At 34.7% G+C, this 122782-nt stretch overlaps 3 protein-coding genes, 1 long non-coding RNA gene and 1 other non-coding gene across 5 annotated transcripts; 3 read left to right on the top strand and 2 right to left on the bottom strand.

Moving 5' to 3' along the window:
- The first annotated feature begins 1438 nt into the window (after nt 1-1438).
- Nucleotides 1439-67478, top strand: LOC128673018 (uncharacterized). The gene is made up of 3 exons (XR_008405032.1): nt 1439-1554; nt 65844-65917; nt 66347-67478. It is a non-coding gene; the product is annotated as an uncharacterized LOC128673018 (long non-coding RNA).
- LOC128672975 (transcription factor SOX-14-like) lies at nt 16653-31863 on the bottom strand. The gene is made up of 3 exons (XM_053750530.2): nt 31405-31863; nt 18056-18356; nt 16653-17644 (listed from the first exon to the last, which is right to left on the bottom strand). The coding sequence occupies exons 1-3, from the start codon at nt 31605-31607 to the stop codon at nt 17477-17479; spliced, it is 672 nt and encodes a 223-aa protein (XP_053606505.1). The 5' UTR covers nt 31608-31863; the 3' UTR covers nt 16653-17476.
- Nucleotides 44855-46624, top strand: LOC128672982 (transcription factor sox-3-like). Its single transcript, XM_053750541.1, has one exon. It carries the CDS (start codon nt 45017-45019, stop codon nt 45680-45682), a length of 666 nt encoding a protein of 221 aa, XP_053606516.1. The 5' UTR covers nt 44855-45016; the 3' UTR covers nt 45683-46624.
- Nucleotides 51777-51849, bottom strand: TRNAK-CUU (transfer RNA lysine (anticodon CUU)). Its single transcript has one exon. It is a non-coding gene; the product is annotated as a tRNA-Lys (tRNA).
- An 8138-nt stretch (nt 67479-75616) lies between the features above and the next one.
- Nucleotides 75617-77128, top strand: LOC128672969 (SOX domain-containing protein dichaete-like). The gene has a single exon (XM_053750517.1). It carries the CDS (start codon nt 75754-75756, stop codon nt 76489-76491), a length of 738 nt encoding a protein of 245 aa, XP_053606492.1. The 5' UTR covers nt 75617-75753; the 3' UTR covers nt 76492-77128.
- The last annotated feature ends 45654 nt before the right edge of the window (nt 77129-122782 follow it).

Genomic DNA, 122782 nt, shown 5'->3' with positions numbered 1-122782 from the left:
GCAGTTGCAAAGAAAATGCAATCACCACCCGGTATATTCGCCGATGCAAATCCCTATTTCCGAGTCAGTGTGCCCCGCTATTCCTTACGCTAATAAAACGTGCACCAAACGGAGACGCTGTTTCGCCCGCTGATGAACGCCAAATGATGTTATGACAGCGCACGCCGCCATTTAACGCCTATTTGGTTCCAATTTCAAATCTTCCGCGCTCCCCTGCGGTTCCGGCCAGTACGAAAGCGGTAAAATAATACCGTTTTGTTTTTAAACTGGAACGTATTGATCATATTTTTTAAATTTTCAAATTCCACGCGAAAACGTTTTAATTAAAAATCCTATCTAAGTTTCATCAATGTTTTTCGCATAAACCGATCACGTAACTCTCAGCCAAATGAAATTTGGATAGACTGAGGTTTCTGAATAGACGACGAATAGGAATAAAAATGGTTAACTGTATGCGGAAAAAGAAAATGGAAGAAATCAATATGCCCGAAACAGAGCGGGGTAAGCCCTCACAGAGACGCAATGATAAAAAAATATTTTCATTGATACTTGCAAAATGGAAAATACATTTTCGCTTGTAAGTACGGTACTTATTTGTAATCCATATATTTTCATTAATACCTTTTCATTTAGGTTGATATAAATTCATAATTAAAATAAAACTTAGTTATAATTATGTCAAGATCGTAGTTGAATAAGGCCAGTTATTGGGTATTGTATATACAACTAATATAAAAAAAAATACCTTAAGGAAATACTTATAATATCTTCGAAAATACTTATAAATAAAACTCCAACTTTCATCCTATTTATGTAAACCGGATATAAGCAGCTCATTAATTATATTCTTAATGAGACCAATAATTACCTATATAACTAATAATTATATTATTTGAAACAATAGATTAGTTTATAATGTAATATTAAATATTTTTGTGAATGTTTATAATTAAATGTTCTCCTTAGAATAGGGTCACCCATATCATCCCGTGAATGTCGTGCGAGGCGACTATAGGACACATAGCCTAGGTAGCTGACAGGTAACAATAGCATTCCTAAGGTGAGTTGACGTCAGTCCGGTTATAAATTTTAAAGTTATTTTTTACTACGGCAAAATAAATTATTCCGTGTTTTTTACGCTGACACCGGGCTTTGCGGCGCCACAGTTACGAATGAAACCATGAGAAGACTAAAGAGAGAGGATAGAGAGGGAGATAAAATTTCCTTTTTTAAACAGAACAAGGAAACATTGTTTCTAAGCTTGTCTATCCTCGGCTCTATGCCACTCGAATATCCGTTCTGCCATTTTGGCGCGCGCCGGCCGGAAACTCGGGATATCCAGTTTATTCCCGTTTCGCGCCTTTCTGCCGCCATGACACTTTTCAATATTTTACTCTTATTTACCGCTATTATTTATGTCGCGTCGAGCATTCTTCGCGGGGAAACAGACCGTCTATATTGTCCTTTTTGTTAGTTTTAGATTGCGTTTTATTATTTGTTGTGTGTTTGGGACGATATATTTTTGGTTGTGTTTTTCGTGTTTTAACTTTGATAGTGTGTTCATTTTGTATGGTTTTATACGGGCCCACTTATTTAGAAGAAAGATAGGTACTTAATTAACTATCTGTTTGTGTTGTGTAATTCATTATGACAAATGGAGCCATAACACAAGAAAAGGAGAATAATTTATGATTCTTCAATTTCTAAACTGTACACATATTGTTCGAAAGTCTGAATTAGACCGAATGAAAAAATGGTAAGGTTAACATTTTTTGGACCAAATATACTATTTTTGAATTCATAACAGGCCGGAGTCATATCATCCACGCGAATAAGGTCATGGACATCGGGCAGTATAACATTTTACTTGTAATTTATAATTTTCCATTATTTCTGAGTTAATAACGATCATATAGACATCCATTCAAATATGTGTCAGTTTAAAAAAAGAAATAAATTGTGCTTAGACTCGTATCAAAACAAGATAACGTTTAAAAATAACATGACAATGGAAGCCGATACAGCTGCATTGTGTTCAGACGTTCAGCCCACAAAGAACTCATAAACATACTCTAATCGGATGAGTGTACAAAATTCTGCGGATAGCCTGTTGTGTTGCTCGATCGGTGTGAGCTTACTGGATGTGATATTAAAATGAAAATCGATGAAAAATTGAAGTTAGAGCTACGCCCCCATTGCTCAGTCGTTTTGACTTCTATCGACAGACAGACAACGCAGAAATTGTACGATTTACGTCAACGTACATGATGTTGTGTTAAGAAATCATCGGAATAATTATAGACTCTGTTTACAGTCTTCTAAAACGGCATCACTCAGTAAAAGTATTGTATGTATGGCACCTAAAATTTATAACAAAATTCCACAACAAGTTAAAGATCAGAATTTAAATTAATTTAAAAAGCACCTCAGGTCCTTTCTGATTGATAAATGTTATTATAATTTGAACAATTTTTTTTATGACAGACTCAGATAAAAATTTAGTTAATTTAGTTACTTTTATCTATTCGATTTTGTGTCGTGGGATGACAGCATGCTCTCCATTTAAATTTGCATACCCGTGGACGGTGAAACATGTAGGATTAAGGTTTTCTTTTAACACCACATTGTAAAAAAATGTAAACTCATGTTTTTGCAACTAAATAAGTTTGTCTTTGTTGTATGTCAGTGTCAAAACCTATTTAAAACAACGGAGTCGTGACGTGCTACGTCGTGCCTCTTACTTTCTTAACAAAAATGTCGTTTTATTTAGTCGGATATAGGTACAGTAGGTATAATATAACTTTTTTTTGCTAACCCTTGTTGTCCCACTGCTGGGCAAAGGACTCCCCCGCGCCCATCCAATCATCTCTGTCTTGCGCAAACTCCGACCAGTATAACTTATTTGTATATATTTACTGTGACTACTAAGGATACCGAAAACCTTGCGAATAGGAGAGGAAAGAGTGGAAAAAAGGACCCTGGGCTTCGAAGCAAAATGGCTGGTGATAACCTGCGCTTAACAGCTGAGAAAGAAAAAAGGGATAACACTCAGATAAGAGATAGAGTATGCTTATACTGACATAAATAAATAATTCGTTTTCTTTAACATAAATTTATAGTTTTACTAGCAGCTTGCCCCGGCTACGCACGGGTGCAGTCTTATATGCATGTTATATACTTATAAATCTATTAAAAGATCCGCATCAGAATCCCTTGTCTAGTATTCAAAAATATAAGCATATATAGGGACAGAGAGCGGGAAGCGACTTTGTTTTATACTACATAATTATTTATTTTGCATAAATTAAGTTAAGATAATCGGTGTACGATATTTTTTATTAAAATATTTTCAAATATTGAAACTGTCAAGCCTCTTCCATTGTGCGCATGATCATCCGAGCACGCAACAGTAGGTTTGCACAAAGTAACCGAGCGCTCAAAAGAGAACTCAATAAAAAGGCAGTCCCTATACATGCTTTGTGAATCGCGGCGTTCATCTAAGATTATAATGCGGCTTCAAAGTCACATTTTTGTATGGGCTTTCTAACTACATTTGAATTATAAGTAGAATTATTATGAGAATCTTTATATAAATATAGGGACATACTGAAAACATTTATGAAATGAAATGGCATGCATAATACTTAAAATAGTTTGTATCAGATTGGGAAAACGAGATGAGCTATCTTCATGTGAGCTAATAGGGTAGTTGACATGATCAGATAAATGTAAAAAATATGTCTAATCTCGATAAAATAGATATAAGGACGATAATTCATAGATTGTAACAAAGCTGCTGGATCATGACACGAAGATTTAAAGTTAGTTGGAAAGTCCATTTCCAAAAAGTACGAAATTATAACAACCGGCGCAGTCATCATAGAATACATTTTGTAACAACTTTTAAGGAAACATCGTTCGAATGAACATGGCTTTCATTGCGAACATTTTTGAGCAAGTTGTGACGTTTAAATGAAGTGTGTGTTTAAATGAATATTTAAATTAAAAAAAAAATAAAAAAAAAAAAAGAGTTGTGACGTTACTTCTACATGGCATGTCATTTAGTATGGAGGGTTTGGACTAGTCCAAAAATGTGTAATTTTATTTTTGACATATTTTACAAAAATATGTCAAAAATAAAATTATCATTATCATAGTATTTTTTTCACTGGTGTTTCTATTAATATTATTATGAAGGTGATCGAAACAAAAAAAAAATGACAAAATTAACATTTTTTTCTTTTATACAAAAACAGCTCGGATTTACCTAAGATTCCAGCTTGAGCCTTTTAAATATAAATAATTTTACTGCGTACGATATAGTGGTTGTATAATCTTATTCAGACTAAGCCGATTCTGCCTGGCCCAAGTTTAAATCCGTAAGACCATATCAACAGTAACATAACAAAACAGCATTGCTAATTACACAAACCAAACAATTACCAACATAAGAATACAAACAGCGCAGAAGGGACAAAGGCGCGTAGTAGTAGCCAGTAACTCGATCACGTCCGCGGCTAAATAAAGGCTGATCGAATTACGACGTTTTGCGCCCCGCCATTATGCGAAGAATCGGCACAAACGAACCATTGTCGCCGACACTAGCTCCCATTGTCTGTGTTATCGCGACACTCGGTTTTTGCCGGCACTCGTTCCGTTTTACAATGATTTGGAGTGCAGAAGGGTTAGTAGGCAGTAACAGACAGAATAATGTATTCATTCTAAAATTCATAAATGTATAATTTTTTACTATTAATACCCGCCATAGAAATTTCACCTTATTAAAATAATAATAGTTCCTGGAGATAAATAAAAGTTTTCTTCAATATTATCATAGAATAAAAATTTATACAGAAACTACTTACCGTCTTTTGCGACCTCTTTTATAATTAATTGTATGTTATTCATATCTATAGGTTAATTAATATCTCAATTTTCACTCTCGTTGATTCTCTATGTGTATTTACTTGCCAAAATTTCGCAATCATAATTGATTGATTTAATAATAATAAACTAACATTTTCCTTTGACGCTTTGTTCTGTTTATCACTGACTGAAAAGGTCGAATTAATGACACAAAGAAGAACATATAACCTAAACTGTGCAAGCAGCTTCACAGAGGCACAACCATTATAGGCAACGAAGTCTCACCCATCAATATTGTTTACGGCCGACCTCGCGCCCTCGGCTTTATCGCGATATTTGCTCAGTTTTTATTTTCACTATACACACCTAGACAAACATGACAATGCCACCGCCTTGATAACTAATTTCTACACCACAAGGTTTAAAATTGCCTGTTTCTCATTGAAGAATACAAGAAAATGGTCGTTTTGGGACGGAAATAAGCTTCTTTGTGTGACACTATCGTATCGCGTCGTCACCCGCTTCCTTCGACTCGAGATTATATTGAGGAGAGCAAATAAAACTTATCGATGTATCAGTTCGGTTATTATTTCAGTTTGTTTTGTGCTTTTTGTACTGGTTCAGTGACCTCTGATATTGTTAGAGGTTATGTCGGTTTTTATGTGGGAATTTGTCAATAATTCTATCGAATTTCCTGTGCGTGCTTAATAGTGGAAAGACATATTTATTGTCTTGCCGTATTCGTAACAGAATGATGTAATATAAGTATATATAAACGCGAAAAACACTCACTCATCTCGAAATCTCGAAAACAACTAAACCAATAAAGACGAAAGTTGCAAGTTTTACTTCTAGATTCTTTTTTTTATTAGAAGGAAATTAAAAACTAGATCAAAATTGGTCGTGTGGTTTGGCTGCTATGTAACCACGGACAGACATCACAAATACACAGAAACATTAAACTTATAACTTCTGTCGTATTATACATATGTTCTTTCTTCTTCTATGGGAGTTTCGAGATATTTTTTATCTGTGATTTCACTAAACACTTCCTTTAGAAAATTCATTTATGAAATGTTTATTCATTTTTTCATTTAATTCTAATTAGCGAGATTGAGCAATTCACGCATTTTCGCATTTATAACATTATATTCTATTTTATACCTATCTATATGATAAATAGATACAGGATATATATGCTTGAAGACTATGCACCGCTAAGCATTTTGATCAGAGTTTTCTTTGCTATTTTCCCGAGCAAAAATTAGGAACAAAGGCTAACAAAGAGGCGGGGTGTCATGGCGGCGACATAATGGCAATTTTTCGTATACAGCGGGTGAATGCGAGATGCCAGTAAACGGGCCGAGGCGCGCAAATTTGACGGCTTTGTGTCGCGCGACTGTCGCGCGTGACTTGCATGTGATAACGGGGTGACAATTCTGGAGATCATTGGGATTTTTATTAAATTTTACTTCGCAGTCAGCGCAATAAAATAACCTTAAAATTAGATTTTACAACCGGCTTGAGTGACGTCAACCTAACAGCTGTCAAAGCTTTTGCGTTTCTGTCACCTCCTACGACATTCACGACGAGGAGTGGTTCTTTTCTGTGGTCTCACACGCAACACTCAATTCATTTGTTCAGAAGTTAGACCCAATCACTTTTTCACACGTCTTTATTACGCTGTGCTAATGAAGAGCTATCGTAAAACGGGTGTCGATGTCCATCGCGTCACGTAATAGACACCCGATTTCAATCACAGCGATTTCTGTAGTCACTTTGTCGTATTTGTTTGTAGCCCCGAGCGCCAAATCAAAGGGTTGGGTTCGATTCCCTGTTATTCCTATACGCGATGTGATAGAAATATTAAGATCGATCTATTCAGAGCGAGTGTAGACTTTGACCGTTTTTGAATATTTGGTTTTGACCAAAAACTAAAAATGAGTGGTGTTAGAAGTAAATACACAAGTCATATTGAAGTATACAATGTAATTTTTTAACACTGCACACATTTCATGAGCAGAATTAGATAATGAAATTTTGTTGGTTTCCAAAGAAATCATTTAGGCATGTTAAAAAAATAAAAACATTTCTTAAGCTCCATTACAAATGAACTGATCAGTAAACCGAACTTAATCCATATTAAGTTCGGTTTACTGATTGAAATTTCCATAAATTTGAATTGTTGTGTTCTGTTTTCATTTTAAATTATGTATTTAATGTACTGAGCATGTGCATATTAAATAATTGTGCAATATTTAAAAGAATTACCCTGTATTATGTGTCTATTTTGTATTATTAGCTATAATCTAACTAATTTAGGTACTAATTTTCTTTTTATGTAGCTCTTAGGTTCCACTGCTGGGCAAAAGCCTCCCCTCTTTGTTTCCAACCAACTTCTATTCCTCGCCAGTTGTTGCCAATCCTTATCGAAGGCCGACAGTTCGTCAGACCATCGCACCTTTGGCTTGCCTTGCGATCTTTTCCCATCAGTCGGGACGCAGGTATTCACTCTTGTGGTCCATCTTGCCGACGCCATGCGGCTCACATGACCCGCCCAATTCCAGTTCAGTTTCGCAGACTTTCTACCGACATCAGTTATTTGCGTGATGGAGCGTAAGGTAGTATTTCAGACGAGATTCGTCCTCTTTATACCTAACAAGCTACGCTCCGGCTCTTTAGCAAACTTGCAGCTTTTGTTTTTTGGTCAGGGACCAAGTTTGAGCGCCATAGGTTAGGATAGGCAAGATACATCTGTACTAATTATATACTACCTTAATCAATTCAGCTATTTGCAAATTCATTCGAGTGGTAATTATATAGCTACTAACTAAATTAGTTTAACCATTTAAAAATTTTAAGCTCTGCTATTTACTTTCGTGTGAATTTCGATATAAATGTTCTAATTATGCAATTTGATTCCTATGTGTTATAAGTACTCAGTTTAAATTCTATCCTTGAACCGATAGAATATTTTATCTATTTTTCATGGAAAAATGTCTCTCAAAATAAGTTAAGAAAAACTGAAAAAGAAAATCAAATCATAGATTGTTATTAAACAGGGTTATTAACGTTGAGTAAAGGAATTTATTCACATCCATCTGTTCGTATTTGCCTGATACAGTATATATTTAGTTTGAATGAGTTTCATACATCCTCACACGCTTACATTTGCATTATAATCCTATTATTTGGATTAATAAAGGAGTTATTTTTTAACATATTGACAATCTCCATTTATGAAAATCGGTAAAAAAGACACGAACTCAATATTCAAAGTAAATTGGCGGCACAATCGGCAATGTTCGGGTAAGCGCGGCAAATTGCACGATCGCCGACAAATGACGGTCATTGTGTCTGCCTGTCTGCTGCATCACAATGGTTAGGCTACTTGTGCAGCTTGCATCGCTAGTAATCTATTTTAGGTCTTTGTTTCCTATATACACGGATTCGGTATAGATATTAAGATGTTGTATGAATTATATAATTTATGTATAGATTTTACAAGTTCAAAAGATTTTCTTATCAGCTATATAGCTTGGCTAACGTGTAATAAAACTCTGGTTTGTAGGCGATGCAACAAAAAGTTGGCCAGAAGCGAAGCCAGAATTTTTATTTCTGTTAAATTTTTCGTCCATTCATCATCGTCCTCACTGACAGCCTTCTCTGTCCTGCTGCTGGAAATAGGCCTCTCTTAATGAACGCCATCCTTCTTTATATCTGTATGTATCACGTAAATAATGGAAATTGTAGAAGACATATATACTCGTAATATAAAATTATATTATATATCGTCTTCGTCGATATATAATATAATTTCAAGTCATTCGAGGATGTGTGCCAATGGTGTGACAAGTGAGGATGCCGAAGACATCGAACTCTGGATTCCGACGCTTAATGGCTGAGGAAGAAACCAGGAAAACGCTCAGAGTACAGGGAGATTAATTAGGAGCGAGATTAAATACCCCGCGAGCAAAATGGCAAACGCTAGGTGTCTATATATTTTTTTCACAATTTCATGCGATTGTAAAACGATGGCAAATATAAAAATGTGTATAATACACCGTAATCTGTCCGTCTGTCTGTGACCGCGAGCGATTGCAATTAGGCGGGCCGCGGCCGTAACGGAGACTAACTGAGTTTCGGAGTGGTCGCTTCTTTTTTTAACTTTTTATTTTTCCAATCTCGTCTGTGGGCAAAAGCGATTCGCAAATGTTATGAAATGAAGACTGTATTTGTATTTGTCGAAGAATTCGTAAATTCCTGTTGGGAATTGTCAAAACTTTAAAAATGAATGATCTATTTTAAATTATATAGCAAGACAAAACAAAAATAACCCAATGCTTCTACTGAGAACTTTGTTACTACAAAACAGGTACGCGGCTCAACTGATGGAAAGTGGTCACCGCAGCCTCTAATTACAGGCCTCATATTCGTCAACATTAGTCACACGCGCAACGACTAATTTGTGGCGATGGATCATAAAATTAAACAATGTGAACGTGTAATTAAACTTACTTAGCACCGTCGTAGCAAGATCGTAGCCTTCTCATTCATAGTATATAGTATAAAAGTTTTATGTACGAGTGAAAGGACAAAATTCACATGGACGAAGCTGAAGACAAAAAATAAAAAAATTAAAAAAAAATATCCTTGTTGTAAAGTGACTTAAAAGTAGACGTAGAAATCTATAAATAATGATTTAAATAAATTAAATATATTAGGACAAATCACACAGATTGAGCTAGCCCCAAAGTAAGCTCTAGACTTGTGTTATGGGTGTTACTAAATCAAAGTTGCTATATTTTATAACATATATAGATAGACATCCAAGATTCGGGCCAATCAGAAAAATATCATTTTCCATCATGACCCTACCGGGGATCGAACCCGGGAGCTATCGGTTCAGAGGCAAGCACATTACCACTGCGCCACCGAGGTCGTCAAATTTATTTGTATTAAAACATTGTACAGATAAGCCAATGGATATAGATGTCAAATAGCACCAGATCTACGCATTTATGGATAAGCAATAACTCTTGCCACCTCTGCAATTAGTAGCTAAAGCGTGTTTGTTTGGGGGCAATGGGGGAACCACGCTACGCACGATTTACTGGGACTTTCAAAATAATAGTAACTAGTTGTTCGCCGCGAACTTAGACCTCGCGAACACAATAAATTTTTGGTGAGTTTTTACAAAATTGTGAATATTTAAAAATGACTTAACCGATTTTGATGCCCCACGAAATCAAAAATTATATTGACAGATCCTACATACCTTTTAAATTTCATCAAAATCAGACCAACGGATCGAAAGTTATCGCGTTACAAACACACATACATACAAAAAATTCAATAGGCTGATAAACTATTTGGAGTCAAAAAATATTCTAGCAAAAAATCAGTTTGGTTTTAGGAGGGGTATTAGTACAGAAGATGCAGTCAATTCATTACTCGAAACGATTGTTGAGGCATTGGATGGTAAACACCGATGTATTGGTATGTTCTTGGATCTATCCAAAGCCTTTGACACCGTTTCGATTCCCTTGCTTGTAACAAAATTAGAAAGCGTTGGTATTCGCGGTCTTCCCCTCTCAATTTTCGAGGACTACCTACAAAATCGCACTCAATGTGTAAAGATAGATGGGGTGGTCAGTGATGAGCGAAAACTTGTATTTGGTGTCCCGCAGGGATCTATTCTTGGCCCAACCTTGTTTCTCATATACATAAATGATCTATGTAAGCTTCACATCCCTCATTGCCAGATTTTCGTTTACGCAGACGACACTGCTATGATCGTTAAAGCTCCAAATTGGCCGACAGCTTTTGAGCGTGCTGAAAAATCATTATCCCAGATCATGTCTTGGCTAGACTCAAACTTACTAACCCTAAATTCAACCAAAACAAATTATATAACCTTTGCGATAAACTCGTCCACTTTGCCTCCAGAAAACGAATACAGTATCAAAGCGCATACTTGTGGGGATAATTTCTCAAACTGTACCTGTCTGCCTTTAACTAGATCGTGTACTGTTAGGTATTTGGGGGTTCAAATCGATAATTTCTTAACATGGAAACAGCATATTAAAGCTTTAATCCCAAAAATAAGAAAACTCATATACATTTTTAAAAACCTAAATAAATGCGCAGACCTGGATACACTAAAGCTAGTTTATAATGCACTTTGTAAGTCCTTATTAGCATACTGTATTACTGCATGGGGTGGTGCAGCCAAGACCACGATTATGCCGTTGGAAAGAGCTCAAAGAGCCGTTCTTAAGGTTATGACAAGAAAACCTTATCGGTATTCCTCTACAAAACTTTATGCCGATACATCAGTGCTAACAGTAAGACAGATCTATATTATGATGACCCTTCAAAGGAAACACACACAAATGCCATATGACCCGACTATATATGAGCGGAGACGCAGATCGGATCTCGTGTGCGCTACCCCCATCCACAGAACAGTTTTTGCATCTCGGCACTTTAAAGTGTTTGGATGCTGCATATATAATAAAGTTAATAAGATATTAAATATATATCCCAATTCTAAAAGAATAATTAAAGAGAAAATTAAACAATGGTTATTAACACTAGATTATACCAAAACAGAAGACCTTATCTAACTTATGAGCTATTTCAAAAATAAACTTCAAAAATAAATATAAATAAATATACATATACAATACATGCATGCGAATATATTGAGTTGTAAATGGGCACTTGTGACATATTCTTTTATTTTCCTTTTAATGACGGTAGAGAGCATATATTTATGTAGAAATAAGATTTTTATTTTTATTTTCTAAAATACAAAATATGGTGTCAACAGACTAATTTCTACAAATTCCCAAAATACAGAAAATTTCTAGTTTGGGAATTACTGAATCAAACATATCTGTATTCTTTTCAATTGTTTCTTTAATAAGCCACTTCCGTAAGCCCCTCATGACGCCTCACGTGAATTGTAATCACAGGTTAGTTCCTAGCTCAATCGCGGGTTGCTGATTTGTGGAGCATGCGGATTTGGCGCTGTTTACATTAACCATGTACTTTAGCGTAAGTAGTTTAAGAAAAAACTATCAATAAATTTATTTATTTATTTTTTTTTTTAAATGTTGTTTTGTAGAGATAAGATGAGATCAATGACAACAATGAGATTTTAACTTATGGTTAGTAATACAAATCAAACATACAACCTAAATGGAATATCCACCAGTCACAGTTGTATAGTCCCATGGGAGACTGCATTATAGTGTGTGATGTTTTATTCCCAATGTGTTTATGGTTTAATAAAAATAAATGCTGATATTGAATGTAATTTTTGTTGATTATTCATTTTCACTACGTGGTTTCGAATGTTTGTAGTTATATATTTGTTAATGATAATAGTGAGACTTATCTATTTGTCGTCAAATTGTTTTTATTATATCCAGGATTGAAGCATTAATTCATCTTAATAAGCTTAAGTTTTTACGCCCGTTTATTGAACATTAAAATTGCTTTAAGATTTTTAGACCCATGTTACTTAGTAATCAAAAGTTAAATAGATATTATTTAAACAATCCATTTATAAAAGAAATCTGATACATAATGTATTAAAAAAAAATCGAACGTGAAACTGACAGAACTAATTTCTGAATAAATGATTTGATTTTAAAATTTTAGAGATGAATAGATTTATGTTCGCAATGTCCGCTCTCGTCTTGCAGCGTGGTGACTCCACAGGCTCCTGTCGCGGGGGTCTGTCTCGCGGTCTGTGCGCTTGATCTCGTTATCGACACCGATTCTACATAAACTGTGATTATTGTTTTTTTATTGTTCGCAATATATTTTTTTTATGACGTGATAGCCGAACGGGCACTTTTTATTTTATAATCAATAGGATTTATTACTATGCCTTTTAACGATAATTTTCTTTGAATATACTTAAGTGACAAATGATTTTTTTCACTATTCCTTTTTTTAGATTCTCTCTTTTTTTAGATCTAAATGTTATATTTGGTTTTAAATTCACAATAATGTAATTATTGTGATAAAAAAAAGCAATGGTCCTATAAACTTGGTGCCATAATAAAAATGCTCAGATTATGCAAATTTAAACTTCAAAACGTATTTGTTCGCGTAAAAAATTTACCATTACATTTAGAAGATTTGGCTATGATTGTAAAACCGGCTTGCTGCTTGACGTGAAAATATAGTTTTGGAAATTTTTGTCTGTCTGTTGTCTGTCTGTCTGTCTGAACGCGCATCACTCGAAATCGACTGGACCGATTTACTTGAAATTTGGTATGTAGGTACCTTATATACCGGGTTAACATCTTAGATACATTTCATCCTGGTAAATGGTCAGGTTCCCGTAGTATAATTAAAAAACGAATTATGATATGAATCAAAAATTCCTCGGAATCCCGGGTTAATATCTTATAGACATTTTATCCCGGAAAATGAGGAGGGTCCTGTAGGAAAATTAAAATTATTTAACCAGATTTACTTTAAAATTTTGTACTTTACTGACTTTTAACAAAAATTAATTTAATTAAAAAAGTAAGTGTGCAAATTTCAGCTTCCCGCCCAGTAGTTTCGGGGGTAAGTGGGCGGGAAGCTGAAATTTGCACACTTACTTTTTGTAGTAATAACAGTAATAGTAAATACAAAAAATATTTATGTTTGTGAATGTATGTTTATATATGTATGTTTTTATCACAATAATGTAATTACTGTGATAAAAAAGCAATGGTCCTATAAACTTGGTGCCATAATAAAAAATGCTCAGATTATGCAAATTGAAACTTCAAAACGTATTTGTTCGCGTAAAAAAATTACCATTAAATTTTAAAGATTTGGCTATGATTGTAAAACCGGCTTGCTGCTTGGCGTGAACCCTCTTTGGCGTTGAATGTTATTGTCGCCTATTAGCTGTTAAGGCTGAATTCCCCAGTTATCTCATTGATTGGTCCTATTCTAGGGCGGGACCACACGCCACAAAACATATATTTTCAACCATCCAGCCTAATCCCGAAGACATCTGCGCCTCAATGTTTTTTAGATAATTGATCGCCCCAACCCCCATGTGTTTAAAGAATAACACTCGAATGACTTCTCGAGAGCTCTTCATGCGATCGAACACATGTCTCACTTGGTTTTAATCTACTATGGATTAATAACTGTAGGGGTGTGAATTCAATTTTTGAGATATAAATATGCACCTAAAGTACTGCACGGATAAAACTTACTGAACTGATTTTCATGCAGTTATCACCAATAGATCAAAGACCCAAGCAATCTGATAATAATTTCCATTTTGAGCTGACCGGGAATCGAACCCGGGATTACACTAGGTAGCAGAGATACGTTTATTTTGTTTCTTTAACTTTATTTCGTTATTGTTTTATAGGCAGACCTTGAATGAAGACTTCTTTTTTTCATCCAGTCTATTGATTTTGTCCATTGATTTTATCAATCAACTAGTTTTTGCCCGCGGCTTCGTCTGCGTGAATTTCATAGCAAAATCTCAGTCAGTAATTTTATCGCGTCGTCGCGTAAGACTGGTAAACATATATGATTCAAATTCACAAACATAAATATTTTATTTACTAGTACTGTTATTACTACAAAAAGTAAGTGTGCAAATTTCAGCTTCCCGCCCGCTATATATATATATATATATATATATATATATATATATATATATATATATTGAAATTTGCACACTTACTTTTTTCATTAAATTAATTTTGTTCAAAGTCAGTAAAGTACAACATTTTAAAGTAAATCTGCTTAAATAATTTTAATTTTCCTACAGGACCCTCCTCATTTTCCGGGATAAAATGTCTATAAGATATTAACCCGGGATTCCGAGGAATTTTTGATTCATATCATAATTAGTTTTTTAATTATACTACGGGAACCTGACCATTTACCGGGATGAAATGTATCTAAGATGTTAACCCGGTATATAAGGTACCTACATACCAAATTTCAAGTAAATCGGACAGACAGACAGACAAAAATTTCCAAAACTATATTTTCTTCATCTATATCAGTAACTAAGTATATTCCATGAAGAATTTTTAAATAATATCCAATGTACAAATTTGGCCTTTCTTCAATTTTATTATACGCATTGATTATTTTTTGCTTAATTACTGTGACAATTAATTACTTTTTTCAAGATGGAACCTTTTAGGAAATAGTATTATTGCACCAAAACCGGCTATCAATATTATAGACACTCTGGACAACTACCGATACTATTGGTTATTCACAAACCAATGAAAGTCTATCGAAACTTTATCGATAGTTGACTATCGAGCGGAGACACTAGTAATAATTATTTTACGTTATAAATTAAACAATGACGTATGGTTATTGCCTTTATTTTCATTTATATTTCAACTGAAACCAGAATACAAAAGTATAAAAACGTAATAACTACTACACACACATTTAATTGTGAGCATGTGTGAGTGTCTAAATTAATAACAACAAATGAAAGGAACTATAATAACAAGAAAACCAATTTTAGAGTGCAATTAACCAGTCAACTTTGACATTAACTTCAAACTGAGCAAAATAAAACCGCAAAATACACCGGTTAAATATAACGTCAATGTTGACTGGTGCATCCTTACTCTTAGACATTTAATATTAACCATTTTCTAGCGTATTTCAATATTATATGTATTTAAACTTTTCTTACCCAAAGTAAATTTATATTCGGAAATTTCTCAAAAACGTTTTATATACCGTTACGACATATTTAAAAACCTTAATTTTTTATGTGAAATTACTTAAAAATAATAAACAATAACATAGTAATTGTCATACAGAGGCCCTCAAATGCACAAAGAACCGTGCGCGTTCATTAGTGAAGCATAGTTTACGTAAATTAAAATTAACAAAAACTGTAACCAATACAATAACAAATTACAATGTAACATAATAATTCAACAGTTAAATAACGTTTGAACACTACTTCAGGCATAATTAAACCCTAGTAGTTTTTATTTAATATAATTGTATTATAATGCGAAGTTAAGTAATATCAAATTATCCCTAAAAAAAAGTTGCAAGCTAATTTGGCAGAAATATGTGTTTCTTTTTTCATTCTTTCAATGTCAAATATTGTGAAGTGACATAGGATGTTGACATAGAATAATGGGCTAAAAGTAAAAAATAAATTCAAAAGTTTTATTTTTAGTTTATGTTTCTTTCTGTAAATTATAATAGCTTCATTTATTATTATTATTATACTAATGAAACTAAATGTATTATACGATATGGCACATTTATATTAACTTAATAATAGTTATATAACTAAAATATAAAATCAAAAAGTAATTAAAGAGCAAACGAAGATTATAACAGTTTCATTACTAACGATACTGTATTTAAATTTAGCCATTTACAATATCACATCTTAATTAGTGAAAATTTTTATCTATATTGATGTCGTTAATTATTTCACCGAATTAGCTATATACAATTAACAAAAAAAGTTAATATAGTAATTACTGAGTAGACAAAAAATGGAAGCAGTGTTTACAAGAATGTTAAAAAACAATTTAAAAGTTGCAACGAAAATGAAATGGCATTGAATTGGCTACTTTCCATTACATTGTTCATCACAACATATTATATGATACATTATATAATTTTATAATGACCTAAAACTTGATATCTCGTAAAATATTTAATTATTTGGTTATTACTTTTGTTATTATTAAATTATATATTAAATTATATATATTAAATACATATATGAATTTTATTTTATACACAGTCAAGTAGCCAATTCTGATATTTAATTCTCTGCCATCGCAATTATCTCGTTTCACAAAAAAATCTTACATATGTAATTAATTTGAGAGAAATTTATTAAATGTAAAAAAAAATATTTTTCATCAAACGTCTATTTTCGCCTTGCATTATCATCCAAACCAAACGTGTAAAAAAAATTAAGATCTAAAGGCTACACACACTACACAAATTATTGCGTGTAAAATATTATATAATAATATTAGTTACTAATCCATAAGTCAGTCAAACTGTTCTACTATTTATACACAATTGACTTTAATTTTTCTAACTAATCAACTAAATATACATACAACATTACTTCTAATCCCTATGATATGTTAACTATTCGAGGTGGTACCCCACTATACATTGCACAGAATAACATATGAGAGAGAATATTTCCATACTACTACCCGACCCAATTCATACAAAGCTCCAAGACTTTGTAAAACCACCATACGATGAGCGATAAAAGGTATTGGCACATGTAATGTATTGGCGAATATGTGTGGTTTCTTCATATCCCGTCAAGAGATGAGGAAATACCAACATTATCATCATGTACTGATTAATACTGAAGTGATTACCATCATAGTCGCATCCTCTTGGCTAAGGTTCACCACCAATAGCTGTGGCTCTCTTGACTAGGGCCTTTGGCAGTCGATCTTGCCCCTGCTGCATTATATATCTCGTATAATACAATTCAGACTTACACACTATCAGGCGAGCTGTCCCTCTCATGGACTGAAGTCGAAGGTCGCTCCCAGTGGTTCGCCCAGGGCCGGGCGGGGAGCGGGACTGGCCTTCATATGACGTGCTGCGGCGGTTCCTCATCACTCTTCATCAGGACGTAGGCTACAGGACGTTTGACGTCTGCGGGAGGGGGGGACGGCGTGCGGCGAGGGGGGCAGCCGCATGGTGATAAAGCGCTGTTGTATAACGCGCTGCTGTAGAGGGCGCCACCGTAGAGAGCCTGTGAGGAAGACGTTCAACTAGAGTCTGCATTGGAAAAGAAATGCTGAGGCACTATGTCACAGATATATATATATGGTTTGACGTTGTCACGGAGAACAAGCGTGCAATAAACTAGGATATAGGATATAGGATTAGGATATCAAAGCATAAGGATGTCTAAGATCGAGCGAGAAGAAAAAGTAGGTAATGCCACTTTAAATCCAAGTGAAATTCGATTAAAGTCTAATTAGTCGCAAATGTCTCTCTTTCATCTTCTGGCAGTGCTTTTACGACCGACTGCCTAGGCCGACTGCCAAAGCTGCCAAAGCTGTAATCCTTAGTCATTCAACCTGATACATCTCTCAGTGGAGTGTACTTTACCTGTCCTAGTGGTCCTATTTTATATAAAATGAAATATAAATATACACACCTGTAAATGCGCCAACTCCGCTGCTAACTTCCCATCATCTGAGGGTATCTTCGCAAACGGGTAGAAGGGGTACGGAAGCGGGGGGAATAGGGCCCTGGTCAGCTCTGGTTTATCCTGCAGTAGGTGATGTGGCATTGGTAGCTGAGGCACGGGATGCGGCACTGAGGGCGCCACTAGTCTTGGAACTGGCGCCATGAGACCGGTGATGCCGAAACCGAATTTGGGTTCCTTCTTGACCAACGCTTTGGGTTTCCTCCTGGGCCGGTACTTGTAGTCCGGATGCTCTTTCATATGAAGGGCTCTGTGGAAGATGGGCGAACCTTTAATATAAAGACAAAGTTTGCTTCTTTTTGGATTTAAGGTTACATAAAAAATTTAAATAAATATATTGGGATAAATCACACAGATTGAGCTAGTCCCAAAGTAAGTTCGGGATTTGTGTTATGGGATATTAACTCAACTAATTTATATATTTTATAACAAAAACATATATAGATAAACATCCAAGACCCGGGTTAATCAGAAAAAGATCTTTTTCCATCTTGACCCGACCGGGGATCGAACCACGATCACTCGGTTCAGAGGCACTTTACCAATGCGCCACCGAGGTCGTCAATTAATTTATTAAAGTTTAATAGCATGGATTCTATAAACGATTTGTTGGAGTGGTTTTTCATGATTTTAACGCAATTTTAGGAATAGGTTTTTGATAAGCATGACAATTATTTAGAACACAATTATAGTATTTTTATATACATTGGAAAACTAGTATTGACGTACGCAGGCCGCAGTGAATACTAGGTATTTTATTTCCTTTTTTATTTGTTTCATTATATATGTACTTATGTGAAGGCTCAGTGTTAAGATAGTGAGTCGTGCTTGCGGTCTATGTAGCGCTCTACTATGATGACCTATGCTTAGTAGAAGATTTTTATGACCACTGGTTAGAAGTATTATAAGCTATGTCTGTTGGAGATAGATGTCGCGAACTGATAAAACTAACCTCGAATTTAATTAAATTTAATAAATCCGAGGTTAGTTTTATCTGTTACACTTGTTGTAGCAGTTACACTTGATCACGCTTTCTAGAAATTGATAGAAAGCGTGATCAAGTGTAACTTTAACTACTGTACATATTGAAAGATATGCGAACATTTCTGATAGGATAGTTAAATAATTCATATTAATAATGAAACAAAACAATTAAACGCCACATGAAAACGAAATCTCGAAATTACGGTCTCAACAATGTATGAGTATAGTGCCAAAATGTCACAATGAAACGCCGCTGCGCGCAATAATATTATTATTTATGCAATAAAGCGTGCGATTGTTGCAAACGCCCGACCATCCTTAAAACAACAATGTCGATTCAACAATGCACGGATTATTACATTGTCCTGTCACAATCGACAGTCACACGTCGCCCCATCACTATCTGATACACGCCGCCAATTGAAACTCAACTCTACGGTTATAAAAATAAAATTGATTTTTCACTGGCGGTGTTGGTGGGTTATGACGAATAGTGCTGTGGCTGCATTCGTCACTGTGTCCGATTATGCTAGCTTTGTGACAGAATAGCGATTGTCAGCGAGACTACAGTAATTATTCGGACCAAGCCATATAGTTCGGTTGAGGTTTTGTGCGACTGTTTGTTGAATGCGCGTAACATGATTAGTTTTATTGTTGAGTAGGATACTTTTTTAAAGTATTTATGAATCCAATCCTTTAAAATTTGTAGACACTATGGACTACTATCTCTCTATATTTTCACTTACATATAAATAAATAAATATATTAGGACAAATCACACTGATTGAGCTAGCCCCAAAGTAAGTTCGAGACTTGTGTTATGGGATATTAACTCAACGATACTATATTTTATAACAAATACATATATAGATAAACATCCAAGACCCGGGCCAATCAGAAAAAGATCATTTTCCATCATGACCAAATAGTTGAAATATGGAATAAGGGTTGCCTTCTGCAATATTTCCACAAAATCAACGGATTGAAAACTAGACGCTTTTTCGACTATTGTCTATAATTCCTCATATCTTTGTAAAGAACAACAGACTTAGAGCATACAAGAAAGTCCCGCGGCAATATGTAGAACTATCACAAACAGATTGGCCACGTTTTTGTTGTCAGCGACAGTGATAGTGCCGCGTCTGCGTGACTTTTGTAGTGCTGATACTTATGTCGGCAATACACTATCGCTGTACATTAATAGTTCTCCAAACTTTGGCGGATACGGTATACATTGCTGGTTTTTCATTGCGGTAAATAAAATCTGTAATAAAAACTACGTAATATTCATTCATTCGTATTGGCGCGGCGGCGCGCTGCGTCTGTCTAAGTTCGACAGCGTGAAGCCGGGGCAAATGTGTACACATATCTATATATCAGATATGTTATTCTTTTTACATAAAGAGATAAAACGACAAATTTTAAACGAAAAGTATAAAGTTTCTACAAAATACGCGTAAAAATGTGTTCCATTCATGTTCAATAAACCTATTCATTATCAAATCGATCGCCCCCATTGAATTCCCAAAAAACTCATAAAAAAAACCAGGGGTCGTTGACCGGGCACTATCGATCCTTTCATTACTTAGTACGTACTACTCGACAAATAAAAATGATAACCCCAAGGAAAATACCGTAGAAAAAACGTATCTACGTTTTTTTTTATCACGTTTTTGGCGTATTTTCTTTAGACTTAATCGGATTCGGTAAACACAGATATGATACGATTCTCGATATGAACGACCAGTCTATTCCGATAGATATTGAAATTGTGTGTCAATAGTGATATTGCTACGGTATTTATTGATATTATGTATTGGTAACAACTTTATTATGCAGTCCCATAAATATATGCCACTTTCGCATTTATAATATAGCCTAATTGGCATTGAGATAAAATCTACCGAGGCTCGGTTGAGGCTAAAAGCGCTCAAATTTTTAATATATGTACATCCCGAAATTTACATAACAGTATAAACAAATGTGGCAGACGAAGGAAGCCTTGGAGTGATACAAAGCAGGATTTGGCAATATTGGGCACCATTACCCAGTAGTGGGATGGAATATGGATGGATGGAATGTATATACAAGGTTACTGGTATCTAACGCATAACCTTTCAAAGGTGCATAAGGTAGACTTTTGTTCTACGACTTTTGTCTAAACGTTTGTAAATACAAAAAAAAATCCTATTTTCAGTTTTAATATCGTTAACTCTATGTTCGATTCCACTACATAACGCTACTGTACTGTCTCGTGTCGCTTGGCTATTACACAGAGTTAAGATAAGTAGAATCGCTAATTAGATTGTATTTTTTATATGAAAAAAAAACTATGCATCACGAAAAGCCATAGAATAAAAGTTGCTTGTTTTGATGTACCCAAGTAGTCTTTAGGAAGTTTTGCGTTCACTGGTTCTGGCTGCGCGCTGGTCTTCGCTCCCGTGAGAATTTCGAGATAAAAAGTACCCTATGTGTTATTCCAGGTTATATACCCGTGTATCAAATTTTATAACAATCCGTCCAGTAGATTTTGTGTGAAAGACTAACAAACATAATATTAGTAGGATATAGGAGAAATATAATTTGAAAGATTTGATTACATACGTGCAAATATTAAACTATCAAACAATAAACGTGCAAACTATCAAACAGGCTCTGACAATCAGTTATTGATATTTTAAATTTATCGTAAGAACGGCAAGTTATGAAAAAAATTTAGGGTTTGAGTAAAAAAATATATTTCCCGGCCTTCAAAGTAATGTAATTGGCTAAATTACATTTCCAAAATCTAAAGACATCGTTCTGAAATGATAATGATTTGTAGCCTTCATAACCTATACGTTTGCATACTTCCATATGCATATTTCTATACTAGTATTATAAATTCATTCATCATGCATTCTGTCTGTGTTTTTGCCTGTCATGCTTTCACGGCTAAACCACGCAAGAAGACAACATCAGTCTAATTACTGAATCAACTTTGAACTTTGAACAAATGATGAGTATTATGAATGAACAAATATATACAAACATCACAAAAAGATCACCAAACGCAACCGCCTGATTCGCGCAAAATCGTCGCAGATTTAGTGACAAATCAATTTAATCTAGAGAATGGTAGCATTAAAGACAATTATCTGTTATTCCTAGTTATACCTTCATTGTTGGGGAGCGTTATCGCCCACAGCCAGTGCTATAAAAATAAGCTTATGCCTCCAGTCTAGCTTGTGGAAAAGACGATAGATATTAATGAAGATGATGATACCACCTTTTTGAATTTTGTTCAATGCTAGTTGTTTGCCGTGACCTTAGACCTCTCGAACACAATACATTTTTACAAAATTGTGATTATTTCAAAAACGACTTAACCTATTTTGTTGCCCCACGAACTTAAAAATAATATTGACAGATCCTACGTACCTTTTAAATGTCATCAAAATAAGACCAAAGGTTCGAAAGTTATCGCGTTACAAACATACTAAAAATGTATTTTCACCCCAAGTTGATTCGTAGATCTCGCTCGTTTCGCACGGTCGGGCATTTATATAAAAACAAATTGCCCTTTATAATAACAAAAAAAAAAACTGCGACAACGACAATACTTTCAAAGATATGACAAAAATAAAATCACACATTTTTGGACTCGTCCAAACGCTCCATAGTAAATGATGCTTTGATGTGACGTCACGATTGAGTAATAACTTAGTGACAAAAGCTATGTGTGTTCGACAACTACCTTAAATATTGCGTTTATGCGATGACTTCACAAAAGTTGTTACAAAATTTTAGTTTTTTTTCGATGGTCGAGTTTATTTTATTTTTTTTTTTCAAATGGACTTTCGAACCAACTTTAAGTGTTCGTATAATGATCCAGCTGCATTGATACAGTCTATTGTCATCACAATAATCTTAAATATAATAATATATACCTATCTACGAGTATTTTATCTAGAGCATACATATTTTTTACAATTTTCTGGTCTTGTCATATAGATAGGTAACTTCTTAAATATTTGTTCGTATAACATTGTTGCTCATAACAATATACAAAAAAAAGTAGAGAAATTAAACAGATTTTCTTTTATGTTTTCATAAAAACATATGCAGATAGAAACATATTTTCAATAATTATCATCCGCTCTGTATACATCCGTAGTAAGAATTAATTCGGAAGGGTTGAAACATAATGGGTGAATTTATAACATCGTGCAGTTCACACGTCCACTCGTATTTGTTACTTCTTATTACAGATAATTGGGGGGGAACAAATAGCTAGTCGATTTTGGAGATTTAAGGGTACAGATAGATATGCATATGGGTAGGGTAAATTTAGGTCATTGAAGTGTAATTGATTATACTTTTGTATTACTTAACCTTTAGGTGACGTGTCCCACTGCTGGGCAAAGGTCTCTTTACAGTAAAAGGTATGTCTGCCAAATAAAGCCCACTTTTGTCGGCTTTTTTTTGTGTCTGAATATGCATATACGTAAATATGTTACTTAATTTTAAACAATACAACAGCGATACAACGGGGCAACGCTGCCAATATACTGGGCACGTTGTCTCCCTGTGGCGCGTTGGAAGATTATTTTTATTTATAAAACAGCATTTTTGTATTTGTGTTTTTTAAAGTTTGAATGAAATAAATTTTAAGGCCAGTTACTATCCCTTTATATATGTATATATTGTCTAAATTAAACGATTATTATTATCATTAATATTACACACTTCTTTCACCGAACTCAGACGACGCTGCTCGAACATTGCGTTGTTGGTATGCTTTTATTTACCACAATAAAAACCCAGTAATGTATGTTGAAGCCGCCAAAGTTCTGCGAACTGTTTAGCCTCGTAGTCCATGGCATTATCGGGTAATAAATCCCGCCATGTACTCCTTGGTCTGCCTCTACCATCTGTGGCTGAAAGTTACTAATTTTATCTACTCACTAGATGTTGCCCCAGGCTTCGCTCCTGCGGGAATTTTGAGATAAAATATAGCCTATAGCAATCTTGGATAATGTACGTTTCTAATGGTGGAAGAATTTTCGAAATCGGTTCGGTAGTTTCGGAGATTACTCGCCTCACACATACAAACTGACAAATGTTTTATAATAATAGTATAGATAATACTACTACTAATATATTACTTGATTATCTAAGCCACATAATGCGAAACAACAAATATGAGCTACTTCAACTTATCACACAAGGCAAGATCCAAGGGAGGCCTGGTCTAAGAAGAATTTCGTGGCCGAGAAACCTAAACCAATGGTACAACACAAGTACGCGATCATTGTTCCGAGTAGCCGTTTCAAAGAAACAGATCGCAATGATGATTGCCTATCTTCAATGAAAATGGCACTGAAAGAAGAAGAAGAATATATTACTTGATAATTCTAATTCAAAGTGTGAAAATATGAAAAAAAAACGACCTATATTATAGCTATATATAGTCTGATATTTCTCCATCGTAAGCCACCTCAATACGTATATACGAAAACACAAAATTTAGGCGATTTGTAAAACGCGCGTTATTAATAAGTATAGGATTTAGTTATTAATTAAATTTAAAATGTCAAAGGTATTCTAATAAAATACCAGCGAATTTAAAAATATATTGAATATATTAAACCCTCTAAAGTACGGGAAAACAACAGAAAAAAAAAAACCAATTTTAATTTATTTTCGATCACTAGGTATCTGATGATTCCATTGAAATGCACTATCAGGTAACAATGCAGTGGTCTGTGTATTTTTATTTTTGCTTGTTTGCACAACGATAACTATGCTTTGATAAATGTTAACTGAAGTAGTTACTATCTTGTGACATACACAAATATTTTTTATTCAATATTTTCGGTGTAAGATTCTTTTTATCAGAGTTGCGGAAAATAATTAATATTACAGGTGAAGCCGCGGGCAACAGCCGTTTTGCTACCCTCACGTAGATTTCATAGGCATTCGTTATCTTATTTCTAGAGTAATGAAACGGCCAAGCCACACGTTTTAACTAGGATGTAGAATATGTGAAGTAATAAGCTTCGATGGTATGGTCACGTTATGAGAAGGGTGGAAAATAATATTGTAAGAAAGGTTATGGATGTGAAATTGAATGGGAAAAGAAGTAGGGGCAGGACGAAGAAGAGGTGGATTGAGTGCGTCAGGCAGGATACGGCTAAAAAGGAAGTAACAGATCGGTTAACATCAGACAGGGAGAAGTGGAGGAGACTGACATGCTGTACCGACCCCACATAAAGTGGGATAAGGGTAGGCTGATGATGTGAAGTTAGGTCTGGTCAAGTTAGGGCGCATATATCAATAATCTTGGCTCTACATGAGATGTCACCACTTTTTCATACATTTTGACTAAAGTGTGGAGTTTGTGAAGCAAACTAGACTCGTCTTGGCAACATTTTTACATGTTTTCGGTGGGATACTACTTATTTTAAAACTACGCAACAGATTTCGATGAGGGTTTTTTCAATAGAGTGTTACAAGACGAAGGTTTACATGTATATAACATGAACCATAAGTGGGTGCCAATTAACTATTTATTAAAACTGGTTGTTCGCCACGAACTTAGATCTCGCGAACACTTTTGTGTTTCGCAAATATGATGAGTTTCAACAAAATTGTGAATGTTTCAAAAACGGCTCAACCGATTTTGTTTCCGCACAAACTTAAAAATTATACTGGCATATCCTATATACATTTTAAATTTCATCAAAATCGGGTCAACGGTTCAAAAGTTATCGCGTTACAAACAAACATACAAAAAATGTATTTTTGCCCCAAATAGAATTGTAGACCTGAATCGCTTCGCTCGCTCGGTCACCAAATAATCAATCTCAAAACATTTAACTATTCTTTGTTACCGTCTATTGTCTATCTCCGTTGATAACATCAGCGAAGACATCGAATCCCATCAAATATTATTTTCTATGTTTGTCCCCTCACTATCGGTCACAATGGTCGAAAAGGCGCGCCTATATTTGTTCACTTTTTTATCTTGTTTGGTTTCGATCGTTCTATATCGCTGGATAGGACATTGTCCAGGGGTGATGATGGCTCTGTGTGTGGCCAGTAACATTTTGTATAACTACAGTAAGACATCATGACTTGAAGCTCATTTAAAAAGAACACAGATAAAGTATAACATCACTGCAAGATTTACGAATCTCGAAGGCCAAGTTCAAATGTATGACAGGTTTATTAGTGGAAATGAGGGTACCATCTTCCTGCCGACAATAAAATCATGTTTGTTTCTTTCTTACAAAATAAACTTTGGTAGACAAAATATTACGTCTAAAACTAATTATTTGTAATCTAAGCTTGACGACCTCGGTGGCGCAGTGGTAAAGTACTTGCCTCTGAACCGAGAGGTCCCGGGTTCGATCCCCGGTCGGGTCATGATGGAAAATGATCTTTTTCTGATTGGCCCGGGTCTTGGATGTTAATCTATATATGTATTTGTTATAATAAAATATAGTTGAGTTAGTATGCCATAACACAAGTCTCAAACTTACTTACTTTTATTAGAACAACAAACAGTTACATTATATATACAGATAAATAAGAATTTAAACAAGAAGATTTACTAATAACATAGCCCATAACCTTATTCACAGAATTACAATACAATTAAGGGCTGTTACTACATTATGACATTAATTACTTAAAAACTAAAAACAAAAAAAGAATAGTTTTTTAAGAACTCGATTTTTAAATTTAGAAGCACTACATGCTTATCAACATCCTCAAAGTCCACATTGTAAGTTTCCATCATACGGAGAAGATTAATATGTTATATACATAGTACAAATATTTGCTCATACAGAGAATCGAACTCGTCCAAACAGTTGATAGATGTATGAATTGACCATATATTATTATGAACTCGTGTAGATACTATAAATAGATATATAAAACGTTTATTTGTATAAAGTACACGACATATTTGAACTAAAAGAGCCGCGTAAGTGTATCTTTTCAATATGGCATATTCACTTGCACCATTGCTTTGGTGTAAACTCAACATTTAAGTTACAAATGAACAAAACCGAATTTATCGCCAGGTTTATGTATTTTATTAAACTCACAATTGCATAATTGCTAGTCCAGTTTTGCATCTGACTGTACATCGAAGCAAGATTCCTAAACAGATAAGAGTTTATCAAACTGATGGTGTAGTTTGAGAATTAATCTATGAATTAATAATTTTTCAATAAAATTTTGCAGAGTACTTTTGAAGTTGTTATTTTTATTATTTTTTTATTTATATTTTTGGATTAATCTGGGAATAACCCAAATCAAATAGTTTACTGTCGTTTCCAAAGCACAAATTATTTTTCCAACATCGGTGTGACGGCTCATTGTGATAGTGGAGGTAATCACTACTAAATCACCACTAATCTTAACTAATATCTAATCTTTAAGAAAGTTTGCACACACATTAAAAGGACGTAGGTAGGGTATCATCCTGGAAAATGTCACCTACTGCTCTCGTGGGAAATTCATGTGATCTAGTTTTATATAGATGGTGAATTCAGAAAAATTTGCAAATAAATCATGAGCAAAATTGAGTTGCCGTGAAAGGTGAACGATAGTATAAGACAGTACAATACACTGTGTATTAAGTGATAAGCTCGTATATTCTGTCCACATAATACGGCACAAGTTTATGGGTGCTCAGGAACGTTTTAACCGCTTTCGGTAAACGCGGGGTGTGTTGTTTCTCCCACTAATATTGTAAAGACGAAAGTTTGTATGTTTCTTACTTCATTATGCTCAAACAGTTAAGCCAATTTTTATGATAATTGGTATTGAGGTAGTCAATACCTTGGACAGATAGGTTATTATTCCGAAAGTAAGCGATTCTTGTAGGATTTGGTCAAAAAATCATTAGTCAATGGCGCTTTGCAAACAAGATACTGTGCATAATATATAAAAAAAAACTAGGTTTTTTTTATAATACTTAATTACAAAGTCTAAATAATTACAACGAATTTTGGGTTTTAGGGTGTTCACACACTCATAGGGATTTCATCTAATTAGCGTGTGCGCGAGGTTGTTAGCCTCGGTCCAAATCCAAGGGATGAAGCCCTATTCTAAGAGGCGGAACTACACGCCATATTGATGGTACATTTAACTATTTATCCGAATTACATATTTTATTACAATTTACAAAAATATCATGAATATTCACAAAAGTCAAAGCTTTTTCATATATATATATATATATATATATATATATATATATATATATATATATATAATTTCTTAAAAGCTACAAACTACTGGCATTTCGGAACTATCACTGCTGAAAAGAAATGCCGAAAGAAACACATCAACTTCATACTATAACAAAAACAAAGGAATGTTTGCCACCTTTACACACACAGGAACAAAAAAATCTTATCAAACCCCAAATAAAACTAAAAAGGGCGACTTTAATAAGCACAATTAGTAGATAACAGACATCCGTCTTTTTTTTTGTTTGGATGATAAGATTTTGAAAAAGTTCATCATTCTCCCAAGAGACTGTTCAAATAGTGATAACGGGTGTAGATTTAACAGATTTCATTAAATAACGCACAGTGGGAAATGGGTTTATAATTTTGATTATGGAGTAAGAAACGTTGAATCAGGCCTTGTACGCACGAGCGTTAAAAAAACACTCGACTTGCTTTCAAAATTGGCATAAGTAACTCTCTCAATACTCAATATTTTTTTTGCATACTATAAAGTTGACATGGTGTTATAAATTATATAAAAAAGCACATATTTCACATATTTAAGGACCGTGGCGGGCACAACAACATGAATAGACGAGAGGAGGTCGCACTCAAAATAAATGTTTGTAAGTAAATTGTAAATTACGGACTCAATTCAATTTGAATTCATAGATCAATCGGTTTAAAAAATACTATTTATATTATTACTATTCTCTCTGTCTCTTTCATCTGAACGTGTTTCCGGTTGTAGAATTGTGTTGAAAACCAAAACTCAACCTGCCATATAACGTCTTCTTCAAAATACTCTAATAAAAACTCTATAAAAAATTGCGCATCGGGTTCAAAAGCAGAGGCTTTTGAACCCGATGCGCAATGTTCTTCTATTGCAAAACATGTATAACGCGTTTCGGGATTGGATACGGGATCGATAAGGTAAACTGAATTGAAGATAAAGAGCTTGATTAAGAAATTTATTGATACACTGGAGTTGTATATGAATTGAATAGCAGAGACCAGAGATAATGTTTTGTATATCGTGGCGCTGTCGTCGCTTGTCATTAGTATTTAGGCGCTAATTAGAGGTGTTCTAGAGAAATTAAGATATTCGGAATAAGACTAAAAGATACAACATTATGAAGTAAATAAGAAAACTACAGACGACTGTGTGGGCCCTATCCCTTTGCCTTTCCACATGGATAAACGAAACTCAAAGAAAAATCACTATGCGCGTTTAAAGCGCTCGTGCGATTGAGGGCTTAATTAATGTTCAAAACGAAGATAAAGTAAGTAAATAACCAATTTTTTGTGTCTTTTGTTATTACAACGTACTATGTAACTAGTAAAATATTTTATTTTTTATACGAATTGAACTAATTGAACTACGATTGAACTAACAACACATTTTTTTATATATTAGGACAAATCACACAGATTGATCCAGCCCCAAAGTAAGTTCGAGACTTGTATTACGGGATACTAACTCAACGATACTATATTTTATAACAAATACATATATAGATAAACATTCAAGATCCGGGCCAATCAGAAAAAGATTATTTTACATCAAGACCCGACCGGGGATCGAACCCGTGACCTCTCGGTTCAGTGGCAAGAACCACTTGGAGCAATCCACCGAGGTCGTCAAACCATTGAAAACATTGAAACCCCAGTAGATATCTAAGACCCTTGAAACAATTTAAATATTATTATTTAACCCCCGACGACAATGGGATTAGATAAAACAATACGAAAAAGCAGATTGTTTTTAAACACACTAATATTTACAACAATACTGTAAAAATTTGGTATGTGTGTTGTATTTTTGTTTTCTTGGCACGATAAACAGAAAAAAAATTGAATTCAAAGTCTTAACTAAACTTCTTGTTGTTTAGTATCACTGTGTATAATTACCAAATGGATATCTCAAGTTTTGAATTGACCATGCAGTCACACAGAGTCATCTTGTTTAACGATAGTAAAGGTCGTTGATTCAGTACTAAAACAAGCTGTTAATTAGTTAAAGACATAAATGAGCCTTTAGACAATGATAATATTTATAATGATTAATAAATTAAAATTACGTTAAGTAAAAAGACGTTACTAATTCAATTAAAAAATAATAAATCTGGAATTAAAGAAGCATCATTCGACCTAAAATATATAGTATGTATGTCACCGAAAATATACAACAAAATTCCAAATCAATATAAAAGCTTAAACTTAAATCTATCTAAAAACCACCTCAAGTCTTTATTAACTGATAAATGTTATTATACTTTAAATGATTTCTTTAATGATAGACTCGGATAGAATTTAGTGCTAGTATACATTATAATTCTTTTTTTGTTTTGTTATTTGTAGTGGATAGCATGCTCCTCTCTATTTATTTATATTTGCATACATATATTCGGTAAAACGTGTAGGTTTAATTCATTTTAACATCAATTTGTATATTTGTACTCATGTTTTTCGCAAATAAATTCTTTCTTTTTGTATATGAGACGGATAGTACACTCAAACAATCACAAAATATAAACTATCTTGTGAGTTATCGGTTACATTCATGGGTAAAAAAAAGTTCAATATTCGGGTATGGTGTTTAAATGGAAGTTAACCATCATTGAGAATGTTGGTGTTGCCTATCAGCTGTTTTAATATTCACGGGAGGATATGGAGATGCCGTAGTAATATTTGGTGCGATGTAATCACTTGGTAGGTAATACGTAATTATGGTGGAACAATACCCGGCATAATAACTATGTACAATAATAGAAATACTTATAATATGCTAGGAATATAGACTCGAACAGTTATGAATTTGAAATGTTGTATTTTCATACGGTTTCAGGACAAGTACATTATTTGTATATAAAATAAAAACATGTTTTATATTTAATTACTTATTGTTTACAGAAAATAATCGATTGTGCTTATCAAATTGAGTCGGTACCTACGTAAGCTATTTGCGTACGTATATTTATTTTTATTTTAAAATGTTTTTAGAGATGACTCGGAATATTCTGATTCTGAACTATTTATAAGTTTTTCGTTAATAAAAACAAAATGTTTACATAAACTAACCTTAATCTTTTAGCTTCATCAATGAATGGCCTTTTCTCCATCTCTGTCAGCAACTTCCACTCAGCTCCCAGTCGCTTCGAGATCTCAGAATTATGCATCTTTGGGTTATCTTGTGCCATCTTCCGGCGTTGCCCTCTGGACCAAACCATAAACGCATTCATAGGCCTCTTGATGTGTTCATTTGGCTGTTTGCCCAACGACATCTTCGCTTTTAATTCGAATTCCAATTTTAAAAAAAACAAAAACTACTTTTTAAACACACAACTATTCTGTTCCATTTTTAAATATGCCAACTTTTTAAATATCTTCAAATTCAGAATCAAGAGTTCGTTAATTTAAAAATATTGTATAAAGCATTCGAATCCCGTATTCAAATTTCGATTGTAAATAAAAATAATATCGTAACAGTGAATAAATTCCCGCGCTCGTGAAAAGCTTACGAAAGCTCAATGCGGCGCTTTTCTTGCCTGTTTCATGTTTAACGGAGACCCGTGCCGTGTGCCCCCTATCTGTGTCCCCCCTCTAGGACGGCCGGCCAATAAGGGGGAGCCGTGGGCGGCCGCTACCCTCTGATTGGCTGAGAAGTCGTTTGTCTCGCGGCCGGCAACAGGTCGCGCTGTCTTCTTGTTTGCATGTCTATTAGGGAGATTAAATTTCTTTTAAAACCGCAATCTTTTCTGTAAAAAAGTACGCTCTCGTCCCTAATCGCGCGGAGATTCAATTCGCCCGGACGACGCTTGTGTAAATGTCAATTAGGCGAGAGATCCTGATTTTTGTTATTTGTTTGTTTATTTACCTGTCTTTAAATTAAAGTAAGAAAATATATTTTTTTTATAGAATGATTGACTGACTTGATGAAAATACACGAAATTTATTTAATAACAGATTGTAGTCAAATATAAAATCAAGAAAAAAATAGCGTTTCAAAGACAAACAGACAGATAGCGGGAAGCAACTTTATTTTATACTACGATATACTACCATATATTATATTTTTATATTATATTTTTAGTATCTATATTATTTAAAAAATATAGAAATTTTTTCATTCGATTGTTTTGATAGTTATACCACACACTACTAAAAAAAATGGACGCAAATTATTTGTAGTAAGTACATCTAACGTATTTATTCAAGTGTTTGTTTAATTAAACTCCACCATTTAAGTTATACTGAAGAGTTGTAGAAAATAACTAACTATCCCATATGCCAAATACTACATGACACATATTCAGGAGATATTAATTTGTTTTGAATCGGTAGATTGAGAGGGAGCAACGGGAAGACGTTTACATGAGAGAGACAATTGATAGGTGTACTTTCTAACAAATATATCGCTTCTAATATGTTATGACGACCTATGTGGCCTAATGGTCATCATGACGGACTGCCACCTTGGGGGTCCCGGGTTCGATCCTCGGTCAGGTCAACATGGAAAATTATTTTTTTCAGATTGACCTGGTTCTTGGATGTTTATCTATTTACTTACATGTCATAAAATATAGTATCGTTGAGTTAGTATCCCATAACACAAGTCTCGAACTTATTTAGGGGCTAACTGTGTGATTTGTCCATATTTATATATTCAATTCAAAATTCAAAATTCTTTATTCAATTTAGGATGAATATACATCACTTATTGACGTCAAAAAAATACTTAAACTAAGTCAAACTTCACCGCAGCCTTTTATTAACAAATATAGGTGTTATATATCGATGAGAGGAAATTATTATTTATCAATGAGAGGAAATGCCTATATTGTAGTTGAGCTTCGCGATGGCTGACCCATGTGTCGACTCGTCATGGGTCTTAATTTATAACTTCATGGGAGTAGGTCTCCAATCTTACATCTGTTTATCACAAATCAATACTTGTTGACAGTTGATAGTAAAACTAATTGTTGTCCTTGTTAAAATTTGAAAAATGGCAATGACAGCGCAGACGCAGCGGTCGAAACGCACGGAGAAACGCCCAGACACTCGATTTATTTAATTGAAGTCTGTAAAGTTTTAGATGGTGAATTTCACGAGTGTTTGAACGCGGCGTGTAGCGTTTCATTAGTGTCGGACATTTCTTTGTGAATAAAGAAACATTTTATAAAATTAACATTGTACCAGTACTTTACTATTATTTATAAAATACGATAATTAAATTGATTACTGTGTATGATACAATTTCATATACACTAAAGATAGACCACGGTGGTGTTGACCACCCTGAAAGGGTTTACATTGAAATTTTACAAAATATTTAATCGATGACACTAGATGATACTAGAGAATTCCTGGCAATATTTTCATTATTAATTCAAAAAGTAATGTTGTTTTGGTGTAGTTTCTACTTCTCCTTCCAAATTCCATTTAAATTGGGTCGACGCATAAAGTTTTTTCCTTCTACAACAGTCTGTTTCCTGTCATGTCTTCACTTTTAAGTCTTTATTCACTCACTCATTCTCTTCATTTGAGACCTTCTACTAATAAATAAATAAATAATAAATATATTAGGACAAATCACACAGATTGAGCTAGCCCCAAAGTAAGTTCGAGACTTGTGTTATGGGATACTAAATCAACGATACTATATTTTATAACAAGTACATATATAGATAAACATCCAAGACCCGGGTCAATCAGAAAAAGATCATTTTCCATCATGACCCGACTGGGGATCGAACCCCTCTCGGTTCAGTGGCAAGAACTTTACCAATGCGCCACCGAGGTCGTCTACTCTACACATAACTCACAAAAAATATAATTTCAGACAGTCAAAGATAAACATTTTCATCTAGTGTGCGAGCAGCCTTATCGGCAACCACACGCGGTCGTATTTGCATGAGCTAAACAATCCACGTGAATACACAACTAATGGACCCATTGAGTGACGGACAAGGGGCCCAGATGTGGCCAGCGATGTTAGCCCAACTAATTTACTATATTGAAAACTAAGACTTGCGTGATTAACAAGGTTAATTCAGTTTTTTTACAAGTTATTCAGTTTTCAAGAAAGAAGGGAATCGTCTGACCATTGAAGTGGACTCCGACGCTCAATGGGTAAGGAAGAAACAGGGAAAGTCGCTTAGATGACAGTGAGAGAGATTCAGTATTCAAAGAACGATCAATCTACCTCGACGAATAATTTGACGACTTCGGTGGCGCAGTGGTGTGTGTAAAGTGCTTGCCTCTGAACCGAGAGGTCCCGAGTTCGATCCCCGGTCGGGTTAAGATGGAGAATAATCTTTTTCTGATTGGCTCGGATCATGAATGTTTATCTATATATGTATTTGTTATAAAATATAGTATCGTTGACTTGTATCCTATAACACAAGTCTCGAACTTACTTTGGGGCTAGCTCAATCTGTGTGATTTGTCTTAATATATTTATTTATTTAACCTATAGGCCATAAAATTTGGTCTAAAATACAATATTTTTATATCGTCTAAAAAAAAAACTATACATACCACACGTATACATAGGTTTAATGATTTATTTTTAGTTTCAGTTCCTTGTATGAGGATCACATCTTAATATAAAGTCTCTTTAATTTTTTTGTGTGAAAATTGCAAAGCGGTTCATAAAATCCTAACTAACAATACAAATACGAAAGTTTGTTTGTTACATCTTCACGCTCTATTTACTGAACCAATGTTCATGAAATTTTGCATACATGTAGTTTGATGTATGGAGAAGGACATACATTTTATAGCAAAAAAAAAATAATTGTATGTGTGGGAAATTTATGCGGGAAAAGCTAGTACCTATATAACTTAAAACTATTAGTTTCAGGTGACTGTGACACACTAATAGAGAGACAAACAGTATTTACTTTATACAGTTTTGAGACACTTAATAAAACTTTTTTTGCAGTATTTTTGTATACGTTTGTACAGTTTTTTGTTTGAACTATGTATATTTTAATCGGTAGTCCTGCACAATTTGTCTTCGACCCGACAGTTAAATGGTAGCGAGCGCTAAATTGATACAGAGCTGCTTGCGATGTCGTGTTTACTAGATGTGCATTTTTATTTATCAGAATACAATTTTGTTCACTAAATTTTTTTGAATTTAATACTATATATTTTTTTAAATCACCTCAATCATTGTTTACTCTAGTGGTCGGACACAGAAAACTTTATAATTTACTTTCATCGTCTTTTTTTAACCTGTGTCCACAATTGAATTAATGATCGATTGATTGATTGATTGCAGCACAATTTTGAAAATGCGTTCTATACACACTTTCTGGACGACATCAGATCGGTTCTCTCTCTCTCTATATATATATCTATCTCATGTCTCATGTCAATCTCTTTGATATGCGTTTGTTTTTTGATTTACTATTTTCACCGAAATCAGCCGCATTTCGGCACATACTTTTACCCCGAAAATCTCATGAAATCGAAGCCCCGGTTCGCAGCTAGTATCGTTATATACAGAGGATGTTAGGGAGGATATTTAAGTATGCCAATGGACTGACAAAATGTAAAGACCCTAAGCTCCGACTAAACAGAGAGAGAGAGAGAGAGAGAGAGAGATAGATTAAATACGATTTATGCCATTTCCAGTCGATATGCTTCTGTACTGTACATAGAACAATCCCCGTGGCCACAATATCGCGTTATGTCCCGTTTTGCCGCATCGCCGCCTCGCCCGCGGCCGTTTGCGCTGATGTCCTAGGTGAGCGATGCGCAACGGGACGCGACGCGTCACTGTGCACTAGTGATTACGGTTACGTCATAGAACCGAGTAAATACATACATTTGATGTTCGTCGCATTTCCTTGCCGCTTTGCACATGGCAAATATATCGTTGTAGTGTAGGTTTTTTCGCGATGTTTTCCTTTATCGGAAGTAGTGATCTAGAAAAAATACATGTATAGGATTCAAACCTTGGAACATACGTTTAAATAATAATTTAAATTTCAGGTAACCTTTATTATATTTGCACACCTGCCGAAGTGGTTTACTTTGTCGCAAATCAACGTATCTGTAAATATAGACTGTCTATTCTTCCATTCTACGATCATTGATGCCTTTACTACTGGACTACCACCGTTTTATACGTAAACTAGTGGCACATCCCAGCTTCGCTCGGGTAAAAACATAATAAATGATACTCCTGTACCTTCCTTAGGAATCTAACCAATGGTGAAAACCGCATGAAAATCCAGGCAGTAGTTTTAGAGTTTATCGCGAACAAATAGACAGTTGTTGTTTTATAATATGTAAGGATACATACATACGTTTGACGTTCTATAATCTAACATTTAACGTCGCCGTCATTGCGTGCCACCTGCGCAATAATCAATAAATTTTTATATTTGTTTTAACACCTATATTTGTTTTAAAAACTTATGTTAAATAAGATATATTTGGACAAATCACGCAGGTGAGCTCGCCCCAAAGTAAGTTCTAGACTTGTGTTATGGGATACTAACTCAACGATAATATATTTATTATAACATATAAATATATAGACAATCATCAAAGACCCGGGCCAATCAGGAAAATATAATATTCCATCATGACCCGGCCGGAGATCGAACCCGGGACCTCTCAGTTCAGAGGCAAGCGCTTTACCACTGTGCCACCGAGGTCGTCAAATGTCATTAGTCGAAATAAAATGATTTTGTGATGAGTATTATTGTATGTTAGCCACTTAACGCGCAGAGTCGCACTGCCCCGCGTCGCGCGACGCCGGCCACTTTGCCCGAGGCCGTCTGCACCCAACTTAATAGCTGTTTTAATGTGTTCTATACTGTTATGTGCCGTTGAATATTCCCTAAATTATATTTTCTGCTGAATATTTACTTATATTTTTATGCTGGTCTGCGGGAGCGAAGAAAAAACAAATGTTTTGTCGGCAGAAGCGAGTAGACGATGAAAAAAATTTTGGGTGTAATGTTATATGTAGCGTCACGTCTACGCCGTAGCAGTAGTTGTGGCGCTACGAAATCTCGTAGAGTCTCGTAGCCCGCGTGTTGTAACACGTCACGTGGTTCTTTCAAACTTTAATGTGTTTGAAATCTATAGTAATAAAGATTATTAGAACTGGAAGCGATGGTGGTCCAGTGATTCTGTTTATGATCGAAACGTCCCAGTTTCGAATCCAGACATAAGTTTGTATATTAACCCTTGTGCGCTAAGCTAGTCCTGAGAGAAAGGAAGAGAGAAAAAAAATATTTGCCAAAAATATGAGTGCAAATATACAAATTGGTCTTAAATTGAATTAAACCTAGCGACACGACTACGCCGTAGCAGTAGTCGTAGCGCTACGAAATCTCGTAGAGTCTCGTAGCCCGGGTGTAGTAACACGTCACGTGGTTCTTTGATATGAGTGCAAATATACAAATTGGTCTTAAATTGAATTAAACCTACATCTTTTACCGAATATAGGTATGCAAATATAAATATAATGAATACGCTGTCCACAACAAATAACAAACAAGTAATTAATGCTCTAAATTCTATCTGAGTCTATTATTAAATAAATCATTTAAAGTACAATAAGAGGTCAAGAAAAGGACCCCCGTGGATGTCGTACGAGGCGACTAAGGGATAACAAGCCCTGAAAGCTGATGGCAACAAGCATTTCAAAAGTGGCTAGACGTCATACAGCGGCGTTAAATAACTGCCTAGTTTTTATAATTTAAAGGTTCATTTTTGCGGCTTCGGAGCGTCTCAGCCGATAATTCCACCGGCCATCATCATATCAAGTGTGTTACTGCTAACACTGGTGTCAGATTCTATTCAAGTCGCCTATAGGCATGTGACATGTCTTTTACGACTACCCACCGCCATCTAGCGGCAGTTAGTTGCATATACACTAGTGAACTAAACTGTCAACCAGACGACCTCGGTGGCGCAGTGGTAAAGTTCTTGCCACTGAACCGAGAGGTCCCGGGTTCGATCCCCGGTCGGGTCATGATGGAAAATAATCTTTTTCTGATTGGCCCGGGTCCTGGATGTTTATCTATATATGTATTTGTTATAAAATATAGTATCGTTGAGTTAGTATCCCATAACACAAGTCTCGAACTTACTTTGGGGCTAGCTCGATCTGTGCGATTCGTCCTAATATATTTATTTATTATTTATTTCATGAATTATTCTTTAGAGCTATAAGCTAGTAAAGGCATTGTTTATTGGAAGTCAAAAGTAGACAAACAATAACATCAAATGAATCCAGTGAGCGTCACGTCTTTCATTACAATGAGGAGATCACGTCGCACAGACAAACAGATAAACAAAAATACCGCCTTTTATAGAGACGAGGGTAATGTTATTCTTCATGCCGAGTAGAATTCCTTTTTGTATTCACTGACACAAATAAATATACACAACATAGCTATCTAACTATTAGTGATTTTGTAATGTAATCAAAATGAATTATGTAACCGCCGTCTGATAATTATGGCTCTAACATAAGCTATAGTTAGTGTTTAAATAGCTTAAAAAATTGAACAAATTACTGATCTGTTTTGTATTAGCGGGAACCCATAATTGGCTACACAATTTATATTTAAGTGACCATTTTGTAAACACAGCTCCTAAATACATAAATAAATAAATTCATTACAAATATAACACAAAAAACTTACTTGAACACATACATAAATAACCGAACGTAATATTTTAATCACTTGTCTTATTATAAAAAGTAATTGAACTAATATTGTAGTGGTAGTGGAAGCGGTGGTGGTGTAATCGTTAAGACGCCCATCTGTGGATCGAAAGGTCCCAGGTTCAAATCCTACTCGTGCCGCATGAGTTTGTATACCAATCTGACTCATGTATAGTAGTTTTCATCGACCACCACTTGCTTCCGATGAAGGAAAACATCGTGAGGAAACCTGCACACTGTTCGATTCTTATTAACTTGTGTGTGAAATAGAGAGGGCAATGGCAAACCACTCCATTAATAATGCCAAGAAAGTTGTTGTGTAATAACCACGTAATAACCACGACCCTCAGCCATGAGGAACACGACTATGGAGAACACTGTATTGTCCACACTCATATGAAAATATAGATGGAATGTGAGTATATTGTCCACGTCTTCCATAAACATACAGGGAGTGACAAACAAACAAAATAGCAACGGGACTGATATAAAGGCGAATGTTATTCCCGCTCCGTATAATAGAATGCTCTCGTGCTGGGGAAACAGGGGGAAACAGGTTCGGGATTTATCCCGGGATATTAGTCATCAATCTGTATTTATAAAAGAAGACACTGACTGACTGACTTATGAATTATGACTTAACGAACAGCCCAAACCGCTGAGTCTAGAAACATGCAATTTAGCACATAGGTTCCTTATGTAGTCTAGGGCTGCACTATGAAAGGAATTTTCAAAATTCATCCTCTAAAGGTGTAAAAAGGGGGTTCAAAGTTTGTATGGGGAAACCAGATTAGTTAAAGAGTCTAAATATTTCACTGAGGGGAAAATCACGCGGGCGAAGCCGCGGGCGTAAGCTAATAAGAAATAAGACTTAAGAAAGTGACATATATTCATGTAATTTTACTTATTTCATGCCGACTCCACACTGTTGTCGACAGTTTGCCAAACATTGCCGGATTCGATATACATTGCTGGTTTCTCATTGCGGTAAATAAAAGCACTCATACTATGAACGCAATGTTCACGCGTTCGCGTCGGTTGGCATGTATAAGTCTGTCTTAAGATCAGTCTGTGGTCCACAATCCCACTCACAATATCCCTTCGCATCTCTTTTATGTGTCTATTGATACGATATTTTTATTTCCTACGGCTCAATACAGAAGTCGGCGACGCTTTGTGAGCATTCTAAGCTTTTCTTGACTCACACATGCATGTGTGTATATCATGCACAAATACATTATTAGAAACACTAGTTTGATATTGAATGATAGATTTTCAATTTTCAACAATTCCTTCAAACACGATGGGAAAATCAAAATACTATTCATACATTTTCAATTCGTATGCTTGATGCAACAGCCTTCAGTTGACTGACGTTTCGTATGTATTGCCGTCATACTAATATGCAGACTTAATATAAATGCAAGCTAACTAAAATGGCTCGAAGTACTTAGGTTATTTTTTAAAATAGACACAGATCTGCTTATTTTTTAAATGACACTGGCAGTCTATTAGTCCATTAATAATATACTAAGTTCATTCTAATAATCATGGCCTTGTAATATTAAATTAAATTAGCCAAGTGCGATTCCTTAACTTTATCTATAAAAACAAGAAAAATATTACGTTTGTTGTGAGAGGCCCCTTAAATATCTATTTTTAATCCCCGACGAAAAAAGAGGGGTGTTATAAGTTTAAGGTGTCTGTCTGTGTATCTGTCTGTGGCATCGTAGCTCCCAAAGGGATGAACTTTTTCAACTTATTTTCGAATGTTATAAATGGGTCAGATTTTATTTTATCTTGGTACATTAATGAGATGTAGATTACAGAAAGACAGTCCCAGGAGCCGATTTACCCTTTGGGTACGGAACCCTAAAAACTAGGTATTTCTTGGCACGGACGTCGCTGCAGTAAATAAATCTATATAAACATAAATATATGCACGCCGCTCCGATTGCGACACATAAAACTGTGGCTTAAACGCGCAATAACAATAAGTTAAAACTTAAACCCTCTTTAACAGTGACGACTTAATGTCACCCATTATGTCCTAAAATGACGTAGGGTGTCACAATCTTTGTTTATACATTTTTACTTAATACACCAGAATGTGTAATTTTCAAATATTTTTTTTTAAATAGCTTAAATAAAACAGTGGGTAATTTATTAGACACGATGCCTGTCAAAAAGTACACGTTAAGTAAAAATGTCGAATTTTAATTATCGAGTAAAAAAGTATCGGTATCGAATGGAAAACTACTCGATATCACTAAGTATCGATATTTTTTTCGTGGTCCTAGCCATAATGGCTTTTCAGAAAAATCTACTGATGCCTTGTAAAGCGCAGGTGAAGAGGCAGCACAACAAACTACTTGTATAGATTTTTTATGTACAAGAGTAACTATTTGTTTGCAGTTTGTTTGGTGAAATTTTACAATTCAATTTTGAAATAGATGTCTTCAACCGAATTATATATACGTTTAGTTTCGATGACAATGCATTGTTATAACCTGATGGTACGCCTAGGATCAGCTTACAATGATAGAACTCCTCAACGGTTTACTGCATGGACACATTTTTGACTGTTACGCGTTGAATGAAGCGAAGTCTCTCTGATGCCATTAAAAGTTTGTGTAAAAATTATTTTTTTGTAAAAATCTTATTGACTTGATCGATTAATCGTATCGTTGCGTATAAACCGCACTTCCCCGCCCGCCTCACGACTCCTCCTGGCTTTTTGTATTTTCCATTATAGCTTTATAGCGTCTTATTTTCATAAATATGGCAGCTTAAAGCTCCCTCCTTGTCTGAGCGTGATTTACAAAGTGGCCCGTGTCTACAAATGATAACATTTGTATGGAGTTTACACCACTGCGGGCGAAATGGAGTGTTGTGTTATTGACAGTTCATATCAAACTTAATTCTTCTTATATAACTATTGACTTTAAAAAATATGTATATTAGAGGATATATATATATATATATTTCATCTGAGCGTTAAGAGCAAGATTAATTTTTACTACTTTTTTCTTCTTCAAATCGCAAAATCTTCACAATACTGGACGAAAATACATCCTGAATCTGAATACAAACTATATAAGTAATTACGACTTGGCTTACATTTGTATGATTAAATTACAGTAATCAATTAGATTACTGTAAAATTCAATAAGGTTAAATAATTATAATTATGAAGCATGTAGACGAATGATGTATATTCCAGCAAACGTGACTTTGATGGATGGAAGCAGCATCGCATAGGTACGGCCAACGGCCTGTATTCGGTTCGTCCGTTTCAGCCTCCGAGCTGGCTGGGTGCGTTGCATATGTTCATGTTCATGTTATAGAGTAATTAGATTGTTTGTATAAAAATATTTAGATTACACATTAATTCATGTCATTGTGATGATACCAATATAATAACTGTGTATGTTGTTAGTGCTTGTATCCAATTGGTTCCTAGCATATTTTTTTCGTCTTGTTAATCTATGGTTCCTAGAAATTATCGGCTCGGATAGGTTCCTACGCGAATGAATGTTCATTGCATAATTTATATGAGAGCTTTTATTTACCGTAAGCAAAAATCTGAAATGTGGTTTTCACGGACATTTTGGCAAACTGCGGATTTTGAAGCCAGCATAAAATGTACAACTACCGCCATCTAGCTAAGAAATAGTGTACTAATACACAGCGCCATCTAACGCACTTTGACGGAACTACAACTCGGAGCTAAAGTGGTCATGGTTGCTCACACCCGGCACGTGACTTGTCGCTTCTAAAGAAAGGTTTGTTTGAAATTGTTTCTGTAGTTTTATAGATGGCGTTAAATAAATATTTTTAATGCTATCTCTCCACACTGTCGTCGAACTCAGGCAAATGCCAACGCGAATGGACGAACATTGCTTAGTGAGTATGAGTGTTATGATATAATGAAAAACCAGCAATGTATACCGAATCCGTCGCAAAAACAAAAATCTTTCAGTTTTGGCGATTCGGCTGTGACTTTACTTATTACCCATGAAGCTGAATTGATTCTCATTTTCTTTGACATCTAGTCCACAACTATAATCACTGTATAATTTAACCTTACTAAGATTATACTTTGGAGATAAATAAAGATTATTTAGATTTTTGTTTTTTGATGAGTTAAAAAAAAATTTAAATAAGAAAGATTGCAGAAGGAAAGAATATTCGAAAACGGTATAATTTCAATAATAAACTTAACTGAAACAATAGCGGCCTTGTCTACAATGTTTACCCCTCCGAAGGTAGACAGAGATACAGAATCTGCAAAACAGAAAACTATGTGAAATATAAACTCATTTCTATTTAAATACAATTACATATACTACGCCTAACGAATAAATAACCAGATCTTTCCAAACACGTTCAATCCTTACATAAATGTAATCTAATTTTAAGGATATTTGTGAGAGTAATGTATATACTATATAAAACACTTCCGTCACTCAGTGACTGACTGACAGACAACGTACAGCCGAAACTATCGGGTTCCCTGGGGAGTGTAGGATAGCACTAAGAAGGGATTTCCTGAAATTCCCACGGCAAACGGATTTTTACTCACATACGAAGTTGTGGGCAAAAGCTTGTGAATAATAACATGAATAATTATTGTTACACTTAACTGGATGGCAATCAAGTACTTTGGATTTACCTTAATCAATAGTTGCAATCCATTCAAGGTATCAGCCCATCCCATCACATTCTGTGGTCTATGCCTAAACAGAGCTATTGTAGTCTATTGCCAAGGATTAAACCACTCCTGCTATTGGATCTTCATTCAATACTTGGTTATGACGCTGGTTCCATGTTAATCAAAAATCGAATGAATGGTTAAGTATATGGTTGATTGTATCTATGTACTTTTAACAGTTATTTTATATATGTGAAAAAAAACAAATAATAATACTAGGTACGACAAAGTGTTATTTATACATAAGTCCAATTTATACATGAACAATTATTTACTTGCCGAAAAGTTTGCCTAATGTAAAGCAATATTTAATGTACATAATCAAAGTATAGTTAGTTTTATTCACAATTCCTCTATTAAATATTTACATCGACCTGATTTTAATACATTTATGACCCCAAGTCAAAGGCACAAGAGCATTAAATAAATAAATATATTAGGACAAATCACACAGATTGAGCGAGCCCCAAAGTAAGTTCGAGACTTGTGTTATGGGATACTAACTCAACGATACTATATTTTATAACAAATACATATATATAGATAAACATCCAAGACCCGGGCCAATCAGAAAAAGATCATTTTCCATCGTGACCCGAGCGGGGATCGAACCCGGGACATCTCGGTTCAAAGGCAAGCACTTTACCACTGCGCCACCGAGGTCGTCATTCTATTAATAGTATCTTATTTGTTTATATTTTTCTAAGCATAGAATTAGAGAACCTAGGTTTATATCCACAGTATTTGTAATCCATATACAAACTAATATTGTAAAGGTTTTGTCTATCACGCTTTCACGTTAAATTTGGAATTGATATATTTAATGAGATAGAGACCAAACATAGGCTACCGCGGGTAGAGCTGGAAGCATTAGCTAGTCTAGTAATAACTGATTTATTTGCTGACGGTACATTTTATTTGCCGACCATACCAATTCATCTTTTAATAGATCGCACAGGCGCGCCGCACACAAAACATACAGCAGTATCATTTGACAATTTGAGAGCAATCAGTGCATTGTCGCCGCTCTTTATTCGACGGCAAATAATACAGGGAAATTGTCCTCCCAATTGTAACCAGCCCATTGTTGACCTAATGACAGCATTCAGATTTAGTTGGCTGCAAAACTGACAGTGCGCGCTGGTCCTCCTTCAGCTGTAGTCGACAACGCAGCTGGAAAACAAACCAAAATTGACAACATCAATAATTATGATTCTGTAAATAATTGTGCTTGTAAACCTGTAAATACTACATTGAAGTAAGAATGTAAAGGAGTTATGGCATTTCTAGAAACGACTCAAGTGAAACCGCTTCAAAAACTGACAAGACACTCAAATCCGTATCACATAAAGCGACCAATGAACGCGTTCATGGTATGGTCGAGGTTACAGAGGAAGAAGATATCAATGATGAACCCGAAGCTCCACAACTCGGAGATATCGAAGCGGCTAGGACTGGAGTGGAAGAGTTTGGACGAAGCAGAGAAAAGACCATTCATTGACGAAGCAAAACGGTTAAGAATAAAACACATGCAAGACTACCCAGACTATAAATACCGTCCGCGGAGGAAGAACCGATTAGACACACCATTCACAAATCCTGCAATTTACACAACAAGGGAAACTTTCGTCGAAGTCGAGCCAAGAGCAGAGCAGAATTACCAAATCCCGTTAAGCTATTCTGAGCCATATGTATATAATAATATGATTAGTTATTCAGTGCCGTCAATACCTCAAGCCACGTATGTTCCTACCTCGTTAAGGCCGAAGGAAGAAGCTATGCCAAGCCTTGACTTGAGGCCTCTGCCTTCAATTGAAAGTATATCACCGAGGCCTTTTGCAGTTGTCAATCAACAAATGATGGTGAAAGCTTATCAAGACCTTCATTACGTGCCTGGTGATGTTCCAAGGATCTCCTATCATTATCCTTTTGGAGTACAATAACATACTAAAAGAATAGGTTATTTAGTTATCCAGCTAACCTATTATTGTTATAATTACAGTGTATGACCTCAAGTATGATCAAATCATTTGAGGTTATAACATTATATTAAGCTCAGTCATAGCAATTTACATAACAATTTGGTAGTATAATACAAGTGTAAATAAATAAAACTGAAATCGTATTTTAATCGAAATATAACTAGCAAGACCTGTGAGTATAAGTCCATTTTCTTCTACCTATAAGGTGACCTTTGTAAGGTGAGTTTTTGAACTCCTACTGATATAAAAGAAGCTGCTAAATGAGGAATAGAAAATGCGATAAAAGTAGTTTACGAATAAATTACCAAATATATGAAATGCGGTGTTATACAGGTATTAAAACTCCATCTTTCACCTAAAGGAACTCATATCTAAATAGTACCGAAATGGTTGAACCTTTTTCAGATGACATAAAAAATATTTTCCATCCGTTTTAGAACAGTTCGGATAACGAAACGACGAAATTACGTCGGAAGTTGAGAAATAATGTAATGTCGATGACTGTACACTTCCAGAATGTACACTCGGCAGCAGATTGATGATGCTTGTCACGAAATGTAATTGATTTGGATGTTTGCCCAAAGGGTGCTTAGGGGACAATATTTTTGGGGATGACTATATTATCTCCAATCTCGATTGTAATAACCTGATTGTCATCTTGAGTGTTTTTTTGTAATTTAAAATTGGAGATAACTAATTTGGTCATGGCAGAAGGGATTAATCTTAGTGCTAGATTAATGGAGACAGTGCGATTGAGAAAGCAAGCGAGAAAACGCTCAGGTGAGACAGAGAGAGTGACCAATTTCTATGGTAATAAATAAATCAATGTGTAATGACAATTAAAATGCAAATATTAATGTAATTATTAGGGAATCCAAAAATACAATTAAATTGTTTTATACTATATAATTATTTTATATAAGTTCGCCGCGAACTTAGACCGATCGCAAAATTATAGATATTTCAAAAACGGCTTAACGGATTTTGTTGCCACACGAACTTAACAATTCCATTGACAGGATCTGTTAATAGATATACCTTTTAAATTTCATCAAAATCAGACCAACAACGGTACAAAAGTTTTTTTTTGCCCCAAGTAGAATTGTTGACCTGGATCGCTTCGCTCGCTCGCTCATTATAGAGAGCGTGTTCCTATTGCTCAGTCGTGCTCCGTTGCCACGACGCAGCACGTTGTAGCTCCGTTGTTTTCTATAGAATTTGACACTGACATAAGTTGACGTACCTACGTCGAAACTTCACACAGCTGTCGACGGATGTCACTATGACGGATCTTTTATCTATCGGATAAGTATAAAAAAAGGAAACATACCGCAAAATGTTTGACTCATATGTATTAGTCATACACGAGTATATATTTCAGGGGTTAATTAACCAGATTAACTAACGTTTAAAACACAACGTTAATATTTAATTAACGAAACAGGCGATTACATAAATATGGGATTTAATTATTCGAATGCTTCAAAACAAGTAATTGCCGAAATTCGATTTCGCATAATCGAAAATTGACGAATGTTCGAGATGTAATTTCTAAGCTAAGGGTGGGTTGCACCAGTCAACTTTGAAGTTAATTTTAACCTGCACTCACCATCCTATACTCTTTTCGAAATTCGAGATTCAGCGGCAGGGACGCGCTGGTTAAAGTTAACATCAAAGTTGACTGGTACAACTGCGGCTATGTGTCGATTTTAATTAACTTTATATTGTCGAGAAAAACAGTCTTCAATGTGTATTATTCAGCAAATTATATGAATTACTAAGGTTTTCGTTGTTTGGTTAATGGTAAGCAGGTGCTATAACATTTTCATGGAATGGAAGAATTCACGACGACGAATCCATACTAGTAATAAAAATGTGAATGTGTGTTTATTTGTCAACCTTTTCTTTCACGTTGACGCAAGAGGCAAAGCAAATGTTTGATTTGATGTATTCTATCTGAAGAATCTCACAATTATAAAAAGAACCATTAAAGAAAGAATACCTATTATATTAATCAACTTTTGTCACAAGAAAAACAATTCATATTTTTGTACCTAGATGGTACCTATTTGGACAAAAACTCCAACATATTGCTAATAATAGAAACAATTATGGTAAGCCCTTCTGGCGTGATAAGGGCCAACACTGTTTTATGAGTTTCTTTCGGCATTTCTACTCATCAGCGGTTGTTCCGAAATGCCAGTAGTTTGTACCTTTTTGAGAAATCACTATGTAATATAAAATTTGTCGTGAAAAAGTAACTGCAGAAAATTGACTTTCCCATAAAATTTGATCTCTAATCAATCAACCTATGTGAATATGTTGAATAATATATATATATATATATATATATATATATATATATATATATATATATATATATATATATATAATTTAGAATGAGTTCAGGCTGAAAATTGTTAAGAATAGTTACTTCTGTGTATTCAGTAATAATTTGTATGATTTTATCAATTTTTATTATACCTTGTCCGGTCATAACATGCATCAACTAAAGTGCTTAGTTTATGTTGTAGGCAAGTACATTAACCTTATAAGTCCTTTAAGAATAGGAGTGGATTAATTGGATATTTCGAATATTACGTCGGCAAACAGTTTGCCAAATTTTGCAGTTTTGACTTAGATTGATGGTTTTTCCTTGTGATAAATAAAACCTCTCATACGAACCGCGCAATGTTTAGTGCATTCGCGACAGCATCCGTCTGATTTGGACGATAGTGTGTAACAATTATATAAATGTAATTCTACATCCACACGTTTCAAGATGAAAGATCAACCGTGTAAATATTAGGGGGCGCATAAGTCTTCACTTCTGAATGGGGGGGTAATTAAAGAAACCTCGCTCAGTTACAAATTAACATTTATTTAAACAAACAACCCTTTATAGAACATTCAACATTGTTTGGTTACGAGCGATTTCTAATCAAACGGTTTGCTAGTACTAGATTTTTTCTTATATTTTTCAATAATAAATTAGATTTTTTTTTTTGTTCTAGTCTATGGAGAAAAATGACGCAGCGCTTATAGATTTACCATAGACACACATAGGGTCACGCAAAAAAGAAATAGGACTTAACGTAAGTACTATGGGTCCTTGTCTTCTCCTATATGCAATTACTGCAACATTGCAGATCAAACTTTACATCATTTGTTTTACGAATGTTCCAATTTCTGTTTGCAAACAATTGTGTTAGTCGACCGCCTAACACAAATTTATAATTCTTCTGAAGCAAATCCCGCGCTCGCTTCAGGAACTCTTATCCAATCCTGCATATTTTAAACCTTTATATGAATTTGTAACAAATACTTAAAAGTATTTGTTACAATTGAATATTTGTTTGGACTAAAAAAAATATTTATATTTTTGGTTATGTTTTATTTGGATTTATTACTAAAGATTAGGCCTATTAGGCCTCAATCTTTGATGTACACTACAGACTTGGCTTATGCCTTCTTCTTCAGTGGATATTAGCCACTCTTATTTATATATAAATATTCAATACAAAAGACTTGGCTGTATGGGCTAGTACCCTTTGCCTCCTCAATAAAACGAGGGAATAAACCAAAAAAAAAAAAGTACTATGGGTCCGGCTTTGTGCGTCTGCATACCTTTTTATTTTTCTGATCATTTAATTGTTGGTGTCACGAAGAATTGTGACGATTATATTGAGACGTTCATGAAGGATTCGAATCCACAGACTTTTACAGTCGAATTGTCCACCAGCATGGTAAAATAAAGACTCATTTCCACTTCCCATTTTCCAAAGGAGTGCATTGTTCAGAAGACTCGTTCAGGCTGCATTCACCTCAAACATGCAGGAGTTCTACACAATAATGAAATGTTTCAGCAAGTTCAAGCTAAACTAAACCTTATCCCTCTTGGAATAAAACTGTACTGAAGTTTCAACAGTTCCAGATGCAATCCTGTCGAATAATGTATGCATGTATTATCTCAAAGCTTCGTTACACTTGGTGCCTTCACTTTAAAAAATGGTTATATCAAATTTCGTATTTCAAGTCAATTTAGACCATATACCAATACACTTAAGAAACATAACTGTAAAAGATTTACTATTCATAGGTCGTTTAAAATCTGTAGTGATGCATAAAAGTGTCTAAAGGACAGCAAACTTGTGAAATTCTCTCGCAACAATCGAAAAGAACATTTAACGCCAAGGATTAAGTGTTAGAGTGACTGTATGTGGCCGTTGTTACACCGAAACGTCATAATCGTCACAGACGTCTTTCACACCGCACGAAGAATGAATGATGGATGAATCGCACTAGTATCCAGCTTTTTCCACCTATGGAGAAACAACCTTATCACATATTATCAACAAAGAGTTTGCTGAGCAATATTTGACCTTATCCCGGAGCAATACAGTTGAAAATAATGTTAAGTAACGGCAAAGGTTTGGATTGCAGAGGCGATATATCTGTGTATTTATTCGAGTCGTAAATGGACCAAAAGTTATATTATGAATGTAGGACGACGTTGAAGTTAGAAATATCCTACAAGATCTTCTCAAAGTTAATTTTAAAATATTTTTTTTTGCTCAGTTACTATTGTATCTTATAGACTAGCTGATGCCCGCGACTTCGTTCTCGTGGCCGAACAATTTTTGGTAAGGAGTCAAAATTTAATTTTACAGACAAAGCGTAGCCTATATATACAGAAGATGCCCATCAGACTGAAAAACCATATTTCGTATAGTTTAGCTCGACCATTATGACTCTTCTTCAGGTGTTCCAGATCTTCGATTTTTATGCATCAATAGGAACTCATCAGGCTGAACCACTTTTGTATGTGTGTCTACTTTAGTCTGCCTATAGATTGCTAAAGAGTATTATTTCTGTCATGTATGCGACAAATAAAGGCTGCATTTATATATAACAAAAAATATCTCATATTGAGATATTTTTATCTCATCTAGATATGCACATCTTTGTGCGTCACGTTGACATTTGGGCGTCACATCCAACCGTTTCACCATTACTCCATTCATACAACAAATTTTCAGTCTCGAATGTTAACATTTATCCGGAAACTCTCTGAATGTTACGAAAAGTATTCGCTTTGAACATATTTTGTTTGAATCTCTGGATAGTTGAAAAATAACGATGCACTTTTGTTGAACCATGTACATAAAATGTCCATATTTATTTTTGTTGATCTATGGATTTTTCTGTCGAAGAGTTGAAGCCTCAGAACAATAATCTGGTAAAGCCAAAGCTTGTATTGTTTTAAAATGATAGTCTTTTTTTTTATTTCTCCTTTTTGACAGAGCCACTATTACGGCTAAAGAAGCTGTTTGATGGTTTTTCTTATGACTTTGTTAGCACGTGCTGGCAGCATTTTTTACATTTAAAAAAATTTCATTGTCATCTGGGTAGACATTATTTTCTCCGTTCTGTGACATATCTCTTTCAATATTTCTTCGAAGGTGACTTCGATGAGGAAATATAGAATTCCAATCAGAAATATTTTTTTGATCCTATCGAAATGCACTTGATAGCTTGGAACGTATTTGTATTTGTTGGTTTTCCAAAATTAACCTGTTTGAGATGAAGATACATGTATCTTTCAATAAGATTCTTTATAAAATATAATGAATTCAAAAACTTAAGTGCTCATATTTGTTATACGAAATATGGATCATTTAATGTTGCTTCCGCCCTATTTATTTTATTTACCACTTATCCCCTCTCTTCCCTCTCATCCCCTCACAAATTACCATGAAACACCCATTACCGTCAATATGTCCCAAGCTTTCGCGAACAACGTTCCGGATACACGCAATAAATATAAATAAATATAAACACATCCCCTAATGCTTCGTAATAGGAGCAAATGAATTGTGAAGAAAATATGGGTGAATAAAATAATTTAATATTTTTGTCATGATTGAAATGATGTTATGTAAAAAAAACGTGCATGAGGAATTCCGATTTGAAAAACAAAAGAACAAATTCTACTAATAAATTAGAACTAAAACGACAATGACGACCATGGAGCTGACAATAATAAAAAATTGTTCGCCCAACGTGGGGCTCGAACCCACGACCCTGAGATTAAGAGTCTCATGCTCTACCGACTGAGCTAGCCGGGCACGTTCCAAATATCTGAAATTATCGATTCAATGCCACCACTATTATCAGATGTTTACACTGTTTTCAAATGGACTTTATTTATAGAACTACTCGCGTTTTTCTGGAGACAAAGTTCCAAAGCCATTGACATATATTTTTTTTAATTTATCACATTATTAAGCACTTTTTTTACATGCCACAGTGTTTCAAGAATTCTATTTTGTAGATATAATATTGGTTATATTTTATAGCAATGTATATATAATTGCCTTTTTATATTATTTGTTATGTTTATAAAATTTGTAATTTACAAATCTAACCAGGCATTCTATAATTATTGTAATATTTAATTGATTTTAATTTAATTTTAAATTCTGTAATAGTAATATAATTGTAACTCTTTATTAGGGATAAATAAAAGCCTTTTTGTTTATATTTATTATATTTCAAAATTTACAAATATTGTCTATAATATTTTTCCCAATAATTTCTAGTTTTTCTTCTTAACAATAGAAATTTATTAAAAACAAGAAAACAATCGGCTAAGCACAATTTTTAGGGACCCAAATCAGATAGGGCTCGACGCCTCCGAGTACACACAAACGGAATTAAATTAAAGAGCAGATGTTCAAACAAGCAAACAAACAGGGAATTATAAATCTAACACCACTCCATTAACGATTTAGATTATTATTGGTTGTTGGCTGTTGTTTTGTCTATTGTCTGATAATGTTTTTTTTTCCTTTTTTAAATTGTCTTCTTCATAGTCGTATTCCTCATGGGACAGGGTCGTGGTTATTACGTGAAATGAAACACACACAACAACTTTATTGGCATTATTAATGGAGTGGTTTACCAATGCCTTCTCCATTTCACACACAAGTTAATAATCAACCAGTGTGCAGGTTTCCTCACGATGTTTTCCTTCACCGGAAGCAAGTGGTGGACGATGAAAACTACTATACATGAGTCAGATTGGTATACAAACTCATGTGGCACGAGTAGGATTCGATCCACAGGCGGGCGTCTTGACCATTACACCACCACCGCTTCTGATGTTTTCAATTGCATTTGTCTATTAATAAACATAAAATAGAAACTCCAGAGATCGTAACTAGAAAATAAATAATTTCAATAATATGCTTTTCTAAATCTGATCTTCAAAAAAATAATGGTTAGTTAGGCTATTTTTTATTTATATATTATTATTAAATAATATCTACAATTGACATGGAAAACTAAACATAAGTACATATGTACCATAATTTTTTCAAGCTAAGGCTGAGAAGACACGATAGCTGCTACTTTTGGCCAACGCTTTTCCTACTATTGTTAAAAATGCGAAAGTTTGTGAGTATATATGTTTGTTACTCTTTCACGCAAAATCTACTGGACCAATTGTTATGAAATTTGGTACACGGGTAGAATATAACCTGGAATAACACATAGGGTACTTTTTATCCCGAAAATCCTACGGGAGCAAGCCCCGGGGCGCGGCTAGTCAACCATAATTATACTTAATGTATGTTTTTCACGCAAGAAAGCAGAAAATTACTTAAGTTATTTGGCATAAAAATATACTTTCGGTCGTTTAGTGGATTTACTGATGTTTTGTGACAGTTTATGGCAAACAACCACTAAAGATGATTGCGGACAAATATTTTTTGTGATCTCTTTATGAGATTTTGAGGAAAGTTTTTCAAGTTATTATTCCGCTTTATAGGTTTCTTGATAGTAAATAATGGTTGGAATAAATTTTAAGTCTTTGTATCATTCTGATTTGTGACGAATAATATCCCATAATGAAGTTACTTACGCCTAAAGAATATGTCACAGGGAAAACTCCATTCTAGTGTTCTTTAAACTTTCACACTTTGTACAAATAACTAACTACATAAATGGTACTGACTGGACTTAAAATGAACCTTTTTTATTTCTGGCTCTTCTTGGGTCCAGACCCAAGCCAGCTTCGACCACGGTGACTACAAGGTCTTTGAAACGTAAGCAACATTAAATATCAAGTTTATCTGTTAGACTTATTAAAAAAAAACTCCGACTTTCAATATACATTTGGCTGAAACTTTTGAACGGCTGAACCATTAAAAAAAAACCCCGACTTTCAATATACATTTCGCTTCAACTTGAACGGCTGAACCGGCTTTGATCGAACATATCTAAGAGCTACCGCGTAAAATATTTGGTATCAAATAAAAAAAATCTCCATTCAAATCGGTTCACCCGTTGATGAGCTACCATGCCACGTACACAGACATACTTAATATTATACATTTAAACATCATATTAAACATCATTTAATTTAGATTATGACGTGAAAAAGTGCCTGTGAAGGCTTAATTTCTGAATAAATGATTTGATTTGATTTGATTTGATATATCAGCCCCTCTTTTCGCGTCGGCGGTTAAAAAAAAGTCCCTTTAATATAATTTATGTAGCTATGAACTCCATCCTAGTTAACCATATGATTGAAGTAAGTGAAAAACAATTTATTTAACACACTTTCATACATTAAATTTCTAGTTAATGGGTTTAACGGCTGGTTAATGAAAAGCTCAATTTTTATCGCGAATATATCTCACAAGGGGGGGGGTCTCACTTCAAAATATATTTTTAAATTCTAGCAAGCAAACTGAATGCGGCCCACCAAATGGAAAGTGGTTGTTGCCGGTTCTTAATGAATCTTTTCATAGAACTTTTTCCTTTGAAGGCCCTTTCTGGATCTCATAGTCAAAACTTAAAACGGTTCTGCGCACCAATTCCAATGGCACCGATTCTATTGTTCCGTGATTTACAGTCAATATATTTCAGGTGCACACTTCGGGCCAAATAGTCTATGTGAAGAATTAAAATACAATAAAAATCTTATAAATCATCTAAAATTTTCATTACAAACAATTGATGTCTGTCAATTTTACTTAAGTCGCTTTTAGGTGCCATTCGAATTGGTGCGCAAAATGGCACATAGTAAGATAAATACTAAGAATAAAAATAATCCGCATATATGAATGCGCAGCGGAACACATTAGTTCGAGGAAATAGCGGCGTAGACACATTACATTCAGTATTGTGTGTGAGGAAAAATGATATCATAACATTCTTTTATGACCATTACTGGGCTTACCCGCCCTTTGGTTGGCATAGATTAAGTATTGAACGCAGAAGCTACTTCGAGTCTGAGGTCGATTCTGCCTATAAGCTTTATATGCCACGGGAGATGTCATGTCTTTCAAATGTCTTATTGCTGAAATTGTAAGAAACAATAATGGTACCCCCTCTTGGCATGACAGGGACCAACACTGTTCAAATGAGTTTCTTTCGGCATTTCTTCTCGGCAGTGGTCGTTCCGAAATGCCAGTAGTTTGTAGCTTGTGAGTAATAGCTATTTAATATAAAATTGACGTGAAGAAGTGTATGTGAAGGTCTAATTTCTGAATAAATGATTTGAATTTGAATTTGACACCGGTGTCAGATTATATTCAAGTCGCCTGAAGACAATGTGGCTTAAATTTTACGAAATTTTCTATATTAGTATTATCTGATTATTATACCAAAATATTGCATTTGATGCTTAATTCAGTAAATAAATATCGCTGTGCAAAAATAATATAGGTATTAAAGATTTTATCAGTAAAATTTAATTCCTAAATAAAAGAAATATTTTTATTTAGGGACAAAATCTTACAAGCTTATTGAAGCGGTGGTTGTGTGATGGTTAAGACTCCCGCCTGTGGATCGAAAGGTCTCAGGTTCGTATTCCACTCGTGCCATATCAGTTGGTATACCAATCTGGTTCATATATAGTAGTTTTCATAAACCACCACTTGCTTCCGGTGGAGAAGAAGGGTGGAGGAAACCTGCACACTGGTTGACTGGAGTTTAGTTTCCTAGTGTGTATGCGATTACCTGCTACTGTATGGAGGTACTCGTAAGTGGTTGTAAAAGTCTGTTAGCACTCGAAATGATGATGATGATTGAAGCCAGTGCATTGGTTCCATATAAGATATAAAGTACATCTTTTAAGACTTTTTCAAAATCAATAAAATCTTTGTATCGTCCATATATTAACATTTTACATTTGTATATATTGACAACACTCGCCATGACTAAACATTATAAACACATTTACAGCCAACATTGCATTGATGGTATCTTCTCTAACATTGCGAGAATAATAATAATAATAACTTTATTTCACAATAACTTAGCCTAGGTACAAATATATGTTTACTTCTGCATTATACATTGGCTAGATGGGATGCTGACCTTTGGCCACTACTCTCCGTACTAGTATCATACTGTACGAATGCCATGGTACCTACAAGTAACTTAAAAAACTGTACATCTTAGGCAGTTTCGCCTGGTCCTTCTTCGAAAACATAATCTTTACCCGTCCGCCCTCCAGGAGACAAATCGCCCGGCTGGTCATTTGTCAAAAAACCTGCATCCGCCCTCTGAAAGCGGTCATTGTCGGACCGACAACCCCGTCTGTCTTCCAACGTTCCTTATCACCAAGCAATAGAGTTCAAAGTCCTGTACCTTCCACACAAAACGAAAAGAATAATGCTGAATAAACACAATACGGTCTTTTCCAAAGTCGTGTCGGTTAAAAATGCGTCCGGGTGTGTCTATGTCCCATTTAGCCTGTGTTTGGCTTTAGGGTATTTTCAGGTCATAACTTAATATTGTCATTTTTTTTTAACATTTAAAATGACATGGAACCTGCAGGTATTTCGTTGTACGGAGTACAGTCTGCCACAGAGAAATCTGACCCCCTAAGAGTGGTGTTCAAATCGCGGGGGGGTCAGATTTCTCTGTTGCAGTCTGTAACTACTAATTCCATGGGAAATGTATCTTAGAGTTTACTACTCTTTCTCCCTCTCTCTCTCTATATTTGTTGACAAGACACATCTAGTTACGCTAGCTTTTTCTTCTATTTGCCAGATGTAACTATGTCTTGGTTTTCCTTCAACCTTTACTTCTTTGTATGTATAATATTATATGAAAAGAAAGCAACGTGTCATACTTATCATTTGTCCTAACATTTTCCCCCTTTTATTGTCAACACTAGTTTAAATCAATAAATACATATATACTGACAAATCACACAGATTGAGTTAGCCCCAAAGTAAGTTAGAAACTTGTGTTATGGGACACTAACTCATCTATACTATATTTTATAATATGTACATATATAGATTATATATCCAAGACCCAGATCAATCTGAAAAAGATCATTTTCCATGTTGACCTGACCGGGGATTGAACCCGGGACCTCCAGTGTAGCAGTCCGGCGTGACGACGATTTGGTCACGGAGCTCGTCATAAGACAGTTCAATATTTTATTTTACATATAGTTTAGTTAATAATTTATATTACTATCAGTAACATAGTGTTTAGTTTAACCGCCTCGCAATAAACTTAACTAACCCCCATATCTACCCTTTATGCCCGTTCTCAAGCTAAAAGCTTCATCATAATAAACTGTTGAAAGCTCATTGGGCTTGCGACGAGACAAAGTTACTGAAGCTACTTACTTCAATTACTTTGTTTCGAATCACTTCTGTTTTGATGTAGTCATGTTCGAGTGCATTGGGCAAGTTTGTTGCTAATAATCGTTTTTATTAATAAAAACCACTCTTGCTCCCGTTATGGATGTCGTATAATGCGATTGAGGGGCACATAGCTTTAGCTGTGGGCAATAATAGCATCATCAATGAGGGTTGACAACAAGGCAGGTTGTGAAACGAAAGCATAGTCGATATACCTATGCCCAAACTGTTAAAAAAATATAACTTTTCTTCAGGTGTTCCAGATCTTCGATTTTAGTAACTGAACAGAAAATGCTCATCAGACTGAACAACTTTTGTTTTTTCCTACAGTTTAGCTTGTCCATCATGGTTCTCCATCAGGTGTTCCAGTTTTCAAAATCATTTATACCCTATAGTATGTGGCCCAGGCTTAATTGCTATATGCTAAATATAACAAAAAAGTTTCATTTGAATCCGTCCAGTAGTTCCGGAGATTAGCGTGTACAAACAGATAAACAGACATACAGACAGACTGTTTTTTTTTCTTCAAATTCTTACTCTATTACTATGACTCTATAGCCTAATTTTGTTTTTATGTAAATATATTCAATGTAGAGATTTTTTTCTACTGTTTTATTATGTGTATTGAAAACATTTATCAGTTAATAATTTCTCCATGATTTGTTTCATTAACAATCTCGGTGCAAATTCACGTCACGTGCACTATACACTGTATTATCTCTCAATGTCTGAAATGGATTCGAAACTGCTATAAAGAGCCGCAAGTGTCGCATTGAGACTATTTGATTATTTGCATTCACAGCTAAATTATGGATATTGTCCGTCCGACGAATAAATCTTACAACGACTTAATCAAATTAAACGAAGTTGTTGAGTTTTCGATTGGGGTTCAAATTCTGGTGGAGAAGACGTGGAATATTTTGCATTCGATTAAGAACCTATAGGTATACGTAGGTATAGGTATTAACATTAGATTCAGATACCTAATAAAAAAAAATAATAGAATTACTTTTTTCGACAAGTTTAACCCAAACATTTTTGTCGTCTCTCCATTTAAAAATGGAATCTAATTACGCAGATAAAAACGATTGCTAAGATACATTTAACAGGCGCTATCGGTTTTTGTCATGATGAAAATAAAATATTTTCATTCTCCTTATCGTTCGCTATTATATTAACATTCTGTAAAAAAAAGGTATTTCATTAATTGGTCTTTATTGCATTATTTTTGAAAAGGGTACCTATGTTTACTTTTCATATTTGAAACTACAACACTTAAATTCAGCCAATCTTAATGCCTCCCTATAGTTATTGCGAGAACACAATTTTAACTAGTATAATAAAAATAAGTTAGCAAGCATTTACCGAACTATTAGCGAAATATCAGAAAATTCTCCATAATTGGTACTTATTGGCGTCGCCAGAGAGCGCCCTCGGCTTCCGGCCTAAAATGGCCACAAGTTGACCGGATTAGGGGACCGCGAATACAGAAACTGCGCATTTGGTCACAGTTCATAAACACGAGATGAATTGTGCTCTTTATGAAAAGTAGTTAGGTATAAGTCATTGTGTGACAATTTTCAATAATTTTATTGGAAATACAACTTTTATTTTATTTATTTATTCCAATTATGATATTTTTAATAATGATGTAAATTCGTTCTCCTAATTTTTAATATATGTATAAGACCCATATTTGTTAATTGACGTCCTTGGAGAAAAGGCTGCGGTGAAGTTTATTGCGCCGCTTCTTCTTCACCTGCGCTTTGGAAGCCGGCAGTAGACTTAGTTTAAGTAATTTTTTTTGACGTCAATAAGTGATGTATATCATCCTAAATTGAATAAAGAATTTTGAATTTGAATTTGCCTCTTATTTAGAAAAACCTTTTATGCGAACGGTGATCCAGTTTTGATTTTGTCTCTGCCTTTGTCACGAGAAATATTGAACAAGTTACATGTATCCGGTGTGCGCGTCGCTGCTGTTGAATAAATGTAAAAAGAAAAATATTCATTTTATTTTCATCTTAAAACGACCTTTTCTTTTTAAATTTCCGATTTTGTTTGCCGGTTTATGCTCAACCGAAACTACTGAATATTGATTTTTAAACGAAACTGAAGTTTCGGTTTCATGGTTTCCGAAATTAAATAATAATTTGTACCTTTTTATAAAGAAACAAAAAAATATTATACAAGAAACTACCATAAATGGGCCGAAATTTTCGGCCAAATTATCGCCCGAATCGGAAATTGTGAACGAAAATTTTAAGGCTGAATCTGGCCGTAAACGAAATCAAATATTAATTATCAAACGGATCGGACATTAATTGATGTACTATGGACCTGATCCGACTATTAATTAATAAGTATATATATTTTCCTTTCATCAGCACTTGATCACAATCATAATATGTTTCAGTATACCTTTTACTTTATTGTGTACTTACATGTTATATTTCTGATAAAAAAATATACATAAATTTATATTTAAAAAATGGCTTACCATTTTTTAAATATAAATTTATGTATAATTTTTGCATAATAGGGACCAACACTGTTTGAATGAGTTTCTTTCGGCATTTCTTCTCAGCAGTGGTCGTGTCCGAAATGCTAGTAGTTTGTAGCTTTGGTAAACATCATTTAATTTAGAATATGACGTGAAAAAGTGCCTGTGAAGGCCTAATTTCTGAATAAATGATTTGATTTTGATTTTGACTATTGACACTTTATTACCCGATAAAAATACACTCCCAGAGAAATAAAATAGAATTAGCTATAGGACAAAAATGACAAAGCGAATGTTTCGACGTCAACCAGCACAATCTCATTATCGAATTATATTAAAAACGTTGACGTGGAAAGCCGTCAATGAAACGCATTCGAGTTGACCACGAGTTTGTTTCATTTTTTATTTTATTAAAAACACTTTATTGTTGACTAACTGTTGCACACAGCCCCGCCCGTAATAGCTTATGTTTTACATCGAGTTAATTATTATATATAGCAAATTTCATTAAAATCAGTCATAAGCGGTTTAGAAATGAAAGCGTACAGACAGACAGAGAGCATGAGAATGGAACTGTCGATACTATATCCTAAAAAAAAGATTGTACCCAAGAGAACGTTTATTGAAAAAATAAATTAAAATACAAAATTTCTCGAAAATGGATAACTTTTGGACAACAATGTGTTTCTTTATATAGGGGTAAAATAAATTCCTAACTGTCGATACTATATCCTAAAAAAAAGATTGTACCCAAGAGAACGTTTATTGGAAAAATAAATTAAAATACAAAATTTCTCGAAAATGGATAACTTTTGGACAACAATGTGTTTCTTTATATATATCTTTATATAAAATAAATTCCTAATAATAGTACCTACAAACTACTGCGAGCATATGGCATCTTATTATTAGTAACCCTATATAAAGAAACACATTATTATTTTAAACGTAAATATGATTTAATTGAACAGTACAGACAAGCGTGGTGCCCCTACAAATGAGACAGGCTGGTCGTCCACTGACGTTGACGGCAGATAAGCGAATGAAATATATCTCTCTGAAATATATCTGCGGCGGCGGTAAAAGTGTTGTTTTTGACGCTACTGTCTGTTGTTGTTCGACTGTTGTCGCGTTAATCAATTGTAATTCTGTCTACGTTTGTGTCAATACAATAATTTCAAAGCGTTTCATTGCTTCACTAGGAAACGCAGCTGGTAAAATATCGTTTAACAAACTCAAAGTATAAAAGTCTAAACAATTTCTTAACCGCCATTCGAATCTCGAGAATGTATTGAACATTGAAATGTTATGAAATTAATATCGCTATGAAGTTATTAAAAGTCAGATTTCGGTCTCACAGTTCCCCTAATAACGCACGGTTCCACACTACACGAGTGCTTCTCAATATCTAACCACTCGAAACAACCCGACAAGTCTTAATGAAAGAACCTTTTTGAAAAAATACTGGCCGCGATAGAGAAAACAATCGGCGTTCGGAATTTAAAAAGAGAAAACAAAAAAATGGCGCGATTACATCTTCAAGTGTGGAGTGGCCGCAGTTCTCATGGGGTGATGTTTTGGTACTAACGCTAGGGGGAGCCAAGGTGGGTGACTGTGCAATGAAGTTTGAAGGTAATGAAATAAATGATGTATTGTTTATATGGATGATTATTAAGTGAATTGCCATTTAACTATTTAATCGATACTGCATGTTCTTAATAAATTATCATTATAATACATCATTAAGTTTAATTAAAAAGTTGAGGAGCTCATGATTTTTTTTATACTTTCCAAATAATGTGAAGGAAGTTTTCATAAATATGAATATTTGAAATGTCTAAAAGTCAAATTCAAATTCAAAATACTTTATTCAATTTAGGATGATATACATCACTTATTGACGTCAAAAAATTACTTAAACTTAGTCTACTGCCGGCATTCAAAGCGCAAGTGAAGAAGAGCGGCGAAACAAACTTCACCGCAGCCTTTTCGCAAGGACGTCAATTAACAAATTTAAGTGACTATTAGTCTAAGGTTTTAAATATTTTTAGCTAATTTATTTCATTTGGAATTTTCTGTACACTTTATCTACGAATACTGAAATATTTTTGTCCCCACAACGCATTTTTGAATGACATTAAAAAAATATTATTAAAAAATCCTGCTTTTTTATATACTACTCTCCTTTTCTTTTATAATGTGCAGTTTGACAGTATCCCACATTATTATCACCCCAAAAACTCACGCAGCGAGCGGGTCTCACGCCAAGTCCGCGAATTAGTGCTCAATTTGGCGGATGATTCGATTTGCACCCCACGTCTTTGTCAGTTGACCGTGCACCGCCGTGCGTCTTGAGATGGCCACTTATAGAGTTCCAAGTTTGAAAAATTAAAAATATAGGTAGGTTTTTGATTTTTTTTTCTACCGAGTTGAAAGCAAGAATCGTGCCAGTTTCTAAGCATTTTTAGCCTAATACAAAATGGTTGTTTTTCGGGAATTTCACCAATAGATACCATTTGATTGACTGTTAGAATACATTCATTCATTTGAAGTTTTCGATTTTTGTTTATCATAAAATAACTTTTAACAAGCGATGATATTTAGTTCCAATACTTTTTATGTATTTCAAAAAGCTAAAGTCGTTGCATCCGACGGCTACGAAGTGTAGCAGGAGCTACGAGAAGTGACTACGAAAATGTATAAATAATCGCAAGGTAAGTTTATGTTAGTATAGGCTAGGCTTTTTTATGCTACTGCTGAGCGAACTTCCACTACATATAGTACCAATATTCTCTCTAAATTAACGTATAAATTAATATATTATAACTGCCATATTTCAATAAATTGATAGGTGATCTGACTGAACTGTGATAATATAATCGCCGTCACTACATTACAAATATTGGCAAAATTACTAAATTCCCGCCACCACTCGATTCGGATAATAATCGTAATATCGATTACACTCAACGCACTCGAGTCGAGAGCCGAGTCGATTATTCTCGCCGACCCTATGAGAACACATTGTTTTGATGCTATTGTCGATTTAAATCTGATAACGGGACTTGGCGTTGGTTCACATGAGAGCAGTCATTGATACGTCGTTATTTCTTGTGAGATGTACAGAGCCTTGGTCAGCCTAGGCTTGTGTTATAACCACGGACCATTTTCAGTATTATTAAATGGTAAACATGGATATTTTAAGGATTTAGACAATATTATTTTTATAAAAAAGTAGAAATAAGAATATATTCGTGTATATAAACTAGGGGATATATTTTTTGGTCCGAAATATATTTTTTACTAATAACTAGATGTTGCCCCAGGCTTCGCTCCTGTGGGAATTTTGAGATAAAATATAGCCTATAGCAATTTTGGATAATATACCTTTCTAATGGTGAAAGAATTTTTGAAATCGGTTCGGTAATTTCGGAGATTACCCGCCCAAAATAAATACCTTCCCTCTTTATAATAATACTTTTCTAAATAATAGGTTACTATTGTATGAGTAAAAGTTACGATTTAATGAGTCATTAATTTGTTTATGCGATTAAAATAAGCAGTAAGACATAGTACCTACTTATTCGCATGGCAGAAAGTCACTTGTTTTTCTGACATTTTTGGAAGAATATACTTTTCTATGGAAGACAAAGGTCTTTGCCCAGCTGTAAAATACATAAACAAGCTTAATACAAATAAAAACAAAATCCTTAACTAAAGTTTACTTCTGCCGTAGATGGAGAAACAATTCGCCTCGCATGTGAACCTACCCTTAGTTTTTATATGTTTTTTGTTCGTAATTTGTCTTTATTGAGCTTACTGTTTGCTACTGTATGTCGGTTGTTTTACTTCGCCATAATGTAGTCCTGTTTCATAAGTGCTCAGTTTGAGAACCTGTGTGTGTGTGTGACAAATTGTTTTTATTTGTGTTTATAAAAATGTTTGAATAAACACGCCTTGAAGATAATATTATCTTAAAGTATTGAAGTCTACAATTAGCTTTTGATCTCGCGTTTTCTTCTCGCTCATAAGTTATTAATAATAATATTAATAGACGTTTATTTCAGACCATAGATCCATATGTGTTAGTAACAAAAATATCCTTATATACTAGTGTTAGTAAAATACATAATAAAATAAGAATTAAATTAAATGCCAGCCAGCTGGAGCAGCTGCAAACAGTGTACGAAATAACTGCATGCAGCCTTATCCAGCGAGCTAGCATCGGCGAGTCCCACCGATCTGCCAACGCGCACAGAATACTGTTGGGACTGTCGCGCATGCGCCTGAGGTGAGAGGCGCATCGCTTCCTCATGATGGCCGCGAACCCATCAACATGAGCCTCAGCAAACATGGCCGAGGCGCTGCAGTAGCGCGGCAGTACCATTAATGCCCGAAACGCGTTATTATATTGTACTCGAAGATCGCTGTATAACCCCTGCGCATAGTCAACCCACAGACTGCAGGTGTAAAACGATTGGCGGTAAGCTCTAAAAACTTCTTATTAATTTCGATATCTACGGACCGGTCTGGTAGCGGTACGTGCGTCCAAATTTTTTGTACACAGCTACTCTTTGGTTGTGTCTGGTGCGTTCTACGAATTAAGAAAAAAAACTGTCATTATGGTAAGTAGCTTTTCGTGCGTCCAGTATTATAATGAAATTTCAATTAAATTGCGAAAAGAATTGAAAATATAGGTACCTGTCATGTCTCATTAAATCGTAACCTTTACTCATACAATAGTAACCTATAATTTAGAAAAGTCATAGTAAACATTCACAAAAATCTAATTAGTAACGTTCGGCTGTGGCGTTAGTGATTTGCTTTTGTTTGTTGTCACATTGGGAGATGTCCTTTATGTGGGAGAGCAAAAAAAAAAAGTAATTCCTTGCTATAGACTAAATAAAATAAATATTTTTTTTTAGTTTATGGATAACCATAGTAATTGTTTGCGGTGAATAAAAATTATAATCATTGTTTGATTCCTTTTGTAACCAGCACAATTTATGTCGTCCAAGAATGCTGCAAAATTTTCGCACTATTCTCTGGAATATTACATAAACATTTTTATATTTTATTCTTATTATTATTTAATAAAATAAGTCGTTAGTAGTTTTTAAAGAGTAGCTTATGTTTGAACTTGAATCTTTAACTACATACATACCAAATTTCATCAAAATTGGTCCAGCTGTTTATAAGTATGGATAATGCTGATAAGTATGGATTTTTCTTACTTTAAACATTGTATTACATAAGTATATGTTACACATAAATTTACATCTAACACTACTGTTGAAAACGAAGGGAAATCAATGACGAACTAATAAGCAGTATTCTCACACTCCTTCCCGCCCACAAACGTTTAGTTAACGTGTAATTTGGTTTTGTGAAAACCGGCAATTTGTTCTCTTTGTTTGTAGCTGTGGCTTTGATTTGTAAGCGACGTGTGCTCCTTGTGGGGCTGTTGAGTAGACTCTAGATTAACACTACTTCTATACTATTATTATAAAGAGGTAAGCATTTGTGAGTTTGTATATTTGAGGCGGGTAATCTAAGAAACTACCGAAACGATTTCAAAAATTAAGGTACATTATCCAAGATTGCTCTAGCTAGGGGTCAGCAACAGCGCCCTGAAGGCGATAGCCGATAGTGGGGATTGTCCTCTAATTGGCCATTTAATAAAAAATACCAAATCCTTAGTACCTAGAATATAGGTACTAATATAATTAGTTTTTAAGATAACTAACACAATGGATTCATATTGTCCGAAAATAAACATTTTTATATTTATAGGCTATATTTTACATCAAAATTTCCACGGGGGAAGCCCCGGGCAAAATCTAGTAAATAATTATTAAAGATTGAGATGGTATGAAACAATGCCCTCCGTCTCTGCCTGTTTCTAAATGTATTTCTTTTAAACCACGCATTTGGTTTTGTTCAGGACTGACAGACACCGTAAAGAGGAAGGCCTAGGACGAGATGGACGGACGACATCAAAAAGTTCGACAAAGAATGGTAAGATAACACAAATGATAGGAATGCGTGGAGGACCTTTTGCCCAGCAGTGGGACTCAAACAGCTAATAAAAAGATAAAAGGTTTTTGATGCTGTTTTCATTGTTATTTAGACAATTTATACCCGAAGGTTTGTAGAAGTGCGAAGTCAGATTCGCTAGTTAAATATAAATAATATACAATCTTGGACTCATCTCATCTCCTGACGTTTCGGGTCGGGTTACGACGTGGTCCCCGATCGAGTGACCATAACTTTAGCTTTGGTATCTGATAGGCAACATTAGTATTCCTAAAGAGGGTTGACATCAGGCAGATGGATAAAAACATAAAACTACAGGCAAATAAAAACACAAAACTACAGACAAAATCACAGCCAAATCTTTAAATTATTTTTGTTCGCTATTATTTAGTTCTGACAATTATGTTGCAGGATCGAATCACAGGATCAAGAGAGGGGTAACCGCGATTAGCGCGCTTATTGCTGTATGTTGTGTTGGATTGGCATTTGTTTATTGACGTAAACACGTTATGCGGCTTATTTATCAGGGAAATTGTTTCGATCAATTTCTAAAACGTAACCATTACGTTTAAACGTGTGTTGTTTGTATTTGATTAATATTCAATTTTATAAAATTTACTCATTTCCATAAATTCACGGTTACACACAACTTGGAATGGTGGCTCACATGGTGGCACAATTTTTAATTTCTAAATTAACACGGGAGCGATACCTTGGACGCAACTAGGAATAAATAGATGGCACAGTCAACAGTACATGATCTTACCCAAATTCATTGCAAACTCGTCGCTATTACCGCGCCACAGAGGTTCATGCAGGGTAACCTGATGTGCTGTTGACCGTATAATGAATTAACAACGAATATTCCTCTTCAACTGTATTCCTCATTATTGCACTTCTTTAAAACGTTACAAATATATGCCAAAATAGGCAAATACAAGTAGATACACAGAAACATTTATATTCTAACACCTAGCTTAGATTTGCGGTTAGCGTATGCACGGTGACTGGGCATCCGTCAGCCGATATCTATCCGGCGAAAATCAGAAATAACCGGTGCAGAAGCCGGTCGGAACTAGTTTGCGCTAGACATATCCGGTTAGTGGACACGCGGCCCGACGTGTCGTGCGGTTTGTGCTCGAAACGCTGAAGCGAAAGGTTTCTGGCTCTGGTTAGAAATTAAACAGATATCTTTACTTAGGAAATTCATAAATGGAAAACTACAAAAAAAAATATCATAATCATTAACACTGAGCTAATATGATAGTGGCGCTAGTGTGCGCTTCATACACTCTTAAGATAACCTTAAAACTTAAAATTAAAGAAAACTTTAAAACAAAGGACCCTATAGTTGTCAAATTGTTTTTATTATCTTCTGGATTTGATGGTCAGGGATACGTTCATACTGAGAAATGAATTTAGATTTCTTACGCTATGAAATTGGAAGATTTATATGAAAAATGTAATATTTGTAGTCGTTACGGATTATAAGCCAAGCGACATTATGACAAATATATAAGATTTGTTTGTGTTTCTTACATGCTGTAAAATATATGCTATATCAACCTCTAGAGTATTTTGTTTGACTGAGTGATTGATTTGACCTGATTTGATTAAGTTTGATTATATTTAACAAAAACGTAATCAAACTTATTAATTAAACATTACATTAAAATAATAAAATAATTAATAAAATATGTAATAATTTTGAAAAAATATAGTCAAAATTAATACAATAATTGAGTAAATATGTTATAAGTTTGATGATATTTAAAAAATATATATTTTCATTAAAAAATTAATCAAATCTATTTAAAGTTTCGATTTATTCAAATAAAGTTTGATTATATTAAGATAAATAAAGTAATCAAATAATTAATCAAATATGTAATACGTTTTATTACATTAAAAAAAATATAATCAAACTTATTACATGTTTGAATAATTATATAATGAATGAATTAATTATTTGAATATAAACAAAACTATTAAACTTAATCAAAACTTGATGATTACAGTTTTGATTGATTACAGTTTCATCGTTGTTGTTATTGAATGTCAGTTTAAATAATAATCAAATACAAGAGGTATATTTCTTTTCCAATATTGAGATCCCGGATGATTCTCACTAGTTCCATCGGAAAATAGTTCCATGGAACTAGTGAGAATTTCTTTTCACAGTAGTTCCATTGACTTTGAAGCGTCAATGGAACTACTGAGAAAAAAAATTGTCACTAGTTCCATGGAACTATTTTCGGATGGAACTAGTGAGAAAGATTCGAGATCCCTCTTCCGCCAGCCAGTTTCATCCTAATGAGTAAATCTAAACACTACAAATAGGCGCTACACCGGAAAGGCTGAGGGAGATTGACTTGCATGTGCGCTATGCTAGACTAGACAGTGGAGATAATTACACAGTCTGTTAATCGTCTATACTTATTAATTGAAGCGGTGGTGGTGTAATGGTTAAAACGCCTGTGGATCGAAAGGTCCCAGGTTCGAATCCTACTCGTGCCACATGAGTTTGTATAGCAATCTGACTCATGTATAGTAGTTTTCATCGACCACCGCTTGCTTCCGGTGAAGGAAAACATCATGAGGAAATCTGCACACTGGTGCTTGTGTGTGAAATGGAGAAGGCATTGACAAACCACTCCATTAATAATGCCGAGAAAGCTGTTGTGTGTGCTTCGTTCCACGTAATGAGAACGATCCTCAGCCATGAGGAATGACTACGAAGACTATGAAGTTATTTAATCAGCAAACCAATATGTAACCGTTGTATGTTTATGTGTAACTAGCTTTTGCCCGCGGCTTCGCCCGCGTGAATTTCCTACGGAAACATTTATTTTTCCGTCATAAAAGACCTCAATATGGCCTCTATAATAAGACCCCTCTACATACTTCAAACTACATGTGTGCACAATTTCAAGATGATAAAGCGTAAAGAGTTAAGAAACAAACTTATTTTCGCATTTATAATATTAGTTAGGATATAATATAGATAGTAAAGTTATAATTTTGTCCAGGGTATCTTAATCAGCAACCGGTGATATGACTTATCTCTATGACGAGACAGGCAGGACTTATTAGATTAGTAAATGAAGAATATATCATCAAAACAACTCACTGTTTTTCACATAGAAGACTGTTTCTTCATAGTTATTACAAGAATGCTAGATACAAGAATAGCTTAGTAGGTATTTTGATGTTAAATAAGTTTCTCTTCTCTAGTAGTAATCTAGTAATTTTTGTAATTTATTTTCAAGAGAAATCGCGTGTGACCCAAAATATTTCAATTATGAAAAATAATCCAGCAATAGTAATTATACATATCAGTGGTTCAGGCACAAAACGTGGATCTCCTGAGGCGTACACTAATTGTCTAAGTGCATAATGAACTTGTTTGTGACAACCCTAGAAGACGACTACCAATTCTCGCACTGCCAAAGAAATTTGTACTTTATTTATTTTGTGATACATTTCAGTTTTGAACATTACTAATTATGTGACACGTGTCATTGGAGTTTGAGATTTGTGTATATAGTTTTAAGGTGTGTTTTGGTTTGTGTTGTAATACTTTTGTGTGGCAAAGGATGTAACATTGCTAAAGTTGTCACCCTCCTATTTCAGTCAGCGCACTTGTCATTGTGCTGTTGGTTAATTAGAAAGTTGGTAGCATCAAAAATGGCGAACTTGTGCGAAAACTTTGCTAGTTACACGTGTGTAATTTTAATTATTTATTTTAATAAAGTGCTACCAAAATAATATTTTCTTATTCTAATCTAAATATCTGAAGGGCGAAGACGGAAGTGACATACGACCTGCCCCCTCATCATTAATAATCTCATATGGATCACAGTTCATTCCAGATTGTTTTTTCATCAGAGCATTTAATCAGAAATTAGACCTTTTCCATCCTTTAACAAAATATTTCTCTTCTAATTTAAATTTGATATTCAATATAAGTTCCAAAAATACCTGCCCCCCTTTTCACAACTACAGCTTTACCAAATAACAAAACAGAAAAAATATAACGGGAACCCAATGTTTGCTTTTTATTACGCTTTACTAAGAAAAGTACGGCACAGCACGAGGGGCGAAATGGTCAGGCGGCACGACAACGCCATTTTGTACGTAATTAGGTAATCATTAAATCTTTATTTTACTTCGAAGAATAAATTTGGCACTGGCCGACTACCCAAACAACAACCGTTGATTATGTATTCCAAATTTAAAAATGACATTCGAATTTTACACTCTGTTCCATTGGATTCTAAATTCAAATTTAGACAAGAGTTGTTCTTAAACGGTTTTGTTTTTTTTTTAAATCATTCGAAATTCCAAATGTTTGAACTGGAATGGACAAAAGGTATTACAATTGTTTTGTCTTGTAACGGTTATCCAAATAACTTTATTGCGGTTATGAAGACGCTTTGTCTGTCTGTCGGTCTGTTTGTGCCCGGCGTTTAGTACGGTTTATTTGTCCGTCTGTGACATTCGTTTGTTTTGTCACGGTCGTCAGAAATATTAGCGATGTCTATGAAAGTATTGTGTATTTTAGGGAGACAGTTTACAATGATTTACAAACCACTATAACGAGCATGTTTTGTCATAATGATGGACCTATTAAGAAATTCTTGATAAGTTTACCCTCAGTAACAAAAAAAAAACTTTCGTAAAGTTCTCCCATCAGACTGACTAACCGTAGATAATATAGACAGAAAACAGGACGAAGTAAAATCAAAAATAAACTTAACATGTTTGCCCGCGCTACGTATAAATATCCAGAATTTTCAGCGTGTGTTGACCATTATTTAAGAAGGTCGTCAAAAATCTCTTTAAATTGATCAATAGGTATACCTATTGATCAATTTAAAGAGTAAACCCACCAAACCCACCTTAAATTAAAATATGTCTCAACTAGCTGATGCCTGCGACTTCGTTCGCATGGCCGAACAATTTTTATGAGGAGTCAAAATTATTAGAGAAATTTAATTGTAAAGACAAATGCAACGATACCTTTTATATACAGAAGATGCTAATCACACTGAAAAAGTATATTTTCTATAGTTTAGCTGAAGATCTTCGATTTTTATACTTCAACAGAAAATGCTCGTCAGACTAAACAATTTTCCAAACCGACCTCAAATTAAAATATATCTTAATTAAAACTCGCTCGTTAATTTTTAAAAACTACGAAATCCCATTTCAGACAATGCGTGCATTATCTCGATTGCCCTGCGCAGCTCAGTCAATGCGCAATAATGCGCAGCTCATTCTGTGCACATTATCATCGGCGCCCATTAACGAGAGGCATTCTTGCTGAAAAATAATAGATCCTACGCGCATGTGGCAGGAAGGGCGAGTTGTACATACATTCAGATCGTGTTTAGTTAACTAAAAGTCAAAGGGCTGTAGAATCACAGCGGTATTTTGTTTTATTTGTTGATTGATTTTTAACCGGACTCTGGGTATCAGAGCATTGCCGTTCAGGATCTAATGGTGGACAGAGACACAGAGAAATTGTGGAACTTGTCAATAATATCAAGTATCGTCAACATTAATTAATTTGGATCAAAGATTTATTTCTCTCAGAAAAAAAAACACACACACAGTAATATTTGCTAAGAAACATTAATAAACCTTAGTTCAACGAAATTTATTTCAACTGGGCTTTAAAAACAGACCATAATGGTGTGTCGAGTGAGTGTCGAGTGTCATGGGAAATTTAAGTAAATTAAAATAGGAAGATGGAGCGAATAGGCATTAAGCCTATACATTGAGGCTGGGGCGTTATTGTCACCGTAGGGATCTAAGGGTATTCTGTGGAAAACTAACTAGCTAGACTATCTCTGTCCTCTTTTAACACCCACGGGGAGAAAGAGATGTATTCCAGGTCATATTATGACGAATGACTGCAGGCGTCGCTTTTGTTGCGGTGTTGGGGTTTATAAGTAATTAGGTGTGAGAGTTCTTTATATATTTTAGATATATATATATATATATACAGCTTAATTAATTAGAGAGCTGTGTTTCGCTATGTCGCTGGAGGCTGGGGTTTATAAGGATGCTAGTTATCCTAATGAGGAGCTACGATATTATTTATTATAGCTAGTATTTAAGACTAGATTTTGCTCTCCGCTACGCACGCGTTTGTTACGTGTGTCCGCACATAACTTATTTTTGCCAATATCTCTAAGCAACGTATCGCGATGAAACCTATACCAAATTTTGAGTTGAATCTGACCGCATGGACTCTCATCCATCTATATACATACAGTAGTCTGTACATATTACAGAGAAATAATTATGGGGCACTTTATGGGCTAATAGAGGCCTTTAACAATCTTTTTTAAATCTTTCTGTCTTTGTATGTTTGCTCGCGCATCACGCAAAAACAACCGGATGAAAATTGATGCGGTTTTTATAGTTGTATAGCGGAAGGTCTATCTTAAAATCTGGTATAGGTTTCATCGCGATACGTTGCTTAGAACCCGATATATTGACAAAACTAATTTATGAGCGCACGCACATAATAAACACGGACGAAGTCGCGGACAAAAGATAATATATATATTACAGGCGCGCGTCTATTTTCAATTTTTGTTTATAACATAACTTCTTTAATATTCCCTATTGTGAAATATTAATACTTTATTGATCTTTTATATTTCCATAAAATCTTTTATAACTCTAATGGTCGAATAAGGAAGAAAACAATTGCTATAATGGCTTCCTTTGGCGGCAAATTTGGCTGTTTGGTGCGCTAAATCTCTTAACGGTAAGCTGTTTAGTGTAAATGGATACAAAACAATGGGATCTAAACAACTAGTAGAACAATGGAACGTAACATTTTTTTTTGGAAAAAATAACTTGAAAGATAAATTACAATAAATTGAACGTTAAAGTATTTTGAGACCTTTTTATTATAAACTAGTCGCTCGTCTCGACTTCGCTTCTATGCTTAGTACGTACTGTTTAATGTTTTATATAAGTAGATGGCGATCATACAGATATGTATAAAAAATATATTATTACAATAGGGATGCATATTATGTACATTGGAAAAAATAGTCACCCAACTTTATCATTACATAGGTACTATCTCCATAGTATAAAGCAAAGTCGCTCCCGCTGTCTGTCCCTATGTATAGGCTTTGATATTAAATTCCGGCTCTACACTATCGGCAAACAGGGGGCTTACCATCTCTTAACGCGGTCTACTTTGCGACCTAACTGATCTGCATCGCAAATTCGTATCATCAAATATTATGCGATACATTTTAGTTTCCTAAATAGAACTGAGTTGCGTTGGAATCGTAAAAGTTTTTCATATGGCTGCAGTTCGCTGAACTTTGCAGTTTCGACGTACATTGCTTGTTTTCCCGTGCAGTAAATAAAAAGCTATCCTACAAACTACGCAATACTCGTATATTCGCGTCGGCATGTGTCCGAGTTCGGCGATAGTGCGCAGCCGGCATAAAACTAAGGAACGAATTTAGATACGGTTTTTAAATAGATAGAATGATTTGAGAGGACAGTATATACGAATATAAATCAAATCAAATCATTTTTATTTGCTTAAATAGTGTAGGTAATACAATATCCACTTAATGGTTTAGAACAAGCCTATTCAGCCGTTGTCAACACCATGCAAATGTTAATAATGGCATATTTAAAAAACTATAAAATGACATCAGATTAAATTAAGACAAAATGTCACTTCCAATCTACATGTATGTTAATTAATGTCATTGCAATCCAAAATATCTTTGATTGTGTAAAAACATTTATCAAGAAGCCATTTGTTTAATTGTCATTTATAACACGCATAATATTGCACACGTGCGAAGCCGGGGCGGGTCGCTAGTACCTAATAGTGTAAATTGATTATACTCGTAGAAAACTTTACGCAATGTAGCCATAGATGGCGCCACGTGTCCCAAAGCTCAAAAGCTCTGTTACACAAACTCGTGTACTAGTAGCTTTGCAATACCAAGAAACATGAGCTTTATGTTGTTTGTAAGTTGTAACTGTGAAGTATAAAGCTCTGTGAGTGAGCAAAAGCGCGGTGCAAAGCTTAGAAACAGGTTTCTAAGAAATGAAGCGAATGGGTTTATAGAAATAAAGTTTGTCATTACATACTTGTGTATTTATTACGAATTTGGCGAAGACATTTCTATAAACTGATATAAAGTGTGACGCGATTATTAAAAAGGACCTAAAATAATTAAAATATTTTATTTTATTGTTTTTAGTCTTAATTTAACAATTGTTAGTAGTCTATTAACTTGTTTTTTTGAAGGAAAACAGATTTCAAGATTTGAATGATTACTAATTCTGGTAAAAAATTAATAAAGTTCACTTGTCTCTCTTTCCACCCAAAGGTTGCATTAGCGATAGCCTTTGCACTCATTATGTTTGAATATCTTGTTGTAACTCATAACTAACTCCTTTGTGAATGGTGCAATACAGAGTTTATCTATCTATCTATCTATGTAAAGTAAAAATGCCGGCAATGCACCGGTGACACGTATCAGGTTGCAGGTGTCCATGGACTGCGGTGTTTGCTTACCATCAGGCGATCTGCATACTCGTTTGCCCACTATATTATAAAAGAAGTAAAATTTTAAAAACATAATTTATTTTAGAGCTCGTATAATTTCTGTTTTGTAATAGTTTATATTATAGTTTCTTTCTCAAATAATAATAATAATAATAATTCTTGTATTTGTTATTAAAAATATATCTATATTCGTTTTGGTTGTTTAATAGTCAGGTAAACGTATTTTATACTTACTTAGGCTTTTGTATTAAATAGTAAAAAATAATTAGGATTTAAAATCAAATTTCGAAAATAAATAAAAGGGTACGAGTTCACGTTGTCGCAAAAAATAATTTAAAAGAATTTTTCACAAGTTAAAATAAGTTAATAAGGGTTAATGTTCGTTCGTTACTAAATTTTACTCCCTAGTTTTACTTATGAAGAAATCAATATACATACTTAGTAAAAAACAAAGTCGCTTCCCGCTGTCTGTCCCAATGTGTGCTTAGATCTTTAAAACTACGCAACGGATTTTGATGCGAAATTTACTGATTGAAGAGAAAGGTTCAGTTATATCATTTATTATAGTACTCGCGCGAAGCCGGGATATGGGCCGCTAGTATTACATAAACCATATATTTTAATAGAATCTTATTCATTAAAATATTGATTAGGTATGAAAATAATAGATATGTAAAAGATTTAATACTAAACCTATTTTATATAAAACATAATTATTTTATTTAGCCGTTAGAAATAATTATACTCGTTATATAAATATTTTTCAAACAAAAATGACGACATTTTCTAATATACCGTCTTTTACACACCCACGTCTATACATTAAAGTTAAAGAACATTAAAAAATGTAAGGAGACGAGATTTAAGGCGTTATGTTACCATTACAAGAGTTACATCATCACGACATGCCTCCAAAACAGCTGGACGTTCCGCGCCACGACACCGGTGCTATTTCGGCGAAAGAGACAGTTGTATGCAAGCTTTTGAGGGTTAGACAAGAACGGGGAGAGTGGGTAAGGAGGGGCGCAGGCTTTACACGCCCGGCCCCCATTGGTGACAGGCACGCCGCCTTCGAGACCGCGCCCCGCGCTTCGACACTCGCTCGGACACCAAACTGAACCGTCAGTCTATCGCTCGCCTTCGACGCGACACAATCGCCTCTTCGTCTGTGCTCATTAACGCATTGTGCCATACATCATAGAGCTAATGCTCTATTAGAACTTTTGACAGTTTATTTTATTCATTCACCATGTCTACTTTGAGTCATCATCCTTATGCGTTCTCCATGCACCCGGGCATGTTGCCGGAGTACCCGAGCGCGCCGCAGCCGCTGCCGGCGTCTTCGCCGCAATCAGAGGGCCACATCAAGAGGCCGATGAACGCCTTCATGGTCTGGTCGAGACTCCAGCGCCGCCAGATAGCGAAGGACAATCCGAAGATGCATAATTCCGAGATCTCCAAAAGGTTGGGAGCTGAATGGAAGTTGTTATCAGAAATGCAGAAAAGACCGTTCATTGATGAGGCGAAACGCCTGCGAGCGTTGCACATGAAGGAGCACCCTGACTACAAGTACAGGCCGCGCAGGAAGCCGAAGCCGCCGACGCCCGGCGGCGCCCCAGGAGCTGGCGCGTTCCCGAGTTTCCCGCTGCCTTACTTCGCCGGCCCGGCTCCAACCGTTGGACATTTGGATGCGCTATCATACCCCGCAGTGCCACCATATTTCCCGCATCAGTTGGACCACCTACAGTTCTCGAAATTGATGGCGCCGTCGGAAAAGTTGCCGACGGTGTCGTCCTCCGCTGCCGCCGTCGTGTCATCGTTCTACTCGTCACTGTACACTTCGCCGGCGGCACCACCCAAACCCTTTTCATCGCCTCTGTTCCCACCATACGGAGCAGCGCCCTCGTCGCCAGTGTCTCCAGTGACCCCCACACAACACAGCCCTCACGACGACCAGCTCAGGCGGCCGGTCTCCGTCATATATTGAAGACCAACGTGCCTGCCTTAGAAGACCACAGTCCTCTGAGGTTCGGCAGACGGATATAAGTGTAAATTTGTGACTTTAAAATATTACAGACATTATTTATTGATCTTAGAGTTATAGAAGCTGTAAAGAACGAGTGTCTCATATCAGTGTAAATATTGAGAGGTTAGGCCTTAGTGGCGAGCGCTTGAGTTGACTGTGATTTTGTTTTTGATGCATCTTTAATTTTAAGGTAAAGTAGCGCCGGTTAGCTAAGTGAAGTGAGATTGGTACCAAAAAGAGATTATTTTCTAACTGTATAGATTTCTCTACGATTAGCTCAGTAGTTTAAATAATTGTACTTAATTAATGTGGTTTCAGATTTGTTTTCTTATCATAATCTTGTCTGTTGAGTTTGTTGTTTAGTACCGGGGTCCCTGTGGGTACCTATCACTACTTTTGCATTGCTATGTATTTTATTTATTGATCCTGGTGTAGAAGTACTTATCGGTACATTAGTTGTCTAAATTGTAAGTTGTTAGTGCATCCCAGTGTACATATTAGCGATTAATTACAAATCGATGTCAGTACCAACGATGTATTATAGTAATGGAGATTTGTTAATGCCATAAAAATAAACTCTAAATTGTTTTTATTTTAATATTTCGTTTTCTTTTGCGTTTTATTCCACTTTTAATTTCAAAGTTTTTTTTAAGACAGCAGATAAACTTCGAAGTTCCCAATAAAATGAACACGAACAAAGTTATGATACCTAAAAGTGTTTTTTAAATTAATTTTGTGGACCGATTTTTTGCATATTTACTTCAAATAATTTGGTATGAAAAATATAGGCATAGTTACTTCAGTTATTTCAAATAATTTGGTATGAAAAATATAGTGTCTGGAAATAATTGTTTGTCTATACCTTTTGTAGGAATACCATGGATAACAAAATGCTGATGGTTTTGGTGAAAGTGAAAGTTTTTTTTGTTTTTAATTACGAAAAATATAATCAATTAAATATCTACAAAAGTCATGGACAATTGAAAATAATTTAAAATCCATATAATATTTTTGTAATACCGATTATTAAAATAGTAGGCTTACCACCTTATTATTTAAATTTTGTGTAATTTAACACAAAAAGTAATTGAACATAAAATAAAAATGTCATAATAAAAATATATAGGTACAACTACATGGACGTGAATACATTGAATTTTCTTCACAGATAATATTCTACATACAAAAGTTTAACTGCTTAGATTTATATGTGTATGGAGCGCAGCACTTGTGTGGAATTAAACTGAACTTGGATTAACTAAATACTATATTTTTAAATTCACCTTTTCAACGGAATAGAAATAAATTGGGATTATGGAACACGGACAATAGGAATATTACAACAAGTCTTACGAAAAAGTGGGATGTAGTGAGAAAAACAAAAGAGTGTTCATTAAGATATTAAGCGCTGCTTCGACTTCACCAGCGATTTAGACATACAAATATAGGCAATACATAATCACAATTACATGTAATGTAATCACAATTACATAATTGTGATTACATGAGATATCACATCAGTATGTATTGCAAAGTTGAAAATAAAGAACAAAATCAACCCAAATAAACTACTTGAAAAATTAACAAATGTTACACTTTTGCCAAGGGGGATGCGTGAGTTAGCTCTCCCGACGATAGATGGCGCTAGTAGTATTACCTCCTAGTAGGTAACTTAACTCCGTTTACTTCTAGTTGATATTTTTTTTAGTATTATTAAGAAAGAGGAATGTAATTAGCAAAAAAAATAGAATGATTATAAAATAAATAAATAAATATATTACAAATCACACAGATTGAGCTAGCCCCAAAGTAAGTTCGAGACTTGAGTTATGGGATACTAACTCAACGATACTATATTTTATAATAAATACATATATAGATAAACATCCAAGACCCGGGCCAATCAGAAAAAGATCATTTTTCCATCATGACCCGACCGGGGATCGAACCCGGGACCTCTCGGTTCAGTGGCAAGAATCTTACCACTGCGCCACCGAGGTCGTCGAATTATGTTAGACACAACAGGAGATAGGTACCTAGTTGAGGAAGAGAAAGATTAGGTATACACCGATTACAATGAAAATGGGATTTGGTACGGGACATGAAGGAGAACAATTTTATCAATTCTAACAACCAACCAATAAAAACAATGTTCGTAAATGTTTTTTTTTTTTCATAATAACTATATTTTTACATAACAATCTACATTTGAAGTGGAACCTTAAAAATCTGAAACTCACCCTTCGTTTCCTACCGTGACAACCCTAGATTAGACGGCGACCCACCCTCGGCCGTTGAGAAAACACCATTTTCAATTTAATAATTACGAGACTCTTTGGGGCGTTTTTAGATGGCCATTGTTTTATTTCATTCCGCCCTTTGCTTTTAGGTTTGAGGCCACGAAGGCCGCGATCAATTTTATTATTTAGTACTAGCGGTCTGTATCGGTTTTGTTCGTCGGGTAAAGCATAATAAATTGTACAACCTAAATCTTCGTCTATCTATTGGTGAAAACCACGTGAAAATCTGAAGAAGAGTTTTTGAGTTTATCGCGAACAGACAGATAGACGGAGGCGGCAAAGGACTTTGTTTTATAATATGTATGTGTAAGGATAAGGTCATGAATTACGGCGATTGCCGATCTTATTGTACTTATGAAATTGCAATTTAGATATAATATATCTCGTCTTTCTACCTTACGGGGTAGACATAGGCTAATGCAACGTAACTGTTTTTAATTTATTAATATTGAATTCCACCTGAACGTGACTGCAATGGAGCTACTTTGTACAAATGAAAAATTTATGAATATAAAAGTATAAAACATAAAGTAAAATGATAATTGATTAAGGAAATAATAATTTTTTGAATTGTTTCTTTTAAAATATGTATAATTAATATAATGATTTATCAACGGCTGTATATTCGATGTAAATATAATTATCTAGATTTTTTTTTAAACAGGAACTGCTGAAGCTGTTTCTATGGCTCCGTTCCGAAAGGAATTGAATGACTTCTGAATTAATCATTAGTTCGGTAGGTCATTGTTCCAGTAGCTATCCATAAAGGATTTCTGTGTCATTGTTCGATTTATGAAGCGGATTTATCTGTTGGAGAGTAAATCATTTTGACGACTCTGTGTAATTTATATATCTACTAATTATATAAGACAAGTCTGTGTATCTAAATTAATAATTTTCGAAATATTTTTGAAATGTGCTATTCTTCGCTTTATAAGTTATTCATTTTTTATATTACTTTTTACTTAATTTATACTTGTATATTCGCGGGTTGCACCAGCATACTTTGACTTTAATCTGCGCAGAATACCACAAAGGTACGTCATCTTATTAAAACGACGGCACCGGCGCGTATAAGTTAAAGTTAACGACAAAACTGACTGGTGCATCCCAGTCTCAGAATTTACGTTTTTTAAGTTTCTTCTGTCAAAAACTTGTTGACAGAATATCAAAATTTTAAATCTTAAATCTTCTCTCTTGTTTTTATTATTGGGTTTTAGTTTTTTACGGAGCTTTAATAGGAAGTGATTTGAATTTTTTGGTTAGATTGGACAGAAAATATTTAACTATTAGATAATAAAATAAAAGTTAGCTAACATATTTAAAAACATAATAAGACAAGAACACATGAATTATGGTAAATTTATACTTATGTGAAGTCAGCTATTGTTTGTATGGAACAGTATGGAGATATTCAAATTTTGTTGATGCTGAAATTTGAAAATCTCAATACTGTTCCATGCAAGCGATACCGTTTTGATAGGTCACATCGCGTCACGTACAATTTACATTTAACCTTAAAGTACCTAAATACAATGCTGGGATGCGTTGCGCATGAAATAGTTCATTTTATGATAAAATTTTCGATATATTTTCAGATGCATTAGTTAATTTTTCATTGAGCAAACATCACAATAGTGTAATAATGTAAATAACCTTAGACAAACAATATATGGAGGCCGTGGAGCCGACAAAGCAATATCTAAAGTCTTTTGATACACCACAAAAAGCTACCCGTTCTTGCTTGCTTATCTAAGTATTTAACTAACAGTCGACTTTAATTAATCTTGACACCACCATTGTCCGTTATTGAAGTATCATTTATCACTTTCAAAGTTCGAACTATCGAACCAAGAAATTTCAAATCACGATCCCCGTATAATCACCTTTATTGGGTGTTTTAGTGCGATGGCAACACTGGACAAAGAATTTGTGTCGCTGGTTTTAGATGTTTGTTCATAGATTATTATAATACTTTCAGTATGTTGTATTGGAGTTGAAACGAGTTTTGCATATTTATTATAATTTACTTATTAATATATACCTTTTGCCTGCGGCTTCATCCGCATTGGATTTCCACAAGAACGGTACTTTTTTCAAAATAAAAGATTTACTATGTTTTTTCTGTATCTGTCAAAAAGAAGATTTGATCACTAGGAAAAACGTTAAGAGCTAAGAAACAAATAAACATACATTCGCTAGATTTGGATTAGATAAAATTTTCAGCGTTAAGTATAATATTTGTTTTTGTATTTGTGACTTATAATTGGATTTCAAACCGATAAAGTTATTTTAATTAAACAACTGACAGTCCTAGATCACCGTGACGATAATTTCAATAAATGCTGTAATTATAGAGATGGTGACCTTTTAAAGATATCTTAAAAGTTATTAACTAAATATTAGAGAATCTATCTACTATTCTTATTTCCGAACCCTCTTTAACCTAAACATGTAATATGTCTAATTTGACATTCTAAAAATCATAGGGACGTATGTAATAATAACCCGGGTTTGAGATTCAATTATTTGCCAATCCGTTACCTGTACGTCCCTGACTCGATTGCCTCCCGTCTGGCCGTCCGGAATCGAACCCCGGCCCGCACAATGAAATACATCTAAATAAATAACACGGACTTCGCATTGTGACGCCGGCTCCATACAAAATATATTTTCTCGACAATACACGTATTGGAAATAGGAAAAATGGGGCACACTCGATTCGGGAGAAAATGCTTCAGTGTACTGGCAACACTCGGACTTAATACGAGCGTTCCGAATTTAAATATTTGAATATATGGTGGGTGCTAGTTGAAATGTATTTTTGGCGCCCAATTATATTGAAAATGTTTTCGGAGAATTACCTACCTACTTGGCTTTAGAACACAATACATTTTTAAATTGTGAGAAATATTGTTATGTAATACTGTTTTATATAATATTTACTGATAAAAAATTATACATAAATTTATATATAAAAAATGGTAAGCCCTTCTGGCATAATAGGGACCAACACTGTTTGAATGAATTTCTTTCGGCATTTCTTCTCATCAGTGGTCGTTCCGAAATGCTAGTAGTTTGTAGCTTTGGTAAACATCATTTAATTTAGATTATGACGTGAAAAAGTGCCTGTGAAGGCCTAATTTCTGAATAAATGATTTGATTTTGATTTTGATTTACTTATTTATGTCTTACTTGAGATGTTTGACATCCTAATTCAAAGTTTTAGGTAATCAAGCTTATAATAAATTGTCTTTGGCATTAACTTGTTATTTTTTCCATGTCTTTCAAAATCTTACCTTACAAAAAAAAATCGCGTGCGGAAGTTAAGTTTTTTGTTATAATCGCATCATTTACGTAATACTCTTATACCCCTTATATTTCTAGAAAAATCTATATTACATTTTTCTCGAAAATATTTATTCGAAACCGGTGTTTTTCAATGAAAGGATTTGTTCTTCCTTATGCAAATTCACGAAAAATACGCATTGAAATGTGTACAAATAAGGCAGTCGTTATTGTGTGCCGTCTTATTTCGAGACGTATGGTAGAATCATCGATTTTTGTGACACAAAAGTAGAATTTAATCAAAAACACCTTTTCATGGGGTTATTTTCTTGATGGTAGTTGAGTTTGTTCGATTTTATATACGGAACAACTAGGCGTGAGTTAGCTTCTGTTTTCTTTTAAGTGTTTTTAAATTCTGTATAAATAATTTGCTCAATTGTGCACAAAAAAAAAACGCAAAACTACATTACGTACTTACAAATAGTAGTGCGCCGAATCGTATTATCATATCTCAGTGCAGAAATAGCAATCATTGTGCTATTTATAATAATAAAACCTTCATGAACAGATTGGCCACTCCTACTGCAATGAAATTTGAATCATCTTCCTTCGGATCAGCGTTGAATTTTCTATCTTTATCATCAAAATTTGCAAATATACCATAATTGCGAATATCATATTTATCAAAAACGTTATTAGGTTCGTTTCAGTTTGCAACATCTTTTTTCGGGTGCTGACCTCAGAACAATGTATGAATATATTAATTTGTAGTGTGGACCATTGTGATACAGTTTCTATTATTGTAGTCGACATAATTGTTAAAGTTACGGTGACAGTTACACGCCGGGTTAATGGTTCTATATGGTGTTCGAAATGTTTCTATAGTTATTTGTCCTATTGTTGTAGTGTTTTAGGATGAAAGCTGTTATTCTGCTTCGGATTGAGAGAGTTTCGGTCATTTAATGAACTTTGGACTGACCCTTGGAGGAGTATTTTAGGTACCGTTAATTAATTTGGTTATTGTTAGCTGAATTGTACTGACTGATACTACCATTGTTTTGGATTTAGACTTTATCAATAGCTCAAAGGCAGATTTAGTTGTTTCTATATTTCACATAGATCTTAGATGTAATAAAAGATTAATTAAGATTAAGTAAAATCTTATGAATTTACATATAAATATGTAAAAAATTAAAATGATTGATCAGATGACAATACCATGAGAAAACGAAGGAACTACATTCAATCCATGAGCACATTATTGTCACAAACACAATACCGTTCCTGATGACACCATAAACTGAACGCCATTCATCATATTGTATCCTCAAAATTAATATTCAAATACGATCATTAGCGGCAGAATGATAACCGCTATAAATCCAACAATAAAAAGTACCACACGTATGTCTGTTTTATTGTCGTGTCGCGCAAAAAGCACACGTGTCGCAATCGGACTAAACACCGTGTCTTGCGCAATTTATCTTTTCAACAATCATTTTTACAGCGTTTCCCTGCATCCACCCTCGTGTGATTAATGATGGATGGATTCCTGAATAATTACCAAGACTTTTAATATTCAAGTGATTTCCAACGTTATGTAACAGTTGAAAATCGTATTTAACACGTTAGGAATACAGTTGATAATATATTGTAGTCTTCAGATGACCCTTCAGGAATGGGTGATTTCTAAAAAGTTTTAAACACCATAGTTTGTATTAAAGGAATTGAGATGTAACTGTATATAATTTAGAGTCTAAATTTGATTGTGGTTAAAAAGAATAAGCAACAAAAGCGAAAATACCATTGAATGCAAATCTGTACTCGAGTTTTAAGGGTAGTGTGCGTTATTAATTTGTTATAATTGTCCCCTCTCATATTTGGTCGCATGTGGCATTTTTATTGCGAATTAGTTGCGATCATTAATTTTGTTTTTCTTTTCAACGGTTCGAAAGTTAATGTGTTTCTAGTGGTTGTATTGTGGTTAAAAAAAAGTAATTACAAAGATTTTTATGATTGCTTGTTCAGCTTTCAATGCGTATCGCTTACAATACAGGCTATTATGGGTTGTTTGATCGGAACCGTTTGCTGCACACAACTCGATTTTAACTTTTGTTATTTGAAAACATATTCACTTTCAATTTATATTGGTCAATATTTCTTTAAATTTATTTAATGATGTTCATTAAGCACTTCAATTTTGAGATATATACGAGTGTACACAACTAACATTAGGCCTTATATCATAGGAGGTCTCTTAATCGAGGTAATATTGAATTATGAACTCATTTCTCATTTATACACCGATTTGGTTGATTCTCCTATACTTTCTTTTACTTGTAATGAAGAGCACGAATGTAGGGATTTGACACATGTGAATGCAATATATCTCTCTCTTTCATCTTAGCGTTTTCTCAGTTACTTCAGCGTCTGTCGGCCAGAATTCGCTTTCATTTTCTTCACTACTTCGCTGGTCGTCGGCATCTCTAGCATTTGAAACAATATCACACTTACAAGTCATATAGTTGAATGGTGGTAGCTCAACGGTGGAATGGTTCAAGATTAGAATGGCTGTATGTTTATATATTTCTTCTATATCTTTTTATTTTAATATTTTATTTTTTTGTCTATTTATTTAATACTGTTATAAGTTTTGTGCGCCCTCTAAGTTTACTTGTCTCTCTTTCCATCCAAAGGTTGGCCGGAAGAAATTGCATTAGCAAAGGCGGACTGCCTTTGCACTCATTATGTATGAATATCTTGTTGTAACTTTTAACTCCTTTGTGAATGGTGCAATAAAGAGTTTATCTATCTATCTATCTATCATTCCACTATTTAAATCTGGCGAGGAAACAAAACATATTTTAATCGAGACAGCTTAGTTGGTAAACTCGTTGTTATAGGCTGTTCCACGCTCTGCCATTGTGGCATCACCCTCTACAAATAAAATCATTTGCATACACTCGCCGCGACCCTTGCATGTCACTTTCCATATTTAAATTGTGTTTATTTGGCAAATTGTATTTGGCACGGTTTAAAACCGATGTGAATGGTATAATGGTCCGAATGGTTTATTGTGCCGATGGTTAATAAATTAAATAAGGTTCGTTTTGAGTTTTATAAGCCACGATTGACTGATTACTGGCTGTAACTTTTGTCGTTGTTTCTAAAACTGTAAGTCTATTTTCGTCTTTGTCCAAATTGTTGTTTTTGTGTTGTGTACAATCACAGATATTAGAACATTGCATGTGCATTAGTTGTTCATGTTACTGGATTATTACTGGAGCTAATATCTGTGTATTTAATGAATTTTGTTGAAAATAGCCAACACCCGAAGACGATGTCAGCTCTCCTAGTGCTTATTTAATGTTTCCTGGTGGGTTATTGTTTTATCTGAATTAGCTGCTTTCGGATCTCTGTTAGTCGTTTCTCCTTCATCGTGTAACGGTAGTTAGAAGTCAACCAGATCCTCACTTTCCTTCCAGCGTGAAAAGTTCTCTTCGTTCTCGTGAAAAGTTGGTGTAAACCGAGTACCATATTTATCGTTTCGCATCCCAATTTTATTATTAAATGGGGTCATAGCATGATGTGATTTCCTTCCACAATTGAGTATGGTTGGACATTTATTAAATTAAAATAATTAAATGAAAGCATTCAGGCGGAATAACGTCATATCTAACTCATTAATTATGACCTAAACTAAAAGATGCAACTGCCCCTTTAAATCAATGTGGCATAAACGTCCCGATGATTTTTTTATTATATAACACAGTTATACCGACAAAGCTAGTACACTGGTACGAAACACCATTGAAATTTCAAGTGTCTCCCATACTGTGATCAAACAGGACGTGCCTGTTGTTCCTGACCTGTATCATTCACAATTACTGAATCCCATTATTATATTATTAAAAAGATATATCATATATATTCAAAAGCATTTGTATCCATTCGTGCGCGAAAACTTAGGAACTTACCGGTTTTTCGAGTGGATAACTATTTTACACGATTCGTGAAAACTGATTATGTACGTAAAATTGAGCGATATAAGATTTAGATTTGCTTGGCTAAATTTGGGATAACAAAGGGAGGTTTTTGTTGAGTTTTCAAGTAGTCACATCCGTTTTGGCTCGACACTGTTTTGCGGGTTCAGGATATTCTCTGAAAGGTTGGTCTAAATTATATTTTTGGTGACAATAGCCGAGGACTAATGAATTGTGGCGTGTGGTTCCGCCCTAGAATAGGACCGCTCGATATCCTCCAGTGGATGTCATACGATGCAACTAAGGGACACACAGCCTAGGCAGCTGATAGGCAACAATATAATTCCCAAGGAGGGTTGACGTCAGGCAGACGGTCGGTTGTAAAATCACAGCCAAATCTTCGAAATTTTAAGGTATTATTTTTAAACTGACCCTGGGCTTCGAGGCTTCACAACCCCGAACACTACCGGGAACATGCAGAGTTGAGAGAGTGGGAGAGCCAATACTGAATTAATAAAATACTGAAAAATGATGAATTATATGATATAGGTGGTACATATATAAATTTGTTAAATAAATTAAGTATCATCAATTATTTTGCTGAAGGTTTTTGTTGTTGTCGCTTAACAGTTACTTATTTTTGTCATTGTCATTATGACTTAATTAATATATATATATAAAAGAAGACACTGAATGACTGACAGACATATCAACGCACAGCCCAAACCACTGGGTCTAGAAACATCAAATTTAGCACGTAGGTTCCTTATGTGGTCTAGGTGTGCACTAAGAAAGGATTTTTCCAAATTCATCCTCTTAAGGGGGTAAAAAGGGGGTTCAATGTTTGTATGGGGAAACCAGATTATTTAAAGAGTCTAATTATTTTACTGAAGGGAAAAGCACGCGGGCGTAGCCGCGGGCAAAACGTAGTGATAAATAATGCGATATATTTCAGGTTCCTAAATTGTTGTGTGTTGTATTTACGCTACGTTTGAATTGTTTTTTAACATTTGATAGGCTTAAGACAGTACAGTCAACAGCACATCATCCTGCATTAACATCTATGGCGCGGTAATAGCGGCGAGTTTGCAATGAATTTGTGTAGCTTGATGTGCTGTTGACTGTATTCGGAAATTATGAAAACTATGCATTGCACGGCGTCTAAAATCTCTCGTCACTCCGTTAAACGTTGAACCCCGTCGATCGTAATCGCATCCTAACAATCTCAACTATGCATTAAACGGTCCTACCCTGGAGACTGGACGCGTGACTGGACGCTTTATCTGTCTTGTAAGGGCGATTGCACACTTGATACTACCGGATAACCCAAGACAAAATGTTCAGCAAAGAACTTAGAGTGTGGTCACTCCCAAGAATAGGTCCACTTAAAAAAAAACATTACTGTTATGGGGTTGATAAATAAACATTTAGGAACAAATCACACAGAATGAGTAAGCCCCTAAGTAAGTTCGAAACTTGTGTTATGAGATCTAACTCAACGATACTATATTCTATAACATTTATAGATAAACATCCAAGACTCAGATCAATCTGAAAAAGATCATTTTCCATGTTGACCTGACCGGGGATCGAACCCGGGACCTCCAGTGTAGCAGTCCGGCGTGGTGACCATTAGGCCACGGAGGTCGTCGAACTCCTGGCGCGGATGACACATGTGGCGACCTAGGAAACATAGCCTTAACAACTGATAGGTAACAATAGTATTCCCAAGGAAGGTTGTCAGGCAGTCCGTTGTAAAATTGTTAAAAATTTAATGGTAATCTTTTTACGCGATCGCTGGGCTTTGGAGCGTCACAGCTCCGAAAGAATATGTTAGTCAAAGACGCTTGCCTTACAGTAATTGCAAGGAAGTGTGACATCTGATTATATCACCTTTTTAAATTAGTCGAAACAAATAGCATGCGTTTTTCCATATTTTTAAGAAATCACTTTCATGCTCATGCCCAATAAAACTTATATATATCTACACTATTATTATAAAGAAGTAAGCGTTTCTGAATTTGTGACTTTGCGAGTTTGTATGTTTGAGGCGGGTATTCTCCGAAACTACTGAACCGATTTCAAAAATTATTCCACCATTAGAAAGGTACATTATCCAAGATTGCTATAGGCTATATTTCATCTCAAAATTAATACAGGGGCGAAGCCCCGGGCAACATCTAGTCAGGCTTTATTAAAACAGTTCATTCATTAATAATTCGTACGTGCTAGACCTACAAATAGTAAACGTGTAGCTTCTAGAACCTTCGTAGTTCAAAGCAAAGTTAAAATGATAGCGTCTAAACTCAAAACTCCATATAATCGTAAAGTGTGTAGTATCCCTAAATCGCTATGCAAAAAGGGTCACGGACAAGATTGATTGTCTAAGTACATTTTGAATACAAGGTGAAAGCTTTTGGGAATAGATTTATATTGAACACTGGTCAATGCATTCTGACTATTGTGTCTATATGATTTGCAAAGTTGAAACTTGGAGCGTTTAGTTTCACTATCATGCTACAATCATCTGTTAGCTGAATGGATTTGCATGAACCTTTTCCGTTAAAATCGTAGAATCCTATTTTTTGTTGCATATATTTTTTTAAAAATTGGATGGTCTTTCTGAAGGAATGTAACAAACAAATTAAGCACATTAGTATCAAGTAAAGTTTTTTTGTTTTGTTTATAACCAAACACGCGGTAGAAGAGAGGTGTTTTAGAAGATTTGGTGATGGATAGTGGAGACATACGTAGCGCCGCTACGGGCATAAAAGGGTTGCGTACCATTCTTCCCAACACTACACTTTCCACTGGGCCTATTTTATTTATTGATGAAGAGTTAATATTAAAATGCTAAGAGCGTTTCAGTGTATTTAAATGTTTTTTACACATGTGCAATCATGACATTATCAAATATTTTTATAAATTCTATTAATTTGATAAATTACTAATCTTTTGTTTTGTTTGTTTATACTACCAGGCAGCAAATAGACATACGAATTAATATAAAACATTTTACACATTAGTATTATTAATTAGTATTAAAAATAACTGTTTTGCATATTATTAAGACAAAGGCAAATTGACCACAAACAGACATACAAATAAACATAGAAGATTAAAAATTTACACTTTTGTTTGACTTAAAATATTCTTACGTTATTGAAAATAACTGTTTAGTACTTAATTATCGAGGCAAAGGAAAAGAAGAATCCGACCAGAACAGCGTCTACTAAAAAAAAACCATTCAATTTTCTCTCTCTTCTAAATATGTAGTACGTTATATACAGTGATGACGGAATTATTGGTTCCATCGTCATCATATATTTAAACTAGACTGAGACAAAACATTACATAAAATTATAAATTACTCTTCTTGTGGCCAGATTACAGCCGTGCATATTACAAAATCCTACTCAAACTTATTATTGTACCCAAAAATATTGTGTCCTTTGTGTAAAACGAGAATGAGTACAAATGAGACGCACACGATTGAAAAATCCACAAATATTGTTCAAAACCGTTTACAGCGGATGTTATATAGATGTTGACAATGAATTTCGTGTCAACTCTGTTAGCAGACTAATTACTAAAGAAAAATCTTGACAATGTTAATTATCACATTAATATCACGATTATAATCTTTAATGAAACGGAATAAGGTTAGTATTCTGAAAGCCAGGATCTTAAAGTTGTCGCGAAATGTGATAATAAAAGTTGTATATATGTGATAATTTGTAAATGTCAAAAATACGATCATTACAAATACTGTTGTTAACGAAGTTACGCAAGTGTCGCCGTGTGGATTGTTAACTTAATTTGTGAGTATTATACTGTTGAGAATTATTGGCATATTACTGCACGAATGCTTTTAAATGAGCCCTTATTTCTCATCGAGTTTTAAAGAATTTCTTGCAGAATTGCTTGTAAGTTTCTTGTTTGTTACGAAAATGAGAATTATATTATTTGTGGAACATCCTATTTGATAAAAAATAAATAAAATGAATTAGTATTGTTTTTATGTGTGACATTATCCCGTTTATTTTCTAAGACGGGACGTAAATGTGTTACAAGTTAATAATAAAATGTGATTTATCTAATTGCGGACCCATTGCGGATTGGCGGGTTTTAAAATTGCAGTAGTATACAACTGGGACCAGCGGCTCAACATACCTTCCGTAGCACGGACGAGCTTAAAATAATACATTTTGATCACCCATCGACTGACGGCCCGTTGTGAGACTATCACAGGCTGAGCGCGCTAATCACTCTTCATTACGCCTATTAATTGCTGAATTGACAAGTAGCGCACCTTTCTATATTATTCCGAATTGCCCCTAAGAATAGGGATATAAGTTTAATTAAATATTATATTTGTGGCGACAACTACTACCCACATGCACAACGGCGCAGATGTAAAAAAAAGCCGACCAAACGCAACTAATAACAAGCTACACAAGTGATCCAGGACACTACGGACAGATGGCACGACGGTCGACTTACTATGGACAGCTAACAAGCCTAGACCGCGCAGACAGTGCGTTTTCGATTGGAAGCATAAATACAACCTCCGACATGACACCGTCGGAGCCGTGCGGTTCCCCAGGCGCAACACCTAGCCTGGCGGGAAGATCTTCCCTGCGGTGGCGGTCGAGCAATAATCACCTAGCTCCCCCTACATATTATATATATTTATAATTAGCGCAATATTTTCCTCAAATACACCAACAAATATTGATTGTCGTTTGCCGTCACACATTACATGCTTCTAGCAAGGTAGCAAAATTTTACCGAAGATTGTTAAAAACCACGAAACGCAAATGAATTGCAATTCGTATTTGTGGTTTTGGGGTGTGGTTTAATTTAGCAGTGGCCACAGATTAAACTAATAATGTTTAATTAATCAAAAAATAATTATATAATACATGGAAATACTAAAATTCTGACCACCTAACGTGTGGAACGTGACCGGTATAAAAACCTACCACTCTACGTCTGTTAAAACGTTTTTTTATATCCAATGTATGCTAAATGAACTTCAAAACAGACAGATAGCAGATACGATATGATGCTATCATATATATCTGCTATGTTGAGTTTAAATCTAATAGCGATCACAGTAATACCCGCTTTAACTTGAAAATTGGACCACCAGTCACTTCGTGTCGATTAAGCCTTTGCTTCTCATCCTTCGATTTGCTGTGTCCACAGCGATGGGGTTTGCGACAAAGCATACACTGCGACAATGTCATTTAGCGTTGATATACTAACGCGATTGTCATTTTTTTGTATTTTTGTCAAACTTATAGTGTAGCATGAAACGGCTTCTCTGCTTTGTGTTCTTTATCAGCATTTTAATTACAAACTTCTCGATTTTATTATACTATCGTACTCTAGAATACCTCTTTATATCCTACAGTAGATTTCGTACGAGGCGACTAAGGGATAAGAAACCTTGAAAACTGATAAGCAAAAACATCACATGCTTTGCCAGGTCTGTTCAATTTTCACGATATCTATTCTATGTCGAGCAGTGTATAATCTTGTAGTCGGTGATGATTATGAAAGAAATAGAAAATGCTGTATCAAAATATTCTTCTTGTTCTTCCATACATAAATTCTTTATTGGGGTTAACCCTCATTGTACAGGCATTAGTACTTCTGTCAGTGTGACCAAGGCTTAATTAACCCTTAGGCTGCAGCCCGGGGTGTGAGGATCATTGTGGTGCTAAAATCGTACCATCGCAAGCATTATTGGTTCCATCATCATTTTATTTATCGCACTACATATTTAAACTAGACTGAGACAAAACATTATACAAAATGTCTAGGCCCCGAACGCAATCGAGAACACGCGATACGAGAGAGAGAGAGAGAGAGAGATGTTTGAACGTCAACATATTTAGAATTTGCCACAATCAGTGTTCAGAACGTGGTATGCTTACAGAATTTTCTCGTCATTCTCATTTCTAAAAAAAAAGTTTAATTTCCTTCAGCCCCAGTCTTTCCATTGTGCAATCCAGAGATGTTTAGACTCAAATAATAAGTTTCTATTTAAAGTAGACGGGCCATTGACGGGGCACAATGGGAGGACAACTGGCGTTGACAACAATAGGGGGTGCGTGGGGGTCGAATCGAGCCCCGATGTAATTTTGGTGTTATATCGTGTATGACTGGTCAGAAAATCAATTGATCTGTGGTACATTATGATTAAAATACCAAAATACATTTGTATTCGTCGTGTTAACAAAATATAGTGTCAATAGTAAATATATACTTATTTCGAAATTCAATAAACGCGATTTTAAGGTATAAATATTTTAAAGAGGGTGAAAAATGCTTTAATATAATCAATATACTTTATTATAAATCATTTGTTACCATTACTATAACTACTGTAATATTAACCCTTTTTAAATAAATCTATAGATTTATTTTATACAATTATTTTATAAAATACAATTGTATACAATTAGACTATAAAACCCTTCGAATAATTAAATAATTTACTGTATAAAGGTCGTTAGTCGATAAATTCATACAAACAATCTATAAGCAGTGTGTGTGTATGGCTTAAAAATTTAGTTCATAAACTCTATAAAATAATGTATAAAAAACCTTTATAATGAATATTACCGATACTCCATAACTTCCTTAAACCAAAAATAAAACCAAAATGACGTGCTCCTCTTTTGTTCCCATCAATCAATGATTGACAGACGGACAATGGAATACTCCTTGCTGTAGCCCTTATCATAATATCCACATTTATCTTGATATCAATCCGAAAGGTCCTACAAATGTCTGACATAATGACAGAGTTCTAAGTACAGTAAACCGGCGCGCCGATGGAACCGTGTCGCTGTGAATTGATTTTGTCTTTACGCAAGTGGCAGTTTCAAGAAAATGACTATCATTATTGTGGAGTGTAGGGAAAGACTTCTAATATATTAGATTAGTTATAAGTATTAGAGACATAACATTTGAAAATTGTGAAATATTCTGTGTAATAATATTATAGGTAAAAGGTTGTAACGCCACGCATTATGACCTCTTTAGTCATATCGCGTGCGCGCTGGCATGATTTTTATTTTTCTCAGTCTAAATTCAAAATTTTAAATTATTGTTCCACTTGATATTTTGAAATCACATTTTGACTCATTCATTACCATAACGATATCGGCACGTACCACACGTACGCTGTAATAATAAAATATATAAATAAAATATCTTAAATTATTTATAGACCCTTGAAGGGTCTGTATTTTATTTATTAATTATATTATTATATAACTGTCTGCCTTTGCCTATTCCTACCCCAACCCTACCTGAGATTACCCTACCACCTAACAAGCTAATATTGTAAATAATAATAAAGAAATCAGAGATTTAAAAATTTTTCAAAGTCATAGGACTTTTATCGAAAAATGTGGATAACCATCCAACCATTTCCCTTGATTGTCTTTTACATTAGAGGGAGGAAAAGCTGGTACATACTGTTTTTCCTTTACTCTTAGACGGAACAAACTACAAAAAAAAACAAAAAATCATTATTCACAAATTAGGCCTTCACAGGCATTTTCTCATGTCATATTCTAAATTTAATGATGTTTACCAAAACTACAAACTACTAGCATTTCGGAACGACCACTGCTGAGAAGAAATGCCGAAAGAAACTCATTCAAACAGTGTTGGTCCCTATTATGCCAGAAGGGCATACCATTTTTTAAATATAATTTTATGTATATTTTTTTATAATTTCTTGTACTACTGTTTAATTAGAGAATTAAAAATTAAAGAGACTGATAATATATTAGGCAAACTAAATTTAGGCGGTTTTTAAAGCATGTCTCAGATTAAGTGCATTAGAAGTCAACGTCTCCTGATATCAACCTAATGATGGCTTAATCTGATAGCGTTTTGTTTGTCTGTTTGTCTCGTTGCCGCCCTTTAGCTGACAATGGACAATGACCATAATTTTATAGGCCGTGCGATCTTGTTGATTTATTGTCAGATTAAGTTTTTGATTGTATGCGGTAGTGGACTTTGAAATATCGTGGTGTGGTATTAATACGTGTAAGGTATGCCTTATTCACGAAGTTTTGTCGATATTATGTCGACTGTCCTCCTGTGGTTGCAACTGCCTGTGAATCGAAAGGTTTTATTTTTGTTCCTCAATTACTGTTAGCGAATGATATTGTGTGCGCAATTAGTGTGAGTTGAAATAGGAAAATATTATTAGAAATATTATTGGTTCCAAATTATCAACCAAATATTGTAGGTTTGTTACGAACATTGCTCACATACAAACTTCGCAATGTACGTTGATTCGCATTAGCATATGTCTGAGATCGCCGACAGTGCGAGGAGCTAAAAATAATACTGTACTTAATCTTATTTTTAATTCGATATTCGCGCTATTACCTAAATAATTATCCCAGGTAAAAATAATCCATACTTAATATTATAAATGTGAAAGTCTGTCTGTTCTGATTTCACGGCTAAACCGCAGGACCAATTTTGATTAAATTAAATTTGGTATACATTGGTATAGTTAAAGACCGTTTAAACATAGGGTAGATTATTTTTCAAAAATCAACCCCCAATTGACTATAATGGGGGGTGAAAGTTTGTGTTCCGCTTTTGCAGACTAACACACGCGGGCGAAGCCGCGGGCAAAAGCTAGTAAATAATATAAATATGCCACTGAACAGTTAAATCCTAAAGGGTATAATCGTTATTCCAGTAATCCATACTTATACAAATTCTTACAAAGCTGTTTGTGACAAACGCGTCTTGTATTCTATTTCCCATTCGCCCTGGTCAAATCCCGTCTGACCACGTCAATCACACAGATAATAATAAAAAGTGACGTACGCTTGTCAAAAGTTGTCTCAAATCGCATCCGAAGCGATGACCCGCGCTAACGACTCGAACCAAAATCCTCACCAATTTGTTTTGTCCACTACATACAACTCTCGCTATAGTTCCATAAGGGACGCTAACAATGCCGAAGAAATGTTTTCTAAGACGTCAAAATACAATATCGTCTAAAATAAACTATCATATAATATCAATATTACGGACACATGTATTTTAAATACGTATTATGTGGAACCAGTTAATAATTTTTTAGGAAAGGGTTCGCTTTTGTCTGGCGTATAGTTGATTGAAATTCCCATGCATGTATGTTTGGTAACAATGGACACTGTATCGATTTTTAGGGTGAAATGGTAACGCGTTTTATCAGTTATGACGTACGTGACGTGTAATGTGAATATGGCCTTTAAATAGTTTTAAATTGTCCAAGTTCAGAACATAGAGATATTAATTCCTTACGGAACATTCCTACTTGATTTTCATACTTCAATTATATACTTACATATTATGCCTACTAAGGGTGGATTGTAATCCACCCTTAGTACCTTACGGTGTACCGTCAACCTTGACGTTAACTTTAACGTGCGCAGAAATATGCAAAGTACGCCATTCGGTCTAAACGTCAGCGGCGCGCCGGTTAAAATCAACGTCAAATTTGATGGCGCAACCCACCTTATTATTATTAAAGTGAAAATGGTTTTTCGTTTTTATTCTTTCCCGGCAAAGTGTAGCAATAGTCATTTGCTATGGGCAACGGCAAAAAAAATGCCAAGTTATATTATTAATTTTTTTTATAATCCTTACTTCATTGTTAAGCAGATACGGATAGCGTATAAAATATATTTTTTTCCTACGGATACCCATCCATTAATAGAAAACAATTCAGTTTTATCACGTTCCAGTCTGACAATAGATAGGAAACCATTTTGTTATGTGCTGTTTTATAACCTTTTACACGTGTTACAATAAGTTTTAACAATACGCCGACTAGAGCCCTGTAAAGATTTTGTTCCAAAACCATTGTTTGGGGCAATCCTTTTATAGAAATTTTCAATTAACGACGACACTTGATCCGTACCTGAATTCACGAACATCATAAAATATCTCATCACTTTTATACTCCAATAAGTTACACCACTGTGTCATGGCATTAAAGTCTTTAATCAGCTTTTACGAGCAATATCACATAAAAATATTTAACTGTTTGTTTGCCTGTAATATTAAGTATACGCCATTGGCGAATTTCCTCGATATACAGCCAGAATAGTTCTGTGAGGGTCCAATTTTGTCAATATTGGATTTAGACAACACGGAAACACATTTAGCCAAAGCAGTCGTTGTTCAATAACATATTTATTTTTGACAAAGGTTATGATTAAATATATTATTTATTAAATACAAAATTATAGGTATGGAAAAAGAAAACGTGGCAAGTATGCGTTGGAGCGACGAATTGCGGAGCTTTAAGAAGGAATAGTTGGATTTGGCATGGAATAGAGCGGCTTGGAAAGACTTGATGAGACCTTTACCTCGCAGTGGGACGGAACAGGGTAAAAAAATAATATTTGTAATTTTTATTCGTTTTTTTATAAACCCTTGAGTGAGTCGAAAATGATTTGTTTTCCGTGTTAAAAAGTTGGAGAAGCAGCTGTTTTTATTTCTTTCCTAGACCAGCACGTAACATAATACGATCATAAGGAAGGACCTAATAATACTCAAGCATTTCGATTATATGGGAAGCCTATAGCATTTCTATGAACATACCAGACATAACTACATAACTATGTCACAATGCGATGGTTCACACGTAATGGTCCAATTACTTGTCTGTTAGTCTTTCAATAAACCTTTTGTTGAAACAGATCTGGTCATCAATCTGTTTCGTATTGAAGACCTGTTTTGTATTTTTATATGTTGATGACATCATCAATTTAGGACAATACATTGTATGTGAAGTTCACTTTCTCCTTAGACTTCCTGGGTAATGGAGTGGTTTGCCATTGCCTTTTCCATTTCACACACTAGCTGATAAATCATCAACTAAAGTGCAGGTTTCCTCACGATGTTTTCTTTCACCGGAAGCGAGTGTTGCTTTTTAGAAAACTTTTGTACATGCTTACCTACATGATTCAGATTAGTATACAAACTTATGTGGACTGGTGAGATTCAAACCTGGGATCTATAGGTTCACAGGTCACTTACTTTAACCGCCACATATTTTGAAGACAATAAACTGAATATTACCATATTCATGACCATTTTTCAATATTTCATAGAATAACTTCTGATATTATTAAATCTAAATCAAAATCAAATCACTTATTCAGAAATTAGGCCTTCACATGCACTTTTTCACGTCATAATCTAAATTAAATGATGTTTACCAAAGCTATAAACTACTAGCATTTCGGAACGACCACTGCTGAGAAGAAATGCCGAAAGAAACTCATTCAAACAGTGTTGGTCCCTATTATGCCAGAAGGGCTTATCATTTTTTAAATATAAATTTATGTATAATTTTTTATCAGTAATATAACAATGTAAGTACACAATAAAGTACATGGTCAAAAGGTATACTGAAACATATTATGATTGTGTGATATATATATAGAATATATATATATTTGTGTGTAACTCGTTCACGAGTTGACGCGTGAGTCAGCCATCGCGAAGCTCAACCACAATAGAGGGAACCTCCCGACCCGGAAAGTGTGGGAAGTGTGTAAGTAATAGTAAGTAGATACAACTAAGTGGATAAAATCCCGTGATTTTAAAATCCCGTGTGAGCTGGTTTCATCTCTATATACTTAGTATAAAACAAAGTCGCTTAACATTGTCTGTCTGTCCCTATATACATTGTTTTAAAGATACTTATAGCATACGCTTAAATCTTCAAAACTACGCAAGCGATTTTAATGCGTGTTTTTTATTATAGATAAAGTGATTCAAGAGAATGGCTTTGGTATAAAATCTGTTGTGGTTTTACCCGAGCGAAGCCGGGACAGACCGTATAGCCGTATAGTAGTACATTATAAACCAATGATTACTCAATAGGTTTCCCACGACTACGTAGGTACTAAATAAATGCGAGACGTTGCTTTGATGTCTTGCGCTTTGGGCACGTTGACGGCTGTCAATTGCTGTCAATGGCTGGCCTGGACCATGGCGTCCATGAGAATTTGAATCGATTTACGGTTATACGACACATAAGTGTATTATGGTATGGCTAGATAGACGTAGCGAACCCACCCGTCTGCAGCTGCGGTGAACTTTAGCGATCAAAAAATTCTGATTCCGAGTGAGTTTAAGTGCATTTGACCCATATAACTCACAGCGTGTGAAGTGTGAAGTTCAGGCCAAGAATATGACTACTTTATATCCTTATGTGTACGTGGATTTCGTATGAGGCGACTAAGGGACACAACTTTGGCAGCTTAGACAGGCGGCAGGTTATATAATCACAGCTGAATCTTCAAAATTTCAACGTTTTATTTTTAACAAAGACTCGAGAAATGACAGCGGAAACACGCGAAGGTGATAGAAGTGATAAAACCCACGCATTGGGAGATATATCGTTGAGAATTTGTCGATAAAATCTACCAAAAGCATAAAAGGGCTAACATTCTCAATCCTCCAAAATAACAAGTGCTAACCCAACCAACCTAATTCCCTTCTTTATCCCCCCAATTATCACATCCTAGAAACAGAACCAAGCCGGATTGTTTGCCGAATAATACCATAACGGACTCGCTAATACGAAACACAAACATGGAATTGGTCTGTGTGTAACTTGGTAGCATTCTAGCATTGTTTTCTCGAAACCGTCGAATGAAAGTGAGATGAAAATGTAAGTAGATTTTTGACGCATACTATCTTAATTTATGGAGAGGAATGCTTTGACATACATAAGTGTAAATCTTTGTACTTCTCTCTCTTTCTTATCCGAGTGTTTTCCCAGTAGCTTACTCCAGCCGTTGAGCGTCGTGTTGGAGTCCAGAGTCTGCTTTCCTACTTTCTCGTCTCCACTTCGTACGGTCGTCGGTATTCCTAGTTGATAAGAGTAAGATGGTTGGTCTGAATCTTACACTTAAAGCAATGATTACTATAAACATCACTGGAGTTGTTAATTCAAATTCAAATTCAAAACTCTTTATTCAATTTAGGATGATATACGTCACTTATTGACGTCAAAAAAAATACTTAAACTAAGTCTACTGCCGGCTTCCAAAGCGCAGGTGAAGAAGAAGCGGCGCAACAAACTTCACCGCAGCTTCCTTGGAGAAATGTCTCCAAGGACGTCAATTAACAAATTATAAGTCTTATACATATATTAAAAATTAGGAGGACGAATTTACATCATTATTAAAAATGTCAAAATTTGAATGAATAAATAAAAATAAAAGTTGTATTTCTAATGAAATTATTGAAACACAAAATATATATTGCTGCAAAGATCTTAACAGTGTACTGCACATGCCTATCACCAAAAGACAAAGAATAACCTTGTACAATATGTGTACCTAATTTAGTACCACCAGAAACCATAATGCATATTTGATGTTAAAGATTTGAGCCACCCCATGTAAAGAAGGAACGACTGGATTATTTAAGTGTTGGTGTTAAATCCCTGTGTTGAAATTTATCATATAATTATAACATATTATACTATGTTTACATTGTGGTACTCACACGTTTGGTAGAGGAGGAGGAACGAACGAAAATTTTCAAAAGTAGCCGAATCCGGATAATTTAAATTCAGAACACTCGACTTGGTTATCAAAAATAGAAAATTTCTTGTCAAATTTATTCAACAGCAGCGACGCTATATTACAGGGCCATATAAAGGAATATTACGTATAAACGTTGTAACGAATTCTAATGTCATAAGAAAGGATGAAAATAAAGAAATTTGTCAATAGAACAAAATATTCAGAGCGGTTGAAAAAACACAAAACGAGGTGGAGAAGTTAAAAGTGTTAATTTGGTCAAATAATCATTATAACCCCACTTAGTGGCACTGTGACGCTTCTCAGAAGGCTAGTGGGTAGTTTGTGAAAAGAAAAGAGGACTTCTGTAGTACGCGCTACTGGAGGAACAGAGAATGCCATGGATACACTGGTAAATAAAATTTGATCTTAGTTGAGATAGGAGAAAATTGTATCGATAAAAGAATTTTTGTTAGTAAAAATTGATCCAAAACATTTGTCTATTCCATAATTAACTAACAGTACGTAATATTTTGAAGATAAATCATTTTTAGACTTAGAAATGGAATAACTGGTAAAAATGTTTGAAAATAAGAATAACACATTTTTGCGTTATTATTTAAAATTTATGGACATCTGACACCTCACACTGGCCTCAGTTGATTAGGTAAAAGCACACACATCCCTTATACTTTGGTTCCCTCTCCCTTATACATGGTTACAGGTATTAAACGCAAAACCTCCTAAAGACTACTTGCGTTCATAAAAACAAGCAAATTTTATTCTATGACTTTTCGTGTTTCGTAGTTATTTTTTTCATATAAAAAAATACAATCTACTTTGCGATTCTACACATCTTATAACTCTATGTAATAGCCAAGCAAAACGAGATAGTACAGTGGCGTTATATAGCGGAATCGAACTAGAGTTAACGTTTTATAGAAACGACATTAAAACTAAAAAAAGAAGGATTTTTTTTTGTATTTATTACGTTTAGACAAAAGTTGTAGAACTAGACGTTTGTCTCCGTGTACCTTATGCGCCTTTGGAAGATTATGCGTTAGATACCAGTAACCCTGTACAGAAGAAAGCGAGAGTATATTTCGACTCCATATCATTCTGTAACCGCTTAGCAATGTTCCTGGCATAGTCCATTACTTAAACAAACCGGAGCTTGTGTATAGTGCACCACTTTACACCCACGTGGGGTTGTTTGTCTGTCCGTTGCCGAGTATGTCGGAAAAATAACAATATTTATTGTCTTTATTCTCGGTGATATGTTAAGTCTAGTCATTGTGGCTAGGCTGAGCTTTATTTGAATCTTGTTACGTTCATTATAATGTTTAATTTGCTTTCAATTTGGTATTATCTCTCTCTCATCTGAGCGTTTGCCGGTTCCTCAGCAGTTGAGCGTCGGAGCCTCATATTGCGAGAGTAATATTTATATACAGTTGACATCATCACTGAGTTGACTACACCAATGCCTCTAGCTGTATCACTCACTAATCACTCCCATTAGGTAAATTAATATTAGCTGTTTTTTCTTCTAGTAAATGCGCGTTCCCATTGCTCAGTCACGCTTCGTTGCGACAACGCACCATGTTGAATCTCCGTCGTGCTCCTTTGTTTTCTATAAGTAATAAATATATTAGGACAAATCACACAGATTGAACTAGCCCCAAAGTAAGTCGAGACTTGTGATATAGGATACTAACTCAACGTCATACTATATTTTTATAACAAATACATATATAGATAAACATCCAAGACCCTATAGGGTTTGACACTGACATGAGTTGACGTGCGTCGAAACTTCATATAATTTCTACGTTGTTCTGCGTTGGTCCGTTGACAGATGTCAACATGACGGACAATGTCGCCGCACAACTGTGTAATGGGAATGCGCTCTAACAAGTTGATTTCTGACCATGGAATTGGTAGGTACTTCGTACAACGAAGTACTTACTAAGGTACTTCGTACAACGAAGTACTTACTAAATCCAATTTTCAAACTAAATTTAAGCATAGAATACATAAGTATTTTTTATGTCTAATAAAAATGAAGGTTCACAATGACAATCTTTTGACGACAAGTCGACAATAAATATAAGTCTCATTACATTGTCGTGTTGTCCGTTTACATTTTGGGTCGTGTTTGCTTTTTTATTTTGTACAGGAAGTGGGATGTTGACTGTACATCATGGCTGATTAGAGGTAGGCCGACACACGGGTTACTAGAAATGGTCAGTGACATATCTAACATTTGTGTAACAAGACTGCAAATAAGTTTTTTTCATTTGGTATATTTTAGGCAAGTGCGCAATATTCATAGATTATTTTTAATTACTTAGTTTGCTGATTATAGTGCCTTCCCTGCGCCTGTCAACGTCTGAATTGACAGCGTCTGAGAGTCGCCGGGATAGTATCTGACTTTCCATCAATTCAGAAAGAACTGGTCGAACGTTGCGCAAGATAGAGAGAAATGGAAGGGCATGGGGCAGACCTTTGCCCAGCTGTAGGACAACAAGGGTTAGCAAAAAAAAAGTTTGCTGACTGTGTCACCGCAGTTTATGGACGCCTCCAATACCAGGGAGTGTACCTATATTTTGGCTTTACGATGAATAGATATATTTTATTTAACGTATCGTGTCGCGTTTTATTAAACTAACTATTTAACTTTATCGTATCGTGTCGTCAACGTATCGCGATGAAACCACGAACAAATATATATATAGACAAAAATTCTAAAAAAAAAGTTTTGTCTTCTATTAATCTCATTTTTCTGTAATATCTCCTATGTACAAACATAGCCTAATTATATTTTATTATTTTTTTATTTTATAGATTAAATTAATTTACAATTAAATTTATAAACTTAATTCACCAACTAGAGTTTATTATCTACCTCGAGAATGTTAGCATATGTATTTATGTTAGTTTATGTATTTTAATACCAACACTCAAATTCTACACCAACAATATCCTTTACAATTTAAATATGTAGTTGCATCCTAAACAGAATACTCAGAGAGTATACTCGAAACACTACACAAATATTTGTGTACAAAAACATGTCACCGCCCATAGGAGGCCATTGGGAAAGTGTCAAGCACAGATTATATAGAACGTCGTGATTTCCTTTTTCGACACAGGATATAAAAGAATATTTATTGGGGTCATGCACTGAGATAGTTTGAAGTACAGTTATCATATCAGCATATTCAAATCCATTGTGATTTCACCAACCAAAAATACCAAATTAAAATAGTTTCATTCAGGTTCAGAGCGTGGAAACCTACTGTTTTATTTCGTTAATTTGCGCTGTGGCTGAGCGTTGACAATCTATCATTTTACATAGGTTTGATGTTGATGTAAGTTCGTCGACACACTGTTGTTAAGCTTTATAATACTGAATTGATCCGTTGATGGAGCGCAAAGGAGCAGTGAGGCTCTGCTTTTAGTTAGTTTCCACGATGTTATTCTACTGGCATTTAGTCTATTTTATATTCAGAACTAGCTGCGCCCCGGGGCATCGCTCCCGTGAGAATTTCGGGATAAAAAATACCCTATGTGGTATTCCAAGTTATTTTTTACTCGTGTACCAAATTTCATAACAATCAGTCCAATAGATAATGCGTGAAGAGGTAACTAACAAACTTACTTTAGCATTTATAATATTAGTTGTGATAAATTATTTTTGCGGAGCGAAGTGACTTGTGTTAGCATTTATTCTAGACTAGTAATAAAATGTAACAAAAAGGAAATAAAAGGATAGCATGAAATAGGTATAATAGGTAAAATAACAAAACATTACACATCCCTTTCGTACCCGATTGATATAAAGGTCGTTCATACATAAACACCCTTCGTTTAATCCTCAAACCAGCCAGACTTCAAGAAAACTTAGGGAAAGGGAATAGCTTTAAGGTGCGGCCGTAGGATGAAGGGGAATGCGGTACCGGAGTGTAAATCCCCAAAATACTCGGGGATCCTATAAATAATCATAGATCTATCTTAATAGATAGATAGGTCGATAAAATTAATATTTTAGTCTTTCGACATTAGAGGGTAGAATCAACCAATAGTTCAGTTTGACATACATGACAAGTCTCTGGTCAGCTCTCGCGAGTCTTGAACGTTTAGTCTTTCAGAACTTCATAGGTACCTAGTGTGCGGCTTAATTGTGGATCTGGTTATAGTCCTTTTTAGAAGTACCACTCCCACACAAAATGGCTGAGACAATTCTGGGTCATTCAGGTGAGGATTAAATCAGATGAACTTGATTGGTGTCTTTGGAAGTGCGTTTCGCAGTCACAGAGAGACAGAGTCTGCTTTCCTACTTTTTCTTCTCCACTTCACACGGTCTTCTGCATTGTTAGTTCTTATAAAAAAAACCTTCTATTTTAAATAATCTTAGTCTCTTATGAATAAAACAATGAATATTAACTACAAAGTGAAAACTAAAGTCAAGTAATTATGATTATTCGTCCATAAATTCAAAATTTATCCTGTAATTTAAATGAGTTAATGAAATTTAAATAAATCACAATGGCTTCGGAGAATCTCGACGTAGGTGATCACTTTCAAAACTCTGCATTCCTTCATACAATAGTAAAAAACTTAATTTTGTTCAAAACATTAGAACATTTATGGCCGCTAAATAGTCGTGCCCAGTTGTGAAACTTACTAAAAGTCCAGGGTTGTCCATTTTCCATTCGTTTAAAATACTACATAAATCATGTAGTGATGCCTGATTGCCATAGTCTCTAAATGTATATAGGTAATTCACCAAAATTAGCACTCGATTTTAAGATCTGTTTCCTGTTTCAGATATAGTTTCAGGTTCACTTTTCTACTCAATCTACTTGACGTAAAACATAGTGAAGATCTGCAGTAAATTATTTTATTTCTTTGAAAAGAGAAAAGTCATACCACTACATTTTTTTTGGAATACTTTCGTGATGATAATGTTGGAAAATTAACATTTATCGATAAAGAGGTGGATGTCGTAGAGGAATGGCCTTATTGGGCAGAAAAAGACTGAGGCTTCGAAAAAAATGCAAGGACGATGCAACATAGTGTGGCATTATAATTTAAGTTTACTCTTGCTTCCAAGACGCGGTGGGACTCGACGCAAGACTCGAATTTGGCAGCCCTGACTCCAAGTAGGTCGTAAACCAGCAAAGCCTATGCGAACGAGACAATAGCAGATAAATAATGAAACTGATCGCTCCGACACGCATTTCAAAGAGCACAGCGACAACTTGTGATACTAGCATTTTGTGAAACGCTTAATCTTAACTTTGTCTGTTATTCAATTCTAAATTTAAGGGTATGCTAAAAGCAATAGCTCCATTGAGTTTCAAAATCACTCGTTAATTTGTTTCATAAGAAATTGAACATGTACCAAATAATTTATCTGCAAAAATCTATAGTTAGCAAAAGATTGCTATTTACAGAGTAACAGAAGGTCCGCCCTTCAGGAACAGGTTTACCTTTGGATCTCCATACAACTGGATAGAACTTGCCAGACTCCAGTTCCCACAGCAAATTATATCCGTTGATACCGACAAACAAGGAGACTAGAATTACGAGCGAATTTGGACCACCAACGTCACCAGATTTTGCTATTCACTAGCAAATCTTATGACATTCGAAATTCTAATTTTGATCATAACGACATTTATCGATTCTTGATACCTGTAAGAAGAATACAATCGACAATTTTACGGCCATAGCCAGATATTCATCGGCATTTATAGCAATCGTTTACAGCTATTTACAGCTTGCACACAAAGCGGACTGCCGTGTTTGACTGCGTGTTGTGCCAGGCCGGTGTCCGCGACTTGCTGCCACAATAGAGGCAGGATTTATGCTGCCATTGACTGTTTCTTAGTACACGACGCCGATTACTTTACCTGGTAAAGTTTTAATTTGCGCCCACTAGTAGTTACACTCCAGATGCTCCAGAGGGAATTTCAAGATTCAGTTATTCTACAAATTGGATGTTACTTCGCGATAAAATCGTGTGTGATTTGGAAATTCAAACATTGGTACGAGAAATTAAATGATGAACACAACGAAATATTATTATGAAGGTCACCAATCAGGAACTGATTTTTATAAAGACCGACATGGTAAATGGATTCCTATAGTATTTCCATTAACGTTAGTAGTAAAATGGAGATCCATGCACGTAGCTTGACATGAAGTTTATACGTATTGTAAATACGAAAACTTAAAAGCCTCTCCACAGTGTCTGATTAAACTGACCGCACACATCGTGTTCTTTGGGAATATCAAAAGACTTTAAGCATCAAAAGATTTACTACTTTATTATAGGCGTTCAGTCAAAGAAAATAATACATAAATTTCCCATATTGCGTACACAATATATCGAATTATAGAAGACCTATCGTTATGGATCGTTAATATAAATGAAAAGGCTAAAATACGTGAGGCTAAATTTATTATGGTGTTTTGCTATTTCCGAGTAGCATTCTTGATGTCTTTCAAGTATACAATCCGAGAGCCTCTATAGTTATTAGGTACCTAGGAGTTTTCGGCACACTGTCTACTTTGAAAAACCATAGTGATCCATTCGGGATATTATAGCTACTTAAAATTATATTTATTGCTTTTTTTAAAACTAATAATGATACAACGTTAGGATGAAAAAAATATATTAACTTGATATTAATTTTTAAAACGTACAATTTGAATGTACATAAATCGCTTGTAGATGTTTTTCGCTGCTAGTTTTAAATCCCATCTTGTATGGCACTGACCATTCAGTCCTTTTTCGAAAATAAACAGTCCACTATAGTTGGACAAGTCGGATTAGTGTTCTGATTTAGTGCCCGTTGTGTTCGCTCTTCGCCAACTTATAACACCATGTCTTTGCTCTATTTTTGAAGAGATTCGATTTTGCTGAGAGCTGCTTCGAATAAAAAACAAATCGTTGTCTTTGAAAATTTATGAAACTTTAAAATGACTTTCAAGCATTATACAACAGTAGAAGATTGCTGTTTACATAACAGTTCATATTCTGGATTTATTTACGTCGGATGATTGTTATATGATCGTTATCATCTTCCTTACCATTTCTCAACATTTGGGATCGGCGCAATATGTCTTTTCCCTCCATAGAATTATATTGGCTGTTACACACAGTCCATCTTTCTCTTTCTTGGTCTCTCTCTTCTTCTGTAATTAGTAACCCTCTAAAAGGAGATATATCAATATCAATAATTATTTTAAATTTTAGCAAAAATACTTAGTTGAAATATATTAATTGTCTGACTCCTAAGTAAAATACAAATATACACAAAATAGACGATCCAATGTACCAATAGGTTGTAAAATTCGCTTGTACCTGATCAAACATTATATTCAAACGTTACAACACACCTTTCACACACAATAATACGTGTTGTGGTCCAGAACGGACGACGCCTTGTCCCTCGTAAGTATATTGAAATATTGAGTCGTAAAAGTCGACTCAGGGCATCGTCTGGTTAACCCATCGAAGTGGGATTGACGCGGTTGACTTATGGCTTCATTTGTCTGCCTTCGATATTCTTTCACCAACTTCATTTTGCACAAGATCAATGACACCGTGGACCCTATAGCTATCTCATTTAGCACCAGTATTGCGTGTAGCATCATTTTGAAAATTACCATGTTCATTGCGCGAAGACGCTTTCGAGAGCATATTTTCGACCGCAGGGTTATAGGAACTGTCGGAGTTGGAAAACAAAGATGAGTTTTGATGTGGTGGGTTGATTTAGTGATTTGAATATAGGATATGTTGCAATTGCACCGAGGTTCAATTTCTTTGTGTTTGCAAATATACTATCTCTCTCATAGTAATGTATGGGATGGTGGGTCTGTTACGAGAATACGAGAGGTATTATTACATCTTTAGGTAGTAAGCATTTACATAAAGACCTAGAGGATGCTAAAGTCATTTACATCGGCGGCAATCTTTACAAATAAAGAACACTATAGAAACAAATACAAAGTTAGACTTCATTTGTCTAACTTTGTATTTGTTTCTATAGTGTTCTTTCGGTTTTGATTCAATGATTTTAATTTCTCAATCATTGTAAGTATTAGAAATAGAAATTGATGTTTGTCTTACGTGAAACAATACAGCACATACAATCATTGAGTCATTCAACTCAAATAACGTTGCAAAAGATCACAATAATTTGGGTCATTCCAATAAAATATTACAAAACGTAACATAACTAACCGTTAAGAAAACAAAGCGATGTCTAATTAATGACGATAAGTACACCAAAATACATTTGTTACAAACAATGGACAGACAAAAACGCAATCCGTGTCTTGTCATTATAAATCGTACGAAAAATACGAACTTTGTGCTTTTATGGCCACGTAATACAAAACCAAAAGATTTTTACGACAAAAAATGAAACGTTCGAATTTAAGTCTTATTTCTATACAATAAAGTCTGAATTACATTGAGGTAACATTTGGAGTATCCTCATTTATAACAAAACTTTTAATAAATGCATAATTAATCGTTATTATGAGGTAACTACTTGAGTATAGGGTGTAATAACGTCCAGAATTCTATGTAAAAAAGTTGTTCTCGTATTCAAATGTCTATAGTATTAAGCTGCACCTGTAGATAATAAAGAAAAATAGGCTAAATTCATTGCAAGTTATATTCTGTTCTTATATCAAATTTCTTTAAAATCCACTTCAAAATAGAGTCGTGATTGAGTCAAGTTGTTATTTATAACTATAGATTTCTTTAGCATACCTTTTTACCTTCTGGACTTCAGATTATCTGTGAAATCATAGTCGTGAGTCATCACGTTTTCTGTATGCAATTTGTCATATACAGAAAAAGAAAATTCTATTAAAAAAAAAGCTTTCCTTCCTAGGGATACATGTAGGCGGACGACGCCGCAGGTAAGTATTAGTAATATGATAAAATGACCACAACACGTCAAGGTGTCGTGTGAATACACGTCAAGGGCCTAAGAACTACGCCTTATATAGCTACCTACCCAGTAGGCGAACTAAATCGACCACCGACTCTCAGCATGGCTTCTGCGCGATAAGACAGAAAGCGGATTTACAACTAAATCACATGATAACCCCAGGCTGATAATTTGCATTCGGCAAAAATACTGGCCGTCCACACGCAACGCAACTGAGAAATTTAAAAATAAACCTACGGACATTTTGTCATGTATATATTCTTCCATGCGTATGTGCATACTTTTGGTGATAGTGCTACATTATTTTTTTAATTCGATTTAATACTGGCCGGTGAATTGTAACATAATAATTAAGAAAAATAACAAATTTCAATCAAACTTTAATAATTAACCAAGAAGTCTTTGAAACCGTTAACGTGTCAACACGTTAATGGTTTCTAAAAACTTCTTGATTCGAATATTATTGCTTCGAAGACCCAATAAATATGCGATTTATTAATGACAACAGAATGTGTACTAATTAACACAAATATAATGGCACCTGGCCGTAACACGCAGTCATCCATTTTGAGCCCCGAAGCTTTCACCCTAACAACTGATTGTGTGGAATCATACAACAATACAAATCTCGCAGATTCTGTCTACGGAACAAAAACTACAAATAGATATTTTGCTATAACCCGGCTTATCATAGGGTCGGAATAACCAACTTGACTTGATCTATCAACATTATACATTTTGTAAGATACACAAAGGTCTGTTCGATGTGGTCGGATAAGTACCCCATATTCCAATGTATGATTGTTTCATTGTAGGAGCTAATACAATAAACACAAGCGTTTTGTGAGCGTCTGCGCAGCATTTTGATTTTGCACAGAGTAGTTTGGGCTATGAGGTTCCACCAACAGAACATATATTATAAGTAATTATTACATTTCAGAAATAAAATAATATTGTACATACTTTGGTTTTTTTTTATTATATTACTTTTTTCTGTTTTTTACTTTTTGTCTGTTTTTTGAGCGCTTTGTCAAATTTGTGTCCTTGCCTACATTATTCTCTATTTAACATTGTCATCCCATTTAAATTGTGTGAGATATATTGATATGTGTCAATGCAGGACTGCATTGACACATATTTAGTTTGACAAGGTAAATTTAATCTCTGTTTTTCTCATTTTCTTTATTATCCTCTCTTATCGTCTTTAGGAATATTGATCTTTATTAATTGTTAGGCGTAAGTCTGATATAAAATCATAATTGTGTTTTTATTTTTAGCATTTTTATGTTTTTGAGCATCCATTACCATAGGTAGGTCTTACAAATCGTCTTCAGAAATGTACAATTGAATTTAAATTTTATCTGCTGAATTATTATCATACTCTGTATCATTTACTACTCTGTGCCGACGTGTAGTTAATGCGTTTCCAACAATTGCCGCTGTCGGACCGCGTTAGTGTCTCGTAAGGTTTTAATTTTATATTCATGACGTCACTCCTGCGCTCGCTAATCCCCTTCCCATGGTCGGGTACGGTCCGCAAAATAAAATATAGTTTTATCATTGAATATAACAAGATTGTACATGTTCTATCTGACGCGTATACAGTAGTAAATTATTAAAATTTTGTGTACGTTTTGTAAAGTTCACTAAATAGTAATCGGTCAAGAAAATTCTAAAGAGATTTCGTTAGATAATTATTTAAAATAAAATTAGTGAACAATTATTGTTTATACGGGTCGTATTTGTCAGATCGCTCATGGTGACAAAAATTGTGTAGTGCAGTTTTCTTTTGGCAAAACTGCGACACTTTTGCCGACGTTACGCAAGACAGTTGCAATCAGGCATCCCTTATCTGCACCTTTGGAATCGTATTGTTGCGTCAGTCTGAGCGCATCTCAATCGGAACACAATTGTGTTGTGACTTGTGTTTGTTAAGAAATTAGGATAGGAATTGGGCTGAGCAGATGTATTCTGATTATTTGCAAAGGATTTTCGAGTTTTCAATGTCGATCGATGCATAGCGTGAACTCTAATGGTACAGGCGGTCATAGTAATTAGATTGTTTTTCATTAGGAGTGCTGTATACTCACATGAGCTTATAGCACTTCTTATGAAAAACAACCTACATCAACAAGCTACATCATCATCTCGGTCACTATAGTCAATTGAGGACTAGTTTCAAGTTCAATATCTAGCGCTTCTTGCTTCGTTGATGATTTTGTCGTTAAACCACCTTGTTGTACATCACTTTCCATTATAGCTTTCAAAACAGTTTTTTTTAATGCTCGAAAATTATGTTAGATTAAAAGAATAGCAAGACCGTTTTTTTTTTCAGTTTGCATTAAGTCATCGAATACTTGGTATTTTACTAAAGTTCTGGAATTCACGATTAAAAATCTTAAGAAGTTTTGTTACGACATAGAAATTTCGAGTTGAAGCCTAACAAAAAAATTGTGTGAAATGAATGCAGTAACTAAACTAAGTGTAAAAACAAAACCCAAATTAAGTACACATCCCACCACAAAACAAAGACGAGACGTTTAAGGATTCCAAGTCAATTACCAAGAAAGACTTGAAAAGGCTCTCACGCACATCTCTTCAAATTGTCTGAGCCAGTTAACATTCAAAAGGCATATCGATACGATTTCAATGACAAAAACACGGTGAGCGTGTAATTCTGCCACAGCATACTCCTTTTGTTATTATAAATAGTCTGGTCAGTCTTAGAAATCTGGAACTATTGTTTTACTCGCCAGGGCCGGCTGAAACCTTTGGGGCCTCTTCTTACATACATATATTTTTACTAGCGACCCGTCTTGGCTTCGCTCGGGTAAAAACATAATAATTTATACACTAAACCTTCTTCAGGAATCACTCTATCCATGGGGTGACACCCGTATGAAAATTCGTGCAGTACTTTTTGAGTTTATTGCGGACAGACAGACAGGCGGTAGAGGACTTTCTTTTATAATATGCAAGGATAAATGAGAACGTTTCACGATCAACACATCTACACACGGAGCCTTCTCAACCTTTGGAGTACTTGTACTTACGTCGAGAGCTACAATTATTCCAGCCGTACTATAGATTATGATAATTATGTACATCAATAATCATGCTATCCACACAATTAAGTATATGTAAGTTTTGATGTCTTTAGAGGAAGAAATTAAAATTGTTGACCTTGGGGTGAACACGCTTCAACTTCTACTCTTGCGATCATAGAGCCATATGCTGATTATGTAAATTATTAAATATATTAGGACAAATCACACAGATTGAGCTAGCTCCAAAGTAAGTTCTAGACTTGTGTTATGGTATACTACCTCAACGATACCATATTTTATAACAAATACATATATAGATAAACATCCAAGACCCGGGCCTCATTTCAAAGATCATTTTCCATCATGACCCGACCGGGGATCGAACCCCGGTTCAGAGTCAAGCACTTTACCACTGCGCCAACGAGGTCGTCAAAATGTGTAATTATGTAGTGTACCTAATTAATTTGATCTGCCAGCCATTTTTATGAAATTCGAAGTAATTAAAAGACCCTCGGCCCACTATTCGGAACAGAATAATCAAAATCCGGCCCTGTATTCGCTACCAAAGTTAGCAACGCCTCACAATGTTACTGACTTTGAAAATTAATGTCTGACTTTGTTCTTAGACATCTCAATTCTGTCTCCATTTGTTATGTATGTAGATGTCATTGTCTTCGGATGTGACGCTGCGGTGTTTCCGAGTCCGATATTTCTGAATTTTTATTCAATGTTGTCTTTTAGATTGTCTACACAGTATTAATTAGGACTTGGAAAGAACATTGTGTGATTACATCACAGCACCATTAATCTGATGTAATGTTAGCTGAGTTTACATTTTTTACAATGTGTTGTTATGAGGGCACTATTAAATTTACTTTTACAATGAATTCAGTATCTAATGGTATTTCATCTAGTGCTTTTTCTTGTTCGTTATTTTACATTTTTTGAAAAAGTTAAGTCTAATTTAGATTTACAAATTGTAGGTACCGTTGCACATATTTGTATATTTCTTCTCAGCATATATTTGCTTCATTTTTGAAGAAGTACAATTACGCCAATGATTCAGCATTATCTAAAGATATTCCATCATCACTAAAAGTTATCAGTTACAATAGGAATTGCCAAAACCAAAAATTAACCAAAGAATTTATAACTTAAACAAAAAAAACCAACTGAAACAAAACAAAAAATCAATACAACGTCGTTACCTTGGCCATAACCATGATTACAAAACCTAAAACGCAAAAACACAAGAATAAACGTCTTATGACAGAAACAGAGTCGTAAAACATTGACAATTGTTACCCAATTACTGTCAATTTTTTTGCCCTTCGCCACCCTACGAAACCCCGTAGGGAGTTTTAAACCTAACGAACCCTGAAGCATATTGTTTGTGTGACCATAGTTTAAGTTACCATGAATAATAGAGGATGTCTGTACCCCCTACATTATCTGTTTCTGTTGTAGATTTGAAATGCGAAACGCTACTTATGTTGTACAATTGGATTTGAAGCAAATTGATATTTTTCACATTTCGTCTGACATTGTTTTTGTTGCAATTTTTTCATCGCAAATATTACTCAATTATTACGCAATTAATAATCAATACATCTATTTGTATCACAAACATTTATTTCAAAGTACTTTCGTTTTTTAATAATTTATAATCATAAATTAGTCTTAATTGATCTAAAATTAAAATCTTGTGATAGATTTGAAGGGATTTATTTATATAAGTTTTAAAAAGTAAAATTTAATATTACTCTCAGTTTCAATATACAAAAAAAAACGTTTTTTCAAAAACAGTCCAACGTTTGTTCAATCAGAGTCGTATCGCGGTACAGTCCTCCACAAATCAAGTTACACTGCTGGCACGTATGCTATGGTAATACGGGTGAATTTGAAATTTTGGGCAGTTGAATGTAAGAGGGAGATTTAGTCCCGGTCCTGTGGGACTGTAATCCATTTTAGGGTGAAAATTCAACACTGTTATCGATGGCCCTCGATTTACGTAATGCACTCAGCTTTGTGGGACAATCGCTTGTTTTATTTGTGTTTCTCATCGAAAAATACCATGCTAAATTGTTTGTGATATTTTTTTGTTTATAGCAATGAAAAAAGAAATACGTTTTTGATTCAGATTCCCTGTAGCGTTACTGGAGTCTGATGAGCGCGAATTAGGAGCTGTCATTAATTCTTGCATGAAGTCGCTGTGTGTTACGTTCCACATAATAGCTACGACCCTCAGCCATGAAGAATACGACCATAAGAAGAAGAAATGGAGAACCATTGCAGAATATATGTCTCTGAAGCTCTGTCGTGAACCCTCTTCGCTATGGGATCACTGACGCAATGGAGTGAGTAAGTAGGTATAATTTCGATTTATTTTCATGTGTTACATTTGACGCTAGGTTTTTTCAAGTAATTGAAAAGTATCTAAAATGCATTCATTATCGCCATCAGCTATATTGCATACTGATAAACTGATTTGACAATTTAACAATTGATGTGTTTTGTCACCGGAAGAATGTAGGGGCTGATGAAAATGAGGTCTGATAATTCCTCTTCTCAGCCTTCTTCCTTCTTCTAGCACATGAGTGTAGGCCTCCTTCAGTTTTTTCACTGCAAACCTGCTGCTGTTCTCGTAAATCTGGTCATAAGTGCTTTAGTTTTAAAGGCTAGGACGATCTTTGAGCAAACAGGAGATTTTTTTTTTATGGGAAAAAATGTCACTTTGGCTTGATGCTGTCAAGGATGATACGCGTGCAATTGGTCTGACAATTATGGATGCCAATTTGTGCGACGAAAAGTAGGAAATCGGACCCTGGGCACCGACGCTCAACGGCTGAGGAAACAACCGGGAAAAAGCTCATATGAGATAGAGAGATGTCTCTTTGGCTCAGCGTCTCACAAGGCAACATAGGTCGGTCCCTGAAAACGACAAAACATATGTCAAACAGATACTACACTTTCCAAGATAAATTGACAACGTTTAAAAATAGTTTTAAAATTTTCTGACTTGACCCAAAACAACCATAGTAATTATACAGTCCATAAATCGTTGAAAGTGAAGACATAACTAAGACAAATGAACGTGTACGCCATGTAAAGAAAACAGTGCTCTATAGCCACTCTAATACGGGTCAAATTTCAATGTTTTTTGTAGCTTGACAAGTACCTATAGTTGAATGTGAAACTATTGTACCTTTAGTGTCCTAATCATAGTGTAACTACTGGAGATAATAGAACCTCTACTGTGTGTGTGGCATACATTTTCAGCAATGCATTGAATTGAGAGAAGACCAACATTTGTTTATGCGTGTAAAGGTTTGTTCATACTACTGCAAAATAAATGAAGTATTAAAATCCTTATATTTAATTTTTGTAAGTTTGTCAGTCGATTACACAAAATCTACTTTGCAGATATCAATTAAATTTGATACACATCGATCGATTGAGACACTCGATCAACGTGGATCGTGGTATGCTAACTTTTGCCCACAACTTCGTGTGTGAGTAAACATTCGTTTCCCGTGGGAATTTCAGGAAATACCTTCTTAGTGCTCCCCTACACTGTCCTAGGAACCTACACAACAAATTTCAGCTTTTTACGCCCAGTAGTTTCGGCTGTGCGTTGTCAGTCAGTCACTCAGTAATGCAAGGCAATATATATATAGCTTTTACCCTGCATTTTACAGGAGCGAAGCCCCAGAGCGCAGCTAGTAAAACAATAAACAAAGCAATTACATGTATTAGGGTGTGGGCACAAGACCATGATTTAAAGTATCTCGGAAACATCGACACCGACCCTCCCCATCTGGATCCGCCCCATCGGAATGAGGCCTAATTTTATTGCCCCATTAATAATTTGGTGTGTGGAGTGCCGGCGGGTGTTAGTTCCATTTTGACGGATTGTTTAAATCGTTATAAGCATATCCTTTTTTATATAAATTTTATTTTTATAATAATAATAATAATATCCCCACGCAAGCCTCTCAAAGGACCGGACTATGTGCCGTGAATCCCAAAATATAATTTATTTCGGAAAAAAAATCATAGAAAGGGTTTAGTAACATTGATCTTTTTTTATTATCCATTTTTATTTTTGATTTAAATATATCCTTACATACTTATTATAAAAAAGTCCCCTTGTCGCGTTTGTCTGTATGAATGAGATAAAACTCAAGAAACTACTAAACAATTTTTAACAATAGATAGTCTGATTCCTGAGGAAGGTTTAGGTGAATATTTCATTAAAGTGTTTATCCGAGCGAAGCCCGGGCGGGGCGTTGGTGTATGAATTGCGAAAGTATGCGTTTCTGTCTGTTAAGGATAGACCATTGTGCAGATTTTAATAAAATTTGGATTATAATGAAATTTGCTTAAGATGATTCAAGGACAAACATAGGCGACCGTGGATGGAGCTGCGGGCAACAACTAGTCGAAAAAAGGTGTATTTACATAAATACACAAAAAAAAACATCTTGAGGAAATCTACACACTGGTTGATTATAAACTTGTGTGTGAAATGGAGAAGGCAATGGCAAACCACTCCATTAATAATGCCAAGAAAGTTGTTGTGTGTGTTTCATTCCACGTAATGACGACGACCCTCAGCCATGAGGAATACGACTATGAACAATGAATTGATTTTAAGCGCGGCGCCTCTTACGTTGAAACAAAAATGGCGTACTTTGCGTTTTTCCACACGTTAAATTTAAAGTCAAAGTTGACGATGCAACCCACCCTAAGTCAGTTTACGTTAACTGAGCTTAAACTATATATTCATATATATATATAATTCCACCGTTTCCGAAACGTTGACGTAATAACGTGTAACTTTGGTATATTTTAAAAGTAAAGTGCCTCAAATTAGTGGTTAAGTTCTTCTTGTTCACAAAGACTAACGCTCACCAGATTACTTGCAAATGAGCTCTCATCTCTCTTTGACGACCTCAATGGTGCAGTGGTAAAGTGCATGCCTCTGAACCGAGAGGTTCCGGGTTCGATCCCCGGTCGGGCCATGGTGGAAAATGATCTTTTTCTGATTGGCCCGGGTCTTGGATGTTTATCTATGTATTATATATGTATTTGTTATAAAATATAGCATCGTTGAGTTAGTATCACGTGACACAAGTCTCGAACTTACTTTGGGGCTAGCTCGATCTGTGTGATTTGTCCTAATATATTTATTTATTTATTTATTTTAGACGTGAAAAAATTACCGAATATAACTCATCACAGGACAATGCTTCGTTAGAACTCGCCTTTATCTCGAATATGAATGCACATTTTGTTTACATATTATATAAATATAATTATGTCGCAGGTTAGGGAAGAAAGGAGATGTGGTTTGGGTTCTAATAGGGATGACCGATGAACACAGTGTAAATATAAAACTTACAAATAGGAAACTAAGTACAAAGGTACTACTTATTTCTATAGAAATTTCTTCCAGTAGACCCGCGAAAGAAGAATGGTTGAAGTTTGTAGCTTTGGTAAATATTGTTTAATTTAGAACATGACGTTATAAATGATTTTTATTTTAGGTTCTGGGTCAGAGCATAACAACATTGAGTATATTTTATGTAATATTTTGTTTTGACATGATTATATTCTAACTTCCTAACTAATATTATAAATGCGAAAGTATGTTTGTTTGTTACCTCTTCACGCTCATTCTACTGAACCAATCTTCTTGAAATTTTGCATACATATATTTTGAAGTATGGAAAAGGACATAGAGTACCTTTCATCCCGGCAAAATAAGTGTTCCCGTGGGAAATTCACGTGGGCGAAGTCGCGGGCAAAAGCTAGTTTTAAATACTAATTACATTATAAAGATTCTAGAGAATTGGCTGTTAGGATAATAAATACAGAATAAAAACCACATCTTAATGTTTGCCTGATCTCGAACACTTCATGCAACGACAATGCATGCGCGCGACTCACCTTAAAAATATGTTAATTTGTATTTAATGTAATAAATTTTATATGAATGGGCACAGAATAAGGGCTCGATTGTGCTAATCCATTTTATTGCGTGTCATGAGTGTTGCTTTAGTTTTTTTAGTACTTTGTACTGGTGCGCACAAAAATGTTTGACTAGATGGGCGTCTGACTCGTATTCTTGAAATTACTGACTGTGATTTTGAAACTCAGTTCTGTAATGATAATATTTACCGCAAGTCCTATAATGTCATAAATGCGAATGTTTATAGGGATGGATGTAATCAAATTAAATAAAAGTATTTATTGAGGTATTTATTGACGACCTCGGTGGCGCAGTGGTAAAGTTCTTGCCACTGAACCGAGAGGTCCCGGGTTCGATCCCCGGTGGGGTCATGATGGAAAATGATCTTTTTCTGATTGGCCCGGGTCTTGGATGTTTATCTATATACGAGTATGTATATGTTATAAAATATAGTATCGTTGAGTTAGTATCCCATAACACAAGTCTCGAACTTACTTTGTGGCTAGCTCAATCTGTGTGATTTGTCCTAATATATTTATATTTATGTTTATTTAGGTACACAGGTACAAAAGGTATAATTTTGAACATGTAGTGTGTCACAGTGACATGTATGTGTATATAGATGTACGTACGTTGATTAAATTATAATTGAACTAGCGGCCGGTCCCTGCTTCGCTCTACTTAATAAATTATACACCTAAAACTTTCCTCAGAAATCAAACTATATATAAATAAAACCAGCATCAAAATCTGTTCCGTAGTTTTAAAGATTTAAGCATACATATAGGGACAGAGAAAGCGACTTTGTTTTATGCTAGGTATGTAGTGATAATATATTTATTTTTGTCATTAATAAAAATAATCTTCAAACAGGTTACTTCTACACTATATAGGGTAGGTAATTATTACTAATAATAACGTAATAATGTAATGTAAGATTGTTTCTGATGATTTCTCAGACACATAGAAGCTGATATCTATCTGGTATTTGATACTTAAAAACGTTAAAACTGTAGGTCCACAGTAGGCATGTAAGTATACAATCAAACAGTAATTATGATATAAATTCATGAATACACAGAAATTATATATGTAATTGTTGATTTCTTGGTGCATTTCTTCAAGAAAATAAAATTTTAGTAAGTTTAATTTTAGTACTGGTGTTACTCTTAAACAATTTTCCACTCGCATGTACAAAATAGACTCTCAAGAAGCGTCCGAATTCCGGTCCTATTAAATCATGTTCAATTGTCAAAAAGCTTATGTCTATGTAAACCATAGAATGGCCTAGTTGAGATTACTGCACTTTGAATACTCCTAATTAGGGGATTTATATGCAAAGTCTATTCTGTTGGCCACATTATTAGATCATAAAGGGTTGTAATCACGTCTAAAAATAATTTACTTTTTGGCTCTTATTCCTACACACGTAAAGTCTATTTCGGTTTTATTTTTAGACGGACAAGGATGCGTGTGCACTTTTATAGATGCAGATTTGTGGGTCACTCCTATTACTCCAGATTTATGAGCGTCTTACAACTATTAGATTTATTACCGTGTATATTCCCAGGAACAGGGAAACCGTTGGTCACAGTTCATGAATAAAGCCAACGAATTGTCATAACTGCTTCAATTTTTCTCAAAATAAAAACAATTAATATTAATAAATAATTTATGTATTTATTTAGTAATAGACAGCTTCAGCAGCTGTAGCCTATATTTCCCTTACATATTACTTTGTGAAATAAAATTACTTTTTATCTAACAATTGCTATTTATTATAATTATATAAAATATAATTAACTTTTTTACATGACCGTGTTTTTAAATAATTCACTTTTAAAAGTCACAGATATCAATTAATCACTTTATATTAATTAAGATTTTGTACAACATTGCCACATTGTTCACTTCTACCCATTTGTCAAGTCGCTTTTTAAAAAAGTGTTTATTTTGTGCACAAGATAAATAATTTGTTCGGAAACTGAAGTTTCGAACAAAATCATAATTATGATATATTTTATGCGGTGAACGAAAAACAATATATTGTTTGAACTTCATAGCTTAATGTTGACTGTAATTCTTATTACAAAATGTATATTAACACAATTTACAATTATAATTTTAGAATAATAAATACAACAAGGAGATAATATTTAGAATCGAGTTAAAAACAAAACACAAATAATATAAATTGGGCCACGGAACTTTAGTTACTGTCTTAGACGAATATTCAATTATTTTTAAATTATAGACAACTAGATTTTGCCAGGGGCTTCGCTCCCGTAGGAATTTTGAGATAAAATAAATTCATTTAATAGTAGCGACGCCCGCGTTATGTCATATCCTCCACCAAGCTTTCCTACCAATGATCCTGTAACAGCTTCATTGACAGACATACTCTGGTTTCAAAATATTATATAATAGATATTGCCCGGGGCTTCGCTCCCGTGGGAATTTTGAGATAAAATATAGCATATAGCAATCTTGGATAATGTACCTTTCTAATGGTGGAATAATTTTTGAAATCGGTTCAGTAGTTTCGGAGATTACCCGCCACAAACTTACAAACCGACAAACGCCTATCTTTATAATAATAGTCTAGTCTTTATAATATAGATGTCTATACGACAAAAGAGAGAATTTAGCGCAGCAACGACACATGTGAATAAGTTATTAAATAATGTTGATAAAGAGTAGTAGAAATGAAATAACGAATATTTTGGAACGAAACAAATAACAGTGCCTTGGTTAGCAACATTTCCCAAGGGTCAAATGTGAAATGCGTGTCAGCAAACACTACTGAACATGTGTATAAATTGAAGACGGTTTTTTTTTTGCAAAAACAAACGTAAACTACAATGTCTTCATTAAAATTCAGCGCATCATAAATGAAACACAAAAAAATGTATCAAATGGGACTTTACATTCATTGTTTACAGCCAAAGGTGACTTTGTGTAACAAAAGTACAAAGGGAACATATGAGGAACTGTGGACTATAGCATTGTCTGTTTGTCTGTCTCTATCTCCAAGTCATGTGTCAATCAAAGTTTGTGTCAATTTTTTGTTGTTGTCTCGGCATGGGAAGTTTACGAACCGTTAAACTTTTCTCGCTTTGAATATTATCAAATTTAACTGTTATAAAATTTAGTTCTATGCTCTAATAAGATCTTTAAAATTAGTTTGTCAAGCTAACCATGCTGAATCATATAATAACAAAAGACCACTAGCTACTATAACTTCAACTCGCACACACGTCAAACCGAACGCTGAAGCGTTCGATCTTTCAATCAAAGCCATTCGCATTGCAAATTCAAACTTGATCGTTGAATGGTGACATTTCTAATCTGTGACGTCAGATGTGGCTATCTCGGAAAACGTACCCGATTCGTGCGTCGAAAGACGGTAGGGTTTGCAATTATGCAACCGTCAGCCAAGCCACTTACTATGATACAAATTATAACTAATTTAATAATGGACCAATCACCAAAAACAATACCTATATAAAAGACGCATTAAATATGTTTGTTCGATTGCCTTGTGTTAATACGATTACATGAAAATATTTCACATAGATAATCGCTTCGAATAAATTTTTCGAAACCCGAATTTTATTTTTTTTAGATTTTTATTGAATGAACGATGATTTAATTTTTCCTATTTACATATAAGACCTATATTTGTTAATTGACGTCTTTGGAGAAAAGGCCGCGGTGAAGTATGTTGCGCCGCTTCTTCTTCACCTGCGCTTTGGAAGTCGGTTGTAGACTTAGTTTAAGTATTTTTTTGTCCTCAATAAGTGATGTATATCATCATAAATTGAATAAAGAATTTTGAATTTGAACTACATATAGTATAAAGAATAGTAGCTTCCCGCTGTCTGCTTAGATCCATAAATCTATGCAACGGATTTTGATGTGGATTTTTAATAGATAGAGTAATTCAATAGGAAGGTTTATATACATATAACATACATAACATCGCATACGTGCTACGCCAGGCTGGGTCGCTAGTAAAAAATAATAGAGTTACAGTGTGAAAATTTCAGCGGCCAACTTCACTCAGAGAATTTGCACCAAAATTCGCCCATTCTGCACACCGTCATCCAGCGATACCACAGCGTATTCAAACGTGGAAACCTAATTTCCTGTCTCAGATACACCGGCGGTCTAAGCCTAAAGACAAATACGACGTGCACGACCTACCAAACCTGACCTTCCTACCCTCCCCAGCGCCATACATCGTGTAAAGCCACGTAAGAGGTGCCAAGTATGCCGACAGGTCTGGTTAAATTGGACGAAGCATGCGGGGTACCTATTGAGTTGTATGCTTGAAATGTATGGCTTGGACTATATTGACGATTGTGTGTTTGTATCTCCGTATGTTTTTGATAAAAATATGCGCTATTGTAGAGATGATTATGTATCCTTTTGATAATGGTACAAAGTATTAGTCATTGTATATGCTGTAATAGTTAACATGCTAACTACTAGTTTAATAATCCTACTAATAAATAAACGTTTTCTTATAGAACCATATGATATCCATCAATATCAATATCACGAAGTTCAAAAAACTATTAGACAGTATTTTATGAAATTTGGTTCACTGGCAAGAAATCTGAAATAACATATTTTGTATTTATCCCACTACAAGAGGGTAATTTATAAAACCACGAAATTTCGTTAAAATTCATCCACTCCACTACTTCTAAATCTTAATAATAAATTTACATTTCCACAAAATTTCGCAATAACGACGGTCAACATTAAACTAAACTTCTCAACACCACAGTTTTGGTATAACAATGAAAATAACCTAAAATAAAAATGATAAAGCCAACTTCCAAGTAAACACGAACTCTTACAACCATTGTCAACACATGGCAAAGCCATTCCTGTATCAATGTGACATCTTTATTTAACCGAAACTGAACTAACTTGCCGAAGAAACTTTTCGAAAAACAAAAGGACGAAGCCTTGGAAAGTTGCACGAGTTTTTACCTTATTTTCACAAAGTTCCCCGAGTAATTACCGTACAAACACAAAGGGTAAACCTTGGTTTTCTGGACCACCTCTGGCAAAAAAATTGGAAC

This window comes from Plodia interpunctella, chromosome 1 (genome assembly GCF_027563975.2).
Source record: "Plodia interpunctella isolate USDA-ARS_2022_Savannah chromosome 1, ilPloInte3.2, whole genome shotgun sequence".
In the NCBI taxonomy this organism is placed as follows: Eukaryota; Metazoa; Arthropoda; class Insecta; order Lepidoptera; family Pyralidae; genus Plodia; species Plodia interpunctella.
This window is presented reverse-complemented; position numbering and strand designations above follow the sequence as displayed.

Excerpts from the sequence above, each read along its gene's own strand:
- LOC128672975 (XM_053750530.2), bottom strand. The coding sequence starts at position 31,607 with ATGTCGTTGGGCAAACAGCCAAATGAACACATCAAGAGGCCTATGAAT. Across the intron at positions 18,357-31,404 it reads GATGAAGCTAAAAGATTAAG|AGCCCTTCATATGAAAGAGC; the intron begins GTTAGTTTATGT and ends CATCTTCCACAG. Across the intron at positions 17,645-18,055 it reads CGGAGTTGGCGCATTTACAG|GCTCTCTACGGTGGCGCCCT; the intron begins GTGTGTATATTT and ends TCTTCCTCACAG.
- LOC128672982 (XM_053750541.1), top strand. The coding sequence starts at position 45,017 with ATGGCATTTCTAGAAACGACTCAAGTGAAACCGCTTCAAAAACTGACA.
- LOC128672969 (XM_053750517.1), top strand. The coding sequence starts at position 75,754 with ATGTCTACTTTGAGTCATCATCCTTATGCGTTCTCCATGCACCCGGGC.